The 144,179-nt window shown below is 42.1% G+C and overlaps 4 protein-coding genes and 1 pseudogene across 11 annotated transcripts; 2 read left to right on the top strand and 3 right to left on the bottom strand.

Moving 5' to 3' along the window:
- The first annotated feature begins 3,404 nt into the window (after positions 1-3,404).
- On the top strand, positions 3,405-11,991 carry LOC106607983 (polyribonucleotide nucleotidyltransferase 1, mitochondrial). The gene is made up of 28 exons (XM_014205528.3): positions 3,405-3,638; positions 3,934-3,994; positions 4,081-4,155; positions 4,347-4,452; positions 6,128-6,177; positions 6,292-6,355; positions 6,442-6,489; positions 6,572-6,685; positions 6,829-7,015; positions 7,109-7,160; positions 7,250-7,307; positions 7,431-7,527; positions 7,644-7,746; positions 7,895-7,965; positions 8,071-8,107; positions 8,212-8,278; positions 8,382-8,471; positions 8,617-8,670; positions 8,775-8,884; positions 8,986-9,057; positions 9,147-9,210; positions 9,294-9,377; positions 9,461-9,544; positions 9,674-9,780; positions 10,971-11,026; positions 11,176-11,254; positions 11,431-11,478; positions 11,575-11,991. Exons 1-28 carry the CDS (start codon positions 3,493-3,495, stop codon positions 11,728-11,730), a joined length of 2,340 nt encoding a protein of 779 aa, XP_014061003.3. The 5' UTR covers positions 3,405-3,492; the 3' UTR covers positions 11,731-11,991.
- Positions 11,992-12,328: 337 nt separating this feature from the next.
- Positions 12,329-37,893, top strand: smek2 (SMEK homolog 2, suppressor of mek1 (Dictyostelium)). Of its 7 annotated transcripts, XM_014201270.3 has the most exons (17): positions 12,330-12,798; positions 13,854-13,909; positions 18,696-18,794; positions 19,009-19,632; positions 23,007-23,084; positions 23,192-23,308; positions 24,380-24,496; positions 26,355-26,486; positions 26,736-26,838; positions 35,275-35,316; positions 35,408-35,566; positions 35,863-36,032; positions 36,114-36,253; positions 36,468-36,613; positions 36,718-36,887; positions 36,923-36,955; positions 37,088-37,893. In XM_014201270.3, the coding sequence occupies exons 1-17, from the start codon at positions 12,657-12,659 to the stop codon at positions 37,184-37,186; spliced, it is 2,427 nt and encodes an 808-aa protein (XP_014056745.1). In that variant the 5' UTR covers positions 12,330-12,656; the 3' UTR covers positions 37,187-37,893.
- A 740-nt stretch (positions 37,894-38,633) lies between these two features.
- Positions 38,634-58,600, bottom strand: LOC106607969 (cilia- and flagella-associated protein 36). Of its 2 annotated transcripts, XM_014205509.3 has the most exons (11): positions 58,236-58,600; positions 54,588-54,652; positions 54,233-54,334; positions 49,761-49,875; positions 49,344-49,431; positions 42,635-42,791; positions 40,805-40,943; positions 40,508-40,668; positions 40,155-40,298; positions 39,760-39,867; positions 38,634-39,585 (listed from the first exon to the last, which is right to left on the bottom strand). In XM_014205509.3, the coding sequence occupies exons 1-11, from the start codon at positions 58,336-58,338 to the stop codon at positions 39,502-39,504; spliced, it is 1,266 nt and encodes a 421-aa protein (XP_014060984.1). In that variant the 5' UTR covers positions 58,339-58,600; the 3' UTR covers positions 38,634-39,501. The 2 variants fall into 2 exon arrangements, with proteins under 2 accessions (XP_014060984.1, XP_014060992.1); XM_014205517.3 differs by lacking the exon at positions 39,760-39,867 and having other exon boundaries at positions 58,236-58,597.
- An 11,766-nt stretch (positions 58,601-70,366) lies between these two features.
- Positions 70,367-131,001, bottom strand: LOC106607954 (inactive phospholipase D5). Its single transcript, XM_082976451.1, has 9 exons — positions 130,643-131,001; positions 101,265-101,401; positions 86,031-86,223; positions 78,291-78,399; positions 77,128-77,252; positions 76,032-76,229; positions 74,953-75,089; positions 74,601-74,766; positions 70,367-74,384 (listed from the first exon to the last, which is right to left on the bottom strand). The coding sequence occupies exons 1-9, from the start codon at positions 130,646-130,648 to the stop codon at positions 74,265-74,267; spliced, it is 1,191 nt and encodes a 396-aa protein (XP_082832577.1). The 5' UTR covers positions 130,649-131,001; the 3' UTR covers positions 70,367-74,264.
- Positions 131,002-138,318: 7,317 nt separating this feature from the next.
- LOC145862609 (uncharacterized) lies at positions 138,319-140,981 on the bottom strand (annotated as a pseudogene).
- Positions 140,982-144,179: the final 3,198 nt, after the last annotated feature.

Raw genomic sequence — 144,179 nt, 5'->3', positions numbered from 1 at the left:
TTGTTTATCTTTGTCATGAGTGATTTTCAAGGCGGTAACACCAATGACATAAAACTGAGGGACAGACATTATACTAGGAAAACATTTGACATTTTAATATCCTTCTTTGTTTTTATTGATCTATACAAGATATTAAATACATTTCACTTTCTAGCATTCAAATAATAGATAGATATCTCTAAATCCCCAAAACATGTCTCGACAATTCTACACTCTATCACTACTGGGACAAGACAATTTGCTTACCCTAAGTACTTTAAGCAATGCATAAACAACATTTGCAGTATAAAGGTCTTGCAATATGTTTTATCATTGATCAACAGTTTAATATAAACAAAGACATGTATGATTGCATAGCAAGAACAACCAATTCAAGAACAACCTCGTCATACTGCATTATACCTGTGTGCTTCCCAATAATATCTAATTTCTCCTGAAGTGCGTACTGCCCCAACAGTTTGTGTACCGCCCCAACAGATCCACAGATGATGCAATCTCTATTGCACTCAACACTGCCCTTTCCCACCTGGACAAAAGGAACACCTATATGAGAATGCTATTCATTGACTACAGCTCAGCGTTCACCACCATAGTGCCCTTAAAGCTAAGCTAAGGACCCTGGGACTAAACACCTCCCTCTGCAACTGGATCCTGTACTTCCTGATGGGCCGACCCCAGGTGGTAAGGGTAGGTAACAACACATCCGCCATGCTGATCCTCAACACGGGGACCCCTCACGGGTGTGTGCTCAGTCCCCTCCTTTACGCCCTGTTCACTCATGACTGCATGACCAGGCACGACTCTAACACCATCATCAAGTTTTCCGATGACACAACAGTGGTAGGCCTGATCACCAACAACGATGAGACAACCTATAGGGAGGAGGTCAGAGACCTGGCCATGTGGTACCAGGACAACAACCTCTCCTTCAAAGAAATCAAGACAAAGGAGATGATTGTGGACTACAGGAAAAGGAGGACTGAGCACACCCCTATTCTCATCGACAGGGTTGTAGTGGAGCAGGTTGAGAGCTTCAAGTTCCTTGGTGTCCACATCACCAACAAACTATCATGGTCCAAAGACACTAAGACAGTTGTGAAGAGGGCACGGCAAAGTCTATTTCCCCTCAGAAGACTGAAAAGATTTGGCATGGGTCCTGAGATCCTCAAAATGTTCTACAGCTACACCATCGAGAGCATCCTGACTGGTTGCCTCACTGCCTGGTATGGCAACTGCTCGGCCTCCGACCGCAAGGCACTACAGAGGGTAGTGCGTACGGCCCAGTACATCACTGGGGCCAGCTTCCTGCCATCCAGGACCTTTATACCAGGCGGTGTCAGAGGAAGGCCCTAAAATGGTCAAAGTCTCCAGCCACCTTAGTCATGGACTGTTCTCTCTGCTACCGCAAGGCAATTTGTATCGGAGCGCCAAGTCTAGGTCCAAAACAATTCTTAACAGCTGCTACTCTCTGTTTATTATCTATGCATAGACACTTTAACTCTACTTACATGTACATATTACCTCAATTACCTCAAATAACTGGTGCCCCCCCACATTGACTCTGTACCGGTACCCCCTGTATATAGCCTCGCTATTGTTATTTTACTGTTGCTGTTTCATAATTTTTTACTTTTATTTTCAATTTTTTACTTAATTCTTATTAAAGCATTGTTGGTTAAGGGCTTGTAAGTAAGCATTTCACTGTAAGGTCAACACCTGATGTATTCGGCACATGTGACAAATACAATTTGATTTGATTTGAAGTGTGCGCTCATTCACTACTTCCAACAAATCTAAAAGCATTGAATTGGCGGAGGCATGGGCTGGTGGGAGTTTCCACAATATTTCTTATACCAGTCATTTTCTTTCAAATCGGCAAAGGGGATTGCAGCGCAAACTTTGGGTGGAAGGAGAGATAGTTGGGGCATGGACCATGTGGGCATCATGTTTATTGTGAGGAGAAAGCGCCCTCTTGTGTTCACATTTTTAAATAGCACTGTACCAGAGACGATTTATATAAGGTAGATGTACCACTCAAAAATCCCCATGAAATAGGTACTAGCTCCATTTACTTCATGGTTATCGTGATTGTGTGGGGTACAAACAAAAATCACATTATATAAGTAAACACAACTAAATTCAAACATCACCCCTTTCTCCTAGTTTCTTGAGAAAAAACACAATTAGCATTTAATAATTTTGCAGCTTGACATACACTACCGTTCAAAAGTTTGGGGTCACTTAGAAATGTCTTTGTTTTTGAAAGAAAAGCTCATTTTCTGTCCATTAAAATAACATCAAATTCATCAGAAATACAGTGTAAACATTGTTAATGTTGTAAATGACTATTGTAGCTGGAAACGACAGATTTTTATGGAATATCTACATAGTGTAGATATTATCAGGGATCACTCCTGGATGCTGGCCTTCTAGGCAGAGTTGCAAAGAAAAAGCCATATCTCAGACTGGCCAATAAAAATAAAAGATTAAGATGGGCAAAAGAACACAGACACTGGACATAGGAACTCTATCTAGAAGGCCAGTATCCCGGAGTCGCCTCTTCACTGTTGACGTTGAGACTGGTGTTTGCGGGTACTGTTTAATGAAGCTGCCAGTTGAGGACTTGTGAGGCGTCTGTTTCTCAAACTAGAAACTCTAATGTACTTGTCCTCTTGCTCAGTTGTGCACCGGGGCCACCCACTCCTCTTTCTATTCTGGTTAGAGCCAGTTTACGCAATTCTGTGAAGGGAGTAGTACACAGTGTTGTACCAGATCTTTAGTTTCTTGACAATTTCGAGCATGGAATAGCCTTCATTTCTCAGAGCAAGAATAGACCGATGAGTTTCAGAAGAAAGTTCTTTGTTTCTGGTCATTTTGGGCCTGTAATTGAACCCACAAATGCTGATGCTCTAGATACTCAACAAGTCTAAAGAACGCCAGTTGTATTGATTCTTTAAGTAGAACAACAGTTTTCAGCTGTGCTAACATAATTGCAAAAGGGTTTTCTAATGATCATTTAGCCTTTTAAAATGATAAACTTGGATTAGTTAACACAACCTGCCATTAGAACACAGGAATGATGGTTGCTGATAATGGGCCTTTGTACGCCTATGTAGATAGTCCATAAAAAATCTGCCGTTTCCAGCTACAATAGTAATTTACAACATTAACAATGTCTACCCTGTATTTCTCATCAATTAGATGTTATTTTAATGGACAAAAAAAGTAATCTTCTTTCAAAAACAAGGACATTTCTAAGTGACCCCAAACTTTTCAACGGTAGTGTATATACTGTATATAATTTGGACTATAAATGAGGAGGGAACTTCTGAAGTGGTCTGGTATGTTGAAACGCCTTGTTTTCTCGATTTCTCTTTGGTCCTATCACAGGACAAATGTATTTCTGACGTACTTCCGTGCATGTGATGAACTGTCATGGCAGCCCACATGCGCATCAAAATTGTGTAAAGGATACCTGTGCAATTTACAAAAATGTGTAATGTTAGCTTTTACTTGAATATGAGACATTTACTGAGACTTGGGCCCCCGCTGGCCCGACTAAATGTGCGGTTGTGCCACCAAAGCGTCTGGAACAGTCATGGAACGATACGAAAAGTGGGAGTGGACTTCGGTGAGAAGTAAGTTGACGTCTGACTTGGCTAGCTAGTTGGCTAGCGTCATAGCTTGCTAATAACATAACGTTACACAGTAACAACCAGTTAAGCCTGTGGGTTAAGGTTTCAAGTTCATTATTCAATGCAGGGGTGTATTTGTTGATTTCATATTGTCATGGTCTGAGTCAGATATATTTATAAGAAGGAATATTCGGTCTTGAGTCTTCCTAAATGTGCCTTACTGCGATGATGAATGAGTGATTGACTCACATCAATTCACTCTAACCTCAGATGTTTTCTGATTTCCTTGCTTTTAAAGAAAACTTGAGATCTCAACAGGGAAACTTGCCAGATTTGCAGATGGGTCGGCTGTTGTGCAGGTAGCTAGCTATATTTCAGTTTGTAACTTGAATATGCACAAGATGTTCAAACCAGTTACTCAGATGCGTTCCACCTCTTTATCCAGCTTGGGGATACAACAGTGATGGTGACAGCTGTCAGCAAAACAAAACCGTCCCCCTCCCAATTTATGCCTCTAGTGGTAAGTTAATGCTCCTGTTTTTTTTAAAGTGGGGTCATATTCATTTATTTTAATGCCCTTCAAACATATTGAAAAACTGCTTTTAGTCTTGCATGCAGTATGGTTCATTATGTGTAATGATCTCTTTGGTGTATTGGGCTATTGGAGTCATTCAGGTCCCATGGCTAGAGCTGTGTGTTTTTGATTGACAGGTGGACTACAGGCAAAAAGCAGCTGCTGCTGGTAGAATCCCAACTAACCACCTGCGGCGGGAGTTGGGCACTACTGAAAATGAGATTCTGACTAGTAGGCTAATAGGTGAGAAGATTATTCTAACTTCTATCCTATAAGTTCCACCAATGCGGTGACTTTTGAAATGTCTAACTTGGTGAATTTGTGGGGGGGATTTCACCTATTTTTACCAGTCATAAAGAGCACATGGTAAAAAAAACGAGAAAAAAAAACGTTTTCCCATCTAAAGAGGTTAAGTAAAAAATGACTGTAGTGAGTGCCAAATAAAGTAACAGGGTTGATGATTTCATCTTAAATGGGCCATAAATCCCCTTATGACAGGGGAAATGGGTACTTGTTGTCAAAGCAGTGACTCGCTCCTGCAGGTTCATGTTCTACAACATCCATAGAGTACGACCCTACCTCACACAGGAAGAGGTGCAGGTCCTAAACCATGCACTTGTCCTCTCCTGTCTGACCGACTGCAACTCGTTGTTGGCTGGGCTCCCCGCTTGTTCCATCAAACCCCTGCAACTTAGCCAGAATGCTGGCACCAGCCTAGTTTTAAAACTTCCCAAGTTCTCAAATGTCACCCTACTCCTCCGCACACTCCACTGGCTTCCATTCGAAGTTCGCATCCACTACAAGCCCATGATGCTAACCTACGGAACAGCAAGAGGAACTGCCCCTCCCTACCTTAGGCTATGCTCAAACCCTACACCCCAAGCACAACGTTCTGCTACCTCAGGTCCTTTTGCCCTACCACCCCTACTGGAGGGCAGCTCCCGCTCAGCCCAGTCCAAGTTCTTCTCTGTCCTGGCGCCCCAATAGTGGAACCAGCTTCCCCCTGAAGCTAGGACATCTTCTGAAAACATCTGAAACCCTACCTCTTCAAACAGTGTCTTAAATAATCCTCCTCACCTCGACCTAAACCAGCACTCTAGCTCTGACCCTACTGATAGCTACTTTATTGAGGAAAAATGTACTTTCTATGCCTGTGATGTGTGGTTGTCCCACCTAGCTATCTTAAAATGAATGCACTAACTGTAAGTCGCTCTGGAAAAAAGTGTCTGCTAAATTACTAAAATGTAATTGTAAATGTGTGCAACAGGGAGGGGCAATTGAGTGCAAGGTTCACAAACAAAATGAAATTCTAAAAGCATGTCTAGCTTGTCTGTCTATTGGTAACAGGGTTGATGTGTTATGCTTGACCCACTCTGTTTTCCACCACAAAACACCAGCAAATTGCCACAAAGAGTAGAACTACCTGCTTTTACACTATGATTTCACTGTTAGACGTTTCTTTTGAAAGAAATATTTAAAAAATAAATAGGTTCACCATATTAAATTAGAGTTCAGTTCATGTAACAGGATTGACCTTAAAATTAAAGTAAAAAAAAAAAAAGAAATCCCCTTAAAATGAATTGCTAATCACATGAAATAAATAATCTTCAGAAATTACAACAAAATAACTATGGCTTTACAATGATGGTGATAACTTTTGGGTTAAGTGGGTTAAAATCTACCTGGAATTCAGAGGGTGAAGGGCGGTAAATATCAAAATGTTGAATTTTAGCACTTTAGCAAGTCTTTATTCATATTAATAATCTGATTTATTAAATTATCCTTGTGATCTATATTAAAATATCAAAGGCACTCATTTCGTGGAACAACCCAACTGTTACTCTAGTCCTGTATTAGAATTAGTACAAATACCATTAGCAGACTTTTAACTGTATCCTTTTTTGTTGTCTCACCTCAGACAGGGCAATCAGACCGCTTTTTCCAGCTGGTTATTTCTATGACACTCAGGTGAGTCGTCATTTGTAGCTAATGTTGTAATTATTTATGAACTCATTACCAATAGGTTTACACTATTATTACAAGCTATACTCTTGATTGTAATACTGCTATGTATATTTTCAGGTCCTGTGTAACCTGTTGGCAGTAGATGGTGTTAATGATCCAGATGTACTGGCCATTAATGGAGGTGAGAGATTGATTTCCTTGTAGAAGCAGTCACATGACCTTTGTTTGACATCCAGTGATTAAATAAACTATTTCTCATCCCTACAGCCTCTGCTGCTCTATCCCTGTCTGACATTCCCTGGAATGGGCCCATTGGTTAGTATCTCTTACAGACCTGTCCTTTTTTTTGCACAGCATGTGGATTTAACCAAATGGTCTGTGTTTCGTGGATGTTTAGGTGCAGTGCGCATTGGCCTGGTGAATGGAGAGTTTCTGGTGAACCCAACACGAAAGGAAATGGCTTCCAGCACTATCAACCTGATAGTGGCTGGAGCACCGCTCAGCCAAGTGGGTTAGTAGTCCATCTATATCGCACATCCATTTTTCCTACAGGACTCTCTTCTACCTTACTGTAACATTCTATGATATATATTGTGTGTTATGTCATATATTCAGTCTCTGTAAAAAAAAAAACACGTATTGTTTGTGTCTTAGTGATGATAGAGGCTTCTGCTGAGAATGTGTTGCAGCAGGACTTCTGTCATGCAGTCAAGGTTGGTGTGAAGCACACACAGCAGATCATACTGGCAATTCAACAGATGGCCAGAGAAGCAAAGGTGTCCAAGCGCACTCCTCCCAAAATATTTTCTGCTCCACTGGAAATGATTGAGCTTGCACGACAGTAAGGCATCAAAATTTCTGTTTTAATATTTCTCATATCTGTCATGTTTTTATTTATTGATGGTAACATGACAGCACACGGTTTTGCTTTCAGGTTGGCCTCTGAAAAGGTCTATGCTGTTTTCACAGACTTCACTCATGACAAAGTAAGTATTTATGTCTGGGTGTTTTTGCTATTATGTTTTGGTGGTACTTTTTCATTCAGTAAGATCAGTAACTTACTGTGTCCTTTCAGATTTCCAGAGATGATGCCATTAATAAAGTAAGGCTTGAAACGGAGGAACAAATAAAAGGTACATGTCATTGCTATATACCAAATAAATGTTATGCTACAAATGTTATGCTTTTTGCAACTTTCAAGGTATTGTGTGTGGTTGTTTACTGTCTAACCGCCTACATATGTCTGTATTCTGTAGAGAAATATCCTCAAGCAGAACCTTACGAGGTGATGGAGTCCTTCAACATGGTATCAAAAGAGGTTTTCCGCAATCTGGTTTTGAATGAGTACAGGAGGTAAAAAGAACATGTCTCCGTAGTATTTAGCAAATATTCATGAATACATGACCAACAAATGCGATTGATGAATACTGTGTGGTTTGGAACAATGAAATAGTTTCCTTGTTTTACAGGTGTGATGGAAGAGACCTGACTTCATTGAGAAATATTTCCTGTGAGGCGGACATCTTTAAGCCCCTTCATGGGTCTGCACTTTTCCAGAGGGGACAGACACAGGTAGGGATCTGGCGTTTATAAAGAAGTAGGCTCAGAGTATGCATCCTATTCATTTTGGGGACATTGGAAAGTATTGGCGGAGTCTGATTTATTTTGGGTGGCTTGTCATTCTATCTTTAGCCTACTTAATAAAGCCTTTTCTCTCTAGGTTCTGTGCTCTGTAACATTTGACTCCTTGGAGTCTAGTATTAAAACAGACATCATTACTACGGCGTTAAGGTAAACTTATACATTATTAATTACGGTCCTCTTGAAAGCAAATTTCAAGCAAGTGTTAATGCAATTTATGTAGGTTAGATGAAACTAGTTGCTCTCTTTTAACAGTGGAGTCAAAGACAAGAATTTCATGCTTCACTATGAGGTGAGTATCACATTTTGCAAATACGCAGGATTTGAGGATTTGCTTATTAGTTTGGTATTGCACAAAAAACATCTGAATGGGCTGAAATTATATTTATTTTTCAGTTTCCACCTTATGCAACCAATGAGATTGGAAAGATGAGTGGAATGAACAGAAGAGAGCTTGGTCATGGTTAGTATGCTGGTATAGATTAGATGACGCATGGGTAGTGTGGGTGGCATGGTTATTAAATTGACGCAACTATTTAGATCATATTCTGCTTTTATGGTAACAGGGGCACTGGCTGAGAAGTCTTTGAGACCTGTCATTCCTAAAGACTTCCCCTTCACTATTAGAGTTACCTCTGAGGTTCTGGAGTCTAATGGTGAGATCTATGGATGACTTTCATTTTGCTTCTACATTTTTAGACTATTACTTATTATAAGCTTAGTTGCAAAATCTTAGTAATTTCATTGACAGTATGATTAGCCCCCGCTCTTTCTTTCTCTCACACACACTCATTCTCTCAGGGTCCTCGTCTATGGCATCAGCATGTGGAGGCAGTCTGGCTTTGATGGATGCTGGTACAGTACTTCATGTTTTTGCAGTGGAAAATACAAAACGTAATTTGAAAATGTTGTTGATGATCCTTCTGTTTGCAGTGAAACGTAGCACTTTTGTGTTTCAGGTGTTCCTATTTCATCAGCTGTGGCAGGTGTTGCTATTGGACTCATATCCAAGGCAAACCCAGAGAAGCCATCAGAAATCCAGGACTACCGAATATTGACTGATATTCTGGTACCCAATATTACTAGTATTTTTCTCACCAATCCTACATTCGTATTGTAATAATGGGATCCCCTGTAGAACTGTTTTATTTGTGTTTTCTGTCACAACAGGGAATAGAGGATTACCTAGGAGACATGGACTTCAAACTGTCAGGAACAAACAAGGGCATCAATGCCTTACAGGTACTGTAGCTGAACGTCCAGTGGATTCGCTATTCTGTCGTATTTTGACTGTATTTATTTTTGCTATAATGTATGCCTCCATCTTCTAGGCTGATGTGAAGATTCCAGGCTTACCTCTGAAACTTGTAATGGAGGCTATTCAGCAAGCCACAGGTGAAATGAAAGACATAGTATATTGTTTATGTCAATATAAAATATCGTAGTCACCAATCCTCATTTCATTCTCATATCTTTAGTTGCCAAGAGGGAGATTTTGGGCATCATGAACAAGACCATTGCCAAGCCAAGGGATAAAAGAAAGGAGAATGGCCCAGTTGTCGGTAAGACTCTTGGTATCTAGCCCTTATTTGATTCCCATAATTTATGTATTTCTCTTTGAAGGAATGTTTCTTGTCTGTCGCAGAGAATGTCAGAGTCCCTGTCTCCAGACGAGCACGCTTTGTCGGGCCAGGGGGATATAACCTCCGCAGACTACAAGCTCAAACAGGTAACATTTGAATTTTCTAAAATAAAAAAAAACATTCTAACTCCATTTGTGTCAACCCTAACATATGAGCTTTCTTCATAGGTGCATAGTGTATGGGAAAATGGCAGGTTGTTTTGTGTCATTGGATAGGTGTGACGATAAGCCAGGTGGACGAGGAGACCTTCTCTGTGTTTGCACCTACTCCAGGTGCCATGAATGAAGCCCAGGAATTCATCACAGAAATTTGCAAGGATGATGTGAGTCCAACCTAGTCTGATTCCACTGTATTGCCTAATTTCTTACCATTCCTTAATGCATTTTGATTCACTACAATTATTGTACTATAGACCTATTTCCCGGCCGCGTCATAAAGTTTTGCGCGCTGTTCGTCTTTAAAACCCTCTTTGTTTACCTAGCAGTGGATACGATCACGTGCAACTTCAAATGCAGCTTGTGCAAGTTAACAAACACGTGATCAGTTGGTTATCGTCTACAACATTGCAGATGTCATCAGAGGATTGATAACCTAGCAAGCCAGCGAGGCAAGGTGAAATATCACAAATAGAGCTAGATAAGGCCAGAAGAATAATATACTGTATTTGTTGAACATAGCTATAGCCATCAGTCTTGCATGTTTTCATGGTCATCACTCACTTACTGTTAAGTTTGTCAAGGTCCCGACATCAGCGTTGGCTATCCTGCTACAGAGCTTTTTGATGTTGGGATGCGCGCATTACTCCAACGTGACGTTTGATGGGAAACAGAAAAGGGCTCTATATTGGCTCTCAAACTCGAGGCGACATTCTGCCTTCTCCCTACAGGTATCAGCCATTAGCTTCACCCACGACTGCCTCATGTGAACTACAATCCCGATGCTGTGTTTTAACGTTTAGAAACCTTTATAATAATCGCTTGCGATATGGCATTCCAAACATATGGCTCTTATCTTTCATAGCGAGGAAGAATCCTTAAAATAAAAAACACTTACTGTAGATGTTTTGTATAGATCCATACAGCTAGGGGAGCCTCCATCCGACTAAACTACACTTCCGCTACACTTCCTGAGTTACGCTTACACACAGGTGTTCTTGTCTTCCGTCTTTCCATAAACAAGCTCTATAACATGGAGATGTGGGAACACCAACCCTAACCGTATCAAGATGTGTATCAATTTAACCTTCTGTGTTTTGAAAATTATTTCTCGCTCCTATGAAAGATGGGGTCCTTATGCTTCCAAAACCGTACCGCAAGCGATGAATGTTAATGTGCAGAGCGAGTGTCTGGGATGTTAACAAAACTCTCCAGAAGACGCCTTCGTCCAATGACTCTTATGTGTAATGGAACTGAGAGTCATGATCAAGGGCTAGACTCTATATCATCCAAAAAAGCAATGTTTACCCACATCAATACTGATATGAATCTGAGGATACATTTTTTTGCATTGCAGCAAGAGCAGCTGCTGGAGTTTGGTGCTGTTTACACTGCCACCATCATGGAAATAAGGTACACAATGTTATGTGTTATTGGAGGATGCTGTTTAATCTGTGATGCAGCAACTGTCTGTGGTTTTTAAACATAGGACTGATTAAACATTGGATTGCTAAATGGGTAGCTTCAGGACTTGCTTCAATTCTGTCTCCCTTCCGCCACAGGGACATTGGTGTCATGGTGAAGCTATATCCCAACATGAGTGCTGTTCTGCTCCATAACTCTCAGCTGGACCACAAACGGGTAAGAGTCTTGCCCCAGAATACCATGCAGGGGTCACAGGACCCTCGACACAGATTGTTTTACAGATGTTACCATTTTGGAAAGGGCTGCATGTGTTGGCTTGTTTTCTGTTTGTCATTTATGTTTCACAACATTTTTGACAGAGAGAAATAATTGTAAACTCTGAATTTGTACAGATAAAACACCCAAGTGCTCTTGGATTAGAGGTTGGACAGCAGATTCAGGTATGTGTTGCAGTACGATCATTCTTCTGACCTTTAGTTGTTAATCTGCTTGATTTCTTAATTAACATTATTTCTCTGATGGAACTTTGCCAACAGGTTAAATACTTTGGGCGAGACCCAACAGATGGTAGAATGAGGCTTTCGAGGAAGGTGTTACAATCTCCAGCAGCAACAGTTGTTAAGACACTGAGTGAGAAACAGAGCATCTCCATGGGCACAGGGAATGTCCAAGCGACCAGCACCTCCTCTTGACTCCCATTGTCCTCCTAGACTGTGACCAACTGTCTATGACCATGTATCTTTAGGACACACTCCATTCACCCTGATTTCAATGAACTATCGTTTCTCGATACTCACAAACATCCTCCAAGCACCACTTACTGTACTCTCATTCTCTGCTGATTTCATCAATGGGATCAGATGGGTGGCCATACTATTTTGAGTTTATATGCTTCCAGTTTCTGTTTATCTATTTTATACAATGTGTAATAAATATGTAAATGAACCATGTAATTGTTTTACGCTGACTTGACTTAAACCTCTGACCTCTCATGTGATGGCATATTCCAATCTTCTACATACTCAATGTTTTAGTTCTACAATATTTAGAGTTGGCATCTTTTATTGAAATCAACAGCATTATTGTATATATATTTTTGCCAAGGACAGACTCTGTAACAGGTCTGTCCGTTTCCATAATGCCCCGTGTACACTAGCACACGGTACCGCGCGGTGAAACACCGCTCCCATTCATTTTCAATGGAAGGAAAGTGGAAAGGGCGGGGGATCTTTGAGCGGCGTGAATGTGGCGTGGGACACACCGGCTTCCGTAGCCCCTCAGCGGAGACCCCGCGGCGGTAACCGTTTGATTGACATAGGGAAGAAAAAGACAAGATCGGATTACAAGATGGCGGTCTCTGGATGATAGTGAAGAGGCCGTCGTAGTTGTTGTGTTTTCAACGGTGAATTGTACAGTTAGCTAGCTAGAAATCTGGCATTCTGCGGGGAAAATAATCATCGTAATATGCTCGTGAATTAGCTTTACGGTTTAGCACATTATTGCAAAACATGCGGGTAGAAACAAGTTCGGGGATAAGAAAATAGCTAGCCACTAGTTCACTATTTCAAATAGTTGCCTAGCTAACGTTAGATTGTTAGCTTTTCCGCTCAAGGTAACCATGTCGGATACTCGGCGGCGTGTGAAAGTATATACGCTGAATGAAGACCGACAGTGGGACGATAGGGGCACAGGGCATGTCTCGTCTACCTTTGTCGAACGACTGAAGGGAATATCATTATTAGTTCGGGCCGAATCCGACGGTGAGTTGTTAGCTAACATCTTATTAGCAGATGGTCAGATAGCTCGTCGCATATGTTTGTTTTGTTCGTAACGCAGCCATCTAGTTGGCTGGTAACATTAACTAACAGGCCGCAAATTCAATAAATCAACATTGCTAACTACTTTGTGAACAATCGGCGACTGTACCTAACGTTAAACCACCAACTGAACTAGCTAGCTAACGTTAGTAGCGTAACGTTAAAGTAACTACTGCCGGTGTGAGTTAGTTATTCTAGCCATCACACTATTGCTAATGCTAGTTGGCTACCGTTAGCTAGCTAATGGTATCTATTTACCGTTAGTTGGGTAACAAATTTCAACGTTTACTTGTATTAACACTAGCTAATGATATTGTTGGTTTGGCTTGAAGATCAAATGCAAATCAGCAAAACAAATTCCTTTAGGTAGCTCGTTATCTAATTAACGTTAGCTATAAACGAATCAATAAACAGTTAACGTTAACTAGCATTATTTACTCAAACCAGCTTGTTAGCTAACTAACCTAGTTGGATGGCTAGCTAGCCAATGCTTGGAAGTGTGGTTTAACTGACTTTCTCTGTAATCCTGTTTTCCTTTCAATTGTTTGTTTATAGTTATTTTGGTACAGTAGCTAGTTAACCCTCGGTACAGTTTAAAAGTACTATATCCAGCAGGTTAACTAACGTTACCTGGTCCAATGTTAGTCAGCTGGTTAGGTAATTAACGTTAACCAGCTAGTAAACTCACTTGGCTTACTCGGTAATGAATAAAGGGACATTTGCTTGCCAGCCAAAAACATACACATTATGTAAGCTAATTTATGGGTAGTTGTCCTTGTTTACATGCACAGTTCATGTCAGTAAAAGTGTGGTGTTCAGGTTTCAGCAGTAAGACTGACACTTAGTTACAACATCCGTATTATTTGAAAAACATGTTCTTTCACACCCATGTGACTGAATTATCCCGTTCTGTATTATCATTTTGCAAACATTTAGGCATCCACTAGTTATTTCAGTAAGGTAGTGGGTAGCTAACTAAATTCCCATTTGTCTTTTAGGCTCACTTCTTCTGGAGTCTAAAATCAGCCCAAATACTGCATATCAGAAACAACAAGTGAGTATTCTGCCTCTATAATGGGTAGGTTAGCGTTTTTTGTCATTAGTCTTGTTCTGGAGGCAGCTGTGCAGCGGGCACTAGCTGGCACAGCCACAGTAATACAATCTGATTTGAAAGCTAACCTTAACCACACTGCTAACTCTAATGCCTAACCTTGACCAAAAAGCAAATGTTTGCTTTCAGGAATTTTTACAACAGCAAATTTTGACTTTGCAGCTGACCTAAGGGGAAATCGCTCAGTTCTGCCTCCTGGACAAAGCTCATGACAATATGTCAACCTGTCTATAATGGACTGCTGTGTGTACAGTGCCTTCTAAGTGTTCATACCGCTTGACTTATTCCAGCCTGAATTCAAAAAAGCATGAAGTATATATTTGTCTCACCCATCTACACACAATATTCCATGATGACAAAGTGAAAACATGTTTTTAGAAAAATCTAATTTACGGAAGTCAATATACACTGCTCAAAAAATAAAGGGAACACTAACACATCCTAGATCTGAATGAATGAAATAATCTTAATAAATATTTTTTTCTTTACATAGTTGAATGTGCTGACAACAAAATCACACAAAAATAATCAATGGAAATCCAATTTATCAACCCATGGAGGTCTGGATTTGGAGTCACACTCAAAATTAACGTGGAAAACCACACTACAGGCTGATCCAACTTTGATGTAATGTCCTTAAAACAAGTCAAAATGAGGCTCAGTAGTGTGTGTGTGGCCTCCACGTGCCTGTATGACCTCCCTACAACGCCTGGGCATGCTCCTGATGTGGTGGCGGATGGTCTCCTGAGGGATCTCCTCCCAGACCTGGACTAAAGCATCCGCCAACTCCTGGACACTCTGTGGTGCAACGTGGCGTTGGTGGATGGAGCGAGACATGATGTCCCAGATGTGCTCAATTGGATTCAGGTCTGGGGAACGGGCTGGCCAGTCCATAGCATCAATGCCTTCCTCTTGCAGGAACTGCTGACACACTCCAGCCACATGAGGTCTAGCATTGTCTTGCATTAGGAGGAACCCAGGGCCAACCGCACCAGCATATGGTCTCACAAGGGGTCTGAGGATCTCATCTCGGTACCACATGGAGGGCTGTACGGCCCCCCAAAGAAATGCCACCCCACACCATGACTGACCCACCGCCAAACCAGTCATGCTGTAGGATGTTGCAAGCAGCAGAACGTTCTCCACGGCGTCTCCAGACTCTGTCACATCTGTCACGTGCTCAGTGTGAACCTGCTTTCATCTGTGAAGAGCACAGGGCGCCAGTGGCGAATTTGCCAATCTTGGTGTTCTCTGGCAAATGCCAAATGTCCTGCACGGTGTTGGGCTGTAAGCACAACCCCCACCTGTGGACGTCGGGCCCTCATACCACCCTCATGGAGTCTGTTTCTGACCGTTTGAGCAGACACATGCACATTTGTGGCCTGCTGGAGGTCATCTTGCAGGGCTCTGGCAGTGCTCCTCCTTGCACAAAGGCGGAGGTAGCGGTCCTGCTGCTGGGTTGTTGCCCTCCTACGGCCTCCTCCACGTCTCCTGATGTACTGACCTGTATCCTGGTAGCGCCTCCATGCTCTGGACACTACGCTGACAGACACGGCAAACCTTCTTGCCACAGCTCGCATTGATGTGCCATCCTGGATGAGCTGCACTACCTGAGCCACTTGTGTGGGTTGTAGACTCCGTTTCATGCTACCACTAGAGTGAAAGCACCGCCAGCATTCAAAAGTGACCAAAACATCAGCCAGGAAGTATAGGAACTGAGAAGTGGTCTGTGGTCACCACCTGCAGAACCACTCCTTTATTGGGGGTGTCTTGCTAATTGCCTATAATTTCCACCTGTTGTCTATTCCATTTGCACAACAGCATGTGGAATTTATTGTCAGTGTTGCTTCCTAAGTGGACAGTTTGATTTCACAGAAGTGTGCTTGACTTGGAGTTACATTATGTTGTTTAAGTGTTCCCTTTATTTTTTGGAGCAGTGTATGTTAGAATCAACTTTGGCAGAAATTACAGATGTGACTGGGTAAATCTCTAAGAGCTTTACACATCTTGATTGTGCAATATTTGCGGATAATTTTCTAGATTCTTCAAGCTCTGTTACATGGGTTGTTGATCATTGCTAGACAACCATTTAAGTCTTGCCATTTTCAAGCAGATTTAAGTCAAAACTGTAACTTGGGAACATCTACTGTCTTCTTGCTAAGCAACTCGTGTAGATTTGGCCTATTGTAAAGTGAATTAGTCTCCCAGTGTCTGGTGTAAAGCAGACTGAACAAGGGTTTTCTCTATGATTTTGGCTGTGCTTAGCTGTTTATTTTTATCCAGAAAAACTCACCAGTCCTTAACTATTATGAGCACACCCATAACATGATGCAGCCACCACTATGCTTGAAAATATGGAGACTGGTACTCAGTAATGTGTTCTATTGGATTGCCCCAAACACACAACTTTAGATTCAAGATAAAAAGTAAATTGCTTTGCTGTTTTTTTTCTGTATTACTTTAGTGTCTTGTTGCAAACAGGATGCATGTTTTGGGATATATTTTTCTGGACCGGGGCGTAGGCCTGATCTTTATTTAATCCCTTTTTAAATTCAGGCTGTAACAAAATGTGGAAAAAGTAAAGGTGTGTGAATACTTTCTGAAGGCACTTCAGTGTTTTCTTTGCTCTGTGGGTCCATTTCTAAAAGTTTTAATGTCACGTGCAAAATGACAGTGAAATGCTTTGATTGCAAGCTCCAAACCCAACAATGAGGTAAGCCTAATCATTATCAATGTAGCGCTAAAAATAAGGTAGAACAAAAACACACAAGAAAATAAGCTATATACAGGGTTATTTACAATGTGTAGGAGTGATAAAGGTAGATATCTATATGGGTTAGTTGACTAGGTATCAGCATGTATGATAAAACAGAGGAGCAGCGGTGTAAATTATGGTGTGTGTGTAGTCAGTATAAATTAGTGTGTAATAAAGGTCGGCCGATTAATCGGAATGGCTGATTTAATTAGGGCTGATTTTCAAGTTTTCATAACAATCGGCAATCGGCATTTTTGGACACCGATTATGGCCGATTTACATTTCACTCCACGAGGAGACTGCGTGGCAGCCTGACTACCTGTTATGCGAGTGCAGCAAGGAGCCATGGTAAGGTGCTAGCTAGCATTAAACTTATTTGTAAAAAAATAAAAAAAATCTTAACATAATCACTAGTTAACTACACATGGTTGATGATATTACTAGTTCATCTAGCTTGTCCTGTGTTGCATATAATGGATGCGGTGCCTGTTAATTTATCATTGAATCATAACCTACTTCGCCAAACGGGTGATTTAACAAGCGCATTCGCAAAAAAAGCACAGTCGTTGCACCAATGTACCTAACCATAAACATCAATGCCTTTCTTAAAATCAATACACAAGTATATATTTTTATACCTGCATATTTAGTTAATATTGCCTGCTAACATGAATTTCTTTTAACTAGGGAAATTGTCACTTCTCTTGCGTTCTGTGCAAGCAGAGTCAGGGTATATGCAGCAGTTTGGGCCACCTGGCTCGTTGCGAACTGTGTGAAGACCATTTCTTCCTAACAAAGACCGTAATTAATTAGCCAGAATTGTACATAATTATGACATAACATTGAAGCTTGTGCAATGTAACAGCAATATTTAGACTTTGGGATGCCACCCGTTAAATAAAATACGGAACGGTTCCGTATTTCACTAAAAGAATAAACGTTTTGTTTTCGAAATGATAGTTTCCGGATTTGACCATATTGACCTAAGGCTCGTATTTCTGTGTGTTATTATAATTAAGTCTATGATTTGATATTTGATAGAGCAGTGGTAGGCATCAGCAGGCTCGTAAGCATTCATTCAAACTTTACTGCGTTTGGCAGCAGCTCTTAGCAATGCTTGAAACACAGCGCTGTTTATGACTTCAAGCCTATCAACTCCTGAGATTAGGCTGGCAATACTAAAGTACCTATTAGAACATCCAATAGTCAAAGGTCTATGACATACAAATGGTATAGAGAGAAATAGTCCTATAATAACTACAACCTAAAACTTATTACCTGGGAATATTGAAGACTCATGTTAAAAGGAACCACCAGCTTTCATATGTTCTGAGCAAGCTTTTTTACATGGCACATATTGCACTTTTACTTTCTTCTCGAACACTTTGTTTTTGCATTATTTAAACCAAATTGAACATGTTTCATTATTTATTTGAGACTAAATTGATTTTATTGATGTATTTTAACTTAATATAATAAGTGTTCATTCAGTATTGTTGTAAGTGTCATTATTACAAATATATATTTATTTATATATATTTATTTAATCGGTATCGGCTTTTTTGGTCCTCCAATCGGTATCGGCGTTGAAAAATCATAATCGGTCGACCTCTAGTGTGTTGAGTCCCAATAGTGTACACCGAGACGGTGCAAAAATGCACGTGTCAACTCATTCTGTGTAGCCATTTTGTTAGCAATTTAGCAGTCTTATGGCTTGGGGATCGAAGCGGTTCAGGAGCCTGTTGGTGTCGGACTTATTGCACCAGTACCGCTTGCCGTGTGGAAGCAGAGAGTAGTCTATGGCTCGGCCCTATGTATCTAAAGAATTCTGCAAGTGTACAGTTGCAGTTAATTTGACACAAATGGTTATTTATTTTTTATTTTTTACATTGTTAAGCAAAGACCAGATTTACAAATCTCATGTTATGAAAATGTTTTTTTCTACTTAATCATGAATGTTTTTTCCCCTCTCAGGACACCCTGATTGTGTGGTCGGAAGCAGAGAACTATGATCTGGCCCTGAGTTTTCAGGAAAAAGCTGGCTGCGATGAAATCTGGGAAAAGATATGTCAGGTATAGTACTGTGTTTATACGGGTTTGTAAGTCAGTGTAAGGTTTATGATACACTACTATGCTGTTTAGTTTTTTATTGTCTCTTACAAAACTTACCCATTTAATAATTAAGTATAGAATATCATGTTAGTGAATTTTCTCCTTAGCGATACGGGACTATAGTCTTTCTCTCAGTAGTTCTTACATGTGGCCCTGTGTCTAATTTCCTCCCCAGGTGCAAGGGAAAGACCCTGCGCTGGAGATCACCCAGGACCCCATCGATGAGTCTGAGGAGGAGCGCTTCGAGGAGATGCCAGAGACCAGTCACCTGGTGGAGCTGCCTCCATGCGAGCTGGCCCGGCTGGAGGAGATTGCTGACCTTGTGACCTCTGTCCTGTCCTCGCCCATCCGCCGGGAGAAGCTGGCCCTGGCCCTTATGAGCGAAGGCTACATGAAGAAGCTGCTGCAGCTCTTCCAGGTGTGTGAGGACCTCGACAACCGGGAGGGACTACACCACCTGTATGAGATTGTACGTGGAGTGTTGTTCCTCAACAAGGCGGCTCTATTCGAGGTCATGTTCTCAGACGACTGTATCATGGATGTGGTTGGCTGTCTGGAGTTTGATCCGTCGCTGGTGCAGCCTAAAAAGCACCGGGAGTTCCTCACCAAGACGGCCAAGTTCAAGGAGGTAATCCCCATCACGGACTCAGAGCTGCGGCAGAAGATCCACCAGACGTACCGGGTGCAGTACATCCAGGACATCATCCTGCCCACACCTTCTGTCTTCGAGGAGAACTTCCTTTCCACCCTCACATCCTTTATTTTCTTCAACAAGGTGGAGATAGTCAGCATGCTGCAGGTGAGTTACTGCAAACCGACAGAACCCTCAAAAAATGTTCTCTTCGATTTTGCCGTTCTTGACAAGAAATGGAGTGTAAGCAAATCCGTTTGTGTTGTCTGAACTGCCTCTTCAGCTCTGGTGTTTTCAGTTTAACAGATTACATTTTAGTGTGTTAAGTGACGGTAATAAAGCACAATCACTGAACTTAACTCACTACATATCACAAACTTTCACACCATTGTCAATGTAGATGATAATGTTGTTTTTCTGCTGGTGGTTTTATTTTCCTGTGAAAGTATGAAACATCCCCACCCATCTTCAGATCTGAACATCAATTGTAATCATTACGTATATGTGATATTCTGCTGTTGTCATCAACCTGGAAAGGATTAACTTTATGAATGTATTTTATTTAACAGTAATAGAATGTCATGTAATGTGATATGTTCATGCCACTTTTGTCTTCAGTATTGTAAATCAATGCTTGTGACTTCTCTAAGGATTATATTCTATATCAAACTGTTTGTCTTTGTCTCTATTGTTGAAAGGGTTTGTAGTTGATAGGTTGTCTTCAATTTTAATCAAGGTATCTAATCTGAAATCAATAAGCCCTGACGTTTCTTTGATCTCACATTAACAACAATGAGGTTGTGGTGTGATTTACATTTAAGTTCCCTTGTTGGCACTTCGCAGTATAATTATACAAGTTTAAAATTTCAAGAGGGATTTGGTTAGGGCTGTGACAGTCATGCAATTTTGGATGATGGTTATTTGTCAGTAAAATGACCACGGTCACTGTTTCATAATCGTACAAATGGCAAAGAGAAATAAAACTTTTATATACACTGCATGTATGTGCACACCTGCTCATCGAACATCTCATGGCCATTAATATGGAGTTGGTCCCCGCTTTGCTCCTATAGCAACCTCCACTCTTCTGGGAAGGCTTTCCACTAGATGTTGGAACATTGCTGCAGAGACTTGCATTCATTCAGCCACGAGCATTAGTGAGGTCAGACACTGATGTTGGGCAATTAGGCCGGGCTCACAGTCGGCATTCCAATTGATCCCAAAGGTGTTCAATGGGGTTGAGGTCAGGGCAAAGGTCCTGTATGTGAGAGCAAAAACCAAGCCATGAGGTCGAAGGAATTGTCCGTAGAGCTCCGAGATAGGATCGTGTCGAGGCACAGATCTGGTCAAGGGTACCAACAAATGTCTGCAGCTTTGAAGGTCGCCAAGAACACAGTGGCCTCCATTCTTAAATGGAAGACGTTTGGAACCACAAAGGCACTTCCTAGAGCTGGCTGCCTGGCCAAACCGCAATCGGGGGACAGGGGCCTTGGTCAGGCAGGTGACCAAGAACCCTATGGTCACTCTGACAGAGCTCCAGAGTTCCTCTGTGGAGATGGGAGGACCTTCCAGAAGGACAACCATCTCTGCAGCACTCCAACATTCAGGACTTTATGGTAGAGTGGCCAGACGGAAGCCACTCCTCAGTAAAAGGCACATGACAGCCCGCTTGGAGTTTGCCAAAAGGTACCTAAATGACTCTCACCATGAAAAACAAGATTCTCTAGTCTGATGAAACCAACAGAACTGTTTGACCTGAATGCCAAGCGTCACGTACGGAGGAAATCTGGCACCATCCCTACGGTGAAGCTTGGTGGTGGCAGCCTCATGCTATGGGGATGTTTTTCAGCGGCAAGGCCTGGGAGTTTAGTCAGGATCAAGGAAAAGATGAACTGAGCAACGTACAGAGATCCTTGATGAAAACCTGCTCCAGAGCGCTCAAGACCTACTGGGGTGAAGGTCCTGACTAGTTTCCCAGTCATCTTATGTGTATACTGTATTCTATTCTACTGTATCTTAGTCAATGCCCAATCAAATATTTGTCTAAATTCCATAATTGTACTTTTAGATGTGTGTATTGTTGTGAATTGTTAGATGCTACTGCACTGTTGGAGCTAGGAACACAAGCATTTTGCTTCACCTGCAATAACAGCTGCTAAATATGTGTGTATGACCAATAAAATTGGATTTGAAGGATCACCTTCCAACAGGACAACTACCCTAAATACACAGCCAAGACAGCGCAGGAGTAGCTTCGGGACAATTCTCAATGTCCTTGAATGGAAGGGGGTCTGAATACTTTCCGAATGCACTGTGTGTGTATGTACAGTACTAGTCAAAAGTTTGGACACACCTTCTCATTCAAGGGTTTTTATTACTATTTTCTACATTGTGAAGACATCAAAACTATGAAATAACACATGGAGTCATGTAGTAACCAAAGTGTTAAACAAATCAAAATATATTAGATTATTCGAAGTAGTCACCTTTTTGCCTTGAGGACACACACTTTGCATTTTCTCAACCAGCGTCATGAGGTAGTCACAATTAACAATTGTGCCTTGTTAATTTGAGGAATTTCTTTCCATCTTAATGCGTTTCGACCAATCGGTTGTGTTGTGACAAGGTAGGGGTGGTACGCAGAAGATAGCCCTATTTGGTAAAAGACCAAGTCCATATTATACAAGAACAGCTCAAATAAGCAAAGAGAAACCACAGTCCATTACTTTAAGACATGAAGATCAGTCAATACAGAACATTTCAAGAACTTTGAAAGTTTCTTCAAGTGCAGTCGCAAAAACCATCAAGCGCTATGATGAAACTGGCTCTCATGAGGACCGCCACAAGAAAGGAAGACCCGGAGTTACTTCTGCTGCAGAAGATAGGTTCATTAGAGTTTACTGCACCTCAGAAATTGCATCCCAAATAAATGCTTCACGGAGTTCAAGTAACAGACACATCTCAACATCAACTGTTCAGAGGAGACTGCGTAAATCAGGCCTTCATGGTCGAATTGCTGCAATGAAACCACTACTAAAGAACACCAATAATAAGAGTCTTGCTTGGGCCAAGAAACACGAGCAATGGACATTAGATCGGTGGAATTCTGATCTTTGCTCCAATTAGTCCAAATTTGAGATTTTTGGTTCCTCTTAACCCATGTCTTTGTGAGACGCAGAGTAGGTGAACGGATGATCTCCGCATGTGTGGTTCCGTGAAGCATGGAGGAGGTGATGCTGTCAGTAGCTTCGGGACAGGGTCCTGAGTCCATGTTACCACGGAGACGGTCTCAACCATGTTGGCTGCAGCCATCTTCAGTCAGCTGTTTGTTCCACAACACTTCTTAAACTGGCAATTTGTCTCCTTTCGTCTCTCCTTTCACATCGAACCACCAATATAAAACATGCTTACTTTTACTGCTTTTGGCTAAGGTTTGTCGACTTCATAATGAAGTACGTAAAGTCCTGGTGCTTTTTCAACATGACCACAAACTGCGATTCAGTATGTTTTTGTAAACTTTTTATCCCTGCCTTGCACTACAGGAGGATGAGAAGTTCCTAACTGAAGTCTTTGCACAGCTAACGGATGAAGCAACAGAAGACGGTAAAAGGCGGGAACTAGTAAGTTGAATGATCAACTCGCTTAATTAAAAGCATGCACATACTAAGCTTTAATGCCATGAAGGTTTCAGTGACATACTGTCCTCTGTTTTCCTTCCTCTTCACAGGTGAACTTTTTCAAAGAATTTTGTGCTTTTTCACAAACCTTGCAACCGCAAAATAGAGATGCTTTCTTCAAGACTCTGGCGAATCTAGGCATTCTTCCTGCTCTTGAAATAGTCATGGTATGAATGGTTTTACTATTGTATGCATGTGCATATTAAATGTCAAACAGTTTTTGCATATTTTCCTTGACATTTTGTATGCGTTTTGATGTGGCAAAGTTCTCTTGATCCCTTGAATGTGAAATGCCATCTCAACTTCAAGGGCTGCATCTTGGAAGCACGTCAAAATAAGTTAATTCATTTAAATGTAACAGTATGTCTCTAACCCTGAATTTAAAGGTATTAAGTCAGTCCAGATTGCACTAGGCTCCTGAGCCCCTAAAGCAGGGGTGTCAAACTCATTCCATGGAGGGCCTAGTGTCTGCTGGTTTTTGTTTTTTTCATAACAGAGGTGGAAAAAGTACTCAATTGTCATACTTGAGTAAAAGTAAAGATACCTTATTATAAAATGACTCAAGTAAAAGTAACACAGTAAAATATGTTTAGACTTTTACTCAAGTAGTATCTGATTTTCAATGTACAGTGGTGGAAAAAGTACTCAATTGTCATAGTGAAGGAAGAAGTACAAGTAAATGCTATCCATCAAATTCCTTATATTTAGCAAACCAGACAGCACAATTTCCTTTACTTTTTTTGACAGCCGGGGGCACACTCAAACACTCAGACATAATTTACAAATGAATTATTTGTGTTTAGTGAGTCTACCAGATCAGAGGCAGTAGGGATGACCAGGGATGTTCTCTTGATAAGTGTTTGAATTTGACCTTTTTCCTTATACTGCTAAGCATTCAAATTGTAATTAGTACTTTTGGGTGTCAGGGAAAATGAATGGAGTAAAAAGTACATAATTTTCTTTAGGAATGTAGTGAAGTAAAAGTAGTCAATTATAAAGTACCGATACCCCCCAAAAATGACTTAAATACTTTAAAGTACTACTTAAGTACCTTACACCACGGCTTAATAATCATTGACCTTAATTCATCAATCAAGTCCAAGGGAGGAGTGAAAACCCGCAGACACTGCCCCCAGTGGAATGAGTTTGACACATGTGCCCTAAAGAAACACATTGATGGTGCTGAATGAGTTATTAGTTTGAGCACACTATCAGTGTGTGTCTCACTGTCTCCACAGGGTATGGACGACCTGCAGGTGAGGGCTGCAGCCACAGATATCTTCTCCTATCTGGTGGAGTTCAGCCCCTCCATGGTCCGGGAGTTTGTTATGCAGGAGCCACAGCAGACTGATGATGTAAGTATAGCATCAACCTTGTCATATAACTAGGTCTACATGACATGTGACACTGGTGGACAAATTTCTCTGCCACATCTAGGTGCCACATGGAGCTGTGACTACGTAAATAAAGGCAAGATTATTTACCCAGTAAAATGTTACTTGTACGGTGGCTTGCGAAAGTATTCATCCCCCTTGGCATTTTTCCTATTTTGTTGCCTTTCAACCTGGAATTAAAATAGATTTTTTTGGGGGGGGGTTTGTATCATTTGATTTACACAACATGCCTACCACTTTGAAGATGCAAAATATTTTTTATTGTGAACAAACAAGAAATAAGAACTTGAGCGTGCATAACTATTAACCCCCCCAAAGTCAATACTTTGTAGAGCCAACTTTAGCAGAAATTATAACTGCAAGTCTCTTGGGGTATGCCTCTATAATCTTGGCACATCTAGCCACTGGGATTTTTGCCCATTCTTCAAGGCAAAACTGCTCCAGCTCCTTCAAGTTGGATGGGTTCTGCTGGTGTACAGAAATATTTAAGTCATACCACAGATTCTCAATTGGATTGAGGTCTGGGCTTTGATTAGGCCAATCTAAGACATTTAAATGTTTCCCCTTAAACCACTCGTGTTGCTTTAGCAGTACGCTTAGGGTCATTGTCCTGCTGGAAGGTGAACCTCCGTCCTAGTCTCAAATCTTTGAAGACTGAAACAGGTTTCCCTCAAGAATTTCCCGCCAGTCCCTGCCGATGGAAAAACATCCCCACAGCATGATGCTGCCAGCACCATGCTTCACTGTGGGGGTAGTGTTCTCGGGGTGATGAGAGGTGTTGGGTTTGTGCCAGACATGGCGTTTTCCTTGATGGCCAAAAAGTTACATTTTAGTCTCATCTGACCAGAGTACCTTCCTCCATGTGTTTGGGGAGTTTCCCACATGTCTTTTGGCAAACACCAAACATGTTTGCTTATTTTTTTTGGGCCACTCTGTCGTAAAGCCCAGCTCTGTGGAGTGTAGGGCTTAAAGTGGTCCTATGGACAGATACTCCAATCTCCGCTGTGGAGCTTTGCAGCTCCTTCAGGGTTATCTTTGGTCTCTTTGTTGCCTCTCTGATTAATGCCCTCCTTGCCTGGTCCGTGAGTTTTGGTGGGTGGCCTTCCCTCGACAGGTTTGTTGTGGTGCCCTATTCTTTCCATTTTTTAAATAATGGATATAAGGGTGCTCGTGGGATGTTCAAAGTTTGATATTTTTTTATAACCCAACCCTGATCTGTACTTCTCTACAACTTTGTCCCTGACCTGTTTGGAGAGCTCCTTGGTCGTCATAGTGCCGCTTGCTTGGTGGTGCCCCTTGCTTAGTGGTGTTGCAGACTCTGGGGCCTTTCAGAACAGGTGTATATCTACTGAAATCATGTGACAGGTTATGTGACACTTAGATTGCACACAGGTGGACTTTATTTAACTAATTATGTGACTTCTGAATGTAATTGGTTGCACCCGATCTTATCTAGGGGCTTCATAGCAAAGGGGGTGATGCACACACCACTTTTCGGTTTTACATTTTTTTGAATTTCTTTGAAACATGTTATTTTTTTCACTTCACTAATTTGGACTATTTTGTGTATGTCCATTAAATGAAATCCATATAAAAATATATTTAAATTACAGGTTGTAGTGCAACAAAATAGGAAGAAGGCCAAGGGGGTGAATACTTTTGCAAGGCACTGTAAAATGCTCATTGAACTGTTCCTTATAATAGGTGTATTGTTTACTGAAGCATATATATTTCAGATCTTTTTCAGTGATTAGATGTTTAGGATGTTCAAGGTTTTCTGTAGGTGTTGCCGCTCAATGTTCCTCGCTGTGTGCATTAGGATGTGCTGCTGATCAACGTGGTGATAAAGCAGATGATCTGTGACTCGGACCCTGAGTTGGGGGGTGCTGTGCAGCTTATGGGGCTTCTACGCACATTGATCGACCCAGAGAACATGCTGGCCCCCACCAATGTAAGACCCTGTCCGATCTCTCTTTCTCTCTCACTCACTCACTCACTCACTCACTCACTCACTCACTCACTCACTCACTCACTCACTCACTCACTCACTCACTCACTCACACACAGTTCTGTCATAACACTGGGTGTAATGGTTATTGTACAAGAATACAGAATTATACCAAACTTTCATACATTTTAAAGAACTCTGCAATATGTCAGCATCACTGTCTAATCTACTTCTTACTTTGAATCCCATTAGAAAACAGAGAAGACTGAGTTCCTCAGCTTCTTCTACAAGTACTGCATGCAGGTCCTCACAGTCCCTCTATTGGCCAGCACTGTAGATGAGAAGAACTGTAAAGGTGAGCGGGGGGACCCTTTGATCTAAATGGATGTATGCATTGTGTGTATGGTCTCATGTCGTGCTTGAATGGGTGTGTTTAGGTCCAGCTGTATGTGGATATGCATGGCTTTATGTTGGACAGTATAATGGCGCCGGATGGGCCCCTGACCAGTTGTTTTTTTTAGCTTTGTTTGCGCTGATCCTAACTTGTTTTCATACCTAATATTTGGCCATTTCATATGACCGAAAAGAGCTTCTGGACATGAAAACAAAGATTACTAACCTTGATTTGGATGAGGACTTCTATTTCAACCAATCGGTTGTGAAGGACATAACGCTCATCCCAGACCAGGCCCAAATCCCCATAACTCGGAGGAGGTGGAAGCAGCGACTATAGAGGTCGGCGTTTGGGATATCTAACCTGACTGCGACGGCGAGTGGACAAGTCGCCATTACCCTCCGTTCTATTGACAAATGTGCAATCATTGGAAAATAAACTGGATGAGTGCAGTTCAAGACTATTCTATCAGCGTGATCTGAACTGTGATATGCTATGTTTCACCGAGTCGTGGCTGAACAAGAACATGGAAAATATAAATCGAGCTGGTTTTTCTTTTCATTGGCAGGACAAAACGGCTGCATCCGCTAAGCTGAGGAGAGGGGGTGTATGTCTCTTTGTCAACAAGTTGGTCCCCGATCTCTAATATTAAGGAAGTCTTGAGGTTCTGCTCGCCTGAGTTAGAATAGCTCATGATAAACTGTAGACCCCACTATTTACCAAGAGTTTTACTATATTTTTCATAGCTGTCTATTTACTACCACAAACTGATGCTGGCAAGAACACCGCACTCAACGAGATGTGTAGCACCATAAGCAAAAAAGACAACACAAAAAATTCTCGCCCTGATGCGACGCTCCTAGTAACCGGGGATTTTAATGCAGAGAAACTGAAATTAGTTTTACCTCATTCCTACCAGCATGTCTCCTGTGCAACTAGAGGCAAAAAAAAAACTCTGCATCACCTCTACTCTACACAAAGAAAACTCTCCCTTGCCCTCCATTTGGCTAATCTGACCATAACTCCATCCTCTAAATTCCTGCTTACAAGCAAAAACTCAAACAGGAAGTACCAGTGATGTGCTCAATACGGAAGTGGTCCGATGAAGCGGGCGCTAAGCTACAGGACTGTTTTGTTAGCACAGATTGGAATATGTTCCGGGATTCATCTGATGGCATTGAGTTGACCACATCAGTCACTGGATTCATTAAGAAGGGCATCGACAACGTAGTCCCCACAGTGACTGTACGTACATGCACTATACAGTACCAGTCAAAAGTTTGGACACCTACTCATTCCAGGGTTTTTCTTAATTTTTTATTTATTTTTACTATTTTCTACATTGTAGAATAATAATGAAGACATAAACTATGAAATAACACAGAATCATGTAGTAACCAAAAAAGTGTTAAACAAATCCAAATATCATCCATTCACCTACTCTGCGTCTCACAAAGACACGGCAGTTGGAACCAAAAATCTCAAATTTGGACTCATCAGACCAATGGACAGATTTCCACCGGTCTAATGTCCATTGCTCCTGTTTCTTGGCCCAATCAAGTCTCTTCTTATTGCTATCCTTTTAGTGTTTTTTTGTTGTTGCAGCAATTAGAACATGAAGGCCTGATTCACGCAGTCTCCTCTGAACAGTTGATGTTGAGATGTGTCTGTTACTTGAACTCTAAAGCATTTATTTGGGATGCAATTTCAGAAGCTGCTAACTCTAATGAACCTATCCTCTGCAGCAGAGGTAACTCTGTCTTCCTTTCCTGTGGCAGTCCTCATTAGAGCCAGTTTCATCATGGCGCGTGATGGTTTTTGCGACTGCACTCGAAGAAACTTTCAAAGTTATTGAAATGTTCCGTATTGACTGACCTTCATGTCTTAAAGTAATGGACTGTGGTTTCTCTTTGCTTATTTGAGCTGCTCTTGCCATAATATGGACTTGGTATTTTACCAAATAGGGCTATCTTTTGTATTCTACCCACAACACAACTGATTGGCTCAAATGCATTAAGATGGAAAGAAATTCCTCAAATTAACTTTTAACAAGGCACACCTGTTAGTTGAAATGCATTCCAGGTGACTACCTCATGAAGCTAGTTGAGAGAATGCAAAGAGTTTGCAAAGCTGTCATCAACGCAAAGGGTGGCTACTTGAAGAATATTAAATATAAAACACATTTTGATTTTTAACACTTTTTTTGGTTACTACAATGTTTTCATATGTGTTATTTCATAGTTTTGATGTCTTCACTATTATACAATGTAGAAAACAGTACAAATAAAGAATCACTGGAATGAGTAGGTGTTTAAACTTTTGGCTGGTACTGTATATACAAAAGTATGTGGACACCCTTTCAATTTAATGTATTCAGCTTTTTCAGACACACCGTTGCTGGCAGGGGGATACAATTGAGCACACAGCCATGCAATCTCCATAGACAAACATTGGCAGTAGAATGGCCTTACTGAAGAGCTCAGTGACTATCAACGTGTCACCGTCACAGGATGCCTCCTTTCCAACAAGTCAGTTTGTCAAATTTCTGTTTTGCTAGAGCTGCCCTGGTCTACTGTAAGTGCTGTTTTTGTGAATTGGGAATGTCTAGGAGCGACGACGGCTCAGCCGCGAAGTGGTAGGCCACATAAGTTCACAGAATGGGACCGCTGAGTGCTGTAGCGTGTAAAAATAGCCTGTCCTCGGTTGCAACACTGACTACAGAGTTCCAAACTGCCCCTGGAAGCAGTGACAGCACAAGAACTGTTCGTCAGGAGCTTTATGAAATTGATTTCCATTGCTGAGCAGGCGCACACAAGCCTAAGATCACCTTGTGCAATGCCGAGTGTAGGCTACAGTGGTGGAAAATAGTTTTCTGGAGTGATGAATCGTGCTTTACCATCTGGCAGTCCGACGGACGAAGCCAGGAGAACGCTACCTGCCCCAATGCACAGTGCCAACTGTGTAAAGTTTGGTGGAGAAATAATGGTCTGGGGCTGTTTTTCATGGTTTGGGCTAGGCCCAAATTGTAACAATACAGCATACAATGACATTCTAGACGATACTGTGCTTCCAACGTTGTGGCAATAGTTTGGGTAAAGCACTTTCCTGTTTCAGCATGATAATGCCCCCGTTTTCAAAGTGTTGTCCATACAAAAATGGTTTGTCCAGATTGGTGTTGATCTTGACTGGCATGCACAGAGCTCTGACCTCAACCCCATCGAACACCTTTGGGATGAATTGGAATGCTGACTGCAAAGCCAGGCCTTATCGCCCAACATCAGTGCCCAACCTCACTAATGCTCGCTATGGCTGAATGGAAGCAAGTCTCCGCAGCAATGTTCCAACATCTAGTGGAAAGCCTTCCCAGAATATTGGAGGCTATTATTGCAGCAAAGGGGGGACCAACTCCATATTAATGCCCATGCTTTTGGAATGATATGTTCGACGTGCAGGTGTCCACATACTTTCGGTCATGTAGTGTATCCTAAATAGTAGCCATGGATTACAGGTAACATCCTCACTTAGCTAAAGGCAACAGCTGCCGCTTTCACGTAGCGGGACACAAATCCGGAAGCTTATGAATTTCTTTCCCTGTTACACCCTCCGATGAACCATCAAACAGGCAGTGTCAATACAGGACTAAGATCAAATCCTACAACCCTGGCTCTGGTAGTCGTCCGATGTGGCAGGGTTTGCAAACGATCACAGATGAAATAGGTAAACCCAGCAGCAAGCTGCCCAGTGACGCAAGCCTACCAGACGAGCTAAATGCCTTTTTATGCTTTCTTCGAGGCAAGCAACAGTGAACCGCCACACCGGCGGTCACAAGTCATGATGGCAGTCAAATTCCACGTGACTGTTTAGTCACGGTAATTAGGCATTTTCAAGCTCTGATGATGCTGATGGTCATTAGTAGTCTACCAAACTTGCTTACTAACTGGTACTCAGCACTCTATTGTCTTGCCAAGTTGAATAAAAAATTAACTCTTGACATTTTAATACAAATGTCATGGAAAATCTAATTAAACACTTCATGGGCGCTCTTGTTGAGTAATATTTCTATAGGCTATGCTATTGCATGAGAACAGAGTTTTGATGACCTCTATTAAAAAGAGGATCCCATCAGCTTTCTATAGACTTGGCCTACAGAAATGATTTTAAGCACATTGCTTCTCTTTGCAACAGGAGTATATTCTACCTGGCTGGCATGAATATGAACCACGGGAAAAGTGTCCTCCATTCGCTATCTAAGTGCATAGGTGACACCCCCGCCCCTGTTTCGAGACAGATGCACGATAATGGTCCATTCTAAATAAAAACAAATTTCAAACATTTATCTAAATACAAGATTAAATCAACAACAGTCTATTGGGTGACAATATTAGCCTATCACTTGTGAATGATGCCCAGCTTGTGTGCAGTAAGGCAAGAAACTGCGCATGCCTTTTTTTGCGACTTTTTCAAATCAGAGTCGCATTCAGAAAGTATTCAGACCCCTTGACTTTTTCCACATTTTTCTACGTTACAGCCTTACTCTAAAATGGATCAAATAAAATGTTTTTACCAATCTACGCACAATACCCCATAATGACAAAGCGGAAACAGGTTCTTAGATATTTTAGCAAAAAAAATAAAAGATACCTTATTTACATAAGTATTCAGACCCTTTGCTTTTAGACTTGAAATTGAGCACAGGCGCATCCTGTTTCCATTGATCATCCTTGATGTTTCTACGACTTGATTGGAGTCCACCTGTGGTAAATTCAATTGATTGGACATGATTTGGAAAGGCACACAACTGTCTATATAAGGTCCAACAGTTGGCAGTGCATGTCACAGCAAAAACCCAAGCCATGAGGTCGAAGGACTTGTCTGTAGAGCTCCAAGACAGGATTGTTTCGAGGCACAGATCTGGGGAAGGGTACCAACATTTTTTCGCAGCATTGAAGGTCCCCAAGAACACAGTGGCCTCCATCACTCTTAAATGGATGATGTTTGGAACCACCAAGATTCTTCCTAGAGCTGGCTGCCCGGGCAAACTGAGCAATTGGGGGAGAAGGGCCTTGGTCAGGTAGGTGACCAAGAACCCGATGGTCACCCTGACAGAGCTCCAGAGTTCCTCTGTGGAGATGGGAGAACCTTCCAGAAGGACAACCATCACTCCAACAATCAAGCCTTTGTGGTAGAGTGGCCAGACGGAAGCCACTCCTCAGTAAAAGGCACGTCAGCCCGCTTGGAGTTTGCCAAAAGGCACTTAAAGGATTCTCAGACCATGCGAAATAAGATTCTCTGGTCTGATGAAACCAAGATTGAACTCTATGGCCCTAATGGCAAGTGTCACATCTGGAGGAAACCTGGCACCATCCCTATGGTGAAGCATGGTGGTGACAGCATGATTATGTGGGGATGATTTTCAGTGGCAAGAACTGGGAGACTAGTCAGGATTGAAGCGAAGATGAACAGAGCAAAGTACAGAAAGATCCTTGATAACCTGCTCCAGAGCACTCAGGACTTCAGACTGGGGCGAAGGTTCACCTTCCAACAGGACAACGACCCTAAGCACACAGCCAAGACAGCACAGGAGTGGCTTCCGGACAAGTCTCTGAATGGCCCAGCCAGAGCCCGGACTTGAACCCGATCGAACATCTCTGGCGAGACCTGAAAATAACTGTGCAGCAACGCTCCCCATCCAACCTGACAGAGCTTGAGAAGAATGGGAGGAACTCCCCAAATACAGGTGTGCCAAGCTTGTAGCATCATACCCAAGAAGACATGAGGCTGTAATCGCTGCCAAAGGTGCTTCAACAAAGTACTGGGTAAACGGTCTGAATACTAATGTAAATGTGATATTTATTTTTATGTGCAATGGTTTCAAAAAATGTTTTTTGCTTTGTCATTATGGGGTAATGGGTGGATCTTTAGGGATAAAAAAAAAAGTCTGTAATGTAACAAAAGTCAAGGGGTCTGAATACTTCCCAACTGCACTGTATGTTTTTGTTAAGGTTTGTATCACAACCTAAGTGGCCAAATAACTTCTTAAACTTAAGCACATGAATCCGCTTTACTACGGGTGTAGAGCCTAACTGGTATACATACGCAGAGCATGAGTTTCAAGTCTTGGAAAGATAATTTTCACTATCAAAATGCACCTTTTTATAATCAAAGCGTTACATGGATAATCACAATTGTGGTCACCTTTTGAGAAGTGTTTTCCCACTAATTGATTGCATTTTGGAATATTCTGCGCTTATACTGCTGTGTGCTCATTGCTGCACTTATAATGTGAAGAAATAGCCTTATAGTTTCTCAACATTTTAAGCTAAATGTTCTGAGCTGTTGCGTCAGCCTCTTTGCTTAAAGGTTTTTTTTATGCTTGTGGTTGTATCAATTTGGGATCTATCGCATCCCACAACTGTCCCAGATTGTTTGTAATATTTATTTCTGGCATAGAATAGGTCAACTTTTGTACTATGGGGGTTAGTAGATTGACATAGGCTAGTGCTTTTGCTGTTCGTTAGGCCTACTCATCTTGTTGGCTGATGAAAAGTAAATGTGGACAATTCTCCCTATATCTTCAATATGCGACTCCGAATTGGATAAGGATGCGTATGGTTGCGTCCCCAATGTGTCTGTCTTCACTTGAGGCCTGTGAGAATGACCGAATTGCGTGACAGGCATTGGCTAATAAGAAATTAGCTTTCTGAGGGAGCTGAATAGGTGCTTCTGAGCATGCAGCCAGGAGAAGGGTATTCTAATTAATTATTATATTTAGCCCAAGGGCACAACGGCCACTAGCCACAAAATGCATGGATTTTTGTAGGGGGCATTACCGCCACACAAAGGGGATGCAGCCGGGAAATTCGAGGCATTATCAAGTGCTTGTCAAATTGGGAATGAGACTGATGAAGTGTGTGCAGCAGAGCTCTTGCCTTTCGTGCAACTTTTTTCAAATCATCACCAGTCGCATCATGCAGCCATAGAATTTATTAAAAATCAAAACGTATAGCCCAAAGTTTGCATCACAACTAAAGTTATATTAGTAACTCTAAATTAAGCATATAGAAGGACCTGTTTCTTTGTTAACCGCTCAACACAACATTTCTTTATTGAGCAATGTTCAATTGTTTTCTTCATACTATAAAATAATGCCACAGAATTCTAACCAAATATTGTCTGCTAAATGATTTAGTGTAGCCCACAGCTATTCTGTTCTTCTGAAAGACTACATTTTCTTCATGTTTCTTTTGACCTGTCTAAAATAATGGATTTATTAGACTTTTTAAAATGTAGACGTTCCAAATGTCGTCATCAGTGGTTTGTAGGCTATGCATGGAAGCCAGGAGATGCTAAATGTGTTTGTCAATTTAACGGTCAATTACCGTGAGACCTGCAGTTATTTGCTTGACAATCACCGGCTGACTACATTTCATGACCGCCACAGCCCTAGGTAGGCCTGATCACTGATGACGATGAGATGTCAGTGGTGCCAAGACAACAACCTCTCCCTCAACGTCAGCGAGACAAGGGCGCTGATCGTGGACTACAGGAAAAGTGGAGACGGTCGAGAGCTTCAAGTTCCTCGGTGTCCACATCACTAAGGACCTATCATGGTCCAAACACACCAACACAGTCATGAAGAGGGCACGACAACGTCTCTTCCCCCTCAGGAGGCTGAAAAGATTTGGCATGGGCCCTCAGATCCTCAAAAAGTTCAGCTGCACCATTGAAAGCATCTGGTACTGCTTGGTATGGCAAATGCTTGGCATACAACACTGGGGCCCAGCTCCCTGCCATCCAGGACCTCTAAACCAGGTGGTGTCAGAGGAAGGCCCTAAAAGTTGTCAGACTCCAGCTACCCATGTGACTGTTCTCTGCTACCGCGCGGCAAGTGGTACCGGAGTGCCAAGTCTGGGACCAAAAGGCTCCTGATTGGCTTCTAACCCAAAGCCATACGACTGCTGAACAGTTAAACGGCTACCCGGTCATTCTGCTTTTCACCCTCCTACCTACATGTACATAGTACTTCAAACAATCACCTAACCAAACCTACATGTACATATTGCTTCAATCTTTCTCCCCAACTACTTCATATCCCAGTACACTGACTTGGTACCAGTACTCCTTGTATATAGCCTGTATATATCCTCGTTATTGTTATTTTATTGTGTTACTATTTATTTTATGTCTTTGTTAGTTTTATTTTTAACTGCATTGTTGAGAAAGGGTTTGTAAGTAAGCATTTCACAGTAAAGCCTGCACTTGTTGTATTTGGCGCATGTGACAAATACAATTCTATTCGATTTCGACAGGCCATGATGTCTTTGTTGAGATCTGTGTTGTGTTAAAGACTTGTGCATTTGTAAGACTGATATTTATTGCCTTTACTGTGTCTTCCAGATCTGCAAGAGGGGTCCACCAAGATCAACCCAGTGTGTCCTGGTATGTAATCATACATTGATACTCCCAATCATAATTCTCATTTATAAAAGTGTCTCTTTCCCTATTGTAAATGCATGTTTGTGTCTTTCAGATAATTTCCAGACAGCCCAACTCCTGGCTTTGATACTGGAGCTGCTGACATTCTGTGTAGAGCACCACACATATCACATAAAGACCTACATTATGAACAAGGACCTGCTGCGACGAGTTCTGGTGCTAATGAACTCTAAACACACCTTCCTTGCGCTGTGTGAGTCACTGGGAAACACTACGGAGGGGATATGGGTGTTAGAATAGGGGGAGCACCAAGTATTGACATAAACATTCTGTATGTCAGTCGACTGAATTTGTTTATTCATAATTTAATGATTTGATGAAGCACATCACGATAAAACCCAAACGTTTGGACCCTTGGCTCCTGGGTGGAGCCTAATCATTGATATAACTTAAATGTATAGCTTGTGGTGTAAGTCGTTGCAATATGGAGTTTCCTCAACTCCTTTTTTCAAGGTGTGGATTGTACTGATTTGTTATGTCTTTTAACAGGTGCTCTGCGCTTCATGAGGAGGATAATTGGGCAGAAGGATGAGTACTACAACCGCTACATTGTCAAAGGGAACCTGTTTGAGCCAGTCATCAACACTCTGCTGGACAATGGAACTAGATACAACCTCCTAAACTCAGCCATCATTGAACTCTTTGAGTTCATCAAAGTGGTATGCCCATATTCACCTTTTAACATGTCTGTTTACCATTTTACCACACGTATACACCCTAATATCTATCTATCTCTATAGGAGGATATCAAGTCCCTCATAGCACACATTATAGACAACTACTACAAAGCACTTGAATCCATTGAATACGTCCAGACTTTTAAGGGCTTGAAGGGCAGATATGAGCAGGAGAAGGACCGACAGACTCTGAGACTTAACAGGTAAGGCATCATCTCCCACAGACATGGACAACTAGAATAGAGTGGAGAAGTTGATTTGTGGTTTGTTTCAGCCAAAGAGGATAGCATATCATTTAATAGTAGTTTGTGTTGAGCAGAGTAACTTCAGCAGTGTTGCATTGTCGAGTGACTTAAAACATTTTATTGGTTATTTACCTAAAGCCTGTTAAAAGTAGTCTTGATGTTATTCAAGCAGATATCGTAGGGATGCCCGAACGCTGGACGAGGATGAGGAAATGTGGTTCAATGAAGATGAAGATGATGATGGAGAGGCTATTGAGAAAAGCAGGCCTGAGGAAGAGTTCCCAGAGAGCTATGGAAAGTATATGGAAGCAAAAAAAGGTAAGTGCCTCCACTCTGCTCAGTGTGTGTGTGCGCGTGTGTGTGTTCAACCCCACAACATGTGGAATGGTATGTTCACCCTATGTATTTCCATCTCTTTGCAGTTAAAGAGAGTGACAACAAAGAGAGCTTCCCAAAGCGGACCCCAACTGGCAGCTTTAAGTTTACCTTCTCTCATTCTGCAGGGGCTGCCAACGGAACCAACGGTGCCAACTGCAAGCCAGCCACCTCGCCCACCTCTGCCGCCAGTCCCAACGGCTCCCCAGCCATGTCGGCAGCGCCACCCGCCACCACGGTAGTCAAGGTGAGCTTTCCCTGTCAACTGCCATTCTAGTTGCCAAGGTGAGCCATATCCTCTTTCTACCTGTCAATCTGTAGTAAAATGCCCCATCTGCCTGCCACCCCAGTAGTCAAAATTATCCAAACCTCAGGGTTTAGTCACTTGAGTTCTGTGACCTGTGTTCTTGTTGACAGACTGCGATGGTCGGCCTTGTAGACTACCCTGACGATGAAGACGAGGAGGACGAAGATGAAGAGCAGTCCCCACGGAAACGGCCCCGTCTGGGCTCATAAGCCAGTGAAGTCCCCTGGTCTTGGTCCGCTGTGCCACTGTCACAGTCCACTGGACAGAGACCACTCCCGCCATCCTACCCTCCCAGCCTGCTCCTACGCCCCCCTACCTGGCCTGTGGACCAGAGAGGTTGATCAGTGCCAAGGTTTCCCTGATGCTCCGGCAGGGACGCAGCACTTCACGCAAACCTCAGCCGCTCTACAAAAGGGGGAGCAGGGGCTAACGGGAGAGCCAGTCAGGCTAGCAGGACTAGCCGCTTAGTAATGGAAGCTTGATTGGCTGACCCCATAGAACTGTTAATTTGGGTTGGGTGGAGAGAACTAGGCAAAATGAGGGTTAACAAAAAAAAACTAACCAACAGAAAACAAAGTTGCTTAGTTCCGAGGAGCAGGACTCAACAGTCGAAGCTGGGGCTGCTTTGCCGAGGCTCACACACACCTACATCAGCCAGGAGTCCTGTATTCATGAGTTTATTAAAAGTACTGTACAGTTATTTTTATTTTGAATAATTTGCCCCTTAAGTGATTTTAAAAGGGTAGAGCTATACCTGCCAATGTATTGCTTTTGCACAAATGGTGGGATCACTGTTCACCCTTTTAATTCAATTATTTGATTCATTGTATAAAGCAAAAGTTGCAATGCTGGTTTTAAAATAACATGTATTAAACGGCAGTAAAGTCATTTTTGCAGCCCACTGAGAATGTCTAAAGTCTGTGTGTATTCAGTGGCTTTGACTTCCTGTGGCTCCCAGAGGTGTCTTTGTTAAGAGAAGTAATTTTTTCAGCAGATATGTGTATCCTTTTTTTATTTTTAAATAGACACAAGCCCTTCTCATACTAGTGTTCCAGTTCAGTACTCATGGATTGAGTTGAATTTGTTGCTAGTACAGTCCCTGTGGGTCAGAGCATATTTAAATCCTAAATTGCAGCAGTGGTGGTTTAGGCCGGCTACTGCCATTTTATATAGACATTCCTAATGACGGATGAAGTGTGAGATGTCAGGGAAAGCATTTCAGTCTGAGTACGTACAACAGCTGAGTGCCCAAATGTAACCATTTCAAATATGTCTAGATCGTGTAGGTTTGTCTCCATGAACATCTTGGACAAGTGCATTTACTACCACTATCTCCATTCTAAACATTTGATACGTTTTCAGATTGTGACCCTGGCATTGTGTGAATCTAGCTTTATTTTAATCTGGAGAGGAGTTGAATTTAACCAATGATTTATATTTTACACTAGATGGCTGTGTTGAAGCCACAGTTCCTCAATCTTGGCACTCCCTGAGTGTATAAAGTATTTAGAAATGCATTTGTCTACATTCATTATTGGCATATTTATTCTTAGACACCTTAATGAATACTTTTAAATGATATTGTGAGCTAAACATATATATTTTCCTAAATGTATAATTGAGTTACTGTCCCAACTAAAAAAAGAGAGGACAAAATTACATGTATTTAACATTTAATTGAAATACCAAAATTCTATGGAGGAGTGCCAATACGGCCGACCAGAGGCTTCAAAGTTCTCAATGGCCAATACATAGCATCAGCAATCCAGGGTTTATATACATTGAACTGAACCTGCAATACAAATGTGAACAACCTGCTTATTTTTCTGAATTGTGTTAATGCTACAACCTTTACATTTTTCATATACAGTAAAGTTTGTATATTTGTGTGCTGATCATTTCCTAATGCCTATTCATACTTAACAGGATGTATACCTCAGAGCATCTTATCTACAAGCATGGATAGTTAATTGCATCTTTTCGTGCTAAGCACCTGTCACAGACCAGTAGGTTTATTACACAAGATCTCTGGCAGAATTTACTTTTTTTTTTTAATGTATTTATTAAACCACATATTATACAAAGGGATAGTTCACCCAAATTACAAAATGACATTTGTTTCCTTACCCTGTAAGCAGTCTATAAACAAGGTATTACAGCAATTCATACCTTGGTTTAGTTTCCCTGGCACTGTTACCACATGCTAACATTTAAGCATTTGTGGAACAAATCATATTCAAGTCATAGGACCAATATTAGAATAGTTTGTGCATAATTTCCAAATCAGTGCCAGGGCAACTAAACGAAAGCATGGATTGTTGTCACCTTGCCCATAGACTGCTTATAGGGTAAGGAAACCAATGTGTCATTCCCTTTAAGACTATCAATAATCATTGAAATACTACATTCCATTACAAATGCACATTTCCTGTTGCCCCTTCACAAGCACAGTCCATCTCAGCTTCCCAATGAATTGATGGTCCAGTTTGACTACAGTTACACTCTGGGGGGATATACTGCAGTTTTACTTTTTGATGACTTCCTCTTTCAGTTTTTCTGCCAGATGTTTTCTTTTCTGCAACTTCTTTTTTTCTTCGACAGAGATCTCCTATGAAGAGAACAAATTGAGTCAAATTTTGAACGGTAGCACCACTAAATCTAGTCAAGTCGCACATATCAGCCATATTGACAGGCACAGGGCTGTAGCTACAGTAAGAATAGAAGCACATACGGCAGCAGCACTACAAAGTGAAATCAAAACTTCATCACTCAAACAGATCACCTTGGGCTGCTTCTCCTGTCCCCCCACAGGAGAGCTCACAGGCTGGGGTGCATTGACCCTCTCTTCCTTTATACTAGCACCACCCCCGTTCATTTTGGGACCATCGTCCTTTGATTGGCAATGCAGCAAAAGAAAATGATAGGGGAATAAAGAGAAGGAGAAAATCCAAACTTCAAAAAGGAAGAATGTGAAAACAGACAAAACTGAGACTAAATATCAGGGGAAATCAAGAGGGGAAAACAATGAGATAGGAAGACCAGAGTTGACCCCAGGTGCTATGCAGTCATCAGCCGAGGTGTGCATTATTATCTACCACAAAGCTGTTACGTGTGTCTTATGGAGGAGTACTACCCATATGTTTACAGGAAGAGACATAGAAGAAGGTGTGATGTTACCGGTGTGCAGGGAGTGGGTGCTGGGGTTTCTGGTGTGGCTGGTTTGGGTCTTTGTTCTTTTTTCATGGCCTGAAGCTTGTCCCTCTGCTGCCTCAGGTACAGTGCCCTTTGCTGGAGTTGCTCCTGCTGCTCTGCTGACAACTCCTGAACACACAGAGAAACACAGTCCATCAGTTCTGTCTCCAACAAAACTAGTAATGTAGCATTTCAAGGTTTCCTTTCTATGTACTGTTGCCTGAGTGTTGTTTGTTTGCCACAATCATGTTATCCAGCGGAGGCTTTCATTCAGAGTGATTTATAGTCAGTGCATGACACACATGGCATGTATGGTATATGCAGTAGGAGAGACTCACTGTGAATGGCTTGGAGATGCCAGCCTCCTTACGTGCCTCCTCTATCCAGCCCTCTGCTGCCTGGCTGCTGCTCCCCTTCTCCCTGGAGACAGCCGGAGGCTCAGTGCCCTTCACTGGAACCCTCACTGCAGGCAGGATCCTTGGCTCTGCACTGTGCCGCTCTGCATCAACACATAACCATCTATTACTCATACACCCTCTGAAGTATATTCAACCTTTTAGCATTCATGTACTATGTCTACACTACAGGAAAGGCTTCAAGGGGAACAGTAGTGTATACAGAGTCAGTATTATTACCTGATGGCAACTTAGAAAGGGCAGATGTGCTGGTCTTGGGTGGACTAATCTGCCCACCACCTCCAGCTACAGCAGGCTTCAGGGTTGCATTGCAATTGACCAGAGCGACAGAGGGCTGTTGGCCCCCACTGTTCCCCACCTTCGCATGTGCAACATACAAGAGTTGTCACATACCCCACATTAGGTTAATATACAGGCTAAAACACCACATTGTAACGATAATGCAGCAAAAACAGTGTTACAAGTCAATGCTTTAGTTTATAGGGATACAAGCCGCTTTCTGAGACGACTTGAAAAAACAGCCATTGTAGTAAGGAGAGTCCATGTCCTTGATTAGGGTTGGATATCTGCCAGATCATGTACAGTCGTGGCCAAAAGTTGAGAATAACACAAATATTAATTTCCACAAAGTTTGCTGCTTCAGTGTCTTTACATATTTTTGTCAGATGTTACTATGGAATACTGAAGTATAATTACAAGAATTTCATAAGTGTCAAAGGCTTTTATTGACAATTACATGAAGTTGATGCAAAGAGTCAATATTTGCTGTGTTGACCCTTCTTTTTCAAGACCTCTGCAATCCGCCCTGGCATGCTGTCAATTAACTTCTGGGCCACATCCTGACTGATGGCAGCCCATTCTTGCATAATCAATGCTTGGAGTTTGTCAGAATTTGTGGGTTTTTGTTTGTCCACCCGCCTCTTGAGGATTGACCACAAGTTCTCAATGGGATTAAGGTCTGAGGAGTTTCCTGGCCATGGACCCAAAATATTAATGCTTTGTTCCCCGAGCCACTAAGTTATCACTTTTGCCTTATGGCAAGGTGCTCCATCATGCTGGAAAAGGCATTGTTCGTCACCAAACTGTTCCTGGATGGTTGGGAGAAGTTGCTCTCGGAGGATGTGTTCGTACCATTCTTTATTCATGGCTGTGTTCTTAGGCAAAATTGTGAGTGAGCCCACTCCCTTGGCTGAGAAGCAACCCCACACATGAATGGTCTCAGGCTGCTTTACTGTTGGCATGACACAGGACTGATGGTAGCGCTCACCTTGTCTTCTCCGGACAAGCTTTTTTCCGGATGCCCCAAACAATCGGAAAGGGGATTCATCAGAGAAAATGACTTGCAGAATATCAGTCTGTCCCTGATGTTTTTCCTGGAGAGAAGTGGCTTCTTTGCTGCCCTTCTTGACACTAGGCCATCCTCCAAAAGTCTTCGCCTCACTGTGCGTGCAGATGCACTCACACCTGCCTGCTGCCATTCCTGAGCAAGCCCTGTACTGGTGGTGCCCCGATCCCGCAGCTGAATCAACTTTAGGAGACGGTCCTGGCGCTTGATGGACTTTCTTGGGCGCCCTGAAGCCTTCTGCAGAAATGCAGTGGAAATGTTTTTTGGGGATTCAGTTCATTTGCATGGCAAAGAGCGACTTTGCAATTCATCTAATCACTCTTCATAACTTTCTGGAGTATATGCAAATTGCCATCATACAAACTGAGGCAGCAGACTTTGTGAAAATGTATATTTGTGTCATTCTCAAAACTTTTGGCCACAACTGTACTGCTCTGCATTAGTAGACTGATGTGACTGATTGAAGACCATCTAATAACATGATACGTAGCCTATGCAGGGGCTGTAAGCAGCTGGCTGCAGCACGCATCACTATCCCTTTGTGTTGATGCTAAATTACATAGCTCAGAAGAATACTATAGCTACAAATACATGAAATAGGACACATTTATCACACTCTGAAGAAAGGCAGACAAAGAGTTATTGGTGTTTATTCTTTTTGTATTACATCACTCCAATGGGTCAGTATTAGATTCATAACTCACCTTGTTGGTGGTGTTTGTCTGTTGAGTGGAGGCGGTCGTCTGGATGCTGTCTGCTTCTAGAAGTGGCCTATCAGAGCAGCTTCTGGACGTGGAGCCAATCTCCTCCTCTGACTGCAATCTCAGAGCCATCTCTTGGTCATACTCATCCTTTGACATCCTGTGCAAACACATAGAGGGAGATATGTTTAATATCAGTAGATGAATCCCCTATTCTGGGCCTAGGTAGTCGCATAACACCGATGATAAGAGAGGTTACTTTACAACAAAGAATGTGTTACTTGTAGTTGAATAAAGGTTTGCCTACTGCCAGTCTTAAACAACATAACCTACATAGTACTGAAGTATGAGTGTTATAAAGACACTATAAGGCCCAAAGCTGGCATGAGTCCCAGCTCCTGTCCTTAGTGATCACCTTGCTGCCACTCACCATCATGATCTCTTAATTGAACTGATTAGCAGCTTAATTCAACAAGGATGAAACTTTCCATCACACAGGATTTGAAGAACACAAAAATGTTGCGACATTTTCGATGAGCATAGCTGACAACATAACTTAACATGAGACCACCGAAGGTCAAGTGGTCTCTACACAATCTGTGCTATAAAATAGGCCTAGCTCTTGTGAAGCACATCTCAAAGCTCTGGGTAAACTAGCAATCGAATGCCCCGATTAGACCACTTACAGTCAAAGCATGAAGACGCGTCACATAGATCTATAACATGTCCCTCTGAGACTTCAAGTAGACGAATCAGGACCAAAGAATGGTGGGTGAGGCCAACCCTAAGACATAAGTATAAAAACACAATTCTCTCCATTGCCATGGAGTGTAAACCCCTCAATTTCAGTGTAACACTAAGGAGCTTAGTTCCCTATGGACACACAACCTTTAGTGCTGCACTTCGCTTAGCTTCAAATGCAGAAATCCCATTAGAGATAGAGCGGCTTATAGAACAAGGAAGATATAATCTTGGATAGTGAGACCAGTATTTGTGTTGTTCCTGGCTATACATCATATGTCATTTCCGCTCACAAGCTGATACCTCCCTCGCCTCGACCTGTTGTTTCCGAAGTTTTATAAGTGTTTGTGTCAACACCTGCTACCAACTACCTAGCTAAGTTGCATTGGAGCCCGCTTCGCCTGGAATAGCTAACGAACATTTCCAGCTCTGTAGAAGCTGTGTTTATTACGCTCTTGTCTGGGACAATATTGACAATCCGGAGTTCCAATGTGGCAATTGTTTGCTAGCGGAGGATTACAGGAATGAGGTGGCTATGCTTAGCAAGCAAATCTCAATTCTGCACGAATGTATGGGGAAAACGCCGCTCGGGTCTGATGGATGTTTCCCCGCCTTGTCATCTGTCCCTATTCGAATGGCCTGTGCTACCTGGAACTAGCCTGCCAAATAAGTCATCTCCATCTGCTTCTCCTCCTCCATCTTGTATTGAAGTAGACGAGAACAGCAAGAAGACTGTTCCAATCAGCGCTGGTCCCATGTCACAAGTGGCGGAAACTGAAGGCAGCGGCATGCTGCTAAGTGGATAGGAATGACTGCGAGAGGGTCGGAGCAGATTGACATAAGGAATAGCTTTGCTGCACTGGTGCCTGATCTACTTGCGCCTTGATTGCTGGTGTTGACTCGTGTTGGAATTATTGTAATCTAAAGGAGACTTAGATTTCTTCAAAACAATTAAAAACTTTTATTTAATTACTGCAGTAATGGAGCTGGTCGGTAATCACCCCTGGATGTGATCACTGAGAACTCAACGAGCTGGTTTGAGCAACAGCATTTTATAGCAAAGTCCATCCTCCTTCAGTCTACATGACAAACAACAGATGTATGGAATGGGTCACAAGGTTAAGATTTGTATGAAAGATACTTATAATTCACAGCAGGCAGTATCTCATCGTGTAGAGACCAGGGTCTGTCCCTGGAGTCATCTCTCCCTGGTACCTTATAGAACAGAAACATTAACTCATGCTCTGGAATGTGGGTATCACCCAAAGACAATGTAAATCTTCTAGGGGCCCATCCTCAGTAGAACACACACAGATGAGCGTTCTAACAACCACTTGATGCAATAACAGCATTATAACATAATTTTGTAATTTCCACCATACTCTAACTACGCTGACTCCAGCAACGGCTTCGTCGTCGAGTTCGGCTCCTTTCCCTCTCCCTGGATCTGACGGGGCACTGCCTGCGGTGGGAGGTCTGGACCTGTCGCCGGGAGCAGCAGACGTACGCTATCCTGCTTCTCGTGGATCCGTGAAAGGTTCAACGAATTATGTTATGGGTAGGAATGTGTAGATTTCTCCATTCCCTTCTCAAGCTGTTGTATTGGGCAGTTCAATGGTGAGAAATGTCTCAGTCCCTGGAGTAAAAACTTTGTGCTATCCAGGAGCACAAGTACAGGACATTAATAAGCTGCCCCCAAACATTTTAAACATCAGGAAATTGAGTTTCATGGTTCATGTGGGATTTAATGACATTATGAAGGGCAGCTCAGAACAGCTGAAGATGGAATTTAAAGAAACTGATTGTGTCACTGCTTGACACCAACAAACGCCCCATAATATCTGGCCCTCTGCCCTCCCTAAATCGTGGCATTAAACCTTTCAGCAGACTTTTAGCCCTCCATTACTGGCTCTGAGACTATTGCAGCTCTGTGGGTGTAACATTTATTGACAATTTTGATACCTCCTAGAAACAATGCTCATTTTATAAGGAGCATGGGATCCACCCAAATAATTTTGGTTCCTGGATCCTTTCACAGCATTATAAGGCTGCATTGAGACAATTACTTATCAATGACCCCAGCTCAGTTAATCCTTACCATTGTCACAATGCTTCAGCAAATGTACATTATCCCAGGGTCGTTGGAAGACACAATGTACTGTAAGTAACCTAATTTATGTCCCTCTAACTGCCCTGAATGCCTCTGCTGATCCCACAGCTATTGTATGCAGTAATCATGTGCCTATTATACTTTTAGCACTGAGATGGTGTGCCCTAGTAGGAAGTCCACTGTGTGCAGCTCACCCTGCACTAACATGCATAGCATGATTATGTCTACTTCTGCTAAGCTTCCAGTGAAGAAAACAATCAAGCAGTCCAGAAAATGCTAAAAATAGCCCACTAACATACATGTAGTCTAAGAAACAAGGTTCATGAAGTCATTAACTTGCTAGTAACAGATGACATTCATATTCTAACTCTGAAACTAACTTAGATAATACCTTTTATGATAGTGGTAGCAATACACGGTTATAACATCTACAGAATTGCCAATGGCTGCAGTGTTGCGGTCTATATTAAGAACCACATTCCTGTAAAGCTTAGAGAGGATCTCATGTTAAATACTGTTGAAGTACTATGGCTACAGGTTCATCTGCCTCACCTAAAGCCCATTCTTGAGGGAAGCTGCTATAGACCACCAAGTGCTAACAGTCAGTATATGGATAATGTGTGTGAAATGCATATCAACAGAGGTATATTTTCTGGGTGATTTCGATATTGACTGGCTTTCATCAAGCTGCCCACTCAAGAAACAGCTTCAAACTGTACCCAGTGCCTGCAACCTGGTTTAAGTTATCAGTCAACCGACCAGGGCAGTTACAAAGAGCACAGAAATGAAATCATCAACATGTATTCATCACATCTTTATTAATGCAGCAGAAATTTCCTTTAAAGCAGTATCCAAATCCAACAATATAGTAGCCATATCTAGGAAAACCAAAGTTCCAAAGGCTGGGCCTAAGGATCGTACCCTTAAAAAAAAAAATGTTTTGCCTGAAATGACAACCAAATCTAATTGCCTGTAGCTCAGGACCTGAAGCAAGGATATGCATATTCTTGATACCATTTGAAAGGTAACTCTTTTCTAGTTTGTGGAAATGTGAAATGAATGTAGGAGAATAACACATTAGTTCTGGTAAAAGATCATACAAAGAAAAAAAACGTGCATTTTTTTTGTACCATCAGCTTTGAAATGCAAGAGAAAGGCCATAATGTATTATTCCAGCCCAGGCGCAATTTAGATTTTGTCCACTAGTTGGCAGCAGTGTATGTGCAAAGTTTTGACTGATCAATTGAACCATTGCATGCCTGATCAAAATGTTGTCTCAAGACTGCCCAATGATCAGGAGGACAACGATCCCGTAGAGGTTGAGCGGTAATACAACACATTTTGTAGTGATTCTTATGTTGATGATATAAAGAATATTGGTTGGTGTGTGGTGTGGAATGAGGAGCAGCCAGACGCTGCACTTGACACATTTATGAAATTGCTTATCCCAGTTACTAATAAACATGCACCCATTAAGAAAATGACTGCAAAACTGTTAAATCCCCTTGAATTGATGAGGAATTCAAAAATTGTATGGTTGAGAGGGATGAGGCAAAAGGTATGGCAAATAAGTCTGGCAGCACAACCGATTAGCAACTGTACTACAAATTGAGAAATCATATGACTAAACTGAATAAAAAGAAGAAACTATACTATGAAACAAAGAAATCATATAAAGAATGATAGTAAAAAGCTTTCGAGCACCTTAAATGAAATTAAAATCACAAAACCCACTGATATTGACAACTACTTTAATAATGTTTTCATTGGCAAGATTAGAAAATGTAGGCATGCCATTCCAGCAACAAACGCTGACACTACACATCTGATCAAATTATGAAAGACAAGGATTGTAATTTTGAATTTGGTAAAGTATGTATGGAAAAGGTGAAAAAAGTATTGTTGTCTATCAACAATGACAAGCCACAGGGGTCTGACAACTTGGATGGAAAATTACTGAGGACAGTAGCAGACGATATTGACAGTCCTTTTTGCCATATCTTTAATTTAAGCCTACTAGAAAGAAAGTGTGTGCCCCCAGGCCTGGAGGGAAGCAAAAGTCATTCCCCTACATAAGAATAGTAAAGCCCCCTTTACTGGTTCAAATAGCTGACCAAATAGCCTGTTACCCATGCTTATTAAGTTTGTGTTATACTTCAATGTCTTTTTTGATATTATCGATCATAGTCTGCTACTGGAAAAACGTATGTGTTATGGCTTTACACCCCCTGTTATATTGTGGATAAAGAGTTACCTGTCTAACAGAACACAGAGGGTGTTCTTTAATGGAAGCATCTCCGACATAATCTAGGTAGAATCAGGAATTCCCCCGGACAGCTGTCTGGCCCTTACTTTTTTAAATTTTTACTAACGACATGCCACTGGCTTTGAGTAAAGCCAGTGTGTCTATGTATGTGGATGACTCAACACTATACACGTCAGCTACTATAGCGACTGAAATGACTGCAACACTTAACAAAGAGCTGCAGTTAGTTTCAGAATGGGTGGCAAGGAATAAGTTAGTCCTAAATATTTCTAAAACTAAAAGCATTGTACAACTCATTCACTAAACCCTAAACCTCAACAAAATCTTGGAATAAATAACGGGGAAATTGAGCAAGTTGAGGTGACTAAACTGCTTGGAGTAACCCTGGATTGTAAACTGTCAAGGTTAAAACATATTAATACAACAGTAACTAAGATGGGAGAAGTCTGTCCATAATAAAGTGCTGCTCTACCTAAACAGCACTATCAACAAGGCAGGTCCTATAGGCGCTAGTTTTGTTGTACCTGGACTACTTTTCAGTCGTGTGGTCAGGTGCCACAAAGAGGGACTCGGGAAAATTGCAATTGGCTCAGAACAGGGCAGCACGGCTGGCCCTTGGATGTACACAGAGAGCTAAAATTGATCATATGCATGCCAATCTCTCCTGGCTAAAAGTGGAGGAGAGATTGACTTCATCACTACATGTATTTGTGAGAGGTATTGACATGTTGAATGCACCGAGCTGTCTGTTTGAACTACTAGCACACAGCTCGGACACCCATGCATACCCCACAAGACATGCCACCAGAGGTCTCTTCACAGCCCTCATGTCTGGAACAGACTATGGGAGGCACACAGTACTGCATAGAGCCATGGCTACATGGAACTCTATTCCACATCAGGGTAACTGATGCAAGCAATAGAATCATATAAATAAAACAAATACAACTTATTGAACAGCGGGGTCTCTGAAGAGACACAAGCACAGGCACGATAACATACGCACCGCACTATACACACATGTACACATGGATTTTGTGTTGTAGATATGTGATAGTAGAGTAGTGGCCTGAGGGCACACACTTACTGCGTTGTGAAATCTGTTGTGAATTTATTGTAAATGTTTTTAAAATTGTTTAACTGCCTTAATTTTGCTGGACCCCAGGAATGGGGATCCATAATAATACAAATACACTGATCCCCAAAGAGGACATTGGATTTGCAACCAGAGCAAACACCAGCACACCGTACAGAACACAAACATCAAAATGGATACTTTTGTAGCCAAGTGCATTAGCATACATAGCATAATGCTTAGAGCCAGGAGTTGTTCATGACCAAATGTCCTGACCAGGAAAGTCTCCAGACCCTGGTTATAGACAAACATTGGAGCTTTTCCAAGGTCTAAGGATGTGCTCAGGAAAAACTATGGGCCCTACGTATGCTCCAATGACTAAAGGAAACTACACAAAGGCCTACATCATTGATGAGATCCTGAACGAAAACACTTTTCTTATAAAATTACATCAATAAATTCCAGAGTCACCGTGCATGTATGAGATTGGGTGGAAAGGCCTCAGTTCTATGTCTCTTACCTGAGCACCTCCTGAAGAATCTTCAGCTCCTGCTGCTCCAGCTCACTCATCACATCTGCTCCATCTGTGAGACACTCAGGCAGAGCGCCTACGCACACAGGAAGGGTAAACATTAGAACAAAACGGTTTAATCGGTGTCGTTTTAGACGGTGTAGGCTCATCAGTACCATAGTGTGTGTGAATGTAGAATGTAAGCAGGTATGGTAAGCAAGCATTAGGACTAGGGCTGCAACGATATCAAGTCACTTTCCCATATTTTCTACAGAAATCCCACTTGAAAGATTCAGAGAATAATCAGGAAATCCAGAATCCTCCAAACAAGACTTCTGGAAAATCTGGACATTTTTGGAAAGTTATAGGATTCTGAAACCCTAATTGGGAGTTGTGTGACAACTCTGACAAGGCCAATAAGCCTACCATTTCTCTCTTTAATGACATGCAGCGCCTGGAGCTGCAGCTCTATATTCTTCTGTACCATGAGAGCCCTGAACATCTGGAAGTCATCTGTGGCCAGGATGGGATGGAATACAGCCTGTATCAAGGAAGACAGGACAAGAGCAGAAAACAGTTAGGCCTATCTAACAGTAATTAGGATGGACATTGAACAAACAGTCAAAAAAGGGGTTAGTAACAAGTTAATAACAAGCACTAATAATTTTCAACATTATCTAACTATTTTGGCTAGATCATGTTTGTACTTTCTACTACCTCTGGGTGTGCACTCTTGACAGTTGGCACTGTCATTGTTACAGTGGGCCAACAGCATGGTTAGGGTTCAAACTAGCTCTCTGTATCACACACACCTGATGTCTTTTTCTGGCCCAGGTAAGTCCCAGAGGGCACCGCTGGATCTGGGACTAAGTAACACTCTCCATCAGGAATAGCTCCCTTGAGCTGTTCCTAGATCTCACTAACCCAATTCAGGCCTGGGCCACTAATCCTGTCATAGATCAGGTCTTCCTGAATTCCAGTAGCTAACCGTCTCAGGCTCACAACCCAACATCACCAGATGGAGAAACAGAATACATCATCATTATGTACTGGAACTATTTCCTATTGTGTATTGTCATGCAGGTCCATACATTCTTTGGCCATGGAGTTGAATATGATGGGACATGTTCCTCAGTCCACGACGAGGAGGAAACATTTCAAGAAGATCTAGGCTGTAAATGAACTTGAATGTTTTGCAGGAGAGCATTACATGCTGACCAGACCGCTCGTGTGCGTATGTCCGCGTGCATGTTGATTTGTCCACCCACACCAGACGCGATCAGGACACGCAGGTTGAAATATCAAAACGAACTAGTGATGCACCGATATGACATTTTTGGCGGATACCGATATCCGATATTTTCCTTGCCCCAAAAAATATACAACTATACCGATATTTACATTTTTTTGCGGCCATTTAAGCATTCTAGTACAGTTAAATAGTTAACACACACACACACACACACACACACACACACACACACGGACGCAGTGTTCTAAGGCACTGCATCTCAGTGCAAGAGGCGTCACTGTAGTCCCTGGTTCGAATCCAGGCTGTATCACATCTGGCCGTGATTGGGAGTCCCATAGGGCGGCTCACAATTGGCCCATCGTCGTCCGGGTTTGGCCGGGGTAGGCCGTCATTGTAAATTAACTGACTTGCCTAGTTAAATAAAGGTTACACACCACACTGTCCAAAAAGTTATGTTGTTGGCATTTACGTATGTCCCCATTACCAGTAAAATATAATCAAAACCTATTTCTTTCACTTACTTGATGTGCTGTTTTGTTGTTCATTTGTTCAGTCATTTCATTCTCAACCAGGATTTCTATGGAACGCTGTTTGGGGCTTTGCGTGTCAAAAAAGATACACATCAAATAACACTATTTGACATGCCAAATATGCTTGTTGACCAATCAGGACCTGAATATGACTGCACGTCACATAATAATTTAAGGCATTCATTCATTTTTTATGTAGTTATTACACATTACAGTGCTGGTCATAAAAGAGAGCTAGCTAGTTCATGGATGCAAACAATGTTCTTCCCCAAAAACATAGCAAAACGACATAATCTGTTTCAGTAGCTATAGTTAGCTAGCTAACTATATAGCTAGGTGTCATCATCTAAAATAACCCTAATTTATAAGACCGTTCTTATTTGATTAATGGTGGTCGGGCCCATCTATGTAAAGCTAGCCACAATAAAGATTAGCCACAATAGTGGACTTTGCGGTTAGCCTTCTAAATAAAAGTAGGTCATTGACAGTGATGCTAATGAATACAAATAGTAGAATTATGCCATAATTGAATAGATCATGGTAAACGAGTTTGGAATGTTGTTATATGAAATCAACAAAAGACAATAATTAGTTAATTTGACAAATCTGTTGAAATCACACTGGATGTATTATACTTTAGAATTGCATTGTGGTCATACAAATTTCACTGTACAGCCTTACCTATGGATTGTGGATCAATGACATGGAGTATCAGTCTACTCAGTGACACCCAGAGAACATTAGCATCGTAGCTCTTATTGCGGGACTCTGAAACAACTGTGAATTGAGCCACATTTATTGTCAACCTATGTGTTTTGAACACTATTCCCGAGGAAAAACAATACTGTGTGGATGTTTTGGAGTCTGATAACTCTGAGGAGGACGTTGGGGGAAAAAATAGCTTGGGTACTGAGTAGACTGATACCCCATTTCATTGATCCCCAATCCTTAGGTAAAGCTGTACAGTGAAATATGAATGTCAATACACACAATAGGCTGACTGGGGAGGTGATTTCACACAGTCATCGTCCCGCGATAAGAGCTACAATGCTAATATTTGCGTAAACTCTTCACAGTTATGTTCTGTGGGTGTCACCGAATAGACTGATACCCCATTTCATTGCTTCACATTCCAACCTTGTTTAACATTATCTAGTCGAAATATGGCATGATTCCACCAATTGTAACCTTCTGCATCACTTTCAAAAAGGTACTTCAATTTTGAAGGCAAACCGCAAATTCCACTATTGTGCTTAATCCATACTGTGGCTAGCTTCACAACACATAACCCGGTCCAGTCGAGCCTCACTAGCCAGATGAAGCTAGCTGGCGGCTTATAACGTTAGCTTTTGGCAACAGGGTTAAGTAGCTGGCTAGCTATTTATTTTCATGAACTGAAGTTCAATTTCAATAGGCGAACAACAAGTGGCTACCTAGCTAATACTTACTCACAAGGATTCCTAAATCATTGCTAAGAATAATGAAAATGACTGCAGTTTCTACTTGCATTTTTAGCTAATATTGTCCGATTCCGATATGTTCACCAATATATCGTGCATCCCTACTCTGAACCAACTATATTAATTCGGGGACAAGTCGAAAAGCATTAAACATTTATGGCAATTTAGCTAGTTTGCTTTTGCTAGCTAATTTGTCCTGAGATATAAACATTGGGTTGTTATTTTACCTGAAATGCACATGGTCCTCTACTCCGACAATTAATCCACAGATCAAAGGGTAAACCAAGTTTGTTTATAATAATCTCTCTTCCTTCAGGCTTCTTTTTTGGACTTTATAATGGCAGTTGGCAACCAAGGTGCATTACCACTACCAACTGGACTGGAGTGTGGACCTCAGTTCATCTTTCAAATCACCCACGTGGGTATATGCTCCTAAAAACCAATGAGGAGATGGGAGAGGCGGGACTTGCAAAAAAAATATGTCATAATATTATGTCCCCCCCAGTTCTAAAACCAAAGTTGAGCCCCTGGGTCTACAGGATAAGTGATTATTCTGGCACAAATAGAAACATAGCTTGTTTACCTACACACACCAAATGAGCATAACCTAGGCTGACTTCTAGTGCAAGAAGAATCACGGTTTGAATTTATCTCAGAAACCTGGTAATTGAGTTTGATTGGATATGGCCCAAAGTTACATGTTTAAATGGTAACAATATAATAGGGAGTCCTAAAAAAAGTACATCCCATATTAGGCTACCTCAGTGGCATTTTTAGGGACACTAGCACTGTCCACTACTCCTTCCTGCGCAATAATCATCCCAAATGACTTGATTAGCTTCCAGTTTAGGTAATCCCTATGAGCAGACCTGAAAATTGACACGACTTCATCAGCAAGCAACAAGGCCTTTGGGATGTCAAAGAGCTAATCTCTACTGTTAGAGGTGTTAGGTCTGAGACGTCAGAGGTGTTAGGTCTGAGACGTCAGAGGTGTTAGGTCTGAGACGTCAGAGGTGTTAGGTCTGAGACGTCAGAGGTGTTAGGTCTGAGACGTCAGAGGTGTTAGGTCTGAGACGTCAGAGGTGTTAGGTCTGAGACGTCAGAGGTGTTAGGTCTGAGACGTCAGGTGTGTAACATACTGTGTGTAACATTACATTAATAAGTAATCACTAATGAATTCCCTCACATACAGGAATCATTTAGGGGCCATGGGATGTTCTTCACTGAACCATAACAAATACATGACAGGCTATATAGCATTAATGGTGCATTAAATGAATCATCCTGAGATGGAAGCTATTGAATTCTGCCCGGATACAGAATATAGCCTGTTCAGTAAGGCCAGAGTCCAAAGTAAGAGACCAAGAGCTGGCAAATCTCCAGCAACCATTGGATGTCATCATCATAATACAAATCCCCTAGATATTGGTCATCACAAGAGGCATGATGGAGCAAGTGACAGAGCAGAGTGGCATTAATCCTGTATCTAAAAAGATGCCTTACATTAAAAAGACAACTCTCCTACTGTGCAATTGTTTGTAGAGGTTATGTTACCTGAAACCATTTGCATTGTAAAACTGCACACTCATCCATCTAAATCTACTTATCTTGCGTATTTGTGGCAGCGTATATGAAAAAGATGATTATCGTGCTTACCTGTAAGGTTTTGGACTTGGCGAAAGGAGAGGAGCATGCCTCCAAAAACTGCTGCTCATTGATGCCAACCTCTTGCATGTAGGTTTCTAACAACTTCTCCACCTGAAAATAAATGTGGCTACTTGCATCACTGTTTTCCAAAGACAAAACATGTGATGTTAAGACACCGAAAAACTTTTCATGACTAGGCTAACTCATCCATTTCACATTTTGATTTAGGTCTACTTGGAATTGTAGATCCAAAATATTTATATTTAAGATGCATGTATAACGTTAAATAATCAAAATAAGAAAACTTGCACAATAACCCAATGCATATTAATGTTGCAAGCCATTCTAAAGACTAGCTACTCACCAAATGCTTGTACTGCTGATGGATATCTGTATAAGTCAATTTATTCTCATCTTCGTCATCAAAAACTGAAATAAAATCCAAATTAGTGAACTATGCAAACTTGCAGGCATAATCTCAATTAAACAAGTAGGGGGACACTACCTACATTATGTATTCCGGATTTGCAGCTGTGTTTTTTAATCCATCGTCATAAACAATACCAACAAACATCAATATATATATACACACACAGTGAGGGGAAAAAGTATTTGATCCCCTGCTGATTTTGTACGTTTGCCCACTGACAAAGAAATGATCAGTCTATAATTTTAATGGTAGGTTTATTTGAACAGTGAGAGACAGAATAACAACAAAAAAATCCAGAAAAACGCATGTCAAAAATGTTATAAAATGATTTGCATTTTAATGAGGGAAATAAGTATTTGACCCCTCTGCAAAACATGACTTGGGATTTGCCACCAAGTACTTTGTTGCCAATCACAGAGGTCAGACGTTTCTTGTAGTTGGCAACCAGGTTTGCACACATCTCAGGAGGGATTTTGTACCACTCCTCTTTGCAGATCTTCTCCAAGTCATTAAGGTTTCGAGGCTGACTTATGGCAACTCGAACCTTCAGCTCCCTCCACAGATTTTTTTATGGGAATAAGGTCTGGAGACTGGCTAGGCCACTCCAGGACCTAAATGTGCTTCTTCGAATGGAGCCACTCCTTTGTTGCCTTGGCCGTGTGTTTTGGGTCATTGTCATGCTGGAATACCCAACCACGACCCATTTTCAATGCTCTGGCTGAGGGAAGGAGGTTCTCACCCAAGATTTGACGGTACATGGCCCCGTCCATCGACCCTTTGATGCAGTGAAGTTGTCCTGTCCTCTTAGCAGAAAAACACCTCCAAAGCATGATGTTTCATTTTTTTAAAACATTTTTGTCATTTAGCAGACGCTCTTATCCAGAGCGACTTACAGTAGTGAATACATTTCATAAATTTTTTTCCCCCCGTACTGGTCCCCCGTGGGAATCGAACCCACAACCCTGGCGTTACAAACACCATGCTCTATGAACTGAGCCACACGGTGGGGATGGTATTCTTGGGGTCATAGGCAGCATTCCTCCTCCTCCAAACACGGCGAGTTGGGTTGATGCCAAAGAGCTCCATTTTGGTCTTATCTGACCACAACACTTTTACCCAGTTGTCCTCTGAATCATTCAGATGTTCATTGGCAAACTTCAGACGGGCATGTATATGTGCTTTCTTGAGCAGGGGGACCTTGCGGGCACTGCAGGATTTCAGTCCTTCACGGCGTAGTGTGTTACCAATTGTTTTCTTGGTGACTATGGTCCCAGCTGCCTTGAGATCATTGACAAGATCCTCCCGTGTATTTCTGGGTTGATTCCTCACTGTTCTCATGATCATTGCAACTCCACAAGGTGAGATCTTGCATGGAGCACCAGGCTGAGGGAGACTGACAGTTATTTTGTGTTTCTTCCATTTGCAAATAATCGCACCAACTGTTGTCACCTTCTCACCAAGCTGCTTGGCGATGGTCTTGTAGCCCATTCCAGCCTTGTGTAGGTCTACAATCTTGTCCCTGACATCCTTGGAGAGCTCTTTGGTATTGGCCATGGTGGAGAGTTTGGAATCTGATTGATTGATTGCTTCTGTGGACAGGTGTCTTTTATACAGGTAACAAACTGAGATTAGGAGTACTCCCTTTAAGAGTGTGCTCCTAATCTCAGCTCGTTACCTGTATAAAAGACACCTGGGAGCCAGAAATCTTTCTGATTGAGAGGGGGTCAAATACTTATTTCCCTCATTAAAATGCAACTCAATTTATAACATTTTTGACATTCGTTTTTCTGGATTTTTTTGTTGTTATTCTGTCTCTCACTGTTCAAATAAACCTACCATTAAAATTATAGACTGATCATTTCTTTGTCAGTGGGCAAACGTACAAAATCAGCAGGGGATCAAATACTTTTTTCCCCCTCACTGTACACACACACACACACACACACACACACACACCTTAAATGTATAGAAATGCAATTAATAGAACGGACAAATAATTGTCTTAAATTGGGACTCGCATTCTATTCCTATGCATTTTACCCTATCCAATATGCAAAATCCTGATCATTTTTTAAAAACTGGCCCCTGGCACTGGGAGGTTTGGCAACTGAGGTGATTGTTATTTTGGTTAAGCACCATTGTTGCTACAGTGCGACAGTTCCACATGCGAGTGGCTTAAAGGAATGGTAGCTAACTAGCGTGAGCCAGACAGATTATCTAGCTAGCTTCTTTGCATCAAAGTACTAATTTATAATTTCCAATAATTGGATTGATGTCACTCAAACATGTGAAGCACTGATGCATTCCAAACAATGTAAACAACTAGGGTGTATTCATTCTGTGCCAAAACAGTTCTTAAATGGATGCAAATGAAACAAAACAGGGCGGGACCTATGTGAATTTGTCCAATAGAAACAAATGTTATGGTCTATTTGCTTCTGTTTGGTTCTTAAAATGGTAAACGGTTTCAGCAATAAATACACACTTGAACTGGGGTATAATCCAATGATATTTATAAACCCTGGATTGCTGATTCTATGTATTGGCCAAGGAGAGGCTTTGAAGCCACCAGTCGGGCCATATTGGCACTCCCAAGAAGAAGCAGTTCTCCATAGGAACGAATGGAATTATACAGTTTCAATTAAAGGACAAATGTACATGTATTTTTTGTTGTAGTGGGGACAGTAACATTAGAACTTGCAAAAAAAATTATACTTTAAGGATAATGTTTTTATAGATTTGTATTTATGTTTAGCTTGCATAATATTATTTAAAAGTATGCATTATGGTGTCTGTAATAAAATACGTGGCAAAACAACTGTATACATTAATAAATGCATTTATATAGCTTCCAAAATATATTTTTTAAAGTTAGGGGAGTGCCAAGTTGAGGCACCGTGGCTTCAAACAGCACCCCGTGTCAGCCATCTAGTGTGTACATAAAACATTGGTGTAATCATTATTCCAACACTTTAATTAAACTATTGAACAAAGCACGCCATTCCATGATTTAAATAAATAAATGTAACATTTTTTTAAATATATATTCTCCACCCTGATTCAGAATATACCATATCAATTGTCCATGGCACGCTTAGTTGGTTCAATAGCTATTGACGAGAAAACGCGAATATCCAATCTAACCGAACCGTGTACCAAACGTTACCAGCTCTCTGAAAAGTCGGGTAAACAATACTTTCCAGTGGATATTTTTTCGTAAACTGAAGGACAAACCGCACAGACAACCGGTAGAATAAGTTGAAATGTAATTTGATTAAACATTCTGGCTTGTAAGGAACATTTACACGATTTTGCACACAAATGTATCGGGCTGTATAGCTAAGTTAGCTAGCTACACTGTACTAATTAAATGGTGTGTTAGACTGATTAAGAGAGTAAAATCTAACAACAGTTAACGTTAGCTAGCTAAAGTACTCAGAAAAGCCTGCTAACGTTAAGTTAGCTGGCTAGCTAGCTAACTCGGGTGCAAAGCATTGATTATAGCATGTGTAATCCTGGTCCTATAAACCGTTTAATAATTTCCCTTATCGTAAAAAAAAATAAAAAAATAAATGGCCTTACCTGTACATTTGTTTTCCATGAAGTCCGTAACTGGTATGACCCATTCGGGACTTGACAAATATCCAGCGATGCTCTCCACAACCCACTCGCTGTCCTCAGCCATGTTGGCTAATAACACCCTATAATGTTCTTCAGGCGAGGAAGTTTAGCCCCGAAATTGTACAACAATGCACAACTGAAGTCTAAGGATCCATACATTTGTTGAGATCTAGCTAGCAAGCTAGTCCATTGTTATTATCCCTCTCCGTTACATGCTTTGGTAGCTGCATAAAATCTGAAAAAGCGCACTCATGAATTTCGAAAGGGTTGACACCTAATCGGTCCCGGTTCCTATGGTGACCGATTACGTTCTACAAGTAGAACAGTCCGTCAAGTGGGAGTGTGGATTGGCAAGGCTGGAAGAGAGAATGAAAGGGGTTTTCACAAGAAACGTGTGTATATTGTTCTATTCTATTGTTGACACTTAAGCATTATACATGACACTGATTATTTTTGACCAAAATGTGAATTTCTGTTCATATAATTTCTGGGATACTTTTTTTCTTCCCATCACTCACAGCCGATCATATCAACATTTTATGGTGCTTTCAACACAACCGGAAACTCGGAAAAAAGGAGATCAAATCAGGAGGTCGGTGGTCCTCAGGTAAGAACGTCGGAGCTCTAGAAAGATGCCCGAGTTCCCGACTTGGAATTCGGGTATAATGACTGTTCAAAACGATTTTTCCCAGATGGAACTCGTTTTTTTCCGAGTTCCCAGCTGTCTTGAACACAATGAAGTCGAAAGTCGGAGATTTCCGAGTTTCCAGTTGTTTTGAATGCGGCATTATTGTCTTCCACTGACGTCATGAGCCCAGCTAGCCTATCTTCATACTGTACGGTCTTGATCGGTTGCGGTGCATGTGTCGAGCTCTGATGATAAAGACATAGAAAATATTCATGTAAAGGACTGTGTTAAATATTTAGAATACATCTGTCAGAAAACCACTTAGTCAGACAACATTTGAATTTCTCTCCTAAAATTAAGAAAACCAAAAATATATTCAATAATTGGCTACAGAGATCTTTCTATACTTGGGAGAGTACTTCTGTCCAAGGCAGAGGGACTGCCTCGTTTTGTGTACCCCTCATTATCATTATGTGTAAATCCTGCTACTTGTAAAGAGATGAATAAGACCTTTCTTGACTTCATCTGGAAAAATAAGTCTCACAAACTAAAAAAGTCAGTCCTTTCTAACAAAAGAGCTGAAGGCGGTCTAGAAGTGTTGGATTTTGTTGACATAAATAACACTTTCAAGATAAACTGGTTGAAAAGATGTTTGATCAATACTGATTCGATATGGTATTTCATTCCAAATAATGTGTTTAATAAGTTGGGAGGTCTTCAATTTTTACTGAAATGTAATTATATTCCTGAAAGATTACCTGCTAAATTGGCTAGGTTTCACCAACAAGCTTTAATGGCCAGGAAAATATGTTTCCTGCACAATTTTTCCCCACATAAAGCTCTTTTGTGGAATAATTCAGACATAACTGGGTGAACAATTTATAACATTGAAAGATACCTTTCAGAGAGTTTATTTCTGTGGTCAAAGCCGTTCCCAGTGGTCTAATCTTAGTTTTGGTAATGATCACAAAGTTTATCCAGAACTCAGATTGGAAGGCGTGGGCTTACTTGAGAAATCTTGTTGTAATAAATATATAACACAAATTCTTCATTCACGAAACCAACTCACACAGAGAGGAAAGTTTTTCTGGAACATGCTTATTCCTGACATTGTATGGAAAAATGCAATCTTAAGCCCTTACAAATATTGTATACCAAACAAAGTTAAGGAAGTGCACTTCAAAATTTTACATAAGATATATCCATGTAATTCTATGATATCCAAATTTGTGGCAATTGATGATATCTGCGTTTTCTGTGAAAAAGAAGGTGTCTCACTTGTTCTTTGAATGTAAATTTGTGTCCGAATTTTGGGAAAACCTTGCAAAATACTTATTTACCATTATGAACACAACCTATGTTTTTGACATGAAATATATAATATGTTACTATTGCAATGATAACAAGACCACTGAAATGATTGTGATTTTTTTTATTCTTGTTGCCAAATTACTTCATACACAAACAAAAATTCCAAAATTCTATACCAATTTTTTTTTATTTTTTTTATTGAATTTAACTACTTTATGAAAACATTAACCCTAGTGAACAATAACAAGAATAACATTTTCCTAAATAATTATAGATTTCCAAGATGGCGTAGCAGTCAGACGTCTTTGTCTTTGTCCTTGTCCTGTCGTGTCCCTTGTATATATCTCTTTACATCTTTTTCTTCGCATATCTTTTAAAATATTTTCCTAAACCTCAACTTCTAAATACTCTCCTGTAACCCGCCTCACCCAATGTGGCGTGGATCTGTTTTTTCTCTCTAAAGTATTTCTATTTACTTCGGATCTGGAATCCCTCAACTGAAGCTAGCCAGCTAACTACCTACCAGCTATCAGTCAGCAAACCATTGCTAGCGGTCATCAGATAACCTTTAGCTCGGAAAACTCTTGCCAGTTTGAACAATGTGACTCAAACCAGAGCATAACGGACCTATTATTATTATTATTATTTATGTATTCCCCATATCCTCGGATTCCTATCGCAAACTCTGAACATTTTCATCTGGATCTTCGCAACTAGCTAACCGCAATCCCGGATGACTACTCCTGGCTAGCGTTTCCATCCCGGAGCAAGCACCAATTAGCCTGAAGCTAGCCCAGCCAGGGCTCCTGCGCTACCACCGAAGCCCACTCCTGGGCTACAATATCCGGACCCCTTCTACTGCCGGTACGGGGCACGGAACCCCGCCGATCCTCTACGACTGGAATACCGACATAATCTGCCCGAGGATTCCAACAGGCCCCTCAGGTGTGACGTCCGCTGAAGGCCTACTAGCTACCTAGAGCTACTTGGAACCCTACTAATTCCACGACTGGTCTATCGATGTCACCGCACGAAGAGGCAAAAACAGACTTACCCCCATCGCGACGTCCCCCAAAGGCTAACTTGCTAGCCCCAGTCTGTTAACTGCTAGCTTGCTTGCCCCAGTCTGCTAACTGCTAGCCCCGGTCTGCCAACTGCTTGCTTGCTAACCTGGTCTGCTAACTGCTAGCTTGCCAGCCCCGGTCTGCTAACTGCTAGCTTGTTTAGCCCCGGCCTACTAACTGTTAGCATCGGCCTGCTAACTGTCTGAATCGCCGTGTCCCCAGTCAGCCCAACCACTCACTGGATCCATATGTTCACTTGGCTACGCATGCCTCTCTCTAATATCAATATGCCTCGTCCATTACTGTCCTGGTTAGTGATTACTGTCTTATTTCACTGTAGAGCCTCTAGCCCTGCTCAATATGCCTTAACCAACCATGTTGTTCCACCTCCTACATATGCGATGACATCACCTGGTTTAAACGTCTCTAGAGACTATATCTCTCTCATTATTACTCAATGCCTAGGTTTACCTCCAATGTACTCACATCCTACCTTACCTTTGTCTTTACACTACGCCTTGAATCTATGCTATCGTGCCCAGAAACCTGCTCCTTTTACTCTCTGTTCCGAACGTGCTAGACGGCCAGTTTGTATAGCCTTTAGCCGTACCCTTATCCTACTTCTCCTCTGTTCCTCTGGTGATGTGGAGGTTAATCCAGGTCCTGCAGTGCCTAGCTCCACTCCCACTCCCCAGGTGCTCTCATTTGTTGACTTCTGTAACTGTAAAAGCCTTGGTATCATGCATGTTAACATTAGAAGCCTACTCCCTAAGTTTGTTTTACTCACTGCTTTAGCACACTCTGCCAACCCGGATGTCTTAGCCGTGTCTGAATCCTGGCTTAGGAAAACCACCAAAAACCCTGAAATCTCCATCGCTAACTATAACATTTTCCGCCAAGATAGAACTGCCAAAGGGGCGGTGTTGCAATCTACTGCAAATGTAACAGTGTAGGTTCCGTACCCAAACAATTCGAGCTTCTACTTCTAAAAATTCACCTTTCCAGAAACATGTCTCTCACTGTTGCCGCTCGCTATAGACCTCCCTCTGCCCCCAGCTGTGCCCTCGATACCATATGTGAATTGATTGCTCCCCATCTATCTTCTGAGCTCGTGCTACTAGGTGACCTAAACTGGGACATGCTTAACACCCCGGCCATCCTACAATCTAAGCTTGATGCCCTCAATCTCACACAAATGATCAATGAACCTACCAGGTACAACCCCAAAACCGTAAACACGGGCACCCTCATAGATGTCATCCTAACTAACTCGCCCTCCAAATACACCTCTGCTGTTTTCAATGAAGATCTCAGCGATCACTGCCTCATTACCTGCATCCGTAATGGGTCTGTGACCAAACGACCACCCCTCATCACTGTCAAACACTCCCTAAAACACTTCTGTGAGCAGGCCTTTCTAATCGACCTGGCAGGGGTATCCTGGAATGACATTGACCTCATCCCGTCAGTAGATGATGCCTGGCTATTCTTTAAAAGTGCCTTCCTCATCATCTTAAATAAGCATGCCCCACTCAAAAAATGTAGAACTAGGAATAGATATAGTCCTTGGTTCACTCCAGACCTGTCTGCCCTTGACCAGCACAAAAAACATCCTGTGGCGTTTTGCATTAGCATCGAATAGCCCCCGTGATATGCAACCTTTCAGGGAAGTTAGGAACAAATATACACAGGCAGTTAGAAAAGCTAAGGCTAGCTTTTTCAAGCAGAAATTTGCATCCTGTAGTACTAACTCAAAAAAGTTCTGGGACACTGTAAAGTCCATGGAGAATAAGAGCACCTCCTCCCAGCTGCCCACTGCTCTGAGGCTAGGAAACACTGTTACCACCGATTAATCCACTATAATTGAGAATTTCAATAAGCATTTCTCTACGGCTGGCCATGATTTCCACCTGGCTACCCCTGCCCCGGTCAACTGCCCGGCACCCTCCACAGCAACCTGCCAAAGCCCCCACCATTTCTCCTTCACCCAAATCCAGATAGCTGATGTTCTAAAAGAGCTGCAAAATCTGGACCCATACAAATCAGCCGGGTTAGACAATCTGGACCCTCTCTTTCTAAAATTATCTGCCGAAATTGTTGCAACCCCTATTACTAGCCTGTTCAACCTCTTTTTTGTATCGTCTGAGATTTCCAAAGATTGGAAAGCTGCCGCGGTCATCCCCCTCTTCAAACGGGGTGACACTCTAGAACCTAACTGCTACAGACCTATATCTATCCTACCCTGTCTTTCTAAGGTCTTTGAAAGCCAAGTTAACAAACAGATTACCGACCATTTCGAATCCCACCGTACCTTCTCCGCTATGCAATCTGGTTTCAGAGCTGGTCATGGGTGCACCTCAGCCATGGTCAAGGTCCTAAACGACATCATAACCGCCATCGATAAGAGACATTACTGTGCAGCCGTATTCATCGACCTGGCCAAGGCTTTCGACTGTCAATCACCACATTCTTATTGGCAGACTCGACAGCCTTGGTTTCTCAAATGATTGCCTCACCTGGTTTACCAACTACTTCTCTGATAGAGTTCAGTGTGTCAAATCGGCGGGCCTGTTGTCCGGACTTCTGGCAGTCTCTATGGGTGTGCCACAGGGTTCAATTCTCGGGCCGACTCTCTTCTCTGTATACATCAATGATGTTGCTCTTGCTGCTGGTGATTCTCTGATCCACCTCTATGCAGGCGACACCATTCTGTATACTTCTGGCCCCTCTTTGGACACTGTGTTAACTAACCTCCAGACGAGCTTCAATGCCATACAACTCTCCTTCTGTGGCCTCCAACTGCTCTTAAACGCAAGTAAAACTAAATGCATGCTATTCAATCGATCACTGCCCGCACCTGCTCGCCCGTCCAGCATCAATACTCTGGACGGCTCTGACTTAGAATACGTGGACAACTACAAATACCTGGTTGTCTGGTTAGACTGTAAACTCTCCTTCCAGACTCACATTAAGCATCTCCAATCCAAAATTAATACAGTATCGGCTTCCTATATCGCAACAAAGCATCCTTCACTCATGCTGCCAAACATACCCTCGTAAAACTGACCATCCTACCGATCCTCGACTTCGGTGATGTCATCTATAAAATAGCCTCCCACACTCTACTCAACAAACTGGATGCAGTCTATCACAGTGCCATCCGTTTTGTCACCGAAGCCCCATACACTACCCACCATTGCGACCTGTACGCTCTCGTTGGTTGGCCCTCGCTTCATACTCGTTGCCAAACCCACTGGCGACAGGTTAACTACAAGTCTCTGCTAGGTAAAGCCCCGCCTTATCTCAGCTCACTGGTCACCATAGCAGCACCCACTCGTAGCACGCGCTCCAGCAGGTATATCTCACTGGTCACCCCCTAAGCCAATTCCTCCTTTGGTCTGAAGCTGGAGACTCATATCTCCCTCACTAGCTTTAAGCACCAGCGGTCAGAGCAGCTCACAGATCACTGCACCTGTACATAGCCCATCTGTAAACAGCCCATATATCTACCTACCTCATCCCCATTCTGTATTTATTTATCTTGCTCCTTTGCACCCCAGTATCTCTGCTTGCACATTCATCTTCTGCACATCTACCATTCCAGTGTTTAATTGCTATATTGTAATTACTTCGCCACCATGGCCTATTTATTGCCTTAACTTACCTCAATTGCACTCACTGTATATAGACTTTTTTTTCTTCTTTTGTTCTACTGTATTATTGACTGTATGTTTTGTTTATTCCATGTGTAACTGTGTTGTTGTATGTGTCGAATTGCTATGCTTTATCTTGGCCAGGTCGCAGTTGCAAATGAGAACTTGTTCTCAACTAGCCTACCTGGTTAAATAAAGGTTAAATCTTTTTTTTTTTTTTATTACAATAAGATTTTTTCAGAGTGATTACAATTGCACTAGAATTGTTTATTTTTTATATATTTTTCGTTTGTTTCAGTATTTTCTCGTTAATACCTGCATTCTGTTTTGTATGATGTACGAATGTAAATTGTTGATCTGCTGCCTAGTGTGCATGTGTAGTAATCCTAGTAAGAAAAGTGGCAGCAATCATGAAACCATAGTTTCTAAACCCAGAGGCACAACATCGCGAGACTTCCGGGAACGCTTGCGAAGCAGGCCAATCAGACCAGGCTAGAGTTTGGGAAGTCAATGAGAGAAGTTGAAAAAGTATTCCTTTTAGTTGTTAATTTTCTTGAAATCTAAAGGCTCAACCTAGATTTGAGCCATTGTCTTAAGTAATTGAACATGTTATTACTCCAACCTCGTGAAAGTGATATACTGACACGTTTTCATTTGCCAAAAACATTATATTGAAGGAGTGCCTTTGATTTGATGACTATTAAAAAAAAAAGTATATGTTTTACCTTTATTTAACTAGGCAAGTCAGTTAAGAACAAATTCTTATTTACAATGACGGGCTACACCAGTCAAACCCTAACCAGGACGCTGGGCCAATTGTGCGCCGCCCTATGGGAGTAAAAGGCACGCAGATGTCTAATTCGGTGCGAGACTACCTTTACAGGCTGACTACACCGCTCGCGTCGCGTGTGCGAGCGTTGCAAAATAAATTTTGAAATCTATATTATTCAAATATTGCACCCACACTGCTCGCGCATGCCAACGAATAGAAGTCAGTTCTATTTCTGACCCAGATCGCACTGCAGGTCCTGCCTCTCCCATCTCTTCATTGGTTTATAGAATCAGGTACCCACGTGCCATCTCCTCATTGGTTCTACCCATGTGGGTAACTGAAAGACGAATGAGGTCGGTGGCGGTAATGCATCTAATTTATGATAGTTGCCAATCGCAATATAAAGTCAAGAGAAGAAAAAGGCTAGAAGGAGGAGAGATGACTAGAAACGATTCAGTTGACCGTTTTATGTGTGGATTCATTGTTGGAGTAGAGGATTTTGTACATTTCAGGTAAAATAACAACTCAATGTTTATATCCCAGGACAAATTAGCTAGCAAACTAGCTAAATAGGACAAATTAGCTAGCAAGTGCAAGCTAGCTAAATTTCCATAAATGTTTAATGCTTTTCGACCTGTCCCCAAATTAATGTAATTGGTTCAGAGTTTGTTTTGATATTTTAACCTGCATGTTGTGATCGTGTTTGGTGTGGGGGGACAAAATACATTTATACACGATGGCGCACACACGCAACCGGTTTGGGTTCCGTGTTAGACCAAATGACGTGTTTCCGCGCATGTGTTTAGCTAGCCAACGTCGCCATGACGTCAACTACAAGCGTGATCGGGGATTTCTATTGGAGAAGCAGTTTCTGCCTATCTTCATACTGTACTGTATTTGACGAAACGGGCAATTTATGCTTGATCCGAAAATGAGGTCGGAGGCGCTATATAGATTGTGTGACGCAATTCCGAAGCCTCTGGAGGCACACAGAGGCCAAGTTGAGCTCAGTACCACATCGCCATGCGCCTCTAAAAATGTGTACCAATGATGAGGGCCCCCAATTGGTTGATGGTAGGCGCGGGCGGGAAGTCCTGTATAAACACAAACTCACTTCCTTGACAACTTCCTTCAGAACTGCTCTGCAATGCTCAGAGAAGCACAAGAAGTATGAATGCCCTGACTTCTGCAGAGGCCATATCACAGTAAATGCTGCAAGGCCAATGCAGAAGTTGGATTGACTGTGCAGCGCCTTTAAGGTGAGAAGGTTACATTAAAAACAATGGTCGGCCATCTTGGACGCAGTCTCCAGTTATTTTATATCTCAATGAGTAAAAGCCAATTTATGCTTGATCCGCAAATGTGGTCGGAGGCTCGTATGGAGGGTGTGATGCAATTGCAGAGCCTCCAGAGGCATGCAGAGGCCAAACAACGCTCCGTACTGCATCGCTGTGCACCTCTCAAATTTTGTAACAATGCGGAGGGCTCCGTATAGCTCCGCATTGACATGAGAATTCTGTTCGTTGACTACAGCTCAGCGTTCAACACCATAGTGCCCTCAAAGCTCATCACTAAGCTAAGGACCCTGGGACTAAACACCTCCCTCTGCAACTGGATCCTGGACTTCCTGACACACCGCCCCCAGGTGGTAAGGGTAGGCAACAACACATATGCCACACTGATCCTCAACACGGGGCCCCTCAGGGGTGCATGCGTGCTTAGTCCCCCATGACTGCATGGCCAAGCACGACTCCAAGACCATCATTATCTTTGCCGAAGACACAACGGTGGTAGGCCTGATCACCGACAACGATGAGACAGCCTATAGGGAGGAGGTCAGCGACCTGCCATTGTGGTGCCAGGACAACAACCTCTCCCTCAACGTGCTCAAGACAAAGAAGATGATCGTGGACTACAACTACAGCTGTTGTGGAGCAGGTTGAGAGCTTCAAGTTCCTTGGTGTCCACATCACCAACCAACTATCATGGTCCAAACACCCCAAGACAGTCGTGAAGAGGGCACAACAACGCCTATTCCCCCTCAGGAGACTGAAAAGATTTGGCATGGTTCCTCAGATCCTCAAAAAGTTCTGCACCATCGAGAGCATCCTGACTGGTTGCATCACCGCCTGGTATGGCAACTGCTCGGCCTCCAACCGCAAGGCGCTACAGAGGGTAGTGCGTACGGCCCAGCTTCCTGCCATCCAGGACCTCTATACTAGGCAGTGTCAGAGGAAGGCCCTAAAAATTGCCCAAGACTCCAGCCACCCTAGTCATAGACTGTTCTCTCTGCTACCGCACAGCAAGTGGTACTGGAGCGCCAAGTCTAGGTGCAAAAGGCTTCTTAACAGCTTCTACCCCCTAGCCATAAGACTGCTGAACAGCTAATCAAATGGCTACCCAGAATATTTGCATTAACCCCCCCACACTTTTTTTTTACACTGCTGCTACTCGCTGTTTATTATCAATGCATAGTCACTTTACCCCTAGCTACATGTACATATTACCTCAATTACCTCAACTAACCTGTACCTCCGCACATTTTCTCAGTACCGATACCCACTATATATAGCCTCGTTATTGTTATTTTATTGTTGCTCTTTTAATTTTTACTTTAGTTTATTTAGTAGATATTTTTCTTAACTGCGTTGTTGGTTAAGGGCTTGTAAATAAGTATTTCACGGTATGGTCTACACCTGATGTATTCGGCGCATATGACAAATGCAATTTGATTTGATTTGATTGGTTGATGATAGGTGGGGGCGGTAGGTCCTGTATAAACAGAAACTCACTTCCTTGACAACTTCCTTCACAACAGCTCTGCTCTGCTCCGTGAAAAGCAAGAAGTTGGAATGCCCTGACTTCTGCAGAGGCCATATCACAATAAATGCTGTAGGGCTACTGTAGACATTGGACTGACCATGCAGAGCCTTTTAGGTGGTGGAGACCAACCAGAAACTGAAGAGGAAGCGAGACACCCCACTCCATTTTTTCTGGTTACATTACAGTCAATTAATTAAGCAGACCAGATCCAGCTGCTATTGCTTTGGTGTCTATGAGAGAATCTCCCTGTTAAGAAGACCAGAACTGACCTTTTTTAAATGGTAATCGGCCTGAGTGAACTATCTTTATTTATTCACCATCTTTGGACCAACTACAGCACTGCTCAATTCCCTGCTATTTCGCCAATGCAGGCGGTGGGCACGTTCCACAGCTAATAAGCCGAGGCGAGGCAACAACCAATGGTTGCGTGCCACGTCATTGACTGACAAAGTGCTGTAACGTGGTTAGCTGATACATAAAATACCTATCCAGGCAAAGATCTGTCAGGTGTCAGCAAGGTCTAAGAATAGGAACGCATCCGGTGACTCTACTTCAGTCAGAAGCGTCATTTTTTGGGGCGCTGGGACACTTTCTTCAGCTATGAACCCAGCATGAACCGGCACAGTTCGCCCATTGGTTGTTGCGTGACGTCGCTTCACCTGAGCAGAGGGAGCGCCCCTAGCCTCGCAAGCCTCGCAAGCCGCCTGAGCTCACTGAACTTACATGGATATCAGTGTAGCTCTAACAGAGATAGGGTGCGTTCCTCTGCCCAGGCATTGCTGACGCATGCCAGATCTTACAACACCTGGATAGGTATTGTAAGTATCAGCTAGCCACATCATGTTATTTGCCGTGTTCGCGTGCTAGTCAGAACTAGAAAATGTGTAAATGTCCGACTTGCCAACTGGTTGAACATGGCACGTGTATAACTACAACCAGTTAGCAAGTCTGACATTTCAGAGTTTCCTAGTTCCGACTTGCATGTGAACACGGCAATAGTAATCTGTCAGTCGATAACGTGGCACGCAACCATTGGTTGATGTATGCAACGTCTGAGCAGGGGAATCTGACCATACTCTATATAATGATGAGATGGTCTTGTCTCCACCCTAACAATGGGAGTCGTTGTTGCAAAGGCGGAAAAGGCAGGTGGGAGGAGGTGAGATCAGGTGGGAACATTCTAGCCAATGAGAGGCCAGATATGCGTGTGAACCAACAACTCCGATATAAAATCGTTTTTCTTGAAAAAACGAAAAGAATAGTTGCCGAGATGCCACGTGCGTCTAACCTGGGTACCAGTCTCTTTAGCTAATCCATTCCCTGTACTCCATGTCATGTGCCAAAGCAATAACAAGGAGTGTAATGTTAGCTTAAGAGACTGGTACTCAGACTAACACACATCCACTTATATCAGTATATTCGTAACAACCTAAACATTACGAAACCTCTATTCGATCAAATAAGCCTCACTCAGCAAATTAGCAATACAAATTTCAGTTGACCAAATCCGGCACTCTATCATAGACCTCCGTCCCCACTTGTTCTGCATAGGCAGATTTTGACGGGAGTGGAGCCTCTCACTTTGCCTTTTCCTCTCTGGCGGTAATCAGTCTGCTAATTACGAGGCTACTGAGCTCCCTCTATGCCTGAATAGGGTGATTGAGTCAGTATACTTAGCCTAGTTTCAGGATTGAGAGCCCTCACCATCCCCACTCTTGAGATAGGGTTAATTAGTTCATAGGTTAAACCCCCACAGTTTAAATCACAAGTAATCTGAAATGGATAGTCACTGAGGTTGGACTGGACAGTGACATGAACAGGCTCTGAATAAAACCACAATACAATGTCAGAACATGTTTTATTAAGAGTACAAATTAAATGTATCAATTAGATATAGGCATCAACAAGGTTATACAATAAATATACATTCCTTTTGAATTTTGAAATTCTATAATTTTAAAGAAGGCTCTGTCTATTGTACTATACAGTTCATAAAGGCAGGGCATACAAGGAGTGAGTATGCCAAAACTGAGCAAAATAGAAGCAAAACAGAGATAGCATAATGTACACTGATTGGACAAAATATTATGAACACCTGCTCTTTCCATGACAGACTGACTAGGTTAATCCAGGTGAAAGCTATGATCCCTTATTGATGTCACTTGTTAAATCCACTTCAATCGGTGTAGATAAAGGGGAGGAGACAGGTTAAAGAAGGATTTTTAAACCTTGAGACAATTGAGACAGGGATTGTGTATGTGTGCCATTCAGAGACTGAATGGGCAAGATAAAATATTTAAGTGCCTTTGAATGGGGTATGGTAGTAGGTGCCAGGCTCACTGGTTTGTGTCGAGAACTGCTACACTGCTGGGTATTTCACACACAACAGTTTCCCGTGTGTATCAAGAATGGTTCACCACCCAAAGGATATCCAGCCAACTTGACATAACTGTGGGAAGCATTGGAGTCAACATGGCCCAGCATCCCTGTGGAACGCTTCGTGGGGCCGAGGTGTGCAACTCAATATTAGGAAGGAGTTCTTAATATTTTGTACACTCAGTGTATAATCAATTGGTGGGACATATTGTCCTCCAGAGGGCAGTAATTGTACTGTAATAGACGGTAGTGAAATTAACATCTTCACTGTTGTGATGTGATGCAATGTGCTTTTTGAATGAACTGTGTGATCACCTTGACCACAGTGGTATCCTTCCAATTATTATTTTAATATTACAATCATACCTTTAATGAACAGATTTACCAGTCAGTAGTAGCCTATGACATGTTGGCCTACTCTGGATTTACCAATCTAATGTAACATCTTGAGAAAACAACACAGGAGACAATTCTAATCAAATGTAGGATATCTGTCTGAACCACAATTGATTATTTTAGACATCTTTTGTGCCTGTTTGCAGGTAAGAGAAATAGCCTTTCCTCGAACTAACTCTAGGTGGCAACAGTTAGTCAGGGACAGTTTCTAGATTTTATCTGGGACTCACCCCAAATATTATTTGCTCTGATCAGTTCTTAATGGGTTCGATGTATAGGTTAGTAAATGTAAGTCACTGTGGATAAGAGCGTCTGTTAAATGACAAAATATGTAAATGTTAATCCCAGCATTGCTCATCAAGAGTAATACAGTGACTGAAGATATGTCAGCAATAAGTGAAAAAAAGTGACAAAGAGCACCCTAAACAGAGCATTGACAGTCAATATTGAGGTACTCTGTAAACAATATTTGAAATAGCCCACTCTGGACCGTTGCACCAAAAGCAGTCAGAGGCCTTGGACTCCCTCTTTTTGATAAGAGGACATAGTTAAAGGGTAAATTGTTGTACAGATATTTACTTTCAGATTAAACTCGTTTAAGAACATTGTCTGGCACAAGTGCAGTGTACATCATAGATGTTTGTTAATGCTACATTTATGTTCTGGTTAACACTGACAAAATATTTTCAGGAAGTGCATTGTTATTTTTTCAGTCTACTATTAATATTTTTCCTGTATCAAAATAGGTACAGATATAAAAGAACCCCAATGAAAACAGAATATGTGCAAAGAGAACCACCTGTAACCATAGAGAAAGTGTTCTCCCATTATATTACTGTAAAAAGACAATGAAAATACAGATATTACAATTAATAGAAGTATAATTCCCATCAACCACCACAGATAGGCTATTAATTGGCGTGACATAATCATTAAAAGATGTTAACAACTCCTGTAGTTGATCATCTTTGATGATTAGGTGCAAAGCTTGTATCATGCGGGTGATGTAAAGAGGTTCTGTGGTTATTTTCTCTGTCAGTGTTAAGTTAAGCAATGCATGCAGTCTTATTTCAAAACATGTCCTTAGGGGAAGCTGGAAACGGTGTCTAGCAGTCTTTAAAAATTCATGCTATTGATCTTACTGACTGAAATCCCCTCCAACAACAGTTTTTTCAATATCTGGTAAATAAGTCAACATCTGCTTCCAAAGAGAGCTACAGTTGTCCCACTGGTTAGATACCTTTTTCCAGATGAGTTATACCGGAAAGAAACCCAATTATTCACAAAGACCATATTCCATTAGGTAAAATCATTGTCCTGTCTTGTAACTTGACCAAACGAATACCTTAGACCTTAAATGGCAGCTCAGCACCTTCCAATGTTAGTGTGCTATCGACCTCTGTTGTTGTTTCTCTGTTTATCATATGACAGCATATGACAGTGGTATGGTAGCATATACATTTACAAACTAAGTAAAGCCCAGGGAAGTTTGTTTCTGTAGTGGTGGTTTTCAATACTTTCCAATATAATCAAGGAAGCGAGACACTTTTTTACCGAAATGTACATTTCATGAAAAATCCAGTAATAGATACATTTCTTGATCATGTTAAAACAACACAAGAGGCCTAAAGCTCTATTAAAAGTTGAATATATATCTAGTTCTACCCTTTTGAGTGTTTCCAACAAAGACAATATACAGAATATAATAAAATATGCAACAATTTTTTCTTCTTAAAATTGGTTAATGTATCATAATCCCGGAAATTGAGTTAAGATTCTGAGATCAACTCCTGGTATGGTAATATTAAACATAATCAAGTATACATTCTAGTTGAGACCAAAACAGGATTTTAGATGCAATACCAAAGTAGATTGATGTCAATGGGGCATAATTGTCTGTACTCTGCAACAATAAACACCTGAAAGATGTCAGTAGCTTATGAGTCAGATGAGATCAAGACATGCTTCTGGTAGTCTGTTATTTTCCCATTCGCTTCATTTGATCAGCTGTTGTCCAACTGACAAATGGCACCTGTTCATTTGGTCGAGGCTGGAGGAATTCTGCGCTTTAAAAATGAATATTGAAGACACAAGGTAAACATCCTTGGAGTATAGATTTGTATAGGAAAAACTGTATCTCCACACTACTGTCCATGCTGCTCCAACCGTGTTTTGGTCAGAGAGGGTTTTAAAGGGTTGTGATAAATGATGACATTATTGGCAAAATGGATTAAACAATTAACTATGTTTAGGTTTGGCAATCAATAGAAAATATATTTATTTCATCAGTTCCCTGCCCATGTCTTATGTAAGAAACAGTCATAGAGGATGAAATAAACAGCAGACGTGATAGAAAAACAAATATTACCTAAAACAAGTTGTAAATTGTATCCGATTTCAGCATTCAAACAGTTATTTTTCTCTTAAAGCCTGCATAAAACAGTCTTGTAACACAGCACATGTCTTTGGATTCAGAGGGAGCCATTGGGACTCTCCTGACTCCCATTGCTCTCTGGTGGTTGACTGATTTTGAGATGTGCCAATTGGTTGAGCTGGTGCTTGTTGCAGACTGGGATCTTGTTAGCCTGCAGGCTCATGGTGTGGCGTGAATACCAGTCCCGCTGGAACGCAGCCCTCACCTGTTCCACCAACGTTGAGTTCCTCTCCTTCAGCCCCTCTGCCTGACTGATCACCATGCCTGCTCCAGCGTTGAACATAAACTCATTCCCCACCCAGTCAAAGTTCCCTATGGGACAACAGACACCCGCCAAAAGCATTAATCAGAAATATAGATGAATAAGTACTAGCCAAAGAGTCAAACCACCACACAAGCAAACTAGTCAACCCACCTCACAAGTAAACTAATCAACCCACCTCACAAGCAAACTAATCAACCCACCAACCAGTGACAGACCAATAATTGAATAAACAAATCAATCATTCGTTCATTCGAAAAATACATATTAATCATCTGAAATTCATGGAAGTAAACTCGCCTATGTACACAGCACTATCTGTCACTATGAATCTGTTATGGTTGATTCCCTGTAGCGTGCCATCTCTCTGCTCCCTGGTGCTGAAGAACTTCTGCACAAAACACACAGAAGGACTGGCTTAGCAGTAGTGATGAATATGTTTTACACGATGTACAGTACATAAGGTTTGCAGGTACAGTAGAGATTATAATATAGGTATGATGTGCCTGAAAACATAGGCATGATGAATGATGTTATACAGTTTATATCCAGTTAATGAGGATCTAGGTGTATGGTGTCCAATAATGCATTGTAGGTGCACACTCACAGCCTCCAGTGAACAGTTGGGGAGCTCCATACACAAGGTCTTCAGGGACCACACAAAGTTAAAGGTCAGGGGGTGTGTCTGCTCCCAACAGCTTACTAACAGACGCACTTTGATGTTTCTCAGGATCAAGGCCTCCCGAAGCATCCCATCTATACCTGACCAGTATCTGCCCAGGTAACAAAGAGTTACAAACACTTATCTGTTTGGTAATGACTGGTAATTATACACACAGTTACACAGTTTTATCCTATCAGTTTCATTCTATCAGTTATCATTGTGTCGTTTAAATGGGCATGTGATACAATGCTTACAATAAGATTATCAGGTGCTGTCAGTATTAAAGATTGCTCACCTGTGAGAATTCCTGTTAGTGAGTGGCAGGTAGTCTGTAATGGATATATAGATGAACCTCTTGGCCTTTTGGATCACATAGGATATGGCGTCGAGGTCTCTGGTCCTGTCTTTAGGGCAGAAGACATCTGGAGAGCTCTGCCACAAGATGATAACAGACACTTAAAATCAGTGGAGAGTAGAGAACTGAGGCCCTCATGTCAATGCCAGGGCTATATACTGTAGATGCAATCAATCATTGTCATTGTCGTCATCATCATCACCACACCTCTTGGAACATATCTTTGTCACAGCCTCTCTAAGAGTAAAATTCTGATTTCTAAAGAGGCCATTAGTATTCGAACAGCAGCGTTACCTTCTCTCTACTTGTCCTCTCCCTAGAACCTATCTTGTGTCTATGTTCTTTTTTTCTTGATATGTCTCACCCCCCTCTCTGCGTGTAAGCAGAATGTGGGTGTGTGTGATGAGAACAATGACAGATCTCGGTTCACATGGATTGTTATCAATAGCTCCAATGATTAACGCTTCCCCTGCATTTCAGAAATGTTAATCGATATGAAGGGATGGGCAAGCCTCATTTATAGCGAGCCAACCACATGTTTTCTGTTGGAAGCAACGCCATCTTTCATCCAGTCAGCATACATAAAAAAATGAACTGATGAGTTATAGCGAGCTGTATAAGAATTTGCTTTTTTTCACTTAACCGTCACCTCTCTTGAAAGTTATTACAACTGTGGGAGGATGTTGCAAATAATTACAACATATTAGGACTAATGAAAAGGTTGGAGCCAAGAAAAGTCTTCGCTAGGCAAATAGTATCCATAAATATTGGCAATTTCTTATTGCTAGCAAGAAAAAAAACAGAATTCCTAATCTCAGAAAGGTATTAAGTAATCGAATATAAAGATGAGCTTGTCTCTCAGAATGATAAAAAAAACATTGATACATTTGTAATGGCATGACTTTTTCCCTGACTATGTAACCAGACATGGAAAAACTCAAGGCCCTTGTTATAAGGTCACATTGTCAGGACAAACTCCTGGCCTTAAGTATAAAGCCATGGGTGAGAATGTCACTCACAGAGAGAAAGACCTCAGCCTTGGTGTTGTTGAAGAGAAGTGGGAGGTTTTCATCTTTGTTCCACAGGGCACTCAGCCTCTTGGACCAGATGGACGGTATAAAGTCCTTATACTGCAGCTGCCAGTAGAGGTTGAATACCCTGTGCAGGTCCAGTGCCAGACAACTACAGTTGTAGATGATGATCCCCAGTTCTTTCATCTAAGAGACAACAAAGCAACAACACAGATGTTGTAAGATGTTAGTACATGCCCCCAGGAACTACACCCACACCCAACTTGACCCTTTCTCCACCCATCTCCTCTTCTTCTTCCTTCCCCATTTCTCCTTTACTTCCATTCCCACTCTGTCCTCTCCTTCCATCTCCTACTCCCCACACTTCAATTTACCCTTCTCCCTTGTTCTTGTCTCCCCTCCACAGCTCAGTGCTTCTAGCCCCTTCAGCCTTGACTCCCCCCCATCCTCTCCTGCCCTCTTCTGGCCCTGGACAAGGCAAATAGTCCTCCAGGCACTTAAAATCACCAGGCCTCTCCTATCCCCTCTCACAGCTGGGTTTTTCAAGTGATGCCCTTTTCAAGCAATGGTTTATTTCAGAGAAGTGCTAAAGATAGACAGGCTAGGTACAGTGAATGGGGTCACACTTTAATGAACCGTTGTACTTTTCCAGCTTTGAGCAGCACATGAAATAATGTCCACATTTCCTTTTTGTCCCTACTCAATTAATTCAGTTTTCTGCTAACTTTAAGGTTTCATTTGTTTACTATTCAGTATGTTTGTGCAACCTGAGCCAATTATTGTATGCTGTTCTCCTAGGGTAAATAGCACTGTTTGAATAAATATTTATTGCTGAGTCATTGGACAAATCACCAGAGAAGATGGCTGTACACAGTGGCCTCAACATACCTGTCAAATATCAGAACTAAAAATCAAACAGATTCTGTGTACACAGTTGGTTGGTAAAAGGGTTTACGTAATCAAGGTATGGAACATAGTCAAGATGAGGTGTACTCATAGGTGGTCTCATTGAATTGGGTAAAAATGTTACAGAAATATACACAGGTACAGTAGGTGAAATAATGTAGTGAATATACTAAGATACCGTGGATAGTGATCGCCAGTCCATGGTGGCACTGCCGATGTAGATGTGCTTCCTGTCCACCACCCAGAAAGAAGAGTGCAGGAAGCCTTTGGTCAGGGCTGTCATGTTAATGTAGTGCACCTCACCTACACAGGTGGGAAAAGACACAGAAAACGACAGAGATAGAAATCTCAACATTTGATGTATGTTAGTATTGTGTGTAAGATGGGAGTCATGATGTAACATCCCTCCTCGAGGTAAGTGTCAAGACTATATGAATACGCTGCAATAAAAGTAATTTCCACTATCAATAGTAATGATATACACAGTATTTTCTATAAAAAGTGGCAATATACAGTACCAATTAAAAGTTTGGACACACCTACGCGTTCAAGGGTTTTTCTTTATTTTGACTATTTTCTACATTGTAGAATAATAGTGAAGACATCAAAACTATGAAATAACACATTTGAAACATGTAATAACCAAAAAAGTGTTCAACAAATCACAATATATTTTATATTTGAGATTCTTCAAAGTAGCCACCCTTTGCCTTGATAACAGTTTTGTACACTCTTGGCATTCTCTCAACCAGCCTCACATGGAATGCTTTTCCAACAGTCTTGAAGGAGTCCCCACATATGCTGAGCACTTGTTGGCTGCTTTTCCTTCATGCTGCGGTCCAACTCATTCAAAACCATCTCAATTGAGTTGAGGTCGGGTGAATGTGGTCATCTGATGCAGCACTCCATCACTCTCCTCCTTGGTCGAAAAGCCTTTACACAGCCTGAAGCATTTATTTGGGATGCAATTTCTGACATTGCTAACTCTAATGAACTTATCCTCTGCAACAGAGGTAACTCTGGGTCTTCCTTGCCTGTGGCAGACCTCATGAGAGCAAGTTTCATCATAGCACTTGATGGTTTTTGCGACTGCACTTGAATAAACTTTAAAAGTTCTTGAAATTTTCCAGATTGACTGACCTTCATGTCTTAAAGTAATGATGGAATGTCATTTATCTTTACTTATTTGAGCTGTTCTTGCCATAATAGACTTGTTCTCAAAATAGTAAAAATAAAGAAAAATCCTGGAATGAGTTGGTTTGTCCAAACTTTTGACTGGTACTGTATATGGAAAGTAAATGTAGCTGTAACTCTGTTGTTGTGGGTTACAGCATGACTCACTCAGACGAGAAAGGCTCTTGAGCTCTACAGAGTCGATCATTCCACTAGCTATCTTCAAATTGACTCCCTTCTTCTTCAGCCCCTGCAGTCTTTGCAGCAAAGCCTGACCCTGTAAGCAAGAACACAATCAATAGCATCACCATAGGTCATCACATTCTGGTGTGTACTGGATGTGTTTTATAGGGGATGTTTAAAAAATTCCTAACATGGTAGGAAAATTACATACGGGCAGTGTCCAATTCTCCGAATCGTCATTCATTGATATACCCCTACACATGAGGATACACATTCAGGGATATACCCCTACACATGAGGATACACATTCAGGGATATACCCCTACACATGAGGATACACATTCAGGGATATACCCCTACACATGAGTATACACATTCAGGGATATACCCCTACACATGAGGATACACATTCAGGGATATACCCTTACACATGAGGATACACATTCAGGGATATACCCCTACACATGAGTATACACATTCAGGGATATACCCCTACACATGAGGATACACATTCAGGGATATGCTCCTACACATGAAGATACACATTCAGGGATATACCCCTAGACATGAGGATACACATTCAGGGATATACCCCTACACTTGAGGATACACATTCAGGGATATACCCCTACACATGAGGATACACATTCAGGGAGCATAAAGCATAGCCATGCTCTGAAATAACATATTACACTTTCAGGTCCCCAGTCCATTTTTAAACTGAGGTTTCATTTCAGTGGAGCACAGGAAACAATTGCTGCAGGCTAAAGCAATTCGTTTTGCATAGCCTGGAGGCACCTTTTCAGGTCAAACTGCCAAGGAGAGCAATTAGGCATGACACTAATTACACAGAACAAAAATTTAAATGCAACATGTAAAGTGTTTTTTCATGAGCTAAAATAAAAGATCCCTGAAATTTTCTGTACGCACCTAAAGCTTATTTCTCTACAATTTTGTGCACAAATTTGTTTACATCCCTGTTAGTGAGCATTTCTCCTTTCCTAAGATAATCCATTCACCTGACAGATGTGGCATATCAAGAAGCTGATTAAAATGCATGATCATTACACAGGTTAACCGTGTGCTGGGGACAATAAAAGGCCACTGTAAAATGTACAGTTTCGTCACACAACACAATACCACAGGGAGCGTGCAATTGACACGCTGACTGCAGGAATGTCCAGCAGAGCTGTTGACAGAGAATTGAATGTTCATTTCTCTACCATGAACTGCCTCCAACGTCGTTTCAGAAGATTTGGCAGTAAGTCCAACCGGCCTCACAACTGCAGACCACATGTAACTACGCCAGCCCAGGACCTCCATATATGGCTTCTACACTTGCGGGATTGTCTGAGACCAGCCACTCGGACAGCTGATGAAACTGTGGGTTTGCACAACTGAAGAATTTCAGCACAAACTGTCTGAAACTGTCTCAGGGAAGCTCATGTGTGTGCTCATCGTCCTCACCAGGGTCTTGACTTGACTGCAGTTCGGAGTCGTAACCGACTTCAGTGGGCAAATGCTCACCTTCAATGGCCACTGGCACGCTGGAGAAGTGTGCTTTTCACGGATAAATCCTGGTTTCAACTGTACCGGGTAGATGGCAGACAGCGTGTATGGGGTTGTGTGGGCCAGCGGTTTGCTGATGTCAATGTTGTGAACAGAGTGCTCCATGGTGGCGGTGGGGTTATGGCATGGGCAAGCTGAAGACAAAAGAACACAATTGCATTTTATCTACGGCAATTTGAATGCACAGAGATACCGTGGCGAGATCCTGCGGCCCATTGTCATGCATCATGATGCATGGCCCCATGTCACAAGGATCTGTACACAATTCCTGGAAGCTGAAAATGTCCCATTTCTTCCATGGCATGCATACTCACCAGACATGTCACCCATTGAGCCTGTTTGGGATGCTCTGGATCGACATGTACGACAGCGTGTTCCAGTTTCCTACCTTTTTTTAAAGACATTGGTGACGAACAGATGCATATTCCCAATCATGTAAAAGCCATAGATTAGGGCCTAATGAATTTATTTCAATTGACAGATTTCCTTCTATGAATTGTTACTCAGTAAAATCTTTGAAATTGTTGCATGTTGTATTTATATTTTTGTTCAGTTTAACTAAACGCCAGTGGGTAGATACAAGGGGCTGTCCAAAACTCAAGGCCACCATTTTAGCCAAACCCAAGTGTAAGTTTAACCTCAGTATAAGCAGGGCTGTTTGGGTGCTAATGGCTGTCAGCTGTTTTGGAGTTTACCTGTGTGCCAACACAGTGGATGGGCACAGCTTTGCCTGCAACCTAGGACTACTAATGGCACATTCTGTCAGAAAGAGGACATACCTAGCCTGCATAAGTCTATAAATACAATGTGCGAGGTATGGATAAGACTGGGCTTAAAGTAACTGCCCAGTGTTTCCAGATTTCTATGAAATAGGACCTCTACTTATTTACAATATGAGTGAAAAAGTTCTCTTTCCAAATGTTTTTGATTAAGCATGTTAAAAAGCAGCTTTTCTGTGTTGAAATGGTGCTGCTGTAACGGCTGTCTTCTGTAGAAATGGACCAAGGCGCAGCAGGTATGTGAATACTCATCTTTAATTAAAATAAAGGAGTAGAGCATCCACTTAACAATTCAAACAAAGTGACAACAGCTATAGTTCTGCAGGCTAGAAACGCAGTGCAAAAAACAACCACCCACAACCCCAAAGAAAAACACACACACCTATATAGGACTTCCAATCAAAGGCAACTATACACAGCTGCCTTCAATTGGAAGTCCCAATCATCCACCCAACATTTAACCAATACAAACATGCCACGTCCTGACCCCAAAACTAAAACACTAGCTCCATCTGCTGGTCAGGACGTGACAGTACCCCCCCCCCCCTCAAGGTGCAGACCCCGGAATGCACCTACCAACAAAAAAAAACCAACACAAAACCCATAAACAATAACCCTAAAACAATAAGGGAGGGAAGGGAGGGTGGCTGCCGTCACCGACGGCACTGTGCTACACCCTCCCTCCCCAACCCAACTATCCAGGAGGTGGCTCAGGTGCAGGGCGTGGACCTTGCTCCACCGTCGGCGTAGCCCACTTCGGTGGCGCTGCTAACTGCGCCGGGCAGATGGGCCACTTGGGCTGACCCTGGCAGACGGACCACTCGTGCTGGGCCGGAGGACAGGAGGACCCCTCGGGCTGGACCGGGGGACAGGAGGGCCCCTCGGGCTGGGCCGGGGGACAGGAGGGCCACTCGGGCTGGGCCGGGGGACAGGAGGGCCACTCGGGCTGGGCCGGGGGACAGGAGGGCCACTCGGGCTGGACCGGAGGGCAGGAGGGCCACTCGGGCTGGGCCGGAGGGCAGGAGGGCCACTCGGGCTGGGCCGGAGGGCAGGAGGGCCACTCGGGCTGGGCCGGAGGGCAGGAGGGCCCCTCGGGCTGGGCCGGAGGGCAGGAGGGCCCCTCGGGCTGGGCCGGAGAGCAGGAGGGCCCCTCGGGCTGGGCCGGAGAGCAGGAGGGCCCCTCGGTCTGGGCCGGAGAGCAGGAGGGCCCCTCGGGCTGGGCCGGAGAGCAGGTGGGCCCCTCGGGCTGGGCCGGAGAGCAGGAGGGCCCCTCGGGCTGGGCCGGAGAGCAGGAGGGCCCCTCGGGCTGGGCCGGAGAGCAGGAGGGCCCCTCGGGCTGGGCCGGAGAGCAGGAGGGCCCCTCGGGCGGGGCCGGAGGGCAGGAGGGCCCCTCGGGCTGGGCCGGAGGACAGGAGGGCCACTCGGGCTGGGCCGGAGGACAGGAGGGCCACTCTGGCCGGTCCTGACAGGCAGGGCACCCTGGCAGATCCGGGCAGGCGGGCACCTCTGGCAGAACCGGGCAGTCTGGCCACCCTGGCAGTTCAGGGCAGTCTGGCCACCCTGGCAGTTCAGGGCAGTCTGGCCACCCTGGCAGTTCAGGGCAGTTTGGCCACCCTGGCAGTTCAGGGCAGTCTGGCCACTCTGGCAGTTCAGGGCAGTCTGGCCACTCTGGCAGTTCAGGGCAGTCTGGCCACTCTGGCAGTTCAGGGCAGTCTGGCCACTCCGGCAGTTCAGGGCAGTCTGGCCACTCCGGCAGTTCAGGGCAGTCTGGCCACTCCGGCAGTTCAGGGCAGTCTGGCCACTCCGGCAGTTCAGGGCAGTCTGGCCACTCCGGCAGTTCAGGGCAGTCTGGCCACTCCGGCAGTTCAGGGCAGTCTGACCTCTCTGGCGACTGTTGACTGGCGGGCAGCTCTGACGACTGTTGACTGGCGGGCAGCTCTGACGACTGTTGACTGGCGGGCAGCTCTGACGACTGTTGACTGGCGAGGCTGGGTTGACACACTAGACTCCTGATGCGTGGGGCTGGTATAGGACGTGCCAGCCTGGAGACACGCACCTCCATGCTAGTGCGTCTGGCGGGAAACACCGGACCGAAAGGGCGCGCTGGCGGTCTTGATTGTAGGGTTGGCATCCCCCCTTCCGGCTCGATGCTCACCTTGCCCTGGCACCTGCGGGGCGCTGGTACTGGGCGAACTGGGCTGTGCGTCCGTATAGGCGAGATGGTGCATACCTCAGCGTAACATGGCGCCCTCCACCTCGTACGCACCTCCCTGTAGTCACGGGTAGCTGGCTTACTGCTCCTCCCTGGCCTGGCCAAGCTACCCGTGTGCCCCCCCCCAAAAAAATCTTGGGGCTGCCTCTCGGGTTTCCTAGCCAACCGTGTTCCAGCGTAACGTTCCCGATGGTTCCTCTGTCCAGCTGCCTCCACTCTCCTGAGTGCCTCCACCTGTTCCCATGGGAGGCGATCCCTTCCGGCCAGGATCTCTTCCCAGGTGTAGGCTCCCTTGCCGTCCAGGACGTCCTCCCATGTCCATTCCTCCCTTTTTCTCTCCTGTGGCTTCCTCCTCTTCTGCTGCTTGGTCCTTTGGTGGGTGGTTCTGTAACGGCTGTCTTCTGTAGAAATGGACCAAGGCGCAGCAGGTATGTGAATACTCGACTGCTGATTGGCCAGTTCATCCCCCTCAGGAGGATGACATCATACAGCAAGCTTTTTTTAAACGGTCTGTTTGAGATAAAAGATTCAGGTGGGGATATTTTCGATTTTTTTTTTTCTTCAATGTATGCATTGGCCACAAATACAAGTATAGGATGAGTCAACAACATTATTTGGGTATTAGTTAACAGAATATGAACGTTTAAAAGTCAGATTTTCACTGGCTGATCTTTGAAGTGTAATATCCTTGTTTGAACTAGGTATTGACTTTATTCTTGTTAAAACAAAGTATTGAGTTTATTTGTTATAATTAATTGGTATTATATTTAAAAGATGTTTGAATTGCTCCTAAACTGTAATGTTGTTAATGCATTATGCTTTTTGAAGAAATATTTATTTAATGTATAAGTGAATAGTTTGGTTTACTTTGAAGTTTAAGTTTTGACCAATAAGGTCGCTTGTTTAGCTGTGGCCAATGGGAGTTGACCTGGTTAACGGGAGGCCTGGGGAAAAAAGGGAGGGAAAAGAGATGTTGATAAAAGGATTGACGTTTTACATTAGGACCGTTGGTGAAGAAAAATTGTGAAAGAAGACGACAAAACTAGAACAAAACCCATACCTACTAAGACATGAAGGGAAATACCTATTTTATAAAAGAGTTGTTATAATTTTGTTAAGACTTAGTAAAGACTGAAGCTACCATCTCATCATGGAGGTATTTGCCAGCCTTGAGGTTAGCCTAGCATCGTGTGACACCGGGAGATAATTGCTTGGGAAGCTTAACGAGTTCATGTTCCCATGGGATATCGGTTACGGTTAAGGAGTACTGTCTGCATGGGTAGCTGTGCTTGCCTTGGACTTTGTGAGGAAACCTGCATGGAACTGCCATACTTCGCTGCCATACTTCGCTGGAATATCTACTAAGTAGTGAATAACCACAACGTGAGGTGCTTCTGGATATTTTTGGGTGTCATTTTTTTTAGCTCCAACGCGCGCCAACGGTTTATTTAAGCAAACTTGAAATCATTTGGACATGGGTTGTGCACGACTCATTGGGGTTTATTATTTTTATTTCCTTTGATGTTGTGTCTGAAAATGTATTTGTGTTTGAAAATGTATTAATACACATATTGAACCTTATGTATGTTGCTTTGGTGGAGTCATTGATTGTTTAAATTGAATTTAATGCATGGGATAGTTTATCCTGATTCAATAACAGAAACCTATAATCATTTCATCTGAGGTTAATACCCTATTGTCATAACCCTAGATAGTTTACAATAGGAATTCTTATTGGAGATGTCCTTCTCACCTAACATCCCATGCCGTTGAGATACTCTACATAAGTTAATATTGTGAGAGTCATATTCGAGCCCGGTGAGAGGGTTACAGAAGCTTATCATAGAAAGCAAGTCAAAGCAGGTGGAATAAGGTGAAAAATGTTATTTGTATTCTAGTTCAAAGAACAGTAATGAGCATCTGGTTTTGCTGACAAGAAAAAGACCATTAGTAAAACTGCAACGTAAAGTAAGCATTATGGCTAGTTGTGATAACCCACGTACCAGTGAATGGCGAGACAATTGACAATTAGACTAAAGTTGCTATTTTTTAATATCAAAATAGGATTTTTTTTCAGGTTCAATAGAGATTAATTACATACATATTTATGTGCACGAACTAATATCATATACAAATAAAATGTGTGGTTCAACCCCTGAGGAAGTTCAAACTGGGGCGGCAGGGTAGCCTAGTGGTTAGAGCATTGGGCTAGTAACCGAAAGGTTGCAAGTTTGGATCCCCGAGCTGACAAGGTACACATCTGTTGTTCTGCCCCTGAACAAGGTAGTTAACCCACTGTTCCTAGGCTGTCATTGAAAATAAGAATTTGTTCTTAACTGACTTGCCTAGTTAAATAAAGGTAAAATAAAAACTCTAAACACATTAACTAGATCGCTAACTAAATATAAATATAATAGATAAATATAATACCTACTGCTAGTAGCCATGTACTCATCCAACAGTAAATGTAATGTCCTAAAAACGTTTTAGTCATGTTATCTTGGATGAAATCTTCATCAGCACTCATTGACGAAGCATTGAGAAGAATGCTCAGTTGGGCCTCAGTCCAAAACGAACGTTCAAAACAATATTGTGACGAAACAGGCAACCCATGAACAGCAGCAGGCCTCAGCGAGGGCACAGTGGCAGTGCAGACACTTTCATTACAGGATTCATGTTTGACCAAATCATGGTTTTAGACGCCCCAAAAATATGATTTTTTTTGGTGAAATTACAATGTAGAATGTGCTCTTTCTACATTTATAGGCACCCTTTCCGTTTTCTACGATCCACGATCTTGCTGTCTAACTGATGACGGGGTCAGAGTGGGTCTTTTTGCTGATGGCTCGTTTGACTTTGAATGTGCATTTGCGTGAGCTCAGCCAACTGTTCAGCCAAAGGCTCATTATAGATTAGGATAACAGAGAAATTGTGCAAAAATCTTAATTTTTTTACTTAGCTGGCTAATGGGCTGCCATATCACCTTTTTCATTGTTTTATTTTTATACTGTTTATATAAACATATTTATTTTCACTTTTGACCAGCTTACCCAAGACAAAAATGGTCCGGACATCTGGCACCTGCCAGAATTGCCAGATGGCCAATCCACCCCTGCTGATGACTCACTTGGCCTGGGGGGCTACCTGGTTGGTTGTTGTGCTTACCTGCCTAGAAGATGGTAGGAAGCTTGATTCATTGTCAGAGGAGTTCAGGTTCCATTGTGGTGACACAATCTCCACAGAACGACCAGCCACGGCCAGGTCCAGTAGGCTGTGCAGCCCAGCAGAGAGGGTGAGGTGGGCCGTACCATTCTCAGAGAAGGTGACATCTTCTGGAATATTCTCCACAAGCACTACCCTGTGATTGTAAAAGAGTGAAAAACATCCCATGTAATGAAGACAAATGGCTGTTTTTCAGGTTTGTAAATGAAAAAGACCTGAAAGCCAGAGAAGTTTAATTAAATAAGCCCCCAAAATGTTCTTTCTAACAGATGCATTTACAGCACATTGATGTGTAGTTTGAGTCTTCAAGAGCCAATTATGTCCGTCTGTATTAGCCACAGAATCATCCGTAACTTGTGCAGCTGCCTTGGGATGTTGTAAAATTAGGTCATATTCATTGACTTTCACCTATGATTACCTCCTGCAAGATGTTTGAGATTGAGAACACTTTCCGTCTGGGCATTATCACTGAGATAGATTTTAGGGGTGAATAGAAGAGTGGCTGAACTGCCTTCTAACAGGATCACCATGGCAGAGCTCTTACTGAACTTCAATACATTTTCAAGGGCATCATTCTCCCCATATGCTTTCAAGTAGAGTGAATTTTAGTATCATAAATGTAATGGAAATGAGACATTAATGGTAAAAAGATTTCTATACCCAGCCAGTGAAGTCCGAAGACCAATAGTCAGTCATCAAGCCTGGGTTGAAATAGTACTTGTTTTCTTTGAAATACTTTAAGCAATAGATTCAGTCTGCTTGGATGGGCAGGGTTTGCAGTTTTGGGATTATTTCATTAGTTCCATTGCACCAGTCAAGCTCAATTAATTACAGTTAAAGTATTTTAAAGAATTTGAACCCAGGTCGTAGTTTTTTCTTTACCCCACCGATACATTTCAGAAACACTTTATGTACTTCTTTCTATTGTGTCTCCAATAATTTATCCAGGCCTTAGTGAAACAGGCAACCTGACAACAAACACGCAACACAGTCCTAACCCGACACCGAAGTATCTATTTTAATATGCATAGGCAGCACATTGCACGTCAAACTGTGTGCTATTATACAAAAATATCATATAATACAAAAACATAATTGATCATAGCTAATAGATCATAGCTAATTTAATACAATCTTCCAAGAATGTGCCACATTTTCCAAGAAAGTTCAGTCCAGGTATCGTGTCATTTGGGTGGCAGAGAATTGTTCCCTGCTGTCCTTAATGTTTAAAACCCCATTCTAGCCCGGCAGGTAAACATATTGGATTTAATGTGTCAGGCTGAGTACTTTAGACACACTGCATGCTATATCAAGCCTGAATGGCTCCTGCTTTATCTTGCCAGGTCATTGATTCATACCGATCCAATGCTGAGCATTCTTCATACTGGGAGTTGGTTCAATATTGGAGGAAAACACAGTAAATCATATAAAGCAGTAATGGGGCGAGTCAAGTGAATGTTGAACGCAGACAGCAATTAATTTCCTGGCCCTGGTTGATTCAGCAAGCTGATGGAATAGTGCTGCAAAACCAAACTGACAGGTGATGAGACAGAAACATTGACTTACTGACTAACCACTTTTTTCAGGTCACGATGTTGGAGATAGATGAAGAATATGGTAAGGTAAGGACACTGAGCTGTTCAAATGTTCCATAATGAAAGCACTACATATCCCAAAGAGCATGGTAGTCAAATAAATGTATGTGAAATTAACTTGGATTGATTTAGGTTAGGATCAACAAAGTATTGTAGATTATTCTGCTAGCTTTCAGTCTCTAAAACATGTATTGCCAAATGCAATTGTCACGTTCTGACCAGTAAAAGGGGTTATTTGTTATTGTAGTTTGGTCAGGACGTGGCAGGGGTGTGTTTGTTTTGTGTTGTCGTTTTTTGGGGGGTATTGTTCTAGGTTTTGTATTTCTATGTTCGTATTTCTAGTATTTGTATTTCTATGTTCGTTTTGGGAACGACCTCCAATTAGAAGCAGCTGGTTTCTAATTGGAGGCCATATTTATATGGGTTTATTTTCTCTTGTGTTTGTGGGTGATTGTTCCATGTATAGGCAAGGTTACCTTACAGGACTATCGTGCGTGTTCTTGTTTTGTTCCAGTGTTCACGAACGAATAAAAATATAAGTATGGACACTTACCACGCTGCGTATTGGTCCGATATTTCTTACTCTTCATCAGAAGACGAAGCGCATGACAGCAATAACATGCAATAAACAAACACTGAAAATAGCACGCATTATCACTCCACGCATTATTTACCATTAGAATTAGAAATACGAAAGGGGCACCACAGCAAATAGGACAGATAGTTCATATTAACCATCTCATAATGAAAAAAGCAGGGAAATGGAAAACCAGTTAAGGGGGACACGTAAGCTTAATAAAAAAACAATAAACATAACCCATTTCCCTCAGAAAATCATGCATGGGGATTCTATATGCCTGTAGACAGCAAGCAGGTTAGTGTAAAATGAGAATAAGAAGAACATTTGTTTCTGCACTAAGGCAGTCCATTGATTTATTCACAGTCTGTGCGAATTACCCCACACTCATCTGAAATCCCCATGTGCAGCCATGTGTGTTATTTGGACTGCAGGTGGAGGATCCATAATTCACGTACAGTGCAACCGGAAAGTATTCAGACCCATTGACTTTTTCCACATTTTATGTTACAGCCTTATTCTAAAATGGATACCCCATAGTGACAAACAAAAACTGTTTTTTAGAATTTGTTGCAAATTCATAAAAAATAAACTTAAAAACTAAATTTACATAAGTTTTCAGACCCTTTACTCAGTACTTTGTTGAAGCACCTTTGGCAGCGATTACAGCCTTGAGTCTTCTTGGGTATGACGCTACATGTTTGGCACACCTGTATTTGTTGAGTTGCTGCCACCATGCCGTAGGGATAGTGCCAGGTTTCCTCCAGACGTGACGTTTGGCATTCAGGCCAAAGAGTTCCATCTTAGTTTCATCAAACCAGATAATCTTGTTTCTCATGGTCTGAGAATCATTTTGGCAAACTCCAAGCGAGCTGTCATGTGCCTTTTACTGAGGAATGGCTTCCGTCTGGCCACTCGACCATAAAGGCCTGATTGGTGGAGTGCTGCAGAGATGGTTGTCCTTCTGGAAAGTTCTCCCATCTCCACAGGGGAACTCTAGAGCTCTCTCAGAGTGACCATCGGGTTCTTGGTCACCTCCCTGACCAAGGCCCTTCTCCCCTGATTGCTCAGTTTGGTCTTGTTTGGAACCCCCTTCTTCCATTTAAGAATGATGGAGGCCACTGTGTTCTTGGGGACCTTCAATGCTGCAGACATGTTTTGGTACCCTTCCCCATATCTGTGCCTCGACAAAATCCTGTCTCGGAGCTCTACGGACAATTCCTTCAACCTCATGGCTTGGTTTTTGCTCTGACATGCATTGTCAATTGTGGGACCTTATATAGACAGGTGTGTGCCTGTCTTGGTTTCATCAGACCAGAGAATCTTGTTTCTCATGGTCAGAGTCCTTTAGGTGCCTTTTGGCAAACTCCAAGTGGGCTGTCATGTGCCTTTTACTGAGGAGTGGCTTCCATCTGGCCACTCTACCATAAAGGCCTGGTTGGTGGAGTGATGCAGAGATGGTTGTCCTTCTGGAAGGTTCTCCCATCTCCACAGAGGAACTCTGGAGCTCTGTCAGAGTGACCATCGGGTTCTTGGTCACCTCCTTGACCAAGGCCCTTCTCCCCCGATTGCTCAGTTTGGCCGGCGGCCAGCTCTAGGAAGTCTTGGTGGTGCCAAACTTCATCCATTTAAGAATGATGGAGGCCACTGTGTTCTTGGGGACCTTCAATGCTGCAGAAAGTTTTTGGTACCCTTCCCCAGATCTGTGCCTCGACACAATCCTGTCTCGGATCACTATGGACAATTCCTTCGACCTCATGGCTTGGGTTTTTGCTCTGTCATGCACTGTCAACTGTGGGACCTTATATAAACAGGCGTGTGCCTTGCCAAATCATGTCAAATCAATTGAATTTACCACAGGTGGTCTCCAATGAAGTTGTAGAAACATCAAGGATGATCAATGGAAACAGGATGCACCTGAGCTCAATTTTGAGTCTCATAGCAAAGTGTCTGAATATTTAGGTAAATAATGTCTAAAAAGCTGTTTTTGCTGGAGCAGACTGGAGCAGACAGCCATGTTAAATGGTAGAAGCTATTTTGATAGCAGCATCCAAGTGTAACAGTGTAGGTTCCGTCCCTCTCTTCGCCCCAACCCGGGCTCGAACCAGGGACCCTTGCACACATCAACAACTGACACCCCACGAAGCATCGTTACCCATCGCGCCACAAAAGCCGCGGCCCTTGCAACGCAAGGGGCAACCCTACTTCAAGTCTCAGAGCGAGTGACGTCACCGATTGAAACGCTATTAGCGCGCACCCCCGCTAACTAACTAGCCATTTCACATCGGTTACACTCACCCCCCCTTTGACCTCCTCCTTTTCCGCAGCAACCAATGATCCGGGTCACGGCACCAATGTAACAGTGTAGGTTCCGTCCCTCTCTTCGCCCCAACCCGGGCTCGAACCAGGGACCCTTGCACACATCAACAACTGACACCCCACGAAGCATCGTTACCCATCGCGCCACAAAAGCCGCGGCCCTTGCAACGCAAGGGGCAACCCTACTTCAAGTCTCAGAGCGAGTGACGTCACCGATTGAAACGCTATTAGCGCGCACCACCGCTAACTAACTAGCCATTTCACATCGGTTACACAAGGCTCTGTGAATGTTACCCATGTACAGTGCCTTCAGAAAGTATTCCTAACGCTTGACTTATAACACATTTGTTGTGTTACAGTGGGAAATCAAAATGGATTAAATTGATTTTTTTCTTACCCATCTACAGACAATACCTCATAATGACAAAGTGAAAGCATGTTTTTAGAAAAACAGAAATATCTCATCACACCCCTGAGTGAATACATGTTAGAATCACCTTTGGCCGCTATTACAGCTTTGAGTCTTTCTGGGAAAGTCACTAAGATTTTTGTACAATATTTGCACATTATTATTAAAAATATTCTTCAAGCTCTGACAAGTTGGTTGTTGATCATTGCTAGACAGCCATTTTCATGTCTTCCCATAGATTTTCAATCTGATTTAAGTAAAAACTATAACTAGGCCACTCAGGGACATTCAATGTCGTCTTGGTAAGCAACTCCAGTCCTGCTGAAAGGTGAATTTGCCTGTGCTTAGCTCCATTCCGTTTCTTTTTATCCTAAAAAAATCCCTAGTTCTTGCCGATGACAAGCATACCCATAACATGATGCAGCCACCACCATGCTTGAAATTATGAAGAGTGGCACTCAGTAATGTGTTAGATTTACCCCAAACATAACACTTTGATTTCAAGACATAAAGTTAATTTCTTTGCCACATTTTTTGCAGTTTTACTTTAGTGCCTTATTGCAAACAGTATGCATGTTTTGGAATATTTGTATTCTGTACAGGCTTCCTTCTTTTCACTCTGTCATTTAGGTTAGTATTGTGGAGTAACTACAATGTTGTTGATTCATCCTCAGTTCTCTCTTATCACTGCAATTAAACTCTGGACTCATGGTGAAATCCCTGAATGGTTTCCTTCCTCTCCGGCAACTGAGTTAGGAAGGACACCTGTACCTTTGTAGTTGTAGTGACTGGGTGTATTGATCTACACCATCCAAAGTGTAATTGATAACTTCACCATGCTCAAGGGAATATTCAATGTCTTCCTTATTTTTTACCCATCCACCAATAGGTGCCCTTCTTTGCGAGGCATTGGAAAACATCCCTGGTCTTTGTAGTTTAATCTGTGTTTGAAATTCACTGCTCGACTGAGGGACCTTACAGATAATTGTATGTGTGGGGTACAGAGATTAGTCATTCAAAAATCATGTTAAACACTATTATTGCACACAGTGAGTCTATACAACTTATTGTGTGACTTTTTAAGCACAAGTTTACTCCTGAACTTATTTATACTTGATATAACAAAGGGGTTGACTACTTATTGACTCAAGACATTTAAGCTTTTAATTTTTAATTTAATACATTTCAAAATAAAAATAAACATAATACACTTTGATGTTATGGGGTATTGTGTGTAGGCCAGTTACACAAAATCTCAATTTAATCAACTTTTAATTTAGGCTATAACACAAGAAAATGTGGAAAAAGTCAAGGGCTTTGAATACTTTCTGAAGGAACTGCATGATGAATGACTAGATATGCCTGTCATAAAAGTCATAAAAAAGGTATTGTTATTATGCATTATTGTAATGCAATTAGAAATGTCTCTGATATATTGCTGAGAAATAACTCAAATACAGAGATATGAGGATAAATTTCCCAAATAAAATGTAAGAATATCACGGCCTGGGCCTGACCCTGGGGTTTCATTGAGTTATAATACTGCTGTGGCTTAGACAATTCATTCATTCACACTCCAGATGCTGGCAGAACTTTGAGACTGTCTGGTTACTGTATAGTACATGACCAAGGTAGTGTCTTTGATGCTACCGACTGAAGGTCTGCCAGAAAAAATAAACAGATCATTAATGTATAGGGCACTGGGTGCATAGACCGACTGCCTATGAGACTGATTGCACTGGTACTCAGTAGCCAAAAATACATGTTTGACAAACTGTGCCTGTTTGACAAACTATGCCCCTTGATTCATTATACACTATATGACATGAAAATAATATTTTTGTGGGGACTTACATGTATAATGTCATGTATGAAGTACATAAACATAGTGTAAGGCCAGTGATAAGAATGTTAACCAGGGACACTGCGACTTCAGCGTTAGACTCAATGTTTAATATCAGAGCGCTACACAATTTATACGGGACAAGATCACATGTCGCTCAGTTGCTAGAGCATGGCGCTTGCAACGCCAGGGTTGTGGGTTTGATTCCCACAGGGGAGCAGTATGCACCCCCCCCCAAAAAAAATACTGGAAGTTGCTCTGGATAAGAGTGTCTGCTAAATGACGTAAATGTAAAACAAATTAGGCAAGAGTGTGGTTCCTTCTTCCACGGAGGAATTACCCATGAACTTTTGCTCCTCTTCCAAGAGCCAGAATAACATTTTAAAATAAGATTTCCACACATTATGTTGTCACAATAAATGTCCCACAGTACTCTTACCGTAGGAAAATAATATCCGTGTTTCAGAACAGCAATGTAGAAAACTGTAAAATGTGGGAATAATGTAGCTTAATTTCTATAGTCACTTTACAACATAAGTGCTTGTTTTGTCTTTCAGTCTTTTTGTATATTTGTATTTGTGTACTTCACACCAAAGTCTCTGAAATGGTCAGACAATGTAACCAGCCTGTGCCCTGATAATGGGGACTGCCCAAAGTCCAGTGGGGGACAGCGTGACAGTGTGGATCTGCACAGTAGCATTTGACATTGTTCGCTTTTTCGTTGTTTGGCCAAAGGACAGGCAGCTGAAGATCGGCTGTCATCTCCAGCTACAGTTTGTTTACCTGTCCCTTTGTCTCTGTAAAGTGTGTGTGCATGGCGTGTACACTATGGTGTTGGAGAGTGGTGTCTCGAAGTCTGCTCTGCTCTGTGACTTTGCCTGTTATCTGTGCTGCAGCTGGGGAAACGCCCGCCATGGCTGTCGTACGGACTCGTTGATGGCGGTTGTCTTCTCGGGTAGAACTTGTCGACTGGGTAAACCTCTTGGTGGCGATGGCTGTAGCACCTAGTGGAGGCTGCTGAGGGGAGAACGGCTCATAAGAATGGCCGGAGCATAGCGAATGGAATGGCATCAAACCATGTGTTTGATGTATTTGATACCATTCCACCTATTTCGCTCCAGCCATTACCACGAGCCCGTCCTCCCCAATTAAGGTGCAACCAACCTCCTGTAGTGGCACGTCCGGCAGCGGTCAGCCCTGGCACGCTCACACAGGGGAGTTGTCCTGTATGAGGCAGATCTAGAGGGGTGCTCAAGGGAATGAACCTTAGTGTTTCTTTTTAAGTTAGTGTGCGTCAGAAAGGCTACCGCTGACTGCAGTTTGTCTACTACATGGGTGAGTGCATCAAGTTGGGCTGCAGCCTTCATTGTACAGATAGGGCCTTGCCTTCAGAGAAATATCTTATTTTCTTGGTTTAGTCCCCTGCCCCCAAAAAAAGATAGCATCTGTTTGCATGTGTACTAAGTTACTTTTCACTACTGCTGACCATGATTACTTCAAGTTTAGATAGCTGGCTACACTAACTTACTAGGGGTGTGCATCTTTCCCTTTCAAGACGATTCAATATGTAATATTCTCTCAGAAACTGTGCGATGGGTTTGATTGGTTCTCTCAAATGATAAAAAAAACCCCTCAGTGGTTGAGTTCTCTCGTTGTATAGAAGGGGCGCATAATTGGTTGTTGTCCGAGTTAGGGGAGGGTTTGGCCGGCCGGGATGTCCTTGTCCCATTGCGCTCTAGCGACTCCTGTGGAGGGCTGGGTGCATGCACGAGGACACGGTCGCCAGTTGTACGTGTTTCCTACAATACATTGGTGTGGCTGGCTTCTGGATTAAGCGAGTAGTGTGTCAAGAAGCAGTGTGGCTTGGCAGGGTCGTGTTTCGGAGAATGGATGGCTCTCAACTTTAGCCTCTCCCGAGTCCATAAGGGAGTTGCAGCGATGGGACAAGACTGTAACTACCAATTTGAAAAAGTATTGAGTGCTGTGAGCGGACCAAGTAATTTGGTGTCACTCTAAAGTGGAAAGGTGGAATAAACGAGTCAGGAGTAGGTTTTCTTGGTTGAACACAGTTATCTATTGAGAGATTTCTGACAATACCAACACTCCAACACAATCAATGAGAATCTCCCAAGGAACAACATACATCTTCTTCTTTCGATGAAACAGGAACACAAGACGATTATCTTTAAACTATAACAACAATCACAGATTTGTCACCGTCTTAATAGATCTTCTTGGATAGCTCCCCTCTCTTGGTAACCATTCTACAGAGATAGTTTGTCTTCCCCCTCCCTGCTGGTTCCATCCTCTTTCTGATAAGGGAAAGATAATATGTCATTAGTACCGTCAGCTGTGCTTAATTGCCTCTGGTTACCTTGTCTCACATTCCTTGTTGGGCTACTATCCGTAAGCCCAGCCTGCCCTCTGGTGGTCCTTCCACAGTGCATAAAGCATTGTCCATAGAACTCACTGAGCTAGCTAGCTAATTAATTAAAATCCACAATCCAGCATGGAGTTCGTAAGCTCTCATTCTTCTTGAATGAATCACCAGCTGCCACTAATTTGTAAGGCCGATAACAATGTAAACAAGGGACACTGCGACTTTAGCCTGACTGACGTGACCCAGGTGACTCACAGGGCAGGGAGAACTGTGAGTTGTGACACACTGGTCTGGATAGGAGGCTGTTTGTTTATGCAATATTCTCTCAGAAATTGTGCGATGGGTTTGATTGGTTCTCTCAAATATAGAAAAAAATCCTCAGGGGTTCAGTTCTCTCGTTGTTTGGATTTGAAAATCCAACCATTGTATGGAAGGGGGCAGTACTCTGGGGCTGTGTACTGTAGCTGTGTGTGTGGGTGTTTGAGTGAGAAAGACACAGGAGGGCCAACCAGCGCAGACCCCTTAATTATCTATGCATTATGCTGACAACATCGCAGAGCCATTCCAGACTTTCAAAGTGAGGTGTTAGCCAGACTACTGCGACTTCAGTGTTAGACTTGATGTTTAATGTCAGAGTACTACACAACTTATACGGGACAAAATTATAACATGAGCCAAGAGCATGGCTCCTACTTTCACTCCAAACTCAAGACTGAAGCATTCTTATCCATAAACAATGTTCCCTCAATGTCACGACTTCCACCGAAGTTGTTTCCTCTCCTTGTTCGGGCGGTGTTCTGCGGTCGGCGTCACCGGTCTTCTAGCCATCGTCGATCCACTTTTCATTTTCCATTTGTTTTCCTACACACCTGGTTTCCATTTCCCTCATTAAGTGTTGTGTATTTAACCCTCTGTTCCCCCCATGTCCTTGTGTGGAATTGTTTGTTTGTAAGTGCTTGTGCACTATGTTACTGGTGCGCGTCGGGTTTTGTACCCATGTAGGTTCTTTTTTAATTGCCGTTGGTTTTGAAATTAAACTGCTCCGACTATTACCTATTTCTGCATCTGACTTCACTGCCACCAGTTCCGTAACCCTTACACTCAAATCTTTTGGGGCACTGAACACATTTCAGGTCTGCTGAGCGCAAACTTGAACCTTGTGAAAATTCGGTGGAACTTCTGGTGCACATTTACTGTGAAAACTGAAGCTGTACATACTTTAAGTTACAGTTATAACAGTGGCTGAGTAGGCTACTGTGGCTATTTGATCATAATGTAGGCCTATCAGAGTAGCTTACCACCAAAAACAATGGAGAAAATGCATCTCATAACATTTTAACATGGAAATAGCTTTTTCTATCATTCAGCCTACAGTAGTAGCCAATGTGTGGTGTTCAATGTAGATCTACATTCAATGAGACTGGAAAAAAACATGCAGGACTTGACAGGTGACTAAATGTGTTGTTTGATACAAGAAACCACTTTACAAAATATAATTTATTATTATTACCATACCATCAGTGGTGGAAAAGGTACTTAATTGTCATACTTAAGTAAAAGTAAAGATACCTTAATAGAACGTGACTCAAGTAAAAGTGAAAGTCACCCAGTAAAATACTACTTGAGTAAAAGTAAAAAAAGATTTGGTTTTAAATATAGTTAAATGGAATTTCTAAAACGTACTTAAGTATCAAAAGTAAAAATAAAAGTATAAACCAGTTCTAATTCCTTATATTAAGCAAAGCAGACGGCACCATTTTCTTGGGGACGGATAGCCAGGGGCACACTCAGACATCATTTACAAACAAAGCATTTGTGTTTAGTGAGTCCTCCAGATCAGAAGCAGTAGAGACGACCAGGGAAGTTGTGAATTGGACCATTTCCTGTCAAAATGTAAAGAGTACTTTTGGGTGTCAGGGAAAATTTATGGAGTAAAAAGTATCTTATTTTCTTTAGGAATGTAGTGAAGTAAAAGTTGGCAAAAATATAAATAGTAAAGTACAGATACCCCCCAAAACTGCTTAAGTAGCACATTAAAGTATTTTTACTTAATTACTTTACACCACTGCACACCTTTACTACAGAGAATCAGACAAATTGTGTTACCCTCTGCCTATTGGCTACTTAGCTTATTCAAGACCGTCTCAAAATACAACACTGCCCCTTTAAGACAAAAAAAGCTCTTTACCTGACTTGCTTTTCAAATATGGCTGGAAATGCACACATTTTGTGCTCTTGTAGGAAGCAACCACTCCCCCATTGATGACTAGAAATGAGCTATAACTGGGCTAATAACTCACCCACTAGAAAAGAATATGAACAAATGTGCTCATGTGGCTACATGCAGCTCTCGCTTTGATCTCAAAACTAGTGCATCTACTCGCAGCCACTCATGCTGCAAACATAGTCCAGTTCAAAGTTAATGGCACAGATCCATATATGGCAAGGGTCAATTTGCATATACTGTAGGTCTACTGCAGCTCTGATTGGTTATGCCGCACCGGTCTGTGTTGAGTATGGGCCTGAGTCTTGCTTGTCAATGCAATTGAATCCTACTCCAATGCTCTCTACCTACAAGAAAATCTCTCGCATAGTTAGTTTTGCATACTGAGTCTTGCATAATTTGTTTTGTTTCAGGATGTTGCATAGAAAGTGGCTAATATTGTGTTGATTCGATCACAATTCCCACAGTATAGGGAAACGTTGATAGTGTTAACTTAAGGGGAAAACTAGAAAGTTGAGTAAAGTTCAACTATACTTCTCTGCGCGGGTTGATGTTTCTTCTGCGCGGCAGTCCCGGGGAGCTATGCGCCCACGCAGCTTAGAGGGAACATTGCCCATGAACTGTTGCTCCTCTCCCAACAGCCAGAATAACATTTTTAAATAAGATTCAAACACATTATGTTATCACAATAAAGGTCTTACAAAAGTATAGTTATCCAACTGCAGTATCAGGAGCAGTGGATTTCATAGATATATTCTCATCAAAGGTCTTCCAGTAAAATAATACCAGTGTAAGGATTTTCTAGATCCATCACCATCCGGAAACTACAGTATTTGGTTTCAAGCCTGCCACTACACAGCTTTGGATCAATATGTACCTCGTCAACAGACATTCAATACCGGCAATTAGACATATAGAGGAATGCACAATAGGATCACATCTTAGTGGCTATCTATAATGTTGTCATCAAAGAAATCTTTCGATGAACCTAAAGTGGTCATCATTATAATGCATTAGTTGATGTTAGGCACGAATGGTTTGATACACCTTGTATTGCAGTGTGCACAGTTTGACAATTGGGTATAGGTTGACAATTTGACATTACTCATTCAAGCCATATTTTCTGGTATCGAGAAATAAAAGAGCTTAAACAGTATATGTCTGAAAAGTATGAAAAGTACATCAGCACATGCAAAAGTAACTGTTACAAGAGAAAGAGATCTAGAGAGATGCTACCAGCCCCCATACTGCTTACAGTATATTACGTTCACTAAGCTCTACCATGGCATAGCAACATTTGATCTTTAAGAGAACCCCAATCATTCTAAACATCATGCCATTCACAATCCCAGGCAATTGATGCTAAGACTGGAGCCAATGGGATCAGGCATTGCAAGACGTCCTAAATTAGCCCAAGTTGACAGCATGGAGATGTAGCCACGATCAACAGTGGCTCCAAATACTGACAGCTTGCAAAGAGTCATAAGGACGAAAGCAACACTACAGTATGTTGATCATTCTGAGCTTCTCTCTGACACTGCAGCCTGAGCTGTGAAAATGTCTGACTCAGCACAGTAGTTTATGCTTTCGGATCTGCACACAAGATTTTCATTTGATAAAATAGTCTGTTTACATGGCCTATGTAAACATGGCCTTTGATCCCTGCCTCACAAAGGTCTGTGAGGTCTATTGGCCTATGAGACATAAAAAATTACATATGCCGGATTTTGAGATAGAAGTCATTGATTTTATCTACACCTGACTGACTTAGCGGACTAAGCTAGGTCCACTCTAACTGAATGAGCACTTTTGGATTTTCCTATTCCTCAAACAATCAAATCCATGGCTCAAGATAAATGATTCCTCATACAATGCTTTCAGATGTGCCCTGTCATCTATGCAGTCCAATAGAATGCCATCTCGTTTCAGAAGTGCGTATTTGCTTACCAAGCATGATTCATCCCACTCTAGAGAGCATCCTGATTAAAGGAAATCTGCATAACAGAAACAAACCCTGTGGTTTAGTGATTTAAGCACACTGCTAAGACGCATCAGCGCAGGAGGAGCATTTCTATTTGACTTAGTGGCGAGAAATGACTGTACCACCCTGGCCCTTTGATGATGCCAGGACAATAAATGTCGATTTTTGGTGATGTGTGAACAAATGCCTCTCTCTCTTGTCTCCAAGTCCCAGGGGCCTCACAGAGTAATACGAATCAATTTCAACTTTAGAAGTTGGAATTACATTTTCTACCCTCATTGAGGAGAGAGATGTCGGACAGATTGCTCTTGAGGGCGCAGATAAATGTCTGGAGAGGGAGAGAGATTCTGGTAACAAGCAACCTGAGCCAGTGCACACAGTCAGATGATTTACTTATGGAACAGAGAGTAGAGTCCAATAGAGTAATAATCAACCATGTGCCTGCCTGCCTCAAATGAATCTGCAGAGGAAGACATGGCTACATGCACCATGAAATTGGAGGATTCATTCCCTATACTCTTTTATCTGGCTGAAATACACACAAGCCTGATTGCCGGTATCATGTTGATGGGCTAGCAATGGAATGCATTCAAAGGGAACAGTGTACACTACATGACCAAAAGCATGTGGAAACCTGCTCGTCGAACATCTCATTCCAAAATCATGGTCATTACTTTGGAGTTGGTCCCCCCTTTGTTGCTATAACAGCCTCTAAGCTTCTGGGAAGGCTTTCCACTAAATGTTGGAACATTGCTGCGGGGACTTGTTCCATTCAGCCACAAGAATATTAATGAGGTCGGGGGCTAATTTTGAGCGATTAGGCCTGGCACGCAGTCGGCGTTCCAATTAATCCCGAAGGTGTTCAATGGAGTTGAGGTCAGGGCTCTCTGCAGACCAGTCAAGTTCTTCCACACTGATCTTGACAAACCATTTCTGTATGGACCTCACTTTGTGCACAGGGGCATTGTCCTGCTGAAACAAAGATTTCTCTTCACTGGAACTAAGTGGCCTAGCCCGAACCATGAAAAACAACCCCAGACCATTATTCCTCCTCCACAAAACTTTAAAGTTAGCACTATGCATTGGGGCAGGAAGCGTTCTCCTGGCATCCGCCAAATCCAGATTTGTCCGTTAGACTGCCAGATGGTGAAGTGTGATTAATCACTCCAGAGAACGCGTTTCCACTGCTCCAGAGTCCAATGGTGGCAAGCTTTACACCACTCCAGTCGACGCTTGTCATTGCGCATAGTGATCTTAGGCTTGTGTGTGAAACCCATTTCATGAAGCTGCCAACGAACAGTTCTTGTGTTGATGTTGCTTTCAGAGGCAGTTTGGAACTCGATAGTAAGTCTTGCAACCGAGGACAGGCGATTTTTACGTGCTACGCGCTTCTGCCCTCGGCGGTCCCGTTCTGTGAGCTTCTGTGGGCTACCACTTCGCGGCTGAGCCGTTGTTGCTTCTAGATGTTTCCAATTCACCATTACAGCACTTCCAGTTGACTAGCAGGGCAGAAATTTGACGAAATGACTTGTTGGAAAGGTGGCATCCTATGACGGTGCCAAGTTGAAATTTACGGAGCTCTTCAATAATGCCATTCTACTGCCAATGTTTGTTTGTGGAGATTGCATGGCTGTGTGCTCGATTTTATACACCTGTCAGCAACTGGTGTGGCTGAAACAGCCAAATCGACTAATTTGAAGAGGTGTCCACATACTTTTGTATGTATAGTGTATTTATGTATCCAGCTGAAATAACATACTTGATTGACAGTGTTATTATAGTGTATAGGGAGAGGCAAATGAATATAATCTCGAAATTGAGAGATTGTGATGGCTGGAAGATATCTCACCTGCAGTTCTTGTTACAGTTCTCTTCTGTTATACCGTCTTCATCCTCTCCCCAGACATCCACCGCCGAGAAGATCAAGGCCACCAGGACAGCGAAACAGCACACCAAAGCAAAGATTACGATGCATTTCTGCTGAGACTGCAAAAGAGAAGAAACACATTGACTGTTTGTTATTTTTTATTTCGCCTAGAGATGGTCGAAGTGCCCCAACCTTGCACTCACATAGCCTGATCTTTGCGCCACACAGCAAATCATAAATGATAGCAGCGTGTTACCAGGGGAATTTTACACGAACATGTATATCCTGTGCATGGCCACATGTTCAGGCTCTACCAAATGGAGAAGAGAAGCCAACAGGGAACCCACTGAAGAGGCCTTTTAATTCCAACCTGGTATTTATAGCCACTAACTTGACATATTTAGGCTGCATCCAAATGGATCCATATGGTGAAAGGTGACCCTTGGTTGGAAGGATAATGATGGGAAAAGGGAGAACAAAGTAGTTACAGGGAGGGCAGGGCTGGTGGTAGAGTGATCTATTGAAAACAGTTTGATTTTGCCCTAAATCAATCATTTATGAGAAAGTACTGCTCGGGGCTTGTCCAAATCACATGGGACACTTGGACCTTGGCTAAGCCTGAGAACGTGATATTGTAATGGCAGAAAATCTGCATTGTATGCAGTATATGATCACAACACTGTATTTATTAGTCTCTCACAGACAGTTCATCTAATAAAATAATTGTGGGTATATCAATAACTATGTCTTGAGGTCTAATGTAGTCAAATGCAATTATATTAAAGTAAATATGCCAGTGGAAACTGTGTGAACAACATTATGTATGCTAATGGTGCACCCTTGTTACTAATTATACTTAGATGGCATGTTCAGTGTCAATGTTACCCCTAACATGTTTCAGCTACTCTGTGAAACTGGGAATGATCTAACAGTGCTCTCAGTACATTTGCTCTGTTGACTGTATATGGCTGACAGAGTCTGACGTCATCAATAATGTGCCACTGATGATGCGAGAGTGCTAAGGTATATTCACTCTGATCCTCAAAGGGCACCATCTGATGAACAACATGTGCCCATAGAAAGATATGCCGACTTTGAACTGGGAAATGTACTGTGGATTTATAATTAATATAATTTATACAAGAATTATAATCGCTGCTTAGGCTACTTACATGTGGTTGCTCAGAATTTCAAATGTCCTTTACTGATCTATCAAGTTAATCATATGCTTCAATGCCATGGGGCTTAAAGAAAACTTGAAAACACACTTATGGTGACAGACCATGCATTTAGCAACTGATCCACTCAAACATAACAATCAACAGAAAGCAGCAAACAAATATGGTTGCTGTAATTCATTTAATAGTTAATTACCAAGTTATTACATAAACATTACAGAGACCGTTATCTACCGACCCACTAAAGGGTGTTAATCAAATCAAATCACATTTTATTTGTCACATGCGCCGAATACAACAGGTTTTTATTTTATTTTATTTAACCTTTATTTAACTAGGCAATTCAATTAAATGACGGCCTACCCCGGCCAAACCCTAACCCGGACGACGCTTGGCTAATTGTGCGCCGCCCTATGGGACTCCCAATCATAGCTGGATGTGATACAGCCTGGAATCGAACCAGGGTCTGTAGAGACGTCTCGTGTGGCTCAGTTGGTAGAGCATGGTGTTTGCAACGCCAGGGTGGTGGGTTCGATTCCCACGGGGGACCAGTACGGAGAAAAAAAAATGATGAAATGTATGCATTCACTACTGTAAGTCGCTCTGGATAAGAGCGTCTGCTAAATGACTAAAATGTAAATGTAAATGTAGCACTGAGATGCAGTGCCTTAGACTGCTGCGCCATTCGGGAGCCCAAAACAGGTGTAGACCTTAGTGAAATGCTATCTTAAAAGCCCTTAATCATCAATGTGGTTTTAAGAAGTATTTACTAAAATAAACTATAAAGAATAAGAAGAAAATGTAAAAATAACAAATGAAAGAGCAACAGTAAAATAACAGTAATGAGGATATATACAGGGGGTACCAGTTAGTCAAGGTAATTGAAGTAATATGTACATGTAGGTAGAGGTAAAGTGACTGCATAGATATTAAACAGAGTAGCAACAGCGTAACAATGGTGGGAGGGGTTGGGGTAGCCATTTTATTAGATGCTCAGAAGTCTTATGGCTAGGGGGTAGAAGCAGTTAAGATGCCTTTTGGACCTAGACTTGCAACTCCGGTACCACTTGCTGTGCGGTATCAGAGAGAACAGTCTATGACTAGGGTGGCTGGAGTCTTTGGGAATGTTTAGGGCCTTCCTCTGACACCGCCTGGTATAGAGGTCCTGGATGTCAGGAAGCTTAGCCCCAGTGATGTACTGGGCTGTACACATTTCCCTCGGTAGCGCCTTGCGGTTGGTGGCCGAGTAGTTGCCATACCAGGCGGTGATGCAACCAGTCAGGATGCTCTCGATGGTGCAGCTGTAGAACTTTTTTGAGGATCTGAGGACCCATGTCAAATCTCTTCAGTCTCCTGAGGGAGAATAGGTGTTGTCGTGCCCTCTTCACGGCTGTCTTTGGGTGTTTGGACCATGATAGTTTGTTGGTGATGTGGACACCTAGGAATTTGAAGCTCTCAACCTGCTCCACTACAGCCCCATCGATGAGAATGGGGGTGTGCTCGGCACTCCTTTTCCTGTAATCCACGATCATCTCCTTTGTCTTGATCACGTTGAGGGAGAGCTTGTTATCCTGCCACCACACTGCCAGGTCTCTGACCTCCACCCTAGACTGTCTCATCGTTGTCGGTGATCAGGCCTACCACTGTTGTGTCATTGGAAAACGTAATGATGGTGTTGGAGTCGTGCTTGGCCATGCAGTCATGGGTGAACAGGGCGCACAGGAGGGGACTGAGCACACACCCCTGAGGGGCCCCCGTGTTGAGGATCAGTGTGGTAGATGTGTTTTAACCTACCCTTACCACCTGGGGGTGACCCGTCAGGAAGTCCAGGATCCAGTTGCAGAGGGAGGTTTTTAGTCCCAGGGTCCTTAGCTTAGTGATTAGCTTTAAGGGCACTATTGTGCCAGTAGTCATTTAGGCAGATTACCTTGGTGTTTTTGGGCACAGGGACTATGGTGGTCTGCTTGAAACATGTTGGTATTACAGACTCGGTCAGGTACAGGTTGAAAATGTCAGTGAAGACACTTGACAGTTGGTCAGCGCATGCTTTGGGTACACGTCCTGGTAATCCGTCTGGCCCTGCGGCCTTGAGAATGTTGACCTGTTTAAAGGTCTTATTCACATCGGCTACGGAGAGAGTGATCACACAGCCGTCCGGAACAGCTGGTGCCCTCATGTATGCTTCAGTGTTGCTTGCCTCGAAGCACGCATAGAAGTCATTTAGCTCGTCTGGTAGGCTTGTCACTGGGCAGCTTGCGGCTGTGCTTCTCTTTGTAGTCGGTAATAGCCCTGACACATCCGACAAGTGTCGGAGCCGGTGTGGTAGGATTCAATTCGTTGGAGGGCATAACGGGATTTCTTATAAGCATCCGGGTTAAAGCCCCGCTCCTTGAAAGTGGCAGCTCTACCCTTTAGCTCAGTGCGGATGTTGCCTGTAATCCATGGCTTCTGGTTGGGGTATGTACGTATGGTCACTGTGGGGATGACGCTATCAATGCACTTATTGATGAAGCCAGTGACCGATTGTTATATATTGTTAATTCCATTCCTATACTTTAGATTTGTGTGTATTGTGTGTATTGTTGAGAAATTATTAGATATTACTTGTTAGATATTACTGCACTGTTGGAGCTAGAAACACAATCATTTCGCAACACCCGCAATAGAGTCTGCTAAACACATGTATGTGACCAATAACATTTTACTTTATTTGATTTGATGTGGTGTACTCCTCAATGTCATCGGAAGAATCCCGAAACATATTCCAGCAAAACAGTCCTGTAGCTTAGCATCTGTGTCATCTGACCACTTCCGTATTTGGCGAGTTACTGGTACATCCTGCTTTAGTTTTTGCTTGTAAGCAGGAATCAGGAGGATAGAGTTATAGTCAGATTTGCCAAATGGAGGGGGAGGGAGAGCTTTGTACGCGTCTCTGTGTGTAGAGTAAAGGTGGTTTAGAGTTTTTTTCCCTCTGGTTGCACATGTAACATGCTGGTAGAAATGAGGTAAAATGGATTTAAGTTTCCGTGCATTAAAGTCCCCGGCCACTAGGAGCGCCGCCTCTGGATGAGTATTTTCTTGTTTGCTTATGGTTTTATACAGCTCGTTGAGTTGGGTCTTAGTGCCAGCATTGGTTTGTTGTGGTATATGGACAGCTTACGAAAAATATTGAAGAAAGCTCTCTTGGTAAATAGTGTGGTCTACAGCTTATCATGAGATACTCTACCTCAGGCGAGCAAAACCTTGAGACTTCCTTAATATTAGATTTCGTGCACCAGCTGTTATTGACAAATAGACACAGACCACCAACCCTTGTCTTATCGGAGGCAGCTGTTCTATCTTGCCGATGCACAGAAAACCCAGCCAGCTGTATGTTATCCATGTCGTCGTTTAGCCACGTCTCGGTGAAATATAAGATATTACAGTTTTTAATATTCCGTTGGTAGGATAGTCTTGATCGGAGCTCATCCAGTTTATTATCCAATGATTGCATGTTGGCTAATAGTACGGATGGTACAGGCGGATTACCCATTCGCCGTTGGATTCTTATAAGGCATCCCGACCTACGTCCCCTACATCTCCGTCTCTTCTTCATACTAATGATGGGGATTTTGGCCTTGTCCGGTGTCTGAAGTAAATCCTTCGCGTCCGACTTGTTAAAGAAAAAATCTTTGCCCAGTATGAGGTGAGTAATAGCTGTTCTGATATTCAGAAGCTATTTTAGGTCCTGAGAGCCGGTGGCAGAAACATTATGTACAAAATAAGTTACACGAAAAAACACACACAATAGCACAATTGGTTAGGAGCCCGAAAAACGACAGCCATGTCCTCCGGAGCCTGTTCTGTGTGTGTTTGCTTATATATACACTGTAGGCCAAAACTCTCCAACCCTGTTCTCAGAGAGCTACCCTCCTGTAAGTTTTCACTCCAACCCTAGTTGTAACTAACCTGATTCAGCTTATAACCCAGCTATTTATTAGAATAACATGAGCTAGATTAGGGTTGGAGCAAAAACCTACAGCATGGTAGCTCTCCAAGAACAGGGTTGGAGAGCCCTGATATAGGCTATTGCCGAGGGGCGTTCACTTATAATGACAAAGTATTGGATAGCCATATACTCTATCATCTAGTGACACTTTATATTCCAAAAACCCCAGGCTATAGTTTCCCCAGTGACCTGGTCAGTTTATAGTATATTTTATTGCTAGGATTATGTTTGTCCTGTTTTTACACACTTGGGTGTCCTTGGAGGGTAGAAAAAGTGAATCATAACATCACATAATATCCATTGATGTACAGTATATTCTCATGTTATCCGTATCGATTAAAAGTATACCCAATGCGCTTCGTACAGTGGTAAATCATAACTCCAACTGAAACATTGTTTAATGTGCCATTGATTTACAACCATGACCTAATTACTCCAAAACATCAAGCCTGTAAATAGAACAATATCAAATGTGTCCCAATCTCTAACTGCTGTAAAGGAAACCAAGCATAATTACCCTTGAACACGAGGGCCATTAAATGGGTAGCATCACCAAGTTCAGTACCGAAAATAACTTGATGTCATACAACAACAAAAAATGTTATAGTTGTAGGTACATATACATTTCTCTCACATGATCATTTAGGACCCCCGTGGGCACAGTAGGACATATATGTGAATTATGTTTGTGTTGCTGGGAGGGGTCATATTGTATGTGCACTTGAGACTCATTAGTGTCTCTTGAGCCAGATATCTGTCTCTGGATGGGGGCCAGAGTCAATAGACCCTCAATTACCAAAATCTTTCTCCCTTGCTGAAAAACAGCCATGCCCTCCTCGGTGAACATCCTGTTAAACAATAAGACCCACTTTGGTAAGACTGAGCAAGAAACAACAATCACCACCAACAAGAACACCGAGTACAAACAGCACCTTATGACTACCAAGTATCACATAGCAATGTCCAGTAATATGAATATAAGTATAGAGGATTATATAGGGACTCCAATCTCTGAACACAAAAGGCTACTCCTAATGAAACAAGTATCCAATTGGCTATAGGAACCGGAACACAATACATTTCTACTTGGATCATGCCTTCTAGGATAGTTTCTTCTAGCCACTGTGCTTCTGCCTCTGCATTGCTTGCTCTTTGGGGTTTTAGGCTGGGTATCTGTAAAACACTTTTTGACAACTGCTGATGTAAAAAGGGCTTTATAAAATATATTTGATTGAGGCAACAGACCACATCTTCGACAAAGACATTAGACGCCTCATTGGGTCCTACCCTCACTACCAAGAGGCTGGACTGACTTTGCGTGAAGCCCCAAGCCTGCTCAAAGTGGCTGCTGCTTTAAAAGCTTCAAAGTTATAGTCCCTGTGAAAAGGCTGACTGGTACATGTCAGCTGGCAGGGTGCCCATCAGTCACACACCCAATTGAAGGGAAGGTCAACCTGGATGTGCATTCACATTCAGGGATCTGAGGCATACTGTAGATGCGTGCTGAATAGAGGGTGTTTCTTCATCAAGGATTAAAACATTAGGCGAAAATGTTAGAGGTGAAGGATGCAGTGGAAAGTTGGCCCGTAATAGTTATTTTCCCAACTTGTGAGTATTCACTGCCATTACAGTCAACTCGCTTTCAGAATGTTATGTAGGTGAATTAAAACTATTTTACCAATGGTAGTCATGGTTCTGTGGTATCAGTTATTTAGAGCATTTTAACTAATTAGATTACTGTAATATTGAAAAGGGTAATGTAAATGTCTAGACAAGTCACAACTTATTTTCTGAGCAAGCAAAAGGCAGGCAAATGTCAGGGGCCCAATTAAGTCGATGATGATTACTCCTATTTTAGAGCTACAGACTACTCCTATTTTAGAGCTACCATGCCCTTATACTTCTCAAAGGAAAGGGGTATGCCAAAGCACAGGTAGAGGGAAAACACTCAGACCTCATATAGTGTTATGTTTTTATATCCTGGAATAATTTGACTAAAGTGGACTCTAAACATTGGAGAACCTCTGTAGAGAATGAAGCCCCATGGCGTGGTCGCATTGTTTCATGAACATTTGAACATCCAGTCTTGTTTTCAAGGCAAGTCAAGTATCTGTCAGGCACTGCTGTGACCAGAGATTGTTTCGAGGGCAAGCCCAGTATCTATGTAAGCCACTGCTGTGACCAGAGATTGTTTCGAGGCAAGCCAAGTATCTGTAAGCCACTGCTGTGACCAGAGATTTTTTCGAGGCAAGCCAAGTATCTGTAAGCCACTGCTGTTACCAGAGATTGTTTCGAGGCAAGCCAAGTATCTATAAGTCATTTTCCATTCCATTTGTACTCGCTGAAAATTTTATTCCAGAATAGATGAACAGCTGGAGCGTTTGCCTGTTGACTTCAGCCATTGACTTCAGCCTACATACAGTACAATAGTTGGAAAACGCTGTCCCTTAAACACTTTAGCATGTATACAGCTATACAGCTTATGCCCCCAACAAACCAGATTTGTCTTTCTTTCAGCATATACTTCAAGTGTTGAGTTGTACTGATCTAAAATGACAGGGCCTGACAATCAGGGATTTATGGTTGGTTTCATAGAAGTTACAATCTAAATGTGCTTCCCTTGGGTCGGTCATATTTATAACAAGATAATTGCATTAACTAAAAATCAGAAATACATGTTTTAATCCATACTTGGCTCTCAGCAGTGATTAACAGATGGCTGCACACCTCTTCTGTGCGGGTTCAGTAACCTACAACATTCCTTCATCAAGTCCCAGAGATCTCTAAGCACTCAGTTTTAACCTCTACCCACCCACAAGGTTGGTCTACCACATTCCCTGTACCAGCCTCATCTTCAGAATACCTAGAAACCAAACACACGCACATCCAGAGATACAACTTGTAACGGAAAGGGCAGGGGAAATTACATTACATAAATATTAAACTGTGTAAGAAAAAGTAGTTATACACTTGTATTACACATAAGTGTTCAAGAAGGTAAAACAGGAAAAGCAATGACAACTGCCAACACTGACTTAGATTGGAAATATTACTCTGGGCTTTAGCTAAAGTCAGGTTTTTCCAATTGTGACTTCTTTGTAAACACACCTTACTTTCCCATTAAAAAAAGACAATGATTGATCTTTTTCTGAGGAACATCTAATCGAAGAGGAGGATTTCTTATCAAACTTGGAATGTTGTACAGACAAGCAAGAAGCAGAGTATAACTATATACTACACTCAATTTCCCATCTGTACTCTTGTGAGAGGATCTTCCCTCCTAATTTATTATGGAAAGTCGAGGCCTACAGCACTTCTTGACATCTAACAGCTTGGTACTTGTTAAAGAACAGGGCCCGGTTTTCCGATAGCGATGGAATTTAGGTTGACAAGTATTTTAAAGATGCATCTTTCCTACAATGTCACATGCGTTCCCGATTTTTTAAAGAAAGATATCTGATTGATGGCACTGTATGTGCAATCTTAGAGATGCTCTTTCTTGAATTACAAATAAATACCTCTGAGTTTCTTTATGTCTCTGAAGGTTGGTGCTAAATCCGCTTCCTGAATAATGTTTAAAAGATATCACATTTTTCAAACTTTTCCCTTTAACAAGTACAAATGGCTTCTCTACCCAACATTAACAGTGACATCTTCAGATCTTGCACCTCTCCAAAGGTGTAACTAAAACAAAGAGAAGTGGAATAAGTTAAAGGAAAAGGAATTCGAGTAGTTTTACTTCACCTAAGGTAGAGGGATAGCTACAGTAAGAAATAGTGAGGTGTACTGTATATCTATCAAACAATGGATATTGCAGTATATGGCTTTATTTGATATACTACTTAAAAGTTATTACATTAAGAAGAGTAATTAAATTATCCAGTGGATATGAAATTATGTTGTACCAAGAACAAAGGGAGGGCCCTCCGTTGGGTGAGCCCACAGGAAAATCTTCATATATGTTCTTGTATACATGTTATGTAATTGTCAATGGTGTGCGAACTGGGAGCGGAGTCAGGTGCAGGAGAGCAGAGAGTTGTGAACAGGCGCACACTTTATTGAGGCAGGAGAAACCAACAGACGGACGCCACTGTGTCAAAACCTCCAGCTAAATGGCAAAAGTGCAAAACGCGCAAACAGTCACAATAATTATGTTCAAACAAATAAACATACTTCGTGACAAAACACGGAATAAACGAACACCAGTCTAGCGTGTCAAAATTGACACGAAGACATGAGGGGGAACAGAGGAATAAATACATGTAGTGTGATTGGGGAATGAAAACCAGGTGTGCAGGGAACAAGACAAAACAAATGGATAAATGAAAAATGGAGCGGCGATGGCTAGAAAGCCGGTGACGTCGACCGCCGAACGCCGCTCGAACAAGGAGAGGGACCGACTTCGGCGGAAGTCGTGACAGTAAAGCACCAACATACAGTACATACATGTTGTTTCAAAGCAACACACAAGAGATCATACCCTAGGGGCATCATTTGAAAGATCAACACAACTTCCTAATACACCGAAGCATGGTATATGCTGAAGTCTGTAACAGTTTTGCTAAGGTTGACTGTACATCAACAATATAGGCAGTAATCGACCCAATTTAAATCAGCCTCATTTATCAAGCATTCAAGTGGGATCAATTTATTGGTACACTAATTCACAGTGAAATTGATCAAACTTAAGCAAACGATCTGTATTCATGATATTGAATTGATAGATTAGGATTGCCCCTAGAATGGAGTTCAAGGACTTTTAAATTGATTCAGTTAAGTTCCATATAACTGCTGCAGCCACTGGAACAAACCTAAAATAAATTATTGAAACAATTTTCAATAATTAATAATTATATAACATACTTATTTACAAGCACAACGATTTACAGCATTTGTGTCATTGAACTATTCCCCAGACTACTAATATATATATATATATATATATATATATATATATATATATAGTAGTCTGGGATATAGTGCACTATATATGCCAAATATATATATATAAGATCTCTCATCACCTGATGTTGCACTGTGTCTTCGGTGTGCATATTTCTGACACCTGCAACAAAGTGCTGGCAAACGCACCACCTAGTCCAAACAGTGTCTGGTTCCTCAGTTTCCTGGCTCCTGTCTTCTTAATCACTGTCTTTCTACCGCTATGCCCATCACACAGTGTTGTTCACTACGGTACGGTGCCTCCTCTTTAAATGACAGTGTGTAGGTCCCCTGAGCCAGTGAGTCAGGCCAGGACAGTGTGTCCTGTCAGCCGGATGAGTCTCTGCACATACTCAGCACATCAAGGCTAAGCACTCTGGGATGTATGGTCTTTCGCTGGACACGCTCACTCCTTTTCCATTTCCAAAGTGAAGGACAGACTGTATTCATGTTGGCTGATGGCCCAGACAAGATACTTACAGTGAAAATGGTACCATTTTTCCATGGCCCTGATATTTCCATTCAAGTTGTGTTGGTTTAGAATTAATAATTTGTTATACTGGTTTGGTTTTGTCCAGAGGCTGGTTAAAAGCCTCTCAGAGGAATGTGTGACACCATGAGACAACAGTGTGACACAACAGTGCGAAAACAGTGCGACTTCAGAAATGTTGCAGATCCCCAGGTACCCCAGGACCAAGATTGACATGGAAATTCAACTAAGGAACAAGCAAATGGCAATATCAGATTCATATAGCCTACATACTGTATAGGCTACTGCAAACTGATCCTCACATTAACATAGTGCCCATAACTCTTTTGACACATTTGATCCTGTAAAGTCAAAACTGGGAATTAATGATAATGAGTTGGGCTTAGAGCTTGGCAAACAAGTCCAGCCAGCTTTATGATAGCTGTATTGGTGCGGAGGCTGTCTGGCTATATGCCAGATATTTCAGTTTCATTCTGACGGCCAGTCACATAACTGAACCAATCAATGGAACCTGGATCTCATCTGTCATGAAGACAAGCAGATAGGAGGTGACGGGATGGAATATCAAGGGGAAGTTTGGTTTCAAGGAAAAGTAGCCTAATCAGCTCTGACACAAATGATAGTAACAGCTTAGTTGAAGAGGGCTGATTTGGAGGGAGAAAACCCACTTAAAAAAAAATCCTATTCTTGAAAGTGCCATGTTAGCCTCCATTTCAGCATGCACTTTGTAAGCCTACACATCTGATGATATAATCTACAATCACTGGTACACCATCATATGGTAAGATTGGCTGTGGTCAGGCTTATCTGCCAACAGTTAGCATTAGCAGAATTATTGTCACTCAATTTACAGTTTATCCTAGATACCCAACTCACTGTTTCTTTCCTAATGTAATATCACCACTTAAACAAGAGACAAGCCAAGTCTCAATCTGTTGGCAATTTGTGCAGAGGCATTACTGCTGCAACATTCATCAATACCCAATCAGCGGGGGATTGCCATCAATTCATTCCATCGGGACTGGGCCTAAAGGTTAGCGCTGATTGCTGCCAGAATTATCATTACTCCAGTCTGCATTATGAGAAGTAATTTACTATTTCAATACTAACATGCTATGGAAAATGTTTTGCCTGCCACATGGTCTAGGTCAGTATCTATCTAATTTACAGTACCAGTCAAAAGTTTGGACACACCTACTCATTCAAGGGTTTTTCTTAAATTTGTACTATTTTATACATTGTAGTCATCAAAACTATGTAATAACACATAAGGAATCTTGTACTAACCAAAACAGTGTTACATTCAAAATATATTTTAGATTCTTCAAAGTAGCCACCCGTTGCCTTGATGACAGCTTTGCACACTCTTGGCATTCTCTCAACCAGCTTCACCTGGAATGCTTTTCCAACAGTCTTAAAGGAGTTCGCAATATGCTGAGCACTTGTTGGCTACTTTTCCTTCACTCTGTGGTCCAACTCATCCCAAACCATCTCAGTTGGGTTGAGGTCAGGTTCTTGTGGCCAGGTCATCTGATGCAGCACTCCATCACTCTCCTTCTTGGTAAAATAGCCCTTACAAAGCTTGGAGTTGGGTCATTGTCCTGTTGAAAAACAAATAGTCCCACTAAACACAAACAAGATGGGATTGCATATCACTGCAGAATGCTGTGGTAGCCATGCTGCTTAAGTGTGCCTGGAATTCTAAATAAATCACTGACAGTGTCACCAGCAAAGCACCATCACACCACCTCCTCCATGCTTCACGGTGGGAACCACACATGGGGAGATAATCCGTTCACCTACTCTGCATCTCACAAAGAGATGGCGGTTGGAACCAAAAATCTTGGCTTGTGAATGTATTCACCCCCTTGGCATTTTTCCTATTTTGTTGCCTTACAACCTGGAATTAAAATGGATTTTGGGGGGTTTGTATAATTTGATTTACACAAAATGCCTACCAATTTGAAGATTAAAAATATTTTTATTCTGAAACAAACAACAAATAAGACAAAAAAACAGAACTTGAGCGTGCATAACTATTTACCCCTCCATAGTCAATACTTTGTAGAGCCACCTTTTGCAGCAATTACAGCTGCAAGTCTCTTGGGGTATGTCTCTATGAGCTTGGCACATCTAGCCACTGGGATTTTTGCCCATTCTTCAAGGCAAAACTGCTTCAGCTCCTTCAAGTTGGATGGGTTCTACTGGTGTACAGCAATCGTTAAGTCATACCACAGATTCTCAATTGGATTGAGGTCTGGGCTTTGACTAGGCCATTCCAAGACATTTAAATGTTTCCCATTAAATCACTCAAGTGTTGCTTTAGCAGTATGCTTCGGGTCATTGTCCTGCTGGAAGGTGAACCTCCATCCCTGTCTCAAATCTCTGGAAGACTAAAACAGGTTTCCCTCAAGAATTTCCCTGTATTTAGCGTCATCCATCATTCCTTCAATTCTGGCCAGTTTCCCAGTCCCTGCCAATGAAAAACATCCCCACAGCATGATGCTGCCACCACCATGCTTCACTGTGGGGATGGTGCTCTTGGGGTGATGAGAGGTGTTGGGTTTTCGCCAGACATAGCATTTTCCTTGATGGCCAAAAAGCTCAATTTTAGTCTCATCTGACTAGAGTACTTTCTTCCATATGTTTGGGGAGTCTCCCACATGCCTTTTGGCGAACACCAAACATGTTTGCTTATTGTTTTCTGGCCACTCTTCCGTAAAGCCCAGCTCTGTGGAGTGTAGGGCTTAAAGTAGTCCTATGGACAGATACTCCAATCTCCGCTGTGGAGCTTTGCAGCTCCTTCAGGGTTATCCTTGGTCTCTTTGCTGCCTCTCTGATTAATGCCCTCCTTGCCTGGTCCGTGAGTTTTGGTGGCGGCCCTCTCTTGGCAGGTTTGTTGTGGTGCCCTATTCTTTCAATTTTTTAATAATGGATTTAATGGTGCTCCGTGGGATGTTCAAAGTTACTTGAACTCAGTGAAGCACTTATTTGGGCTGCAATCTGAGGTACAGTTAACTCTAATGAACTTATCCTCTGCAGCAGAGATAACTCTGGGTCTTCCTTTCCTGTGGCGGTACTCATGAGAGCCAGTTTCATCATAGCGGTTGATGGTTTTTGCAACTGCAGTTTAAGAAACTTTCAAAGTTCTTGTCTTAAAGTAGTGATGGACTGTTGTTTCTCTTTGCTTATTTGAACTGTTCTTGCCATAATATGGACTTGGTTTTTTACCAAATAGGGCTATCTTCTGTATACCACCCCTACCTTTGTCTGATTGGCTCAAACGTATTATGAAGGAAAGAAATTCCACAAATTAACTAACAAGGCACACCTGTTAATTTAAATGCATTCCAGGTGATTACCTCATGAAGCTGGTTGAGAGAATGCCAAGAGTGTGCAAAGCTGTCATCATGGCAAAGGGTGGCTACTTTGAAGAATCTCAAATATAAAAACACTTTTTTGGTGTGTTATTTCATAGTTTTGATGTCTTCACTATTATTCTACAATGTAGAAAACAGTACAAATAAAGAAAAACCTTAGAATGAGTACGTGTGTCCAAACCTTTGACTGGTATTGTATGTCTGGGCTCGGAGGTAGACAGGCTTGAGCTAGCTACATGCCAGTGACTGACAAATGTGTTTTTAGGTTTTATTTATTCGCACCAAAGAAAAGAAGTGGAAGCCAAACAGATCAAAAACTGGTAAAAAAAAGGTGTGGAGTTGAAAGTACAAAAGGTCTTAAATGAAAACCACACCAGAAATATAAGCACAAAAAATCTGTTAAACAAAACACATTAATGATACTTGTACATGATATACTCAGTAAGAAAAGTGTGCTGCATGGGTTCCAACAGGAGGAGCTTTGCTGTCTGTGATTGGTTATTGGCACCCATGTCACCCACTGATTAATGCTGCTGCCAATCACACAATGGAGTGATGGGTGTTTAAATGGTATAGAGTTTAGCTCTAATGGTTCCTTGACTTTAACATGTTCAATTGCACCAACCTGAGTTATCACCAGAGTGGATCTTTATGTGGAATCTCCTAAAGGAACTTCAACATTGGAAATGTGAGGTGAGGACGCTAATGATTGTGATCAACAATCAATAGTAACTATTCAATATCAATGCTCTCCTTTTCAATGCCAGTCAAGCAGTCAAGTTGATCATTGACGAGGTCCTCTTCCCTGTTCTTACCTCCATCACACAGAAAGGTCAGAATACAAACGCTGCCGTTCGCCTTGGAACTCGGCTGACCTCCCCACTATTAAAGGCCCAGTGCACTACTTTTGTCATTATTGTTATTTTATATATATTTTAAATTCATATTTTATATTCATATTTTTCAGGGGGTGCTGCAGCACCCTTAGCACCTCTACTTCCAGCGGCTGTGCCTCTCTCTCCTCTGTCTCTCAGAGTGGTAGCTGGTAAAGATTGCGTCTACTATAGTCTGAAGGACTGGGAACCGCTCCCTGCCTTCTATGGCAGCTCAGCCCATTAATTACAGCCAGGGCCCTCCTGATCAATAAGTCAATTAAGCCTCCATTAGAGCGACATGAGAGCTGAGGCCTCCAGACACCTACTAATACCAGATGGGAGCAAACTTCCCCACATTCCTGTGAAGCATCAGCCTGGGACTTTAATGACCAGAGGACAGCTGGTGCAGAACGAACACCATGATGATAGGAAAATTGCGATGGGAATTCCAGAACTGCTGCACTGACAGAAAAACAGCCATTTTCCTCAAGAAAAGCGATCAGTTAAATACTGTGTCAGAGGACTCTGCTGCCTGTCAGAATAGAAAAGCCTTGAACACTTCAAATACAAAAGTAGGCAAAACAAACGAATGTATGCTGGTGCAGAAACATCAGTTTTAGCAGCTGCAATAGGCTACCACTGTTCTCCATTTACAGTAGAAGTAGTATATTTTTTGCAGACTCCTCCGGTTCTTCTAATGTTGCTTCTTGCTTCCTGCCTCAGCCCTCTCTGCATATCTGTAGAGTATCATATTGCCATGGGCAGGTCACTATCCACTATCAACCTCTCTCCGTAGGGACCATCTTTACTGTGGAATCAGCACGATTTACAATTGCACTGCCAGGACTGATCTGTGTCTGGTTTAGAGGGGGTGTAAACTCCCATCAGGACTGTTCTAAGCCGCATACTTAAAAGCCAGACTCCGACAGACTCTGCAAGCTAAATAACTTTCATTAAAGCTTTGCCAATAGGAACAAGTGTGCTTATCTCTTGACAAGCCACAGGCAAAAATCATTCATTAAGGAGGAGGTAAAAACAATGAGCAAATGTTTTGACTTCAGGGGAGATTCCAGGATATGACTGGGTTTAATTATTTGGTCTTTGTTTCAAGCAGGGTTTTTGTCTGTAAAGAACATAATCAGCGGATCGTGTAACCGGAGGTATTGTTATTAATCAAAGGAGGATTATCAAAAATATAAACGTAACATGTTGGTCCCATGTTTCATGAACTGAAATAAAAAATCCCAGAAAAGTTCCATATGCACACAAGCTTATTTCTCACAAATGTTGTGCGTAAATTTGTTACCATCCCTGTTAGTGAGCATTTCTCCTTTGCCTAGATAATCCATCCATCTGACAGGTGTGGCATATCAGGAAGATGATTAAACAGCATGATCATTACACAGGTGTACCTTGTGCCGGGGAAACAACACAATGCCATAGATGTCTCAAGTTCTGAGGGAGCGTGCAATTGGCAACCAGAGCTGTTGCCAGAAGAAATAATGTTAATTTTCTCTAGAGTATTTGGACAAACTGTCAGAAACCGTCTCAGGGAAGCTTATCTCCATGCTCGTTGTCCTCACCAGGGTCTTGACCTGACTGCAGTTCGGCATCGTAACCGAAATCAGTTGGCAAATGCTCACCTTCGATGGCCACTGGCATGCTGGAGAAGTGTGCTCTTCATGGATGAATTCCGGTTTCAATTGTAAGGGACAAATGGCAGACCATGTGTATGGCGTTGTGTGGGCGAGCGGATTACTCATGTCAATGTTGGGAACAGAGTGCCCCATGGTGGCATTGGGGTTATGGTATGGGCAGGCATATACTACAGACATCGAACACAATTGCATTTTATTGTTAGCAATTTGAATGCACAGCGATACCGTGACGAGTTCCTGAGGCCCATTGTCATGCCATTCTTTCGCCGCCATCACCTCATGTTTCAGCATGTTCATGCACGGCCCCATGTCGCAAGGATCTGTACACAATTCCTGGAAGCTGAAAATGTCCCAGTTCTTCCCATGGCCTGTATACTCACCAGACATGTAACCCATTGAGCATGTTTGGGATGCTCTAGATTGACGTGTGAGACAGCGTGTTCCAGTTCCCGCCAATATCCAGCAACTTCGCACAGCCATTGAAGAGGAGTGGGACAGCATTCCACAGGCCACAATCAACAGCCTGATAAACTCTATGCGAAGGAGATGATACTGACTGCTTTTCTGATCCATGCCCCTACCTTGTTTTAAGATATCTATGACCAACAGATGCATATCTGTATTCCCAGTAATGTGAAATCCATAGATTAGGGCCTAATTCATTTATTTCAATTTCCTTATATGAACTGTAACTCTGCAGAATCATAGAAATTGTTGCGTTTTGCATTCATATTTTTGTTCAGTGTATAATTGCAGTATTGTGTTTCATGGGGAAAGCCTCAGCATAGGGCAAATAAAATAGGTCCACACCACTGGAGGACTCCACCGCAGATATGAACATTATATATTGATGAAGACCATAAACCAATTTGGAAGTTACCAACAGGGGAGAATTCAGAGAGAAAAAGCCATCTAATAACAGGAACAAGGACATTATTCTGGTCCCAGCATTATAATAATTGTATTACATCAAAGCAAATATTTGTCAAGGTCAACTTTGGGAGATGAGGGAGCATTGCTAGAAGAAAAAAGAACACCAACACTTAGTAGTGAGAGTTCAGATAGCTGTTTTTCATCAGGAGAACTGATTGAGTGTGTGATGACGTGACAATGCATCTCTCAGCCATCAAGCCTGCGACAATGACAGGACAGCAGCGGCCACACCAATATGACATGTCTCCGCCAGCTTAATGAGCTGCCTGGGAGGCAGACAAGGAGACAGGGTAGACGTAGAACACACTGTTACCTGAGAATACTCCTCAATGCAACACATACTGGCGATAGCTAGCTAACCGCTGGTGTTGACATCAAATTGGGTTACACTAGTTAGCTATTAGCAATGGATTATCTTTAAGATGATAGGTATGCATACTGTGTATATATACATATATATATATACATACACACACAGTATATATTCTGATTCGGACTGCTTGATTTATCTCCTACAATGCTAAACCTTGAAGCAATTAGACATTGGCTTAATGAAAATGTATTGAGTGAAATGTTGTGTCAATTCTGCAACACTGATGACATTTGACAGTTCATTTGTTATACTTTTGCTATTAAGCAATCAGTGTGACAGATACAACCTACCTGCATTAGGAAAACGGATTATGTTTGTGTCTATTTGTGTGTGTGTGTGTGTGTGTGTGTGTGTGTGTGGTGTGTGTGTGTGTGTGTGTGTGTGTGTGTGTGTGTGTGTGTGTGTGTGTGTGTGTGTGTGTGTGTCTTTGTTTGCAAGTGTGACATGAAATATTGCAAATGACTGCAAAATGTATATATATTTTTTCCAGTAATGGAGAAACAGATGGGTAAAACGCTCTGCCAGACGATCAGAAATTCAGTTTCCCACATAAAATATACTATAGTATACTAAGGTATAAATAGTATAGTATTCACTGTAGTGTTTTGCGGACTTTCCTGTAGTATTCACTGTAGTATTTACTGTAGTATTTACAGTTAACTATAGTATAGTATAGTATATTAAATACTGTAGTAAAATAACTGTAGTATATACTAAAGCAATTAATGTAGTTTTTTTGCAGTGTTTTTGCGGACTGTTACTGTACTATTTACTATAGTGTTTTATTATCTTTGGCATAGAATTGGAGAAAACCTACTGGATAAATTCTAAGAGAGAACATTTTCAATAACCTGCAGGTAGTTAGGACTTGGGTCTGAACAGATAGTTCAGAGCTTCTGCTCTTTTCTATAACCTGTAGGTAACACAGTATGGTCTGTACTTGGCATGCAGGTTTCTCACTCTACTGAAATTTACAGAATGGGTACCTGGAGGGAAATGGGGGAGGGTCATGCTTTTTCAATTTCAGTCAAGGAGAGGGTTAAGTATTTTTTAAATCTAGTCCAGGGAAGGGTCATGTAATTTATAATTGATGAAATTCCAATATTTCTAAGTGTTTTAGAATTAGTTGCTTATTATGCTATATGTGACTCATTTCAGGAAGCTAGGCGTATGTCGCTACTTCATAGGAGCGACATTTGAATGTAAACATTTAATTTTTTATCAAAATGTGTTTTTTGGCAGAAATGCCTTCTGGAACATTTGATGTGCCATAATAAAAATGTTGTATTCCATCCATAAATACAAATAAAATTATGAAATTACGAGCCTAGTTGGTTTAGCCACGGAAAAAGACAAGAACCCTCCCGCTAGCCGTAATTGGTTGAGATAATGGATGGGCTGGACATGACAGGAGATGTGTTTGGATTGGTCTGCCATGTAGCACGCTTCTGTCTATAATGTGAGCTGTTCAGTATGTGTTGACAGTCCTTTCTACCGCGCCGTTTTTGAAAGATATAACATTAGCCATCGAGAACTACAAAAGTTTTGCTACTTTTCTCAACAACATTGATTCCCTAAATTTAGCAGGCGCTATCGACAGATCAGTTGGAAAAAGTGATGGGCTACTTTCTGCACACGCCACGGTCAGTGTGAAACGGAGTGACTTGACACAACACTGGCCAAACAAGACATAGCTACAAACAAGTTCAATTAGTTAAATGGTCCCAGTCTGCTATGAAGCATTCAACCATGTATGCAGGTAAGCAGCTACATTTTCAGATATAAGTTTCACATTTTGTCAGAAAGTAGTTTTTATTGCAAGTTAAAGCGTACTGTTAGTTAGCTAGCAAACATTAGCTTGCTGTCTCACTAGCTAACGTTACATGTATGCATGGGCGCAAATTTGATTTTAGAAGTGGGGGGACATAATGTTTTTTTATTTATATATTTTTTAATCCAGTCAGATAAACACTCCAAACAGCCTATCCGACCACTCAGAGGCATCCGCATGGTCCTAAAGCACACCGTTGCCTCGTTTTGTATCACATTCCAATGTTACAACTGGGGGGGACAAAAATGCAATTTCAGAATTTCAGACACGTCCACCCCCCTGTCCCTGTCCCCAGTGAATGTTGCACCCCTGCATGTATGATCTGTGTAATGTCTAAACAAAAGACTCCACTTCGACCGGATTATTACATGACCCATCAAATTAGCCAGGTGTGTCTGGGGGTGATTACGGCCATCTATTGTATTTCATGAACATGTGTACATGTCTAGACAACAGTGACCCATCCACTTAGCTAGATGTGTCTGGGGGGTGGTTATAGCATTTCCTTCACATGACCCATCAATTTTGACAAGTGTGTCGGTAAGAGTCATCTAATAATTCTAAAATATTTATAAATTATGTTTTATCTGGACACTTTCTGTTTTTGATATTGAACTATGCAAGTAACCACTTCACTTTACCGTTTACACCTTCTGTATCCTGTGCATGTGACAAATAAACTTTTGCTCCCAGACTGGGACCATTTTATTTGATATAGGGTGTGTTTACCACATGGCCTCACATGTGAATCCTTAAAGAGATGGGTGGGGCTAAGGCTTAAGAGGGTGTGAACGATGCTGAATGGTTGTAGACAAAGAAGCACTCTCCAGTAGGTGTACCAAAATATTCAAGGACCATTTTCTCAAAAGTGAGCTTACCTAGTTTAGCAACTTTCAAAGCAGAATTACTTTCCCATTGTACCTCAACTGCAGTGCATGATATACCATTTTCTAGCTCTGAGTCTCCACTTTTTTCCAATGTAATAAACACCATTTCAAATGTTGCTACATAAGACCGTATCAAGGCGGTCGGTCACATATATCGATGCCCCTCAGCTCTGATTATCCGCTGTGCACGCAATATCAAGTGTGCTTATAGGCTATTTAGTTTAGTCTCAATCAAATGATCCATAGCCTATAGGCTACAAAGTACATGTTCGGAGAAGCACAGACCAAAGTTATATTTCTAAGATAGCTGCTTGGATTGTGTAAATAAAACTAGTCTGCATTACACACTGCAATGGATATTCCAGCCCTGAGTCCCGGCTGCCTAACCAATGGCTGTGCTGTGTAGGTCTACGGTGGCAGTTCAAGAGGAGAGTCAAAGGCTTCTTTGAAAATCTTTTTTGAGTAGACCTAGTCCAACAAATGCACCATCTTGAAGGCCTAGCCCAACAAATGCACCATCTTGAAGGCCTAGTCCAACAAATGCACCATCTTGAAGGCCTAGTCCAACAAATGCACCATCTTGAAGGCCTAGTCCAACAAATGCACCATCTTGAAGGCCTAGCCCAACAAATGCACCATCTTGAAGGCCTAGCCCAACAAATGCACCATCTTGTAGGCCTAGTCCAACAAATGCACCATCTTGAAGGCCTAGTCCAACAAATGCACCATCTTGAAGGCCTAGTCCAACAAATGCACCATCTTGTAGGCCTAGCCCAACAAATGCACCATCTTGAAGGCCTAGCCCAACAAATGCACCATCTTGTAGGCCTAGCCCAACAAATGCACCATCTTGAAGGCCTAGTCCAACAAATGCACCATCTTGAAGGCCTAGTCCAACAAATGCACCATCTTGTAGGCCTAGTCCAACAAATGCACCATCTTGTAGGCCTAGTCCAACAAATGCACCATCTTGTGGAAAGACTAGCCTATATCCTATGTTCTGTTCAGTTTGAGAAGGAGAGCGCGAAGGTGAGGACCGGAGGTCAACTTTAATAGCTTGCTTACTAAAAAACAATATATTTATTGCCCATGATGTACTGTATTTATTAGAGTTATTAACTTCACAATAAGCCAGATTCAAGTAACTTACATTGTGGTGATGAAACATGAAACAGCAGCCACAGCACAATCAATCGGAACTGGACAGCTCATGGTGCTGAAAGTAGGCAAATTCGAGTAGGCATAATTAATTTCAACATCTTCATTTTAATTAGACATAATTACTAACAACAAGAGGGCTTTGTGTTGGAGCCTATTTCTTTCTAATTAAGAAATAAGACAGACAATATTAGGCTATAGACTGCTATATCCATCGATTTTTTTGGGCAATTCCTCCACCCACCATGCACTCTTTAAATAGCCTAACAAGACTCGAATTGAGGGGGTATGAGAGGGTATTTATTAACCGAAAGTAACCGAAAGGTTGCAAGATCGAATCCCAGAGCTGACAAGGTAAAAATCTGTCGTTCTGCCCTTGAACAAGGCAGTTAACACACTGTTCCTAGGCCTTCATTGTAAATAAGAGTTTGTTCTTAACTGACTTGCCTAGTTAAATAAAGGTCAAATAATAAATAAATTTAAAACAATTTAAGAAAATGGCAAAAAAAGATTTGGAAGAAAATAAAAAGGATCAGATTATATAAAGTGGTCTATAACAGCACTTTGGTCCGCGATGCCTTCCTTATGCTAGAATCAAGCAGTAAAATACCCGGGAAAGATGTGACTCCGATGCATATGGCAATATCATCGTTTTGTTTCTTTGATATTCAGAGGCTGAGCTACAACCTTCTATAGCCAAGGAGACAAAAAATGTACTTTGTTTGGGAAGTAATCTAATTCTGTCAACATCAATTGATTAAGTTATTCACATTCTGTACAATAGAAGATGTTTAAACACAGACAGCTTTTAGGAAAACACTTGTGACCTTCTCTCGTTGGGTTAAGGCATGGAAGAAGAGTAGCCAACAGTACATTCTTCTGCATTGGTAGGTGAAAAGGTAGGCCTAACATTTGAAATTACCATGCTCAGATTCCTAATGAAGTCTCAGATCTAATTATTTGCAAATAGTGAGTTTGTTGCAAACAAGACACACTGATTTGGCATTGGACAAATATGATAAGATGAACACATAGGCTTATCTCTCTGTCCATTCTTAGCTATTTGTGTGGTATTACTAAAGAGGTAACACTTCACTTGACACCCAGTGTCATAACAAATTATAACACAGTCATAACCATGTCATAATATGTCATAACAACTGACATAACTTGTCATAACCTGTCATAATATGGTCATAACACTGGCCCATATATTTACACCTGCTGTGACATATATTGCGTTATTTTATGGCTGGTTATGACAACTACATAAGAGTGTCAAAACCCACATTTATTCAAATTTGTTTATTCCCTGACAAGAAGTTTCCTTTCATTTGAATGTTTTTTTCTTAAATCCTTTCTTGTGGTAATGAACTATTTAAAGTCAGATTTGTTTCATCATATTTTAAATAACTTGTAGTAAATACCCTTTATGACACTGTCATGAAGCATTATGACCATTCTCTGTCACTTCACTTGGACTAAGAAAATACACTTCATGACACTGTCAAGAAGCATTATGACGATCATAATGCCAGATAGGCCAATCACTACATACCCTGATATCAGTCATCATAAAGAAGAGCATTGGGGTAGGTGCATGTCTGACATCAATGTGTGTGCAATTACAATGATCATTTAACATGGTCAATAAAAAATATATATATACAGTTGAAGTCGGAAGTTTACATACACTTAGGTTGGAGTCATTAAAACTCGTTTTTCAACCACTCCACAAACTATATTTTTGGGAAGTCGGTTAGAACATCTACTTTGTGCATGACATAAGCAATTTTTCAAACAATTGTTTACAGACAGATTATTTCACTTATAATTCACTGTATCACAATTCCAGTGGGTCAGAATTTTACATACACTAAGTTGACTGTGCCTTTAAACAGCTTGGAAAATTCCAGAAAATGATGTCTTGGCTTTAGAAGCTTCTGAGCTAATTGACATAGTTTGAGTCAATTGGAGGTGTACCTGTGGATGTATTTCAAGGCCTACCTTCAAACTCAGTGCCTCTTTGCGTAACATCGTGGGAAAATCAAAAGAAATCAGCCAAGACCTCAGAAAAAAAATTGTAGACCTCCACAACTCTGGTTCATCCTTGGGAGCAATTTCCAAACGCCTGAAGGTACAACGTTCATCTATACAAACAATAGTACACAAGTATAAACACCATGGGACCACACAGCAGTCATACCGCTCAGGAAGGAGACGCGTTCTGTCTCCTAGAGATGAACGTACTTTGGTGCGAAAAGTGCAAATCAATCCCAGAACAACAGCAAAGGACCTTGTGAAGATACTGGAGGAAACAGGTACAAAGGTATCTATATCCACAGTAAAACGAGTCCTATATCGACATAACCTGAAAGGCCGCTCAGCAAGGAAGAAGCCACTGCTCCAAAACTGCCATAAAAAAGCCAGACTACGGTTTGCAACTGCACATGGGGACAAAGATCGTACTTTTTGGAGAAATGTCCTCTGGTCTGATGAAACAAAAATAGAACTGTTTGGCCATAATGACAATCGTTATGTTTGGAGGAAAAATGGGGAGGCTTGCAAGCCAAAGAACACCATCCCAACCATCCCAACCACCATCCCAACCATGGCAGCATCATGTTGTCGGGGTGCTTTGCTGCAGGTGGGACTGGGGCACTTCACAAAATAGATGGCATCATGAGGAAAGAAAATTATGTGGCTATATTGAAGCAACATCTCAAGACATCAGTCAGGAAGTTAAAGCTTGGTCGCAAATGGGTCTTCCAAACGGACAATGACCCCAAGCATACTTCCAAATTTGTGGCAAAATGGCTTAAGGACAACAAAGTCAAGGTATTGGAGTGGCCTGCACAAAGCACTGACCTCAATCCTATAAAACATTTGTGGGCAGAACTAAAAAAGTGTGTGTAAGCAAGGAGGCCTACAAACCTGACTCAGTTACACCAGCTCTGTCAGGAGGAATGGGCCAAAATTCACCCAACTTATTGTGGGAAGCTTGTGGAAGGCTACCCGAAATGTTTGACCCAAGTTAAACAATTTAAAAGCAATGGTACCAAATACTAATTGAGTGTATGTACATTTCTGACCCACTGGGAATGTGATGAAAGAAATAAAAGCTGAAATAAATCATTCTCTCTACTATTATTCTGACATTTCACATTCTTAAAATAAAGTGGTGATCCTAACTGACCTAAGACAGGGAATTTTTACTAGGATTAAATGTCAGGAATTGTGAAAAACTGAGTTTAAATGTATTTGGCTAAGGTGTATGTAAACTTCTGACTTCAACTGTAACATAACAATACTGTTGACACGTAGATTATGTTGTAATGGAATGTTTTGCCTTGCGTGGTAGGTTTTGTGGGTTTTGACACTCTTCTGTAGGTGTCATAACCAGCCATAAAATAAGTCAATATATGTCATAACAGGTCTAAATATATGTCAAGCGTTCAGGGAGGGTTAAGTTAAAATATATTTTGTTGAAGGGAGGGCCATCCATTTTCATTTCAGAGAGGTCAGATTTTAAGTGAAGTGTTTTTTTGTGGATAATACTGTAGTATTTACTGTAGAATTCTACAGTGAACTACAACATTCTATAGTAAGTACTACACATGATTGAGGGATACTACAGTGTGTAGGATAGTATTCTACTGTATACCACAGTTTACTATAGTAAGTACTGTAGTAAACTGTAGTATTTTTTCATGTGGGTTGGTAGAAGAATAGAGAGAAGCTAGAATATTTGATAAAATAATCACTTCAAGCATCAACCAAGCTATCTCAAAGACAATTCAAAAGCATTTCCCTTTCCCTTTGTATCTAATCATGTTTTTTTTAAATCGGACAGAGCACACACTCCTTAGATCTCATTATCTTTGGAGGGGCACCATTTGTTTTCTCCAGTTAAGGGCCAATTCGGAGGGGGATGATCAATGATGTGTCTCCCAATGCTGCAGTATCAGTGAACCTGCCAGGAATGGTAGCACAGTTGCTGTCCCAGTCCCTCCCTCCTGGAGCCTCTATAGGCTGCAGCCTGCAGTACTGTCTGGGTCATTACAGTCTCACAGAGACCTCAGAGCTCCTGAGACCTGACCATGACGGATCTGTGGTCAGCCCATCCGCTCATCCATCCGCTCATTCATTCCTGAAAAAGATCTCTAGAGCTGTGTGTGACCTAATGCACTTGGGAAGAGGGGTACAGTAGGGTCTATTCCCCTGTGTTAGTTTAGGGAAGTGACATTAGCAATAAAGTAAGATTTTTTTTAAAGCGGCTCTTATGTTGCTGTTGTGATTTTGCCCAAACTGTGAAAGGTTTTTTCCCGCAATTAAAGTTCCTTAAATAGAATACAGTATATATACATTGCATTCATAAAGTATTCCAACCCCTTGACTTTGGCCAGTCAACGACATTCAGAGACTTGTCCCGAAGCCACTCCTGCATTGTCTTGGCTGTGTGCCTATGTTCGTTGTCCTGTTGGAAGGTAAACCTTCACCCCAGTCTGAGATCCTGAGCACTCTGGAGCAGGTTTTCATCAACGATATCTCTTTACTTTGTTCTGTTCATCTTTCCCTCGATTTGCTAGTCTTTCAGTCCCTGCTGCTGAAAAACATCCCCACAGCATGATGCTGCCATCACCATGCTTCACCGTAGGGATGGTGCCAGGTTTCCTCCAGACATGACGCTTGGCATTCAGGCCAAAGAGTTCAATCTTGGTTTCATCAGACCAGAGAATCTTTTTTCTCATGGTCTGAGAGTCTTTTAGGTGCCTTTTGGCAAACTCCAAGCAGGCTGTCATGTGCCTTTTACTGAGGAGAGGCTTCCGTCTGGCCACTCGACCATAAAGGCCTGATTGGTGGAGTGCTGCAGAGATGGTTGTCCTTCTGGAAGGTTCTCCCATCTCCACAGAGGAACTCTGGAGCCCTGTCAAAGTGACCATCGGGTTCTTGGTCACCTCACTGACCAAGGTCCTTCTCCCATGATTGCTCAGTTAGGCCGGGCAGCCAGTTCTAGGAAGTGGTTTGATGGTTCCAAACTTCTTCTATTTAAGAATGATGAAGTCCACTGTGTTCTTGGGGACCTTCAATGTTGGTGAAATTTTTTGGTACCCTTCCCCAGATCTGCTACTCTCGGTGCGCTACGGACAATTCCTTCGACATCATGGCTTGGTTTTTGCACTGACATGCACTGTCAACTGTGGGACCGTAAAAAGACAGGTGTGTGCCTTTCCAAATCATGTCCAATATAAGTGGATGCATGTTAGCTTTAGAGACTGGTACTCAGACTAACATTCCACTCCTTGTTATTGCTTTGGTACATGACATGGAGTACGGGGAGTGGATTAGCTAAAGAGACTGGAACCCAGGTTAGGCGCACGTGGCATCTCGGCAACTTTGAGAAAAAAAACATTATAACCGAGTTGTGCCCGTTATCACACTTGTATCTGCCCTCTCATTGGCTAGAAAGGTCCCACCTGCCTCCTCCCGACTGCCTTCCATTTTTGAAGATATTTATTTTCATTGTTAGAGCAGCCAGTGGAGTATCTGGTCAATATAATGGATAATCTGGTTTCACACATCCCCATGTGCTACATCCCCCCCTCAAACTTACTCAACAGTGGCCCAAGCGTTGAGCTGAGCACAACTGTAGATCCGGGTCACGGCACCACTGTAAAGGACGGCACGTTTAGTGAGTAAGGGTAAGGATGCTGAGGAGTAAGTTTCACACATCCCCATGTGATACACTTACATATTTTACCAGTCGGCAGTATGTGTTATTTCTGAAATAAGATTTAGCAAATGGTACAGAATTCTGTCCAGCGAACCATCTCACAGCTTGAGGTCTGAGAGAACGATATTACAATTTCAGTACGCTTCCCACACACACACACACACACACACACACACACACACACACACACACACACACACACACACACACACACACACACACACACACACACACACACACACACACACACACACACACACACAGAAACATGCCATAAATGAACACGGTCTGCCAATGTGTGGGACTAAGATAGAATTTTCTTAGATACAATGTTACTCATACCGTCATTAGAGACTGTAAGCCATAAGTAGCAATGTTATCCTCAAATGATCCCACCAACTCTGTTGCATGAGATGGAGCTACCTGAGTAGACAGTGATTATGTTTCCATGGGTACCACTCCAAGTGCTTTTGTCTCCTCTCTCCTATGGGCTTTCTGCTGGATGAGTTCTGTAAGCTCAATGTGTGTGTGTGCGTACGTGTGTGCGTGAATGTGAATGTTGGCACGCTCTGTGCATAGAGTTCCTGTCTGTGAGTGAAATTTAGAGAGAACCCCCCCCTTCCACTCATCTCCCCAAACACCAGTAGAATAGCAGGACAGTCAGTGTCATATTGGCTGCCTGCTTTAGTTGTCAGACTTTGTTTTGTGCAGCGGGGCTGAAAGAGTGACGGGCGATGCGAAGGACAGTTGCTGCAATTTGCGCCTTCCCTAACCGCTAAGTGAGCTGTGATACCCCCAAAGAGGAGGTTGCCTGTATCCCTGGTCAAACATTGTCAGCATCACAATCCTCAGCATCTCAGATGTGTCAACCGCAATGTGACAACAATATGACAGATGAAAAAATTACTTGAAGCACACAAAATTACAAAAACATTTGCCAAATATGCAAATGAACAGCAATTCCAAATCCTCATGAAAGTTTTCACTCACTAACTGTATAAACATTTTAAATCTCTTTCATGTCATAACTGCATTATGTCATTAATTTAGTGATAGACGCCTTCACAACACAAACTTTCTTTAGTCTTCATCCTCAAGCAAATAACCCAGCACCACAGCAAACCAGCAGCATCTTTAGCAACTCTTTGCTTTCCCCTCAACCATGTACTGTACATCCCAGCCCCCACTCTACCGAAGAGCCCAAATCCCTCACCCATGTTCATTATCTTCATCATTGTCTTCAACTACAACCAATTGTAAAGGACGTCACACTGCTTGCTTAGTGAGGGCCGCTTCCTCCTGATCCGGCTATTATCGAGGCTGGAACGCAGGACATCTGCCTTGCAAACACACGTGACCACCCTCCCGCAATGTCTTATCCAGTCGCGCCACTGAAAAGCTAGCTATTCGGCAGCGCAAGTGGAGACACTTCAGGATGAGGCGTGAGGTCAACAAATCCTCCATCTGCTACACCAGCACATTCACCCAAACAACACAAAGCATCACTCACTCTGGTTCATATAATTACTTCAGACATTGTGCACTGGCAGACCGCCAATTAACCACCTGGATGTGAAGTAGTTCAAGGCAAGCAAAACATACATTTATAACTTTTCGAAACAATCAAACGACTCTCCGCTAAGCAGATCGTATATACTGTAGCATCAAGATCTCAGCGAACAAGATTGTTCACAGGACAAAAACACATTCACCTGTTCTGAATTTCAGTCTCATTGAGAGCTACAACACAGCCACACAATGTCCCATGTAAACGGACACAAATCAAATCAAATGTTTAGCTCACATGAATGTGAGCTAAAAGATGACAAGGCAGCTGGCAACGTGCCCAGTGAAACAGTACAGTAGCTGCTGACGTACAGTAAAGTGTTGACTTCCCCTCAAACTATATGTCACTCTGGGTGAGTAGAGCTCACCTTCATGGTGCATCCCTGTGTCGACAGTGTTCTTCGCAGCACACGTGTGAGTGTGTGTGTAGTTTGTGTGTGTGTCCTGGGCAGGAGCCGCACTCTGTTTCCCACAGGGGAGGGAAAGCTGTCCCCTCACACGCTGCTACTCCTGTTTGCTGGACAGCGTCCAAATGAAAGGTATAATGTAGAGTGAAGAAACAGGATGCTACTGAGTCCTGACATGATGCTATCAATCTCCCCCCTCTCCATTTCTCCCTCTCCTACTTCCTCCCTCTCTCTCCCGTTCTCCCTCTCCTCTCTTTCAATCCCTCTATTCCTCACCCTTCTCCACCCTTTAGTTGGAAACACAGATAGAGAGAGAGATTGGGAAAGATAGATGGTCCATTCTCCTCACCCCTCCTACCCTTTATGATCCACCCCCTCTTCTATTGCATCCAATACAAATCCTCTCCAGCCGCTTCCCCTCCCTCTGTTCAAGCCATACTGAGTGAGAGTCTCAGCCAGTGGCAGACTGGAGAAAATAACACCCCCTGTAGCTGCTCAGTTCTTTTCACACAAAATCAGACACAGGCATTGACACACTGTATAAATTGATACATGCATATGCATGATTAATATTAAGGAGCTCACATGAATCTAAAGGAAATTGTAGCCGACAGGTCTGTACCAGACAAACTATACATCCTCAGCGGGTATTATCCATTATAAACTGTGTGGTTCAAGCCCTGAATGCTGATTGGCTGACAGCCGTGGTATATCAGACTGTATACCATGGGTATGACAAAACATTTAATTTACTGCTCTAATTACATTGGTAACCAATTTATAACAGCAATAAGGCACCTAGGGGGTTTGTGTTATATGGTCAATATACCCTGGAAAAGGGCTGTATTGTCAGGTGCGTCGTAGAAAGTGGACCAAGGCACAGCGGGTATCGTGCTCATCTTCTTTTATTTATATAAGTGAACACTTAAACAAAATAAATCGACGTTAACCAACAGTTCCGTAAGGAAACAAGGACTATACGAAAAACAACTATCCACAAAACCCATGAAGAAAAAACCCTACTTAAAAATGATCTCTAATCAGAGGCAACGAGATTCAGCTGCCTCCAATTAGAGATCAACCCAAAATACACAACATAGAAATATAAGAACTAGAATAAACACATAGAAACAGATAACATAGAACATAAACCAAAACCCCCGAAACACACAAAACAAACACCCCCTGCCGCACCCTGACCAAACTACAATAACAAATAACCCCTTTTACTGGTCAGGACGTGACATGTATCCAGCCACTCTGCTTTACGTTGTGCCCAAGAACAGCCCTTAGCTGTGGTATATTGGCCATATACCACACCAACCTCGGGACTTATTACTTAATTATATAGTTGAAGTCGGAAGCTTACATACACATAGGTTGGAGTCATTGAAACTCGTTTTTAAACCACTCCACAAGTTTCTTGTTAACAACTATAGTTTTGGCAAGTCGGTTAGAACATCTACTTTGTGGATGACACAAGTAATTTGTCAAACAATTGTTTACAGACAGATTATTTCACTTATAATTCACTATATCACAATTCCAGTGGGTCAGAAGTTTACATACACTAAGCTAACTGTGCCTTTAAGCAGCGTGGAAAATTCCAGAAAATGATGTCATGGCTTTAGAAGCTTCTGATAGGCTAATTGACATCATTTGAGTCAATTGAAGGTGTACCTGTGGATGTATTTCAAGGTCTACCTTCAAACTCAGTGCCTCTTTGATTGACATCATGGGAAAATCAAAAGAAATCAGCCAAGACAGGAAAAAAATGGTAGACCTCCACAAGTCTGGTTCAGTCTTGGGAGCAATTTCCAAATGCCAGCAGGTACCACGTTCATCTGTACAAACAATAGTATGCAAGTATAAACACCATGGGACCACGCAGCCATTATACCGCTCAGGAAGGAGACGCATTCTGTCTCCTAGAGATGAACGTGCGAAAAGTGCAAATCATTCCCAGAACAACAGCAAAGGACCTTGTGAAGATGCTGGAGGAAACAGGTACAAAAAGTATCTAATTCCACAGTAAAACGAGTCCTATATCAACATAACCTGAAAGGCCGCTCAGTAAGGAAGAAGCCACTGCTCCAAAACTGCCATAAAAAAGCTAGACTACGGTTTGCAACTGCACATGGGGACAAAGATTGTACTTTTTGGAGAAATGTCCTCTGGTCTGATGAAAAAAAATAGAACTGCTTGGCCATAATGACCATCGTTATGTTTGGAGGAAAAAGTAGGAGGCTTGCAAGCCGAAGAACACCATCCCAACCTTGAAGCACGGGGGTGGCAGCATCATGTTGTGGGGGTGCTTTGCCGGACTGGTGCACTTCACAAAATAGATAGCATCACGACGATATATTGAAGCAACATCTCAAGACATCAGTCAGGAAGTTAAAGTTTGGTCACAAATGGGTCTTCCAAATGGACAATGACCCCACGCATACTTCCAAAGTTGTGGCAAAATGGCTTAAGGACAACAAAGTCAAGGTATTGGAGTGGCCATCACAAAGCCCTGACCTCAATCCCATAGAAAATGTGTGGGCAGAACTGATAAAGCGTGTGTGAGCAAGGAGGCCGACAAACCTGAATCAGTTACACCAGCTCTGTCAGGAGGAATGGGCCAAAATTCACCCAACCTATTGTGGGAAGCTTGTGGAAGGCTACCCGAAATGTTTGACCCAAGTTAAACAATTTAAAGGCAATGCTACCAAATACTAATTGAGTGTATGTAAACTTCAGAGCCACTGGGAATGTGATGAAAGAAATAAAAGCTGAAATAAATCATTCTCTCTACTATTATTCTGACATTTCACATTCTTAAAATAAAGTGGTGATGCTAACTGACCTAAGACAGGGAATTTTTACTAGGATTAAATGTCAGGAATTGTGAAAAACGGAGGTTAAATGTATTTGGCTAAGGTGTATGTAAACTTCTGACTTCAACTGTACATACAATGCAAATGTGTACATTCTTGACAAGTGGCCAACAGCAAAAGAAAGGCATAACGAACACTATTGGTGGCGTGGAGTGGCGAACTGTCAGCTATGTCCTCAAATCTCATGTGAATTACATCAAAATTTTACCAACAGGCTAAGAACCTACACAGAAATGTATTGTATAGATGAAGATTTGAAGCCACAATGATGACAAAATAATGACCTGTTTTAATATTACAGGTGTCATGATGTGGCCCTTTCTGGGTGTAGATCATGGCTTCCGCCTCTCTCCTACATCCAGGTTCTGTTTTCTCAGGTCGTAAATTCCTGGTGGAGACTCTCTTCCCCTTTTCATGCAGAGAGAGAGACCACAGAGTGAACAAAGGATTTCACGTGGCTGAACTCCTAAATCGCCAAAATGGGAAAATGAAACTATATGTCTACTTGTGAGAATGTGGGAAGGGTCCGTGGACACTTAAGGGACAGTTACGTTGAGTGTGTTTCATTTGGTGACCTCACGAAGGACAGGAAACACACATAACTATATCTCTGAATGTGTACATTTCTCAATGATGGTATTTGCATCTAATTCTTGTATAAAATGATTGAGTAAAGATGAAACTATTTGTGAAATGATGTAAGTTTGTGAAATGATTAAAGTTTAACTAAGTCATTGGCCCGCCCCCTGTGAGCACAGACATGATCGGGCATCATGGAACCGCCCTCTTCTACTGTTACGAATAAAAGCCCCTCCTAAGAAAATCCTTTTCAGACTAAGCAAACCCACAGCGTGAGCTGTGATTGTGAATAGTTATTGAATTCCTAACCATACCACATGGAGCGGAGCATTGGCTACACGGATGGAAATGGTTCAACTCTGAGACTATCGATCCCTACACAATAAGAGCAAATCTTAGATACTAATTACTAGTCTGCAGCTAGAAATTATGTAAACCTGGGATGCGAATACCGACAACCGCCGAACCATCTATTCTATGAGAACGTTTTTGAATGGTACTCTGAAGTATTCATTCTAACCACAAAAGACTGATCTTCAGGGAAACAGAAAGAGAGAGAGAGACTCGGATGAACTCTCCAGCAGACGGACCGGATTCCAACAGAGAAGACAACAATGACATTCACTGTACATATGTACTTGCAATTATTCTCGAATGAGCGGCCATTCATGTGCAAAGTATTAGCATTTCAATTTAAATGATTATAGACTATGTAAGGAATCCATTTTGTTTTTCCCGCTCTCTCTCAGTCCACACCCCCTTCCCTTTGTCCAACAAGCCGTCATATCGGTTTGCCCACTAGGGAATCTTCCCTATCATTGTTAGTAACCAATATCTTCTGTTTGTTTGTTTATGCATTTCTGTGATTATTTAGTTAGTTAGTAAATAAATGATTAAGCCAACTGGTGTATGGATGATTTATAGTAGAGGCTGGGTTCGTGCAGATAACCAACAATTTACGACGTTCAGATGAGACTGACCTGAGGTAAAGAATAATTCATTAATAGAAGACTAATTGAACAGATATTAAAATATATGAAGAGCTATATTCAGAAAATTATAACAGTGTAATCTGAAGATTTTCCGTGGTGCCCTGACTTCCTAGTTAATGAAATTTACGTGATTAGTTTAATCACGTAATAATAATTACAGAGAATTGATTTGATAAAATAACAGTCTTCACCTTTAATGACGACAAAGACACAACACAGGATTAACTTAATGATCTATTGAAACTAATCAATTCGATGAATATGTCACAATTCTAAGTAGATATTCACAATGTCTCCCATTGTGATAGTGGCACTCCAGTGTGTTTGTGCAGTCAGGGAAGGAGATGCTGTCTCTACTTTGTGTGCCAAGAGAGAGCGTTAGAAAGAGAGAGGGCAGCTGAATCGCAACACAAGTCTCCCCACACTGTGCACTGACTGAAAATTGTTTAAGCAACAATTACCAAGCTATTGCAAAGTACATACACAAAAACACTTTGTATTATGACTCATGGTATTTCCACAGTCTGATTTAAATTATCATCCTGTCTTGGCTGTGAAGAAACCTTGATCAAAATGTAATGTTTTGTAGACTCATGAACACCCTATCAGAGCATCAACCTTCTCTGCAGCACTATCATAACAAACAGCCACCAATAGAGGACAGTCTCATCACACTGTTTTCCTATAACACAGGCAGATCTGCCATCGACTTCCATCACCAAACAGAAGTAAATCATTTGTGAGGGTGTCATTGTGAGCATCTGGTCAAATCCATAGGTGTCTAATCTGTTTTCTTTCTAGTCTTTTGGGATTGCTATTACCCCTCCGTCTCTCTGTGATAGTCCATCTTCTCTAACCTGCCAGATCTGATTTGTTAGTTTCGGTAGATCCATCCCTAGCTGAATTATCGGATCCATCTTTGTCTTTGCTCATCTGTCTGCTATGTCTATCTAGCTAACTGCTGATCTGCTTTGCTGCTTTGCTGCTGTACCTTAGTGTGCTTTACAGTATTTATTACTGACTGTACAGTTCTCTCATACATCTCTATTCTAATTGGTCAGTGCTATCTGATCTACAGAGTGCATCTGTGTTGTGCTATGTTAGACAGTGAGTGTAATGTGTGCAGTTCTGGACAATGAAGCACCCAGCTGACTGACGATCAAATGGGGAACAATAAACATTTCACAGCCCCAAAGCCAGGAAAGCCATAAATCAGATCACTGGGAAAGAGAGGGGGGATAAAGACATGCTGTATACTACTTGAGAGGGGTTAAGGGACTGGGCTGGCAAGCATCTTCCCCACAGATGACAGCTAGCAGAGACAAAAGCAGACTACTGCACCATCGTGCCTTCGAACTTCAATATCTTATACAATACAATAGAGCCTTCTATGAGTATGTAATGAAGCAAAAACAAAGCCATTGATATTACAATGCATGGTTCAAAATCACAGACGACAGCTTGAAAACAAAGAATTAACGAACAATGATGCCAGCTGTTTGATCAAATTGACAGATAATGACAGCTAACTATCTCGGAATGTGTTCACATGGAAAAACTACACCAGATGGCAGTTGTTCCTGGAAACTCATCCATCCACTCAGTAAAGTTCCTCTTCAGGAGATAAAAAGATTGTATTGCAGAAGAAAATTAAGTTTTGATCTTCAGTCACTCTTCAGTCACTCTACTGAAAAGTTTTCCCCACTCACTTATTTGGCGGCGCTCGGCGGTCGTCGTCACCGGCCTATTAGCTGCCACCGATCGTTGTTTCTGTGTCTTTTGGTTTTGTCTGTCTATCCCGCACCTGTTTTGTGTCTGTCATTAGTGGGGGGTTATTTAGTGTGTATTTTCAGTTGGGGTTCTCGTGCGGGATTGTTTATTGTCCACTCAGGACAGTTGCGAGTGTAAGCTGTTTTTTCGCTGTTATTGTCTATTGTATTGCCGGGCTGCGCCCCGTGCGCTTTTTTCCAGTGCGTTTATTTTGGGAACGTGTTTTTCCCCTGGCGGACTTCGCCACGCGCCCTGTGCCCTACGGCTATTGCGTTTGCAATTATTATTAAAACACTGTTGATCCGGCCCTCTGTCTCCTGCTCCTGATTCCACATCTCCACTGGTCCTAGACAGCCGTGACACAAACAGTACCTTTCAGAGACTACAGTTATAAACACCCAGTGAAAATATGATGCTGACCATTAAAAGCTTTATCAATTGGTGTTTATACTTGTGTACTATAGTTTGTACAGATGAACGTGGTACCTTCAGGCGTTTGGAAATTGCTCCCAAGGATGAACCAGACTTGTGGAGGTCTATATTTTTTTTCTGAGGTCTTGGCTGATTTATTTTGATTTTCCCATGATGTCAAGCAAAGAGGCACTGAGATTGTAGGTAGGGCTTGAATCCACAGGTACACCTCCAATTGACTCAAATTGTGTCAATTAGCCTATCAGAAGCTTCTAAAGCCATGACATAATTTTCTGGAATTTTCCACGCTGTTTAAAGGCACAGTCAACTTAGTGTATGTAAACCTCTGACCAACTGGAATTGTGATATAGTGAATTATAAGTGAAATAATCTGTCTGTAAACAATTGTTGGACAAATTACTTGTGTCATGCACAAGTAGATGTCCTAACCGACTTGCCAAAACTATAGTTTGTTAACAATAAATTTGTAGAGTGGTTGAAAAATGAGTTTCAATGACTCCAACATAAGTGTATGTAAACCTCCGACTTCAACTATATGTGCATAATACTGAGAGCAAAAATCCCTCTTCTTATCACAATAACTCTCTAACCCCACTTTATAGTACACTAAGTATACTATACAGTAGACTAAGGCAGAGCCTATACTGAGAGCTGAACAATGGTGTCCTGAAGGCTTTCTTCAATGGTTCCACTGGGGCCATATAACAGAGAATCGACCAGCAGTGTGTCGGCAAGCCCTGAATTAGCAGGATTATACTGCATTGACATGGCCAATCTGCCCCATCTAATGCACACACAAGCACATGCACTCAAGCACATACAAAAAAAAACGTACGTAAACCTGTGTCATCTTCATGCAGGTGCATGCATGGCTCTCCCACTGCTGTAAGTTATTATTTGTTTTAATTATACAACCGGAAAGTATAGTATTACCAAAGGAGAGTAATGTAATAGGATCTCCAAGTCATTAAGAAACTCTTATTCAGTGTTGTAGTACTCGAAGTCCGGTCCACATGACTGTCTCTGTCTTTTCTCTTGGTGTCAGATACATTTTGCTCAGTCTTGACTCAGTCTCGGACAGTGAGGACTCATAATTTCTAGCCGAGACCAGCGGAGTAAATAACTCATAACTTTCAGCTTCCATTCAGTCAACTCATAAAAGGGCTTCGCCAGGCCAAATATATACACTCCTTTATTGAAACATTCATATCTTATGCCCTATTGAAACCTGTGATTCCTACTTTATTCATAACAGTACTGTCCTTTACTTTTTTGGAAAAATATCCCAACATTTTGTCAGAGTCTTCTTGACTCCCTGCTAGGGAAGAGTGGGGGAAGTTTTTGGAAAGTTGGGCGCTCATTATTAGTAAGCAGGGGAAAATTGTAGCAGTCTTTATCTGTTACAGACATATCTGTGCAGTGGCGAAGCTATTGGACCTAATGTAGGCTCATGATGCTGTAGCATTCACGTAGGAGTGCATTTTTTTGTAAAACACCAAGGGTCAGTGGTGTCGTGGAGGCTATACACAGGTGTACGCGTCAACTTTTATTTTCCCTACTTTTTTTTCAGTGGGCATTGCCGATGCTCACTTCTTAATCCCTACTGTTGCGTATCAAAGTAGTGTCGTGGAGTTATACAACTTACTAAATATGTAGTACAATACAGAAATCATGCTCAATCGCAAAGCACGTGAAATATATTCACATGCGAGCAGCACACAGCCTAGTTTCAGTGGAATATCTGCAGGCAGCAAGAGCGCGCAGCTCTCAACTGGTTGTAGCATGGAGCAGCTCACAGAAGAATGACATCGGTAGCCGGTAGGTAGGAAAGACCTTTCAATTTATGATATCTACCAGTAAATGCTAACTAAGGCAACAATGGGTATGCAAACCAGGTATTGAAAGGGTTTGGTCCTTAGGCTTGGTTAGAAGGCTATTTGCGATGTGCAATCCAGTCATCATGTGCTGTTTGCATGAACATTTATAAAAGCTTTCCCAAAAACCTTTCCAAATTAAATGTTGACTAATGTAGGCCTACCTGACAAAATTACAGTGCATGCGGAAAGTATTCAGACCCCTTTACTTCTTCCCCATTTTGTTATGTTTTAGCCTTATTCTAAAATTGATTAAATAGTTTTTTCCCCTCATTTTCAAGGCACAAGGCGAGACACAGATGCAGACACAGGGGGCAGATGGTTGGAGTCTTACAATGTTTATTAATCCAAAGGGGTAGGCAGGAGAATGGTCGTGGACAGGCAAAAAGGTCAAAACCAGATCAGAGTCCAGGAGGTACAGAATGGCAGACAGGCTCGTGGTCAAGCAGGCAGGTACAAAGTCCAGAAAAAGGCAAGGGTCAAAACGGGGAGGACTAGAAAAAGGAAAATGCAAAAGTAGGAGAACGGGGAAAACACTGGTTGACTTGGAAACATACAAGATGAACTGGCACAGAGAGACAGGAAACACAGACATAAATACACTGTGAAAAACAAGTGACACCTGGAGGGGATGGAGACAATAACGAGGACAGATGAAACAGATCAGGGTGTGACACTCAATCTACACATAATACCCCATAATGACAAAGCAAAACAGGTAAAAAAAAAAGAAAGATCACATTTACATGAGTATTCAGACCATTTACTCAGTACTTTGTTGAAGCACTTTTGGTAGCGATTACAGTCTTAAGTCTTCTTGGGTATGACGCTACAAGCTTGGCACACCTGTATTTGGGGAGTTCATCCCATTCTTCTCTGCAGATCCTCTCAAGCTCTGTCAGGTTGGATGGGGAGCTCCGCTGCACAGCCATTTTGAGGTCTCTCCGGAGATGTTCGATCAGGTTCAAGTCCGGGCTCTGGGTGGGCCATTCAAGGACATTCAGAGATTTGTCCCGAAGCCACTTATGCGTTGTCTTAGCTGTGTGCTTAGGGTTGTAGTCCTGTTGGAATGTCAACCTTCGCCCCAATCTGAGGTCCTGAGCACTCTGGAGTAGGTTTTCATCAAGGATCTCTCTGTACTTTGCTCCGTTCATCTTTTACTTGAACCTGACTAGTCTCCCAGTCCTTGCTGCTGAAAAAAAATCTCCACGGTATGATGCTGCCATCACCATGCTTCACCGTAGGGATGGTGCCAGGTTTCTTGCAGATGTGATGTTTGGCAATCAGGCCTAAGAGTTCAAGCTTGGTTTCATCAGACTTCATCAGAGAATCTTGTTTCTCATGGTCTGAGAGTCTTTAAGTGTTTTTTTGTCATCTCCAAGTGGGCTGTCATGTGACTTCTACTGAGGAGTGGCTTCCGTTTGGCCACTCTACCATAAAGGCCTGATTGGAGGAGTGCAGCAGAGATGGCTGTCTTTCTAGAAGATTCTCCCTTCTCCACAAAAGAACCCTGCAGCTCTGTCAGAGCGACCATTGGCTTCTTGGTAACCTCCCTGACCAAGGCCCTTCTGCCCCAATTGCTCAGTTTGACTGGGCAGCCAGCTCTAGGAAGAGTCTTGGTGGTTCCAAACTTCTTCCATTTAAGAATGATGTAGGCCACTGTGTTCTTGGGGACCTTCAATGCAGCAGACATTTTTTGGTACCCTTCCCCAGATCTGTGCCTCGAAACAATCCTGCCTCGGAGCTCTACGGACAATTCCTTCGACCTCATGGCTTGGTTTTTGCTCTGACATGCATTGTCAACTGTTGGACCTTAAATAGACAGGTGTGTGCCTGTCTAAATCATGTCCAATCAATTGAATCTACCACAGGTGGACTACAATCAAGTTGTAGAAACATCTTTACATGACCAACGGAAACAGGATGCACCTGTGCTCAATTTCGAGTCTAATAGCAAAGGGTCTGATACTTATTTAAATAAGGTATTTCTGTTCTTCTAAAAACTTGTTTTTGCTTTGTCATTTTTGGGTATTGTGTGTGGATTCATGACGATTTTTAAAAATGTAATCCATTTTAGAATAAGGCTGTAACGTAACAAAATGAGACAAAAGTCAAGGGGTCTGAATACTTTCTGAATGCACTGTATATAATGCTGATTTGTATCAATGGGGAGGGGATTTGTTTTTCTCAATTTAATTAAAGGGCAACTACACCCTCGAAAATATATATTTTTTCGATATTTGCCAGGTCTCAAAAATGGACAAAAATGGTTTAAGCATGGTTTAAGCATTTTTTGGTGGTTACAGGAAAACAGGATTTTTCACACAGGGCGCCTTTCTTTCACACAGGACCCACTTCTCCAGACACCACTACACCACTGCATAGGCCCGATGGAAAGACAGCAGTCCATTTACTCGAACCTAATGAGCCTGTTGGTCCCAATCATAAGAATACAAAAACACAACCATTCGGCTAAGCATTTCCCAATCGAAATGTACAACTATTAATTCCCATTAGGGGCTCCCGAGTGGCGCAGCGGTCTAAGGCACTCCATCTCAGTGCTAGAGGTGTCACTACAGGCTCTGATTCGATTCCAGGCTGTATCACAACCAGCTGTGATTGGGATTCCCATAGGGCGACACACAATTGGCCCAGTGTCGTCCGGGTTAGGGTTTGGCTGGGGTAGGCTGTCATTGTAAGTAAGAATTTGTTCTTAACTGACTTGCCTAGTTAAATAAAGGTTACATAAAAATTGAAAAAAAACATTTAGCACACAAAGTAACAGGTGATCGAAAGTTGAAATGCAACAATATATCACACACAAGTTATTTTCAAAGAGAGCATGCTATAAAAAAGCACAGTTGGCCTAGCCAATGGCTGATTTAGTTAGCTACAGTAGATTTATCTCTCCAGAGACTACCAAAAAAAATCCTGATTGGATCTTTTTTTCTCTTTAGTGTGAACCTTTTCCTTTCTAACAAAAACTGAAGAGATTAAATCAGAACATCATTGAAAATAATAACATAATTATTATTATTTTCATTATTTTATACATCCTTAGCCTTTCTCTGAAAGCATAGAAGGCCCTCATTGTTCCCCACTGTGTTTGGGTTAGTAAAAATGTGTAGAGTGCTTCTATTTGCCCTCAGCATGCATTTTTTCACCATTCTGAATGTCTAAAGTATCCATTACATTCTTTTGAAATATGAACACAGAAATACTGGACATTTTGAACTCTTGACTCGGTCTTGCCCCCCCGGTCTTGGTCTCGACTCTGACACGATTCGCTCCGGTCTTGGTCTTGAATCGGTCTCGGTTTAGGTGGTTTCGAACACAACACTGCTCTCATTATTTGTTCACACCCTCCCCTTACCTAGTAGGCCTATGTCATTACGGAAAGAGTTGGTGCGTGTGAAAACGTTTGATCTATAGCCTCAGTGACAAACATTCCATTATTATAATTCATTACACCCGCATTTCCATCCAAACCTCTTTAAATCCTGTACAAGTACCCGCCTCTGCCAGTAATGAACTTGGCCTCAGATCTTATGTTCAAATGTATTATATATAAATAAAACACCCATATATCATTATATCAGAAGCCATCAGGATACATAGAAAACCACTATACAGAACAATATATTCTGACACCAAGAAAGACAGCAAATAAACAAATTTGAAGTCATTTCAGGATATCTAATCCACAGATTAATTGATTTTGAATGCGTACCCATTTCCATATATCTCAGAGTGTTAGACTTCACAGCTGTGCTCAGTAGTGCTATTGAAAGCTTCACTATGGTGTTGATGCAGTTAGTACCCTCTGTCACTGACAGACAGTAAGCTTTTAACTTCCCACGGGAAGCTAATTAAGAAGCAGAAATCAGCAATGTAGATTCTCACACATTGTTATGGAGCCATCATGTAAAGTGAGGCTCTACACACTGCACATCACAAACCCACCTGCATCCCTTTCATGAGGCCATGACGTTGTGATCCTTAGATCTTTTAGACTTGGCAATAGCACCCTCTGCTGTATCTGTGGTTATAGTGACCAATGTACTGGACAGTAAGGCTCTAGTGTTTGGTTTATTCTTGTTCTATAATATCAAAACCAATGCCGACCAAGCTAAACTAAAACTTAGTTATCCTTTTCTCTTTCGTCTCCATGTTCTCTCTCTTCTGGCATATTCCCCCAGGCTTATGGTTTTATTTGCCTGTACATTTAGTTGGAATTGTGTCTTGCCACTGTCAACTCAGATGTAAGGCAACCTCAATCTCAGTGCATAAAATATCAAATAAACCCTACATTTGTGGATGACATGTTTGAATTAAACTATGATGATGACATGATGATGAAACAGCAGTTTAACTCATAACCTTGGTAGAAGACGAAGTTTGAAAGTAAAAGCTTAATTGGCAAGTCTACAAGTTGATGTATTGTTTCTTGTCATTTCAGGTCATAACTATACTATTAACTTATTCTACTGAGCCATTTACTTTCTTCGTATTCTTATATATATTCTTACAAAAATGATTGTTGTCGAGAAGGAACCTGCAGGTAAGCATTTCGTTGGACGGTGTATACCATGCGTATTCTGTACATACAACTAATACAACTTTAAACTAACACTCAGACGATCGGGGGATTAAACGTGTGGCATCAGCAGAGAAAAGGTGGTGACTGAACTGTCCCTTTTTTTTAACTCTAACAGACATTGTGGAAATGGGTGAGAAGGCAGCCAGCCAGACCTGGCAGCTGATCCCATTAGCTTTACTGTCACAGCTAGGGCTTCTCCAATCTCTCCCTGAGATGAAAACCGCCCCGGGAAGAGAAACACTTCATTATCCAGACACCCTGCATCCTGTTGGGAGGCTGACATTTTCCTCAGTAAAAAGGTTCTCTTGCATCAATACACTCAACCTGCAAAGTTCAAAGGCACTTTAACTAAGGCAATGAGTGTTACAT

The sequence above is a fragment of the Salmo salar genome, chromosome 01, assembly GCF_965601325.2.
Source record: "Salmo salar chromosome 01, fSalSal1, whole genome shotgun sequence".
Classification (NCBI taxonomy): Eukaryota; Metazoa; Chordata; class Actinopteri; order Salmoniformes; family Salmonidae; genus Salmo; species Salmo salar.
This window is presented reverse-complemented; position numbering and strand designations above follow the sequence as displayed.

Coding starts and splice junctions, on each gene's coding strand:
- smek2 (XM_014201270.3), top strand. CDS start 12,657: ATGTCGGATACTCGGCGGCGTGTGAAAGTATATACGCTGAATGAAGAC. Junction 35,567..35,862: donor ACACACCTTCCTTGCGCTGT/GTGAGTCACTGG, acceptor GTCTTTTAACAG/GTGCTCTGCGCTTCATGAGG. Junction 36,033..36,113: donor TCTTTGAGTTCATCAAAGTG/GTATGCCCATAT, acceptor CTATCTCTATAG/GAGGATATCAAGTCCCTCAT.
- LOC106607969 (XM_014205509.3), bottom strand. CDS start 58,338: ATGGCTGAGGACAGCGAGTGGGTTGTGGAGAGCATCGCTGGATATTTG. Junction 40,944..42,634: donor AGACAAACACCACCAACAAG/GTGAGTTATGAA, acceptor GCACATGCGAAG/GTGGGGAACAGTGGGGGCCA. Junction 40,299..40,507: donor GCATCTCCAAGCCATTCACA/GTGAGTCTCTCC, acceptor CTGTGTGTTCAG/GAGTTGTCAGCAGAGCAGCA.
- LOC106607983 (XM_014205528.3), top strand. CDS start 3,493: ATGTGTAATGTTAGCTTTTACTTGAATATGAGACATTTACTGAGACTT. Junction 6,178..6,291: donor GTTATTTCTATGACACTCAG/GTGAGTCGTCAT, acceptor GTATATTTTCAG/GTCCTGTGTAACCTGTTGGC. Junction 9,211..9,293: donor GGCTATTCAGCAAGCCACAG/GTGAAATGAAAG, acceptor TCATATCTTTAG/TTGCCAAGAGGGAGATTTTG.
- LOC106607954 (XM_082976451.1), bottom strand. Junction 77,253..78,290: donor CAAGAGCCTTTCTCGTCTGA/GTGAGTCATGCT, acceptor CCACCTGTGTAG/GTGAGGTGCACTACATTAAC. Junction 75,090..76,031: donor AGGCTGAGGTCTTTCTCTCT/GTGAGTGACATT, acceptor ATCTTGTGGCAG/AGCTCTCCAGATGTCTTCTG.